The following is a 138,441-nucleotide window of genomic DNA, read 5'->3' as shown; positions in this document are numbered from 1 at the left end:
ACAGCGGCTGAAGTATTCAGTCTAAGAGGGAGCAACTAAGAGTCTCTCAGACAGGAAATTGTTCTCTTGTTTATCCTGCCATCACACAATTGCATCTTCATGCACCGTTGCAAACAAACTCGACTCAGTCCTGGCTGTCTAATTATCTCAGTGGAAAGAAGCTCTAACAAGGTTTGACAAGTTCCTTCCTCCTACGTGTTTTACCTGGGACAACACATTGATTCAACTTACTGGACTGCCCGTGACCTCTGGGTTTGAAATCATCAAACACCACCCAATGAAAATCCACGTGCCCAAGAGGTACACTAATGAAAATGTCAAAGTGCATGTATTAACAATCTCCCAAAACAAGTACAGTGCCTAAAGCTTACATCCCAATGAGTCAACATTTATGCTTTCAATTTGTTTCTGCACCGTGTGCACAATTATTAGGCGAGTTTTCTGATCTTATCTATACACATTTTCCAACTCCAAAACATATAAACTTGAATGCTTTTTGGATGGAATCATTTTCAGGTGATATGTATTTGTGTGATGAGGGAGGGTGTGGCGAAAGTGAATAACACCTTATGTCAAGGTGTGCATAATTATTAGGCAGCTTCATTACCTCAGGTAAAATGGGCCAAAAAAGGAGATTTAACTGACACTGAAAAGTCACAAATTGTCAAACGCCTTTCAGACGGATGCAACACTCTTGAAATAGCTAAACTATTGAGGCGTGACCACCGGACAATCAAACGTTTTGTTGTGAATAGTCAACTGGGGCGCAAAAAACGCATGGAGAAGAAAAGGCACAAATGAACTGCAAAAGACTTGAGAATAATTAAACATCAAGCTACCAGGAACCCATTATCCTCCAGTGTCACCATATTCCAGAACTGAGAAGAATTAAACATCAAGCTACCAGGAACCCATTATCCTCCAGTGCCACCATATTCCAGACTTGAGAAGAATTAAACGTCAAGCTACCAGGAACCCATTATCCTCCAGTGCCACTATATTCCAGAACTGAGAAGAATTAAACATCAAGCTACCAGGAACCCATTATCCTTCAGTGCCACCATATTCCAGAGCTGAGAAGAATTAAACATCAAGCTACCAGGAACCCATTATCCTCCAGTGCCACCATATTCCAGAACTGAGAAGAATTAAACATCAAGCTACCAGGAACCCATTATCCTCCAATGCCACCATATTCCAGACTTGAGAAGAATTAAACATCAAGCTACCAGGAACCCATTATCCTCCAGTGCCACCATATTCCAGACTTGAGAAGAATTAAACATCAAGCTACCAGGAACCCATTATCCTCCAGTGCCACCATATTCCAGAGCTGCTACCTACCTGGAGAGTCCAGAAGTACAAGGTGTCAAGTGCTCAGAGACATGGCCAAGGTCAAGAAGGCTGAAACACCACCACCACTGAATAAGATTCACAAGTTGAAGCGTCAAGATTGGGCAAAGAAATAGCTGAAGACAGACTTTTCGATGGTTTTATGGACAGATGAAATGAGAGTGACTCTTCATGGAACAGATGGATGGGCCCGTGGCTGGATCAGTAATGGACACGGCACCACCTCGATTCAGGTGCCAGCAAGGTGGAGGAGGGGTACTGGTATGGGCTGCTATCATTGAGGATGAGGTAGTTGGACCTTTTCAGGTTGAAGATGGACTGAAACTGGAAGATACATTCTTCAAGCAGTGGTACAGGAAGGAGTCCTCAGCATTCAAGAAGGACATTATCTTTATGCAGGACAATGCTCCATCACGTGTATCCAAGTACTCCACTGCTTGGCTAGCCAGCAAGAGCCTCAAATGCCAGAATAATGACCTGGCCCTCTTCCTCACCTGACTTAAATCCTATTGAGAACTTGTGGGCTCTTCTCAAAGGATTTACAGTGAAGGAAGACAATACACCTCTTTGAACAGCATTTCGGAGGCTGTGGTTGTTGCTTCAGCGAAAGTTGATCGTGAACAGATCAAGAAACTCCATGGATGAAGGCTCATGGCAGTATTTGAAAAGAAGGGGGCTGTATTGGTCACTGAATATTTTTGAAAGGCCAAAAATGTTATTTAATTGTCATTTTGTGTAACTTAATTGTTACACTTACACAAAACATTGAGAATAAGAAAGTAAGTCGGGAGAAATTATATTTGTCATGTTGTTTACTAATAATTCTGCACACTTACAGTTGAAGTCGGAAGTTTACATACACCTTAGCCAAATACATTTAAACTCAGTTTTTCACAATTCCTGACATTTAATCATAGAAACAATCCACTGTCTTAGGTCAGTTGGGATCACCACCTTATTTTAAGAATGTGAAATGTCAGAATAATAGTAGAGAGAATTATTTATTTCATATTTTATTTCTTTCAACACGTTCCCAGTGGGTCAGACGTTTACATACACTCAATTAGTATTTGGTAGCATTGCCTTTAAAATTTTTAACTTGGGTCAAACGTTCCGGGTAGCCTTCCACAAGCTTCCCACAATAAGTTGGGTGAATTTTGGCCCATTCCTCCTGACAGAGCTGGTGTAATTGAATCAGGTTTGTAGGCCTCCTTGCTCGCACATGCTTTTTCAGTTCTGCCCACACATTTTCTATAGGATTGAGGTCAGAGCTTCGTGATGGCCACTCCAATACCTGGTCTTTGTTGTACTTAAGCCATTTTGCAACAACTTTGGAAGTATGCTTGGGGCCATTGTCCATTTGGAAGACCCATTTGCGACCAAGCTTTAACTTCCTGACTGATGTTTTGAGATGTTGCTTCAATATATCCACATAATTCTCCTGACTCATGATGCCATCTTTTTGTGAAGTGCACCAGTCCCTCCTGCAGCAAAGCACCACCACAACATGATGCTGTGCTTCACGTTTGGGATGGTGTTCTTTGGCTTAAAGCCTCATCTTTTTTCCTCCAAACATAACGATGGTCATTATGGCCAAACAGTTCTATTTTTGTTTCATCAGACAAGAGGATATTTCTCCAAAAAGTACGATCTTTGTCCCCATGTGCAGTTGCAAACCGTAGTCTGGCTTTTTTTATGGCGGCTTTGGAGCAGTGGCTTCTTCCTTGCTGAGCGGCCTTTCAGGTTATGTTGATATAGGACTCGTTTTACTGTGGATATAGAACTTTTTGTACCTGTTTCCTCCAGCATCTTCACAAGGTCCTTTGCTGTTATTCTGGGATTGATTTGCACTTTTCACACCAAATTACGTTCATCTCTAGGAGACAGAACACGTCTCCTTCCTGAGCGGTATGACGGCTGCGTGGTCCCAGGGTGTTTATACTTGCATACTATTGTTTGTACAGATGAATGTGGTACCTTCAGGTGTTTGGAAATTGCTCCCAGGGAAGAACTAGAAGAACTATTTTTTTCTGAGGTCACGGCTGATTTATTTTGATTTTCCCATGTCAAGTAAAGAGGATCTGAGTTTGAAGGTAGGCCTTCAACTACATCCGCAGGTACACTTTCAATTGACTCAAATGATGTCAAATAGCCTATCAGAAGCTTCTAAAGCCATGACATAATTTTCTGGAATTTTCCAAGCTGTAAAGGCACAGTCAACTTAGTGTATGTAAACTTCTGACCCACTGGAATTGTGATACAGTGAATTATAAGTGAAATAATCCGTCTGTAAACAATTGATGGAAAAATTACTTGTGTCATGCACGAAGTAGATGTTCTAACCGACTTGCCAAAACTATAGTTTGTTAATCAGAAATTTGTAGTGGTTGAAAAAATAGTTTTAATGACTCCATCCTAAGTGTATGTAAACTTCTGACTTCAACTGTATATATTCCCCTGAGAAAGACAACACTCACTTTTCCTTTGTTAAACATTCAGGTTTGAGGTTCAATAAGATTTTGGATTGACTGAAAGCATTGTGTTTGTTCAACAATACAATTAATCCTGAGGAATACAATTTGCCTAATAATTGTGCATGCAGTGTATGTTGATCCAATTAAGAATGGAAATGGAGTGCTACATTACGTTTCTGGACATAGAAGCTCAATGTACTGCATCAATCAATTACACCATTTTTTGGGCACTAAATGCTCCTCATAGTGTAATTACGGTGATGAATAAATATTGATATTTTCTATCCTGAATTACATTATCAATGCACTGTGCTACAGATTCATTACAGGCTGGGTATTCAGATAATAGTTCCTTATATGAAGAATAATAAAACATGAATATGATTAAGGACGCAATAATATGAATCATTTGTGTGTGTGTGTGTGTGTGTGTGTGTGTGTCATTATGAAAAAGTGGTCTGTCTGAGAGAAGCATTAATGTATGAAACACAATGAAGATAAGTCACAGGTTGAGAAGAGTTTGGAGCACATTGAAACATGTAATTGCTGTATTGTACCACATGAGATATAAATGTACGGTAAAGTGTAGGGATGCATTGCTATTAAAGAAGACAATATTACCTTCAAGTCGTATAAAGAATCAACCACTTTAGAAACACATCCAATGTTACCTCTTCTACAGTATATACAAATACCACTGGGATTACATACATTGTTGCATGTGCTATAGCAATTACAAACTGATTGTTTGATGAATGTGTTGTATTTACTATGTCTCTTTTCAAAGGAACTCCTCTATCGTAAAGAACGTGGAAATAATGCATGGGTACTGGGCTCATATTATTGACTTAAATGAAGCCATTAAAGTCCAAACAGAGACAGCTGTCTTCCTGTTGTGTAAAAGGCAGGAGTAGCTAGGTTTCCATCCAATTGGCGACAGATTTTCATGCAAACATTCTAAAATCTGCATTAAAAACAATATGCACATTACCATCAGAGGAGTGTTTCCATCAAACTGACTTGTTATAAAAGGCTGTGCATGACGACGTAGTGCACATAAAAAAACACTTGTGGTTAAGTTTCCATTTACCGAATAAAGAATATAAGTTAAATGGGTTTCCATGGCATTTTCAACTCTACCAGTGGTTTTGTCACAAAACTTATTGCGATAATATTGCAAACTTGCCCAATCTAGTTGTGGTGCATACTCTATAGACAGTTTGCTGATAAATTGGACAGGGTAGGTTATATGATGAGACATGGATAAAAGCCAGATCATTTGTATTTGATAATTGCAGCAAAGCACCATTCAAATGATAGCCTACCCTCAATCTAAACATATTATCGTGTGACTCCAAGTTTACTGCGAAAATATGCTTTTAATATCAATATTTGTCCATAAATACATTTCCACTGGAATTTTTTCATAATCTATTTCACAGACCCCAAAAAATCCCACCTTGTCTTGTGTATTTTGTTTTGTCGACATTGGGACATTTCACCAACAAATTAGCTATTTCCATAAGGCCAGGTGTTTTTTATGCATCAAGTAATTCATTCGCCTGAAATGACTGGATCGAAACCTGCTTACTGATAGGTTTCATTTCACACCTTGAGGAACATGGACAGACAAATAACATTATATTGATCCAATGTAATTCCTAGAACAACTTTGAGCAAAGGGATGGAGGGAGGGGGAAGGGAGGGAGGCAGGGATGGAGGGATGGAGGGAGGGAGGGAGGGATGGAGGGAGGGAGGGAGGCAGGGATGGAGGGAGGCAGGGAGGGAGGGAGGGGTTAGGTGAAGGGAGGAAAATGTTTCCAGCATTTTAGGTGATGCAATAAATAGGACAGCTGAAATGGGAAAGGGAGGCAATGGCTATTTCATCAGTCGGAAATGAGTCTTGTCTCTCACCTTAAAAGACTCCCGTCACTTCTGCTCCTGATACGCCTGCTACTGCCGTCCTCACAGACCTGTGGCAGCACGTTTGTCATTCACAAAGGACTCAACTTGCCCTATGGATCGGATTTACACACTTCTTCAGATTCCAATTCCAGCAGGCCTCTCTCCTATGGGGTCCTTCATGATTTACCAGGAGATGGCTGGACACTAAGACAGAGGTGATACTGGGCGGGCGAGGAGGTGTTACTGGGTGGGGTCTGGGAGTCTAGTGCTGGTGACTGCATGTCAGGGTTAGGGTCAGGGTCAGGGTCAGGCTCAGGGTCAGGCCAGTTTGTTTCATCATCCTTCCTAACATCTATCTATATTAAATACGGGCAGGGGAATACCACCCTGCATCCCACTGCTAGCTTGCTTCTGAAGCTAAGCAGGGTTGGTCCTGGTCAGTCCCTGGATAGGAGGGCCAGTAGGAGGCACCCTTTCCAGTGATTGGGGACATTGCCCTGTGTAAGGTGTTGTCTTTCGGCAGGAATGTTAAACAGGTGTCCTGACTCTCTGTGGTCACTATAGATCCCATGGCACTTATTGAAAGAGTAGGGGTGTTAACCCTGGTGTCCTGGCTAAATTCCTAATCTGGCCTTCGTACCATCATGGTCACCTAATCATCCCCAGCTTACAATTGGCTCATTCATCCCCCTTCCACTCCCCTGTAACTATTCCCCAGGTTGTTGCTGTAAATGAGAATGTGTTCCCAGTCACCTTACCGGGTTAAATGAAAAAAAAGACCTTCATTTGTTGAATTACCCTGACTTATACCTCAGGCCATGGCTTAATACCAAAAGTGAGATAAGTTGGTCTGAACAACCATCCCACACTATTGCCTGTGAACTTGATGGACATGATAGGAACGTGGCAGAACTGAGGCCAAGTTTTAAGACTCATCTTGGTGCTGTTTCCAATAGGCTCCTCTCTATCATAGAAGGAGTCATCTATCTCAAACACTATTTATCAAGCTAACAGTGATGAAATCTCATACATTGAAAGTCATTTCTGTACAATTAAACATTGCATTTGCTATCCAAAAACGCATGAACATATTCCCACCGTAGAGAGAAACACGTTTGAACGGGACACATGCAGTCATTTATTTTCTTGAGAGGTTATTTCCTATTTTAATTTCACTAGGGCACATTACATTGATGTTGTTTGTCATCCATTTCCATAGTTGTTAGGGGTTTTTCAACGAGGCAATCTTTTGTTCAAGATTTGATACAGGTGCACTTGGCAACGACTTAAATATCATGGCAGCAACTACTGTATACTCGACACTGATGAATGTTGTTCTCATTCACAACAAAACACTAACTCAGTCACTGAATGCATTTACTGTCAGCGAATAAGAGTTATTTCTCATCTCCCACCTCCCAATAGGCAAACACCTGTTTGTACAGGAGTCATGAATTTTTTAGCAATGACAAAGACTAAAATAATGTTTTTACAGTGAGCTTAATTTTAAGCCGATAGTCATTTTGAGATGCATAGAACCACTGTATAGCCTCCAGGGACTCAGAACAACAACAATCAACTGGCAGACAATGAATGGATAAATTCCCTGTCTGAAATAATGAGGGTCGATGGGTTAACAAACAGATCCTTCCTTTAGCCAACACCCATCCTCTTCCCTCAGTCAATTAGTGCCAAAGTCCCTGGAGTTGCCCAACCAGACCAGCACAGAGCTGCCTTCTGCCCCTTCTCCACTCAGTCTCCCAGTCCCCTCAGATCAGCACCATATACTGTGTTATGGAAGGTTGCTTCTAGTCACTTGTTTCTACCAAATTGTGGACCGTTGTGAGTAAAGAATGTGAATATTTAGGTGCCAAAAATCCCAACTCAAAAACATTCAATAACTCTAACATAGCACAGTGAAGCTTGGAAGTACATCCCATAGTTTCATTATTATTTATTTTTTTTAAATATGCAACATCCCTGTCATAACTCAAATGTATGATCACTTTTTTGTTTTTACCTTGACAGCCCAAAGAGAAGTTGGGTAATTTCTTAACACAAAATTAATTAGAAAATAACACTTAACTTTTATTAAATGAATAAAAGGGATGGGTTATTATATAGCCCACCTAGAAATTAAACCCCTGCACAGTGTGTGTGTGTGTGTGTGTGTGTGTGTGTGTGTGTGTGTGTGTGTGTGTGTGTGTGTGTGTGCGTGTGCGTGTGCGTGTGCGTGTGCGTGTGGTGAAGCCACCTGTTTAGTTTTAAATGAACATTGCTGACAGGGTGAGGTGAGTGCCATGGTTACCAGGATCCAGGCTCTCTAAGACCACATAGAGCATGTCTCAATGAACATCAGGCTCTGGTATTACAGACAGTGTGGACTGTTATTAGCAGCTGTGGTAACTGGATATTTTGGACGCATTAGAAAAGCTATAAGAAGATTCAGGTACGCTCTGCTGGTTGACTGTCTGCAACTGGAGGGAATGGTTGGTACTATACAACGGGTATGTGTTGTGGCAATGGAAAGGAGGTCACCGGACAGGATGCTATTATACAGCGCTACAAAGATTTTAAAACCTAACGCATTTACTTTTTTGAAGGAGAATTAGGATGCAGCGGTCAATATTTCTATAAAGTCCATTATGCATTTCAGCTGGAACCAACTGGACCCGTTTGTTTCTCCACACAGGCCGTCCTCCCACCCTAATGTCCAGTACTCCTCATACTCACTGCCTGCTGCTGCCACCTGACCTGGGTCAGGATGTCACAGTGCAATTTTCCACCCTATAAAGTAGCAATACACTCTAACAAGCTTACCCTCCAGGCTGAAAGTCACAGTGTGGTGTGTTTTTATTGCATTCTCTCCATTTTAAACTTTCCAATAAACTCAATCTCCCTCCTCTCTCTCTCTCTACTTTGCTCTCTAGGCTGTCTGAGAGACATCTAGGGTTGTGTTCACGTGAATTCCTCTTAATTGTGTCAGGCTTTGGACTCGGAGGGAGTGGAACGAGAAGCTAATGGCTGACGTCAGATCAGCGTGAGGAAGAGAGCGACCTTCACCAGGAGTGACCTTCAGAGGGCATCGGTCCACAGAGAGGTCTCCCTGATAAGTGGAGCAGCAGCGTTCAGATTGCTCCACTAATCAGTAGCAGAGCCTCAGGTGATCCTTCAGTACCCCAGCGTCTACTCGACTGTGTCTATGCTAACTACGAGGCTAAATCAGCATTCTAATTTGTGCAACTTGTAGAGAGACAGACACGCTGACATCAAGGTTGCTCCTGATTCAATGTCATGTTCAATTTGTTTGGGATTTGTTTGAAGCTGAACAGCTTGTTGGAGGGATATGTGGGCTTCTGACAGTGTTATAGTTGTCTCTTAAGCCATAACCAAAGTGCTGAGGTCATTGGTCTAACCATGAGTTAATGCATACAGGATTGAGATTGAATGGGGGAAGCACTGGTAAGAGGAGCAATAATGTGCTCATCCATAACTTGCTGGGCGAATATCCCATAATTACAGAACACATTAGAGTCCACAGATACATTAGCATTGATCATTACAGCACAATGCACCTGGTTGAACCACCTGAGCCGACAAATCCCTGGCATAATAAAACCCATTTAGCTTGACTGGCTAGTTTGCATGAGAGTGATTAGTTTAGTTGTGAATTAACACATCTGTCCCCATATGATGCAAAAGCTATGCTTTCTTGTACATCAGCAATTACCATGAACCAATTTAGGGGCTGTGGATGTGGCAAATTCTTTATATTCCTAGTTCCACAGAACCACAACGACAAACTACTGGCCATAAGCAGACCTTGAAAGTGCTTTAAAAGTCATTTTCAGAAAGTAATAGTTTGAGGTATATACAACCCATTGGGAGGTTTTCTCAGTTGGGATTTAAGAAAACGTAAATGGGGAAATAGTTTGATTTTCAAATGACTTTGGTCACTTAGCAAAGTGATGAGCCATTGCACTGTGCCCTAATGACTTGCTTCCCCAAGCTACTACAGGAACAAGCCTGTGGATTTATGGGTGTCGGTGTGTGTGTCAGAGTTGCTGTAAAAGACATGTTATGGATAATGTTATGGATTAACATTATCCACAGGTAGGGATGGAAAGAGCAGGGGCAGGAGGGATTCCGGGAAGAAAGGAGGGGGTCAGAGGAAAGGGGGGAGGGGATTTGGGAGAAAGACAAATCCCGAGTGGCGCAGCGGTCTAAGGCACTGCATCGCGGTCTAAGGCACTGCATCGCAGTGCTAGCTGCGTTACTACAGATCCTGGTTTGATACCGGGCTGTGTCGCAGCTGGTCGCGACCATGAGGTGACGCACAATTGGCCCAGCGTTGTCCAGGTTAGGGGACTCTCTAGCAACTCCTGGGGCGGGCCGGGCGTATACACGCTGACACGGTCGCCAGGTGTAAGGTGTTTCCTCCGACACATTGGTGCGGCTGGTTAAGCGTGTATTGTGTCAAGAAGCAGTGCGGCTTGGCGGGGTTGTGTTTTGGAGGACGCACGGCTCTCGACCTTCGCCTCTCCCGAGTCTGTACGGGAGTTGCAGCGATGGGCCAAGACTGGAACTACCAATTGGACATGTTGTTGCCATTTCACCAACTAAGCCCTTTCTCTTCAGCAATGTAAACTCAGTTACATTCTGTTGATAGACATTAGATGTGAAGCAAACACTGTTTGATACTACTGGGAAACCATCCCACAAATCTCCAGCCACCCAGATTTACTCTGCTGTCTCCCATTCTAATTGGCTGCTTCTAATTCTAAGTGGAACAAAGGTGGTGGGAATCTAACACGAATTAAGAGACAACGAGGACCAGAGGCTTTAGGGAGGCTCACAGGCAGTCAGAAGGACGCCTAAACCAAAGCCCTGCTGGGTGAAATAGTACCATTCCCAGGTCCACAAAACGACCTGTGTCTGGCACGTGCCAAGGCACATTAGTAGTGATTTAGCTGTGGTGTGCACTGTGTCCCTGGGGAGGGAAACAGAGTGCAAGGGCTCCTGGGAAAAGAGAGGGCGAGGAGAAAGGCGGTGAGAAGGACTAGTGTAAATCTCCACAGCATTTCAGGGGGAAGAAGCAGCAAAGAAGCAGACAAACATTACGCATCGACACCATAAATAGTGACTGTAAAAACAGGACCTCCAAGAGCTCTCAGCAAATCAACCCAGAATACTGAGGCAACAAGGGCACCATGTGTCCATGTGTATCAACTTGCATCTCTGGTGTGTTTACCACATGAGGCAATTGAAAGCAAGGTAGGAAATGACAACAATATGTAGCCCATACTGATATTTACAACTTTGCAGAGTCATTGAACCTATTCCTTTTCCAGAATGTGTGTGTTATAAGTCCACTGCCATCCTCTTATAAAACGAGCCCTTTCAAAGGTAAGTGCTTCTGTCTGTTGGAAGGCGATTTGGAGCTAAATAGGAGCTTGTAAAGGACATTTATGAAGGTGTTATATTGTCTTCCTGTCACATCCTGACCTTAGTTCCTTTTTTATGTCCCTATTTTAGTTTAGTTTTAGTTTGGTGAGTTGGGGTGGGCATTCTATGTGTTGTTCTATGTATTTCTGTGTTGTTTTTTGTATTTCTGTGTTTGGCCTGGCATGGTTCCCAATCAGAGGCAGCTGTTTATCGTTGTCTCTGACGAAGGTTGAAAGTCATGCGTCCTCCGATACACAACCCAACCAGCCGCACTGCTTCTTAACACAGCGCGCATTCAACCCGGAAGCCAGCCGCACCAATGTGTCGGAGGCTACACTGTGCACCTGGCAACCTTGGTTAGCGCGCACTGCGCCCGGCCCGCCACAGGAGTCGCTGGTGCGCGATGAGACAAGGACATCCCTACCGACCAAGCCCTCCCTAACCCGGACGACGCTAGGCCAATTGTGCGTCGCCCCACGGACCTCCCGGTCGCGGCCGGTTAAGACAGAGCCTGGGCGCGAACCCAGGGACTCTGATGGCACAGCTGGCGCTGCAGTACAGCGCCCTTAACCACTGCGCCACCCGGGAGGCCAGGCAGCCTGTTTTCCCACTATGATTTGTGGGTAGTTGTTTTCTGTGTCTGTGTTTCACCATACAGAACTCATTTGATTTTCATTGTTTCACTTTGGTTATTTTGTATTCAGTGTTCTGTTATATTTCATTAAAATGGACACTTACCACGCTGCGTTTTGGTCTGATCTTTCCTACTCCACCACAAATGGACCAAGCAGCGTGGTAACCAGGAGCAGAGGGTTCTGGACTCCTGGACTTGGGAGGAGATATTGGACGGCAAGGGACCCTGGGCTGGGGAATATCGTCGCACCAAAGGAGAACTGGAGGCAGCTAAAGCTGAGCGGCGGCAATATGAGGTAAGGCAGCGCAACAGGCACGAGAGGCAGCCCCAAAACATTTTTGGGAGGGGCACACGGGGAGATTGGCGGAGTCAGGAGATAGACCTGAGCCAACTCCCCGTGCTTACCGGAAGAAGCGCAGTACTGGTCAGGCACCGTGTTATGCGGTCAAGCGCACGGTGTCGCCAGTACGCGCTCATAGCCCGGTGCGCTATAGGCCAGCCCCCCGCAAGTGCCATGCGAGAGTGGGCATCCAGCCAGGGCGTATTGTGCCGGGCTCAGCATGTTTGGTCTCCGGTACGCCGTTTTGGCCCAGGGTATCCTGCGCCGGCGCTGCATGCTGTGTCTCCAGGGCACTGGGAGGGTGCAATGCGCCCTATGCCGAATGTGGGCATTGAGCCTAAGGGAGAGGTGCGAGTGGTATGCACCAGATCTCCAGTGCTCACCCACCGCCCGGTTCAACCTGTGCCTGCACTCTGGAGGGTCCGGGCTAAAGTGGCAGCTCCAGACAGGAGGGTGAACAGGCCACAGGGCCCACCAGGCTGGGGAGAGCTACATGAGGCCTGGTGGGCCCTGTGGCAGCTCCAAGCACCAAGCGGTCTCTCCGTCTCCTCCCTCCAGGTTCGCCTTCCTGTCCAGAGCTGCCAGAGCCGCCCGTCAGTCAGGAGCTGCCAGAGCCGCCCTTCAGTCAGGAGCTGCCAGAGCCACCCTTCACTCCGACGCTGCCAGATTCGCCCTTCACCCTGGCGCTGCCAGAGCCGCCCATCAGTCAGGAGCTGCCAGAGCCGCCCTTCACTCCGGCGCAGCCAGAGCCGCCCATCAGCTACCAGAGCCGCCCTTCACTCCGGCGCTGCCAGAGTCGCCCTTCACTCTGGCGCTGCCGGAGTCTCCCGCCTTTCCGGTGCTGCCGGAGTCTCTCGTCTATTCGGGGCCCGCTGCAAGGGTCCCCAGTCCGAGGTCGGCGGCGAGGGTCGCTGCTCCTAAGGCACCATCTAAGTGGGCCAAGACTAAGGTGGAGTGGGGTCCACGTCCCGCGCCAGAGCCGCCATCGCAGACAGATGCCCACCCAGACCCTTCCCTATGGGTTTAGGTTTTGCGTCCGGAGTCCGCACCTTTAATATTTCCTTAAAATGGACACTTACCATGCTGCGTTTTGGTCCGATCTTTCATACTCCTCATCAGATGAAGAAGATCGTTACACTTCCATTTGAAGCTTTCATGAAGTTGACAGCTGCAGAGACAAAAGAAGAGAGAGAGAAAGATGGAGAGGCAGGGGTCACCAGACCGTGACTTCAATCGTTAAATCGATGAATAAAACTTCTGCTGAATTAAGTCTGAAAATGACACTGAAGCTTCTCTCCAAAGCTCCTCACCTTCAGTAGGCAGAGTCGTGAGTGGACGAACTCCAGGAACTGCAGATGTGACCGATTGGCTGATTCCTTATACTTGGCGGCCAAATGTGGCATGCTTAAGCAGGCCTATTGACAAGTAATTTGGGTGAAAACAAATTGGAGTTTCAGGCCGACATTAATAAAACAAAGTCATGGAGAAAGAGAACGGGTGGGGTGACAGAGAGAGAGGATGAGGTGTGGGAAGAGAGAGGATGGGGTGTGGGGAGAGAGAGGATGGTGTGTGGGGAGAGAGGGGATGGGGTGTGGGGAGAGAGAGGATGGGGTGTGGGGAGAGAGTGGATGGGGTGTGGGGAGAGAGAGGATGGGGTGTGGGGAGAGAGAGGATGAGGTGTGGGAAGAGAGGGGATGGGGTGTTTGGAGAGAGAGGATGGGCTGTGGGGAGAGAGAGGATGAGGTGGGGGAGAGAGAGAATTATGGTGTGATGGGAGAGAGAGGATGGGGTGTGGGGAGAGAGAGGATGGGGTGTGGGGAGAGAGGGGATGAGGTGTGGGGAGAAAGGATGAGGTGTGAGGAGAAAGGATGAGGTGGGGGAGAGAATAAGGTGTGGGGAGAGAGGATGAGGTGGAGGGAGAGAGAGGATGGGGTGTGGGGAAAGAGGATGGGGTGTGGGGAGAGAGGATGGGGTGTGGGGAGAGAGGATGGGGTGGGGGAGAGAGGATGGGGTGTGGGGAAGAGAGGATGGGCTGTGGGGAGAGAGGATGGGGTGAGGGGAGAGAGGATGGGGAGAGGATGGGGTGGGGTAGAGAGGATGGGGTGGGGGAGAGAGGATGGGGTGGGGGAGAGGATGGGGTGGGGGAGAGGATGGGGTACACTGAGACTAATTAGATATGACATCCAAAGCCTGCTATCAATTTATACCCCACATACCACACACAGACTGACCTAGAGGAAGGGCAAGGTAGGAGAAAAAAAAACATACACCTTGTTGACATTGACCATCTATTACTGTATGCTTGAAAGATATATGTAGGATGACTTAGACAGAGTAGGCCTTAAAGGAGAATTTTCCAAATCTCTATTTTTGATGTAAATGGCATGTTATGGAAGGGTCCAGACACTTTCTTTTGCGATTTCACTTGATTTTGAAAAACGTACCCCAAGCAGCGATTCACTTCCTCATCCTTTTTGTGCAGTACGGGGCTCTGAAATAACAAGAACAATGGCTCCAAAAACACCCAACTAAGCTCTCAGTATAGTGACGCAGGTCTTTAGAAGTTGTACACATGAAATTGTGTCATTTGGAAATTTATCCGCAACATTTTCATTTTCTTCCATTTTTTCCCCCACACCAGATACACATTTATACATAAGAAAAACAATTTACAGACGCACACAAACAATGACTACTATTATCTGCCCAGACCTGCATACTCACAACCCCATCTCTAGTGTCTGCATTATTGTTTGCCTGAAATTGTATCAATTTGTTTTTCTCGGTCGCCCATGCTATTTCAATATTTACATCATAAAACATTTGATTTTCCCATTGTATTAATGATGGCGGATTGATATCCAAGTTTTTAGTATACGTTTTTTCAAGATGAGTTATATTCCATTTGGTTGCGACTCTAGTGGGTGCACCTCAGCCACGCTCAAGGTCCTAAACGATATCTTAACCGCCATCGATAAGAAACATTACTGTGCAGCCGTATTCATTGATCTGGCCAAGGCTTTCGACTCTGTCAATCACCACATCCTCATCGGCAGACTCAACAGCCTTGGTTTCTCAAATGATTGCCTCGCCTGGTTCACCAACTACTTCTCTGATAGAGTTCAGTGTGTCAAATCGGAGGGTCTGTTGTCCGGACCTCTGGCAGTCTCTATGGGGGTGCCACAGGGTTCAATTCTTGGACCGACTCTCTTCTCTGTATACATCAATGATGTCGCTCTTGCTGCTGGTGAGTCTCTGATCCACCTCTACGCAGACGACACCATTCTGTATACTTCCGGCCCTTCTTTGGACACTGTGTTAACACTTCTTATGGAGGTGGTCCCTGCACAGGGATAGCTCAGCGGAAATTTCAGAGCGCCACCTATAGTACTTGAGTAAAGTACTCGATAAAACTCAAACTTTCATAAAAATACACATGCAAGGTACTGAATTAAAGCTACACTCGTTGTGAATCTAGCCACCAAGTCAGATTTGTAAAATGCTTTTCGGCGAAAGCATGAGAAGCTATTATCTGATAGCATGCACCCCCCCAAAATACCAGCACGACACGTAAACAACAGATTTTGCGGTAGACGGCGCTACCCAAAACGCAGAAATAAAATATAAAACATTCATTACCTTGGACGAGCTTCTTTGTTGGCACTCCTATATGTCCCATAAACATCACAATTGGGTCTTTTTCCCGATTAAATCCGTCATTGTATACCCAAAATGTCATTTGCTGAAGACCAGTCTGATGCTGAGAAAAGTCCATTTACAAGACGCAACGTCACTTTTTAAAATTACAAAAGTCGCCTATAAACTTTTACAAATCACTTCAAACGACTTTTCTAAACCAACTTTAGGTATTAATAAACGTTAATGATGAATCAAATTGATCACGGGGCGATCTGTATTCGATAGCAGCAAGTCTGGAAATCATCGTCCATTTTTTCAGTTTCACAACATACTGTGGTGCGCCTCAAGAAAGGAGGGGTCTATTCGTGTTGTAACCAAGGATAAATTATTATAAAAATGACAGCAATGGCGACATCGTGTGGAAGCTGTAGGCGTTTACAGAGGATCCTCATTTATTTTAGGTCGCCTTTAACAATACATTGAATGGCGGACGAATATTTTTGTTTTGTTTTTGGTAAACAGTTTTACCAGGGATTTTTACTCCTAAACACATTCTGTTATAGCCACAGACCCGATTTAACCAGTTTTAGAAACTTCAGAGTGTTTTCTATCCACACATACTTATCATATGCATATACTATATTCCTGGCATGAGTAGCAGGACTTTGAAATGTTGCGCGATTTTTAACAAAAAGCTGGGAAAATTCGCATCATCCATAACAGGTTTTAACAACCCTCCAGGCAAGCTTCAATGCCATACAACTCTCCTTCCGTGGCCTCCAATTGCTCTTAAATACAAGTGAAACTAAATGCATGCTCTTCAACCGATCGCTACCTGCACCTACCCGCCTGTCCAACATCACTACTCTGGACGGCTCTGACTTAGAATACGTGGACAACTACACATACTTAGGTATCTGGTTAGACTGTAAACTCTCCTTCCAGACCCATATCAAACATCTCCAATCCAAAGTTAAATCTAGAATTGGCTTCCTATTTCGCAACAAAGCATCCTTCACTCATGCTGCCAAACATACCCTTGTAAAACTGACCATCCTACCAATCCTCAACTTTGGCGATGTCATTTACAAAATAGCCTACAATACCCTACTCAACAAATTGGATGCAGTCTATCACAGTGCAATCCGTTTTGTCACCAAAGCCCCATATACTACCCACCATTGCGACCTGTACGCTCTCGTTGGCTGGCCCTCGCTTCATACTCGTCGCCAAACCCACTGGCTCCATGTCATCTACAAGACCCTGCTAGGTAAAGTCCCCCCTTATCTCAGCTCACTGGTCACCATAGCATCTCCCACCTGTAGCACATGCTCCAGCAGGTATGTCTCTCTAGTCACCCCCAAAACCAATTCTTTCTTTGGCCGCCTCTCTTTCCAGTTCTCTGCTGCCAATGACTGGAACGAACTACAAAAATCTCTGAAACTGGAAACACTTATCTCCCTCACTAGCTTTAAGCACCAACTGTCAGAGCAGCTCACAGATTACTGCACCTGTACATAGCCCACCTATAATTTAGCCCAAACAACTACCTCTTTCCCAACTGTATTTAATTAATTTATTTATTTTGCTCCTTTGCACCCCATTATTTTTATTTCTACTTTGCACATTCTTCCATTGCAAAACTACCATTCCAGTGTTTTACTTGCTATATTGTATTTACCTTGCCACCATGGCCTTTTTTGCCTTTACCTCCCTTCTCACCTCATTTGCTCACATTGTATATAGACTTGTTAATACTGTATTATTGACTGTATGTTTGTTTTACTCCATGTGTAACTCTGTGTCGTTGTATCTGTCGAACTGCTTTGCTTTATCTTGGCCAGGTCGCAATTGTAAATGAGAACTTGTTCTCAACTTGCCTACCTGGTTAAATAAAGGTGAAATAAATAAATAAAATAGAATAAAATAGTGATACCTCTCCATCCATTCTAGCAGCAGGCTACACTGAGAATGGAACAGCTGGATAAGGGAAACAGCTCGAGTGCACAAAACGGAATATAACATTGCGAATAAAGTTCGGGATGACACAATTTAATGTGTACAACATTGTCATGACGTTGCCCTCTTTGAGTACAGCGAGCACCCTCCCCCGCTCTCTGCTTCTACAACCAGACTGCGGTGGTCAGAGGTCATAAATTCCTCAGAAGACCCTGCCTCAAGGCCACACAGTATTAGAGATAGGGTAAACTTTCACAGAGTACAAAGGAAATCCTTCCACCTCACAGAACTTGAGGTACGAACAAATTTCATGTTCCAGAGAAAGTGTAAAAGATCGGTGAAGAATCCAGCTACGAACTGGTCCGTTTGTCACAACTTGGGAAGCTCAAGAGAGACGGTGTGGCCACATTACCATAACGCTCTTTATATAATAGCATCAGATATGAGGTTTACATCTAATTGTTGTATAAGATGAATGAGTGAGTATGATACTGTTTGTATAATGGTGTAATATGATTGTGGACTGTTTAATGAAGAAAAATACAATTCCATTTTGATTTGAACTAAATCAGAGGACCGCCCCTGAGCCCAGTTAGGGTCAGACATCCTGGGACAGCCCTTTTCTGCCATTCCGAATAAAACCCAACTTTGAGAAATTATCGTCAGACCAAGCTTACCTCAATTACGAGATGGCTAAAGGTTGTAGAATCTTTTAACCATACCACGTGGTTAAACTCTTAGACTATCGATACCGACAGAATAAGAACAAGTCTTTGATACTAATTACTAGTCCGCAGCTATGAATTCGGTTTCATTGAACGTGAAGAACGACAACCGCCGAAACATCCTTTCTATAACGAATGTCACTTTGAACTATCCCCTTTAACCAAGACATAGAGAGAGAGAGGGAGAGAAACAGACAATTCTACAAAAGAAAGACTTTTCAACAGCGATCAAGACGACACACTGAGCGTAAATATATATATTGATTGCAATTGTTCCCGAATGGGTGAGCGTTCATGTGTAAAGGATTATCATTTCAATTGTTATAATTATTAACTCTGTAGTGACTTCTTAGTCGACCCCCACTCCCCTTTTGTCAAACAAGCCGCCATGCCGGTTCAGCCCACTAGGGCACATTCTATCATTTCATATAACCATATTTACGGTTTGTTTATGCATTTCTGTGAATTACTTAGTTAGTAATAAATAAAGTATTTAAGACAATTGATGTATGGATGACTCATAGTGAAGACTGGGTTCGTGCAGATAACCAACAATTTACAACGTTTGGAATGAGACTAACGTGAGGTAAAATAAATAAATCATTAATCAGAAGACTATTTGATCAGATATGAAAATATCTGAAAGGTTATATTAGGAAATTATAACTTTGTAATCTGAATACTTTCCTTGGTGCCCCAACTTCCTAGTTAATTACAGTTACATGATTATTCAGTTTAATCGAGTAACTAATTTCAGAGAATCTTTGATAAAAACTAAGTCTTCAGTTTAATGATAGTTTAACGACAACATCTAAAGACCTACATCACTATACTGAAGGAGTTTCAGATTCTAAAAGGATGTATTTGGGTGTTTTTGGAGCGTATGCTCATGCTTTTTCAGAGTACTGCACAACGTACTGCACAACGAGGATGAGGAAGTGAATTGATGGTTGGGGTAAGTTTTTCAAAAACAATCAAAAATAGAGATTTGGTTGAAAAAAAGCAAACTTCTCCTTTAACAACACCTTGCTGAATGCAATTAAGGCTGGCCATTATATAATGTAGTGGGTTGACTTAAATTGAACCCTGGCCTGTTTTATGGGGCCTCCGCGTCACCAATGCTCTCACATTTCAACAGGACATCACAGGGAAGTGCTTTGGGGGAATGTAAATGAAGAGGGTTCCTGCGATTGGTCACAGGCAGATATCACTGTGGCGACAGCTTCACAATGAATTTAGACTTTCAGCCATTTACTCTGCCTAACAATGGGAAGGCGATGTCCCCAGTGGAATGCAATTAAGACCCTCTCATCACTGAACCCCCTCCTCCCTAATCCACACCTCTCCTCCCTGTAAAGAAGGTAGTAAGACAGCAATATACCTCTACCGATTGAGGAATGTGGATGGTATTTCACTGTGCCTGTCTCACTATATAGAGTAATAAACCCCAACATTCAGTAGTAAATCCTAACATTTGAATGCCCATTTTCGGTGTATAAAACCGCTTTTTGGAGAAAAGATTAGACCTTTTGTTAGAGTTGCGTAAATTCGAATCTGGTATCAGGATAAATATAACAATGAGTCACCGATTTTGTACTATGTATTTTTTATTAGCTAAATATAAATAAATATAATATAAATAAATGGCAAATGCAACTTTCGTATATACGGGCTCACTGTAATACCACACAGGGCAGAACAGAGAACTGACAAGATGTATGTAAACAGTATTCTTTATACTGTGATAGACATAGTTCCAACCCGTCTGTTGGCCTATCACAATAGAGGCTGGGCGTGGTTTAAACTTGCTCAGCCTATTACAGGCGCTCAGGCGGGTCGCCGCCTCTTGGCGCTTCTTGGAGTCCTCCCTCCGTCGATGTATAGATCCTTACTGTCGATGTATAGATCCTTACTGTTCTGGTATCGCAGCCTAGTTAGAACAGTTGCTCAGTTCCTGCTATTGTGTTGTTCAGTATTTTTCCATCTCAGTTAAACCTCGTGATGACCTATCACAACTTTGTAAGATACAGCAAGTCACACCATGTGCTCAATATTGTTACATACAAACACAAGGACAAAGCATCTGCTGGGCTGTTATCTACCGTTTTGCAACATGCAGGTCACACCATGTTACTCAGTTCTTGTCACACACAAACAGGCAAGTAGCAAGCCGTTGTTTAATCTCATAATGATGCTCCAGTGCACAAATGCAGACACCTCACACAACCAACATCAGATAATATTTAATCATATATATCTAATGGCTATAATGTAAAATACAGGATCCAACACTTTAAAACATGTTATATATGTTCTGTGAAGTGTATTTCAATGAGGGCTGTTGATGCCTCCTCTGCTCCTCGATAAGAGGATAAAGAATGACCTTGACCCGTACCCCACTCCCCACTCTGCCTCTCTTCCCCCTCTCTGCCTCTTCTCTCTCTCTGGCTTAATGACAGGGTGATGAAGTGGCGAGCGAGAAGTTCTTTGTGAGCTTTTTGCTCTGCACCGCCCTGGCTGCAGAACACTGTGTGACTGCAGAGTGATAGTGTCACTGCACATCTGCCCAGCTGGCCATACCTCCAGCTTGGTAGTCGAGAAGGAGGAGGAGGAAGAGGAGGAGGGACAGGGCCGATACGGGACAGGGACAGATGGCTTCAGAGGAATGGGCAGCAGTACAGTATGCCGTCAATTCATTTGCAATGGAACCCAAATCCCAACTGGTGCCTCCATAAAATTTCAAAGGCGAAGGAACAGATTGAACCCTGAGCGTGTATGGAAATCCTGAAATTAGGGTTTAATTGGGAGTGAGGAGGTACAAATCTTACCTAATTTAATCATATAGGGCTGAGATAACGTAATAGTAATGAATGATTCACCAAAATGTCAGTTTAATTTTGGGGGGGTTATTAATAACTTTTCATGTTCAAAACTGTGCACTCTCCTCAAACAATAGCATGGTATTATTTCACTGTAATAGCTACTGTAAATTGGACAGTGCAGTTAGATTAACAAGAATTTAAGGTTTCTGACAATATCAGATATTTCCTTGGAAATGTTCTTGTTACTTACAACCTCATGCTAATCTCATTAGCCTACGTTAGCTCAACCATCCCGTGGTAGGGACACCGATCTCGAAGAACTAATTGACTGACGTCGGTTCAATGACTTTGTCACGAGTCCGACCGAGGGTGTTTCCCTTTCCCGGGCAGGTGGCGCTCGGCGGTCGTCGTCACCGGCCTATTAGCTGCCACTGATTGTTTTTCCTCCCCCTCCTTGTATGTTGAGTGGTAGCACCTGTGGATGTTTAATTAGTTTGTCTTTATTAGACAGCCGGCCCGCCTGGTTGTTGTGCGGGATTATTTCTAAGTAACCTTCGGCTCTGTGGTATAGGCACGTGTTAGTGCCCGGTCGGGATTGTTTCCCCATTGTACATTTTGATTCCCTGTGTTTTGGGAACGTAACTTTTTTGTGAGCACCCTGTGGTGCGTTGGTGCGATTAAAAGACGCGCAGCATTGAACTCTCTGTCTCCTGCATTTGACTCCACACCCACGACACCCGGAGCATTACAGACTTGAATTCGATTTAGTTAGGTTTTTTTGTGAGCTCAACACACCGTTTCTCTAGAAAGAAATCAAATCGTTCACTTGAGAAATTAAGTCAAGAACTATGTGGGACGCTGGGCTAATTGGAAGTTGTTTTTATTAGGCAAATATTCAACCTAGTTCAGTGCAGAAACATGGTAATTAACTACAATGACAATAATCTATTGCACCTTCCTTCCAGCCACGGACAGAGGCGTATCCAGTGTTGCCAACTTAGCGACTTTGTCGCTATATTTACCGAGTATTCAGACCCCTCTAGCGACACATTTTTAAAAAAGCGACTAGCGACAAGTCTAGCGACTTTTTATGGTGTTATTGGAGACTTTTGGAGACTCTGACATGAAAGCACTTATCGTTCTCACTCTTCTCAATGAGCAGCGGGTGCTGCCGTGGGCCCCACCCAGCGGTGCTGCCGTGGGCCCCACCCCCATCCCAAAGCACGCACAGGCGGCCCAGTCCTCGCGCAGCAGTCTCTCCCAGCTGCAGTCAGAGCAAGAGATGTCCACCCCTCCGTCCAGACTTCAAATGAATCGCGCATGCGGGAAGCCACTGCTGGCTTACATTCAGGGGGGGGATGTAAATGTAAAAAACAAAACAAAAAAAACAAAAAAATAAAATAAAAAAATAAGTAACTCCGCCAGAGTGTCTCTTTTGGGTCACAAGCCCGGAAAAAGGAGAAGGGTTGGAATTGTGACATTTAAAAAAACAAGAACCGACAGAAGAAAGTTCATTTGTAGTTCTAAACATATTTAGGGTGTTTTTACTCACTTTTTGTCTCTCCCACAACGTTATTCCCCTCTCTTAAAACGTTCATCACAATTACATGCACATGGCCAATTATGCAAATTAGGTGATGACATCATTTAGCGACTTTTAGGACACTCTAGTTGAAACAAATTCTAGTTGAAACACACTCTAGTTTAAAGACACTCTATTGAAACAAATTCTAGTTGAAACACACTAGTTGATACACACTCTAGTTGATACACACTCTAGTTGATACACAATAGTTGATACACACTAGTTGAAACACTAGTTGATACACACTCTAGTTGATACACTCTAGTTTATACACCCCAGTTGAAATACACACTAGTTGAAACATTCTAGTTGATACACTCTATTTGAAACACACTCCAGTTGATACACATTCCAGTTGATACACTCTAGTTGATACACATACTAGTTGATACACACTCTAGTTGATACACATTCTAGTTGATACACATTCCAGTTGATACAAATACTAGTTGATACACACTCTAGTTGATACACCCTAGTTGATACACAATCTAGTTGAAACACACTCTAGTTGATACTCTCTAGTTGATACATACTAGTTGATATACTCTAGTTGATACACTCTAGTTGATAAATACTAGGTGATACACACTCTAGTTGATACACTCTAGTTGATACACACTCTAGTTGAAACACTCTAATTGATACATTCTAGATGATACTCACTCTAGTTTAAACACACTCTAGTTGAAACAAATTATAGTTGAAACACACTCTAGTTTAAACACACTCTAGTTTAAACAAATTCTAGTTGAAACACACTCTAGTTTAAACACTCTAGTTGATACACTCTAGTTGATAAACTCTTGTTGATACACACTAGTTGATACACACTAGTTGAAACACTAGTTGATACACACTCTAGTTTATACACTCTAGTTTAAAGACTCCAGTTGAAATACACTCTAGTTGATACACACTAGTTGAAACATTATAGTTGATACACTCTATTTGAAACACATTCCAGTTGATACACTTTAGTTGATACACATTCCAGTTGATACACTCTAGTTGATACATTCTAGTTGATACACACTCTAGTTGATACACACTCTAGTTGATACACTCTAGTTGATACGCATTCTAGTTGATACACATTCCAGTTGATACACTTTCTAGTTGAAACACACTAGTTGATACACACACTAGTTGAAACACACTCTAGTTGATACACACTAGTTGATACACACTCTAGTTGATACACACTAGTTGATACACACTCTAGTTGATACACATTCTAGTTGATACACACCAGTTGATACACACTAGTTGATACACACTCTAGTTGATACACATTATAGTTGATACACACTCCAGTTGAAACACATTCTAGTTGATACACACACTAGTTGAAACACACTCTAGTTGAGGCACACTAGTTGATACACACTCTAGTTGATGCACACTAGTTGATACACACTCTAGTTGATACACACTAGTTGATACACACTCTAGTTGATACACATTCTAGTTGATACACACTCCAGTTGATACACTCTAGTTGATACACTCTAGTTGATACATACTAGGTGATACAAACTCTAGTTGAAACACTCTAGTTGATACATTCTAGTTGATACTCACTCTACTTTAAACACACTCTAGTTGAAACAAATTATAGTTGAAACACACTCTAGTTTAAACACACTCTAGTTTAAAGAAATTCTAGTTGAAACACACTCTAGTTTAAACGCTCTAGTTTATACCCTCTAGTTGATACACACTAGTTGAAACACTAGTTGATACACACTCTAGTTTATACACTCTAGTTTAAACACTCCAGTTGAAATACACTCTAGTTGATACACATTCTAGTTGATTCATATTCTTGTTGATACACACTCCAGTTGAAACACATTCTAGTTGACACACACACTAGTTGAAACACATTCTAGTTGATACACACTCCAGTTGAAACACATTCTAGTTGATACACACACTAGTTGAAACACACTCTAGTTGAAACACATTCTAGTTGATACACACTCTAGTTGATACACACACACTAGTTGATACACACTCTAGTTGATACACACTCCAGTTGAAACACATTCTAGTTGATACACACACTAGTTGAAACACACTCTAGTTGAAACACATTCTAGTTGATACACACTCTAGTTGATACACACACACTAGTTGATACACACTCTAGTTGATACACATTCTAGTTGATACACACTCCGTTTGAAACACATTCTAGTTGATACACACACTAGTTGAAACACACTCTAGTTGATACACACTAGTTGATACACACTCTAGTTGATACACATTAGTTGATACACACTCTAGTTGATACACATTCTAGTTGATACACACACTAGTTGAAACACATTTTAGTTGAAACACACCAGTTGAAACACACTCTAGTTGAGGCACACTAGTTGATACACACTCTAGTTGATGCACACTAGTTGATACACACTCTAGTTGATGCACAGTAGTTGATACACACTCTAGTTGATACACATTCTAGCTGATACACACTCCAGTTGAACCACATTCTAGTTGATACATACACTAGTTGATACCCACTCTAGTTAATACACACTAGTTGATACACACTCTAGTTGATACACATTCTAGTTGATACACACTCCAGTTGAACCACATTCTAGTTGATACATACACTAGTTGAAACACACTCTAGTTAAAACACATTCTAGTTGATACACACTCCAGTTGAAACACATTCTAGTTGACACACACTCTAGTTGATTCCCACTAGTTGAAACACTCTAGTTGAAACACATTCTAGTTGATACACACTCCAGTTGAAACACGTTCTAGTTGATACACACTCTAGTTGATACACACTAGTTGATACACACTAGTTGATACACACTCTAGTTGATACACACTCCAGTTGAAACACATTCTAGTTGATACACACACTAGTTGAAACACATTCTAGTTGATACACACTCCAGTTGATACACTCTAGTTGATACATACTAGTTGATACACTCTAGTTGATTCATTCTAGTTGATACTCACTCTAGTTGAAACACTCTGGTTGAAACACCCTCTAGTTGATTCACATTCTAGATGAAACACACTCTAGTTGATACACACTAGTTGATACACATTTTAGATGAGGTCATACACATTCTACTTGATACACACTCTAGTTGATACACACTCTAGTTGATACACACTAGCTGATACACACTCCAGTTGAAACACATTCTAGTTGATACACATTCTAGTTGAAACACACTCTAGTTGAAACACATTCTAGTTGATACACACTCTAGTTAATACACACACACTAGTTGATACACACTCTAGTTGATACACACTCTAGTTGATACACACTAGTTGATTCACACTCTAGTTGATACACATTCTAGTTGATACACACACTAGTTGAAACACACTCTAGTTGATTCCCACTAGTTGAAACACACTCTAGTTGAAACACATTCTAGTTGATACACACTCTAGTTGATACACATTATAGTTGATACACACTCCAGTTGAAACACATTCTAGTTGATACACACACTAGTTGAAACACACTCTAGTTGATACACACTAGTTGATACAACACTCTAGTTGATACACACTAGTTGATACACACTCTAGTTGATACACATTCTAGTTGATACACACACTAGTTGAAACACACTCTAGTTGATTCCCACTAGTTGAAACACACTCTAGTTGAAACACATTCTAGTTGATACACACTCTAGTTGATACACACACACTAGTTGATACACACTCTAGTTGATACACACACACTAGTTGATACACACACTAGTTGAAACACACTCTAGTTGATACACACTAGTTGATACACACTCTAGTTGATACACATTCTAGTTGATACACACACTAGTTGAAACACACTCTAGTTGATTCCCACTAGTTGAAACACACTCTAGTTGAAACACATTCTAGTTGATACACACTCTAGTTGATACACATTCTAGTTGATACACACTCCAGTTGAAACACATTCTAGTTGATACACACACTAGTTGAAACACACTCTAGTTGATACACACTAGTTGATACACACTCTAGTTGATACACACTAGTTGATACACACTCTAGTTGATACACATTCTAGTTGATACACACACTAGTTGAAACACACTCTAGTTGATTCCCACTAGTTGAAACACACTCTAGTTGAAACACACTCTAGTTTAAACAAATTCTAGTTGAAACACACTCTAGTTTAAACACTCTAGTTGATACACTCTAGTTGATAAACTCTTGTTGATACACACTAGTTGATACACACTAGTTGAAACACTAGTTGATACACACTCTAGTTTATACACTCTAGTTTAAAGACTCCAGTTGAAATACACTCTAGTTGATACACACTAGTTGAAACATTATAGTTGATACACTCTATTTGAAACACATTCCAGTTGATACACTTTAGTTGATACACATTCCAGTTGATACACTCTAGTTGATACATTCTAGTTGATACACACTCTAGTTGATACACACTCTAGTTGATACACTCTAGTTGATACGCATTCTAGTTGATACACATTCCAGTTGATACACTTTCTAGTTGAAACACACTAGTTGATACACACACTAGTTGAAACACACTCTAGTTGATACACACTAGTTGATACACACTCTAGTTGATACACACTAGTTGATACACACTCTAGTTGATACACATTCTAGTTGATACACACCAGTTGATACACACTAGTTGATACACACTCTAGTTGATACACATTATAGTTGATACACACTCCAGTTGAAACACATTCTAGTTGATACACACACTAGTTGAAACACACTCTAGTTGAGGCACACTAGTTGATACACACTCTAGTTGATGCACACTAGTTGATACACACTCTAGTTGATACACACTAGTTGATACACACTCTAGTTGATACACATTCTAGTTGATACACACTCCAGTTGATACACTCTAGTTGATACACTCTAGTTGATACATACTAGGTGATACAAACTCTAGTTGAAACACTCTAGTTGATACATTCTAGTTGATACTCACTCTACTTTAAACACACTCTAGTTGAAACAAATTATAGTTGAAACACACTCTAGTTTAAACACACTCTAGTTTAAAGAAATTCTAGTTGAAACACACTCTAGTTTAAACGCTCTAGTTTATACCCTCTAGTTGATACACACTAGTTGAAACACTAGTTGATACACACTCTAGTTTATACACTCTAGTTTAAACACTCCAGTTGAAATACACTCTAGTTGATACACATTCTAGTTGATTCATATTCTTGTTGATACACACTCCAGTTGAAACACATTCTAGTTGACACACACACTAGTTGAAACACATTCTAGTTGATACACACTCCAGTTGAAACACATTCTAGTTGATACACACACTAGTTGAAACACACTCTAGTTGAAACACATTCTAGTTGATACACACTCTAGTTGATACACACACACTAGTTGATACACACTCTAGTTGATACACACTCCAGTTGAAACACATTCTAGTTGATACACACACTAGTTGAAACACACTCTAGTTGAAACACATTCTAGTTGATACACACTCTAGTTGATACACACACACTAGTTGATACACACTCTAGTTGATACACATTCTAGTTGATACACACTCCGTTTGAAACACATTCTAGTTGATACACACACTAGTTGAAACACACTCTAGTTGATACACACTAGTTGATACACACTCTAGTTGATACACATTAGTTGATACACACTCTAGTTGATACACATTCTAGTTGATACACACACTAGTTGAAACACATTTTAGTTGAAACACACCAGTTGAAACACACTCTAGTTGAGGCACACTAGTTGATACACACTCTAGTTGATGCACACTAGTTGATACACACTCTAGTTGATGCACAGTAGTTGATACACACTCTAGTTGATACACATTCTAGCTGATACACACTCCAGTTGAACCACATTCTAGTTGATACATACACTAGTTGATACCCACTCTAGTTAATACACACTAGTTGATACACACTCTAGTTGATACACATTCTAGTTGATACACACTCCAGTTGAACCACATTCTAGTTGATACATACACTAGTTGAAACACACTCTAGTTAAAACACATTCTAGTTGATACACACTCCAGTTGAAACACATTCTAGTTGACACACACTCTAGTTGATTCCCACTAGTTGAAACACTCTAGTTGAAACACATTCTAGTTGATACACACTCCAGTTGAAACACGTTCTAGTTGATACACACTCTAGTTGATACACACTAGTTGATACACACTAGTTGATACACACTCTAGTTGATACACACTCCAGTTGAAACACATTCTAGTTGATACACACACTAGTTGAAACACATTCTAGTTGATACACACTCCAGTTGATACACTCTAGTTGATACATACTAGTTGATACACTCTAGTTGATTCATTCTAGTTGATACTCACTCTAGTTGAAACACTCTGGTTGAAACACCCTCTAGTTGATTCACATTCTAGATGAAACACACTCTAGTTGATACACACTAGTTGATACACATTTTAGATGAGGTCATACACATTCTACTTGATACACACTCTAGTTGATACACACTCTAGTTGATACACACTAGCTGATACACACTCCAGTTGAAACACATTCTAGTTGATACACATTCTAGTTGAAACACACTCTAGTTGAAACACATTCTAGTTGATACACACTCTAGTTAATACACACACACTAGTTGATACACACTCTAGTTGATACACACTCTAGTTGATACACACTAGTTGATTCACACTCTAGTTGATACACATTCTAGTTGATACACACACTAGTTGAAACACACTCTAGTTGATTCCCACTAGTTGAAACACACTCTAGTTGAAACACATTCTAGTTGATACACACTCTAGTTGATACACATTATAGTTGATACACACTCCAGTTGAAACACATTCTAGTTGATACACACACTAGTTGAAACACACTCTAGTTGATACACACTAGTTGATACAACACTCTAGTTGATACACACTAGTTGATACACACTCTAGTTGATACACATTCTAGTTGATACACACACTAGTTGAAACACACTCTAGTTGATTCCCACTAGTTGAAACACACTCTAGTTGAAACACATTCTAGTTGATACACACTCTAGTTGATACACACACACTAGTTGATACACACTCTAGTTGATACACACACACTAGTTGATACACACACTAGTTGAAACACACTCTAGTTGATACACACTAGTTGATACACACTCTAGTTGATACACATTCTAGTTGATACACACACTAGTTGAAACACACTCTAGTTGATTCCCACTAGTTGAAACACACTCTAGTTGAAACACATTCTAGTTGATACACACTCTAGTTGATACACATTCTAGTTGATACACACTCCAGTTGAAACACATTCTAGTTGATACACACACTAGTTGAAACACACTCTAGTTGATACACACTAGTTGATACACACTCTAGTTGATACACACTAGTTGATACACACTCTAGTTGATACACATTCTAGTTGATACACACACTAGTTGAAACACACTCTAGTTGATTCCCACTAGTTGAAACACACTCTAGTTGAAACACATTCTAGTTGATACACACTCTAGTTGATACACACACACTAGTTGATACACACTCTAGTTGATACACATTTTAGATGAGGTCATACATATTCTACTTGATACACACTCTAGTTGATACACACTCTAGTTGATACACACTAGCTGATACACACTCCAGTTGAAACACATTCTAGTTGATACACACACTAGTGAAACACACTCTAGTTGAAACACATTCTAGTTGAAACACATTCTAGTTGATACACACACTAGTTGAAACACACTCTAGTTGAAACACATTCTAGTTGATACACACACTAGTTGAAACACACTCTAGTTGATACACACTAGTTGATACACACTCTAGTTGATACACACAAGTTGATACACACTCTAGTTGATACACATTCTAGTTGATACACACACTAGTTGAAACACACTCTAGTTGATTCCCACTAGTTGAAACACACTCTAGTTGAAACACATTCTAGTTGATACACACTCTAGTTGATACACATTATAGTTGATACACACTCTTGTTGAAACACATTCTAGTTGATACACACTAGTTGATACACACTCTAGTTGATACACACTAGTTGATACACACTCTAGTTGATACACACTAGTTGATACACACTCTAGTTGATACACATTCTAGTTGATACACACACTAGTTGAAACACACTCTAGTTGATTCCCACTAGTTGAAACACACTAGTTGAAACACATTCTAGTTGATACACACTCTAGTTGATACACACACACTAGTTGATACACACTCTAGTTGATACACACACACTAGTTGATACACACACTAGTTGAAACACACTCTAGTTGATACACACTAGTTGATACACACTCTAGTTGATACACATTCTAGTTGATACACACACTAGTTGAAACACACTCTAGTTGATTCCCACTAGTTGAAACACACTCTAGTTGAAACACATTCTAGTTGATACACACTCTAGTTGATACACATTCTAGTTGATACACACTCCAGTTGAAACACATTCTAGTTGATACACACACTAGTTGAAACACACTCTAGTTGATACACACTAGTTGATACACACTCTAGTTGATACACACTAGTTGATACACACTCTAGTTGATACACATTCTAGTTAATACACACACTAGTTGAAACACACTCTAGTTGATTCCCACTAGTTGAAACACACTCTAGTTGAAACACATTCTAGTTGATACACACTCTAGTTGATACACATTCTAGTTGATACACACTCCAGTTGAAACACATTCTAGTTGATACACACACTAGTTGAAACACACTCTAGTTGATACACACTAGTTGATACACACTCTAGTTGATACACACTAGTTGATACACACTCTAGTTGATACACATTCTAGTTGATACACACACTAGTTGAAACACACTCTAGTTGATTCCCACTAGTTGAAACACACTCTAGTTGAAACACATTCTAGTTGATACACACTCTAGTTGATACACACACACTAGTTGATACACACACTAGTTGAAACACACTCTAGTTGATACACACTCTAGTTGATACACATTCTAGTTGATACACATTCTAGTTGACACACACACTAGTTGAAACACATTCTAGTTGATACACACTCCAGTTGAAACACATTCTAGTTGATACACACACTAGTTGAAACACACTCTAGTTGAAACACATTCTAGTTGATACACACTCTAGTTGATACACACACACTAGTTGATACACACTCTAGTTGATACACACTCCAGTTGAAACACATTCTAGTTGATACACACACTAGTTGAAACACACTCTAGTTGAAACACATTCTAGTTGATACACACTCTAGTTGATACACACACACTAGTTGATACACACTCTAGTTGATACACATTCTAGTTGATACACACTCCGTTTGAAACACATTCTAGTTGATACACACACTAGTTGAAACACACTCTAGTTGATACACACTAGTTGATACACACTCTAGTTGATACACATTAGTTGATACACACTCTAGTTGATACACATTCTAGTTGATACACACACTAGTTGAAACACATTTTAGTTGAAACACACCAGTTGAAACACACTCTAGTTGAGGCACACTAGTTGATACACACTCTAGTTGATGCACACTAGTTGATACACACTCTAGTTGATGCACAGTAGTTGATACACACTCTAGTTGATACACATTCTAGCTGATACACACTCCAGTTGAACCACATTCTAGTTGATACATACACTAGTTGATACCCACTCTAGTTAATACACACTAGTTGATACACACTCTAGTTGATACACATTCTAGTTGATACACACTCCAGTTGAACCACATTCTAGTTGATACATACACTAGTTGAAACACACTCTAGTTAAAACACATTCTAGTTGATACACACTCCAGTTGAAACACATTCTAGTTGACACACACTCTAGTTGATTCCCACTAGTTGAAACACTCTAGTTGAAACACATTCTAGTTGATACACACTCCAGTTGAAACACGTTCTAGTTGATACACACTCTAGTTGATACACACTAGTTGATACACACTAGTTGATACACACTCTAGTTGATACACACTCCAGTTGAAACACATTCTAGTTGATACACACACTAGTTGAAACACATTCTAGTTGATACACACTCCAGTTGATACACTCTAGTTGATACATACTAGTTGATACACTCTAGTTGATTCATTCTAGTTGATACTCACTCTAGTTGAAACACTCTGGTTGAAACACCCTCTAGTTGATTCACATTCTAGATGAAACACACTCTAGTTGATACACACTAGTTGATACACATTTTAGATGAGGTCATACACATTCTACTTGATACACACTCTAGTTGATACACACTCTAGTTGATACACACTAGCTGATACACACTCCAGTTGAAACACATTCTAGTTGATACACACACTAGTTGAAACACACTCTAGTTGAAACACATTCTAGTTGATACACACTCTAGTTAATACACACACACTAGTTGATACACACTCTAGTTGATACACACTCTAGTTTATACACACTAGTTGATACACACTCTAGTTGATACACATTCTAGTTGATACACACACTAGTTGAAACACACTCTAGTTGATTCCCACTAGTTGAAACACACTCTAGTTGAAACACATTCTAGTTGATACACACTCTAGTTGATACACATTATAGTTGATACACACTCCAGTTGAAACACATTCTAGTTGATACACACACTAGTTGAAACACACTCTAGTTGATACACACTAGTTGATACACACTCTAGTTGATACACACTAGTTGATACACACTCTAGTTGATACACATTCTAGTTGATACACACACTAGTTGAAACAAACTCTAGTTGATTCCCACTAGTTGAAACACACTCTAGTTGAAACACATTCTAGTTGATACACACTCTAGTTGATACACACACACTAGTTGATACACACTCTAGTTGATACACACACACTAGTTGATACACACACTAGTTGAAACACACTCTAGTTGATACACACTAGTTGATACACACTCTAGTTGATACACATTCTAGTTGATACACACACTAGTTGAAACACACTCTAGTTGATTCCCACTAGTTGAAACACACTCTAGTTGAAACACATTCTAGTTGATACACACTCTAGTTGATACACATTCTAGTTGATACACACTCCAGTTGAAGCACATTCTAGTTGATACACACACTAGTTGAAACACACTCTAGTTGATACACACTAGTTGATACACACTATAGTTGATACACACTAGTTGATACACACTCTAGTTGATACACATTCTAGTTGATACACACACTAGTTGAAACACACTCTAGTTGATTCCCACTAGTTGAAACACACTCTAGTTGAAACACATTCTAGTTGATACACACTCTAGTTGATACACACACACTAGTTGATACACACTCTAGTTGATACACATTTTAGATGAGGTCATACATATTCTACTTGATACACACTCTAGTTGATACACACTCTAGTTGATACACACTAGCTGATACACACTCCAGTTGAAACACATTCTAGTTGATACACACACTAGTGAAACACACTCTAGTTGAAACACATTCTAGTTGAAACACATTCTAGTTGATACACACACTAGTTGAAACACACTCTAGTTGAAACACATTCTAGTTGATACACACACTAGTTGAAACACACTCTAGTTGATACACACTAGTTGATACACACTCTAGTTGATACACACAAGTTGATACACACTCTAGTTGATACACATTCTAGTTGATACACACACTAGTTGAAACACACTCTAGTTGATTCCCACTAGTTGAAACACACTCTAGTTGAAACACATTCTAGTTGATACACACTCTAGTTGATACACATTATAGTTGATACACACTCTTGTTGAAACACATTCTAGTTGATACACACACTAGTTGAAACACACTCTAGTTGATACACACTAGTTGATACACACTCTAGTTGATACACACTAGTTGATACACACTCTAGTTGATACACATTCTAGTTGATACACACACTAGTTGAAACACACTCTAGTTGATTCCCACTAGTTGAAACACACTAGTTGAAACACATTCTAGTTGATACACACTCTAGTTGATACACACACACTAGTTGATACACACTCTAGTTGATACACACACACTAGTTGATACACACACTAGTTGAAACACACTCTAGTTGATACACACTAGTTGATACACACTCTAGTTGATACACATTCTAGTTGATACACACACTAGTTGAAACACACTCTAGTTGATTCCCACTAGTTGAAACACACTCTAGTTGAAACACATTCTAGTTGATACACACTCTAGTTGATACACATTCTAGTTGATACACACTCCAGTTGAAACACATTCTAGTTGATACACACACTAGTTGAAACACACTCTAGTTGATACACACTAGTTGATACACACACTAGTTGATACACACACACTAGTTGATACACACTCTAGTTGATACACACTCCAGTTGAAACACATTCTAGTTGATACACACACTAATTGAAACACACTCTAGTTGAAACACATTCTAGTTGATACACACTCTAGTCGATACACATTCTAGTTGATACACACTCCAGTTGATACACACTCTAGTTGATACACACTAGTTGAAACACATTTTAGTTGATACACACTAGTTGAAACACACTCTAGTTGAGGCACACTAGTTGATACACACACTAGTTGAAACACACTCTAGTTGATTCCCACTAGTTGAAACACACTCTAGTTGAAACACATTCTAGTTGATACACACTCTAGTTGATACACATTCTAGTTGATACACACTCCAGTTGAAACACATTCTAGTTGATACACACACTAGTTGAAACACACTCTAGTTGATACACACTAGTTGATACACACTCTAGTTGATACACACTAGTTGATACACACTCTAGTTGATACACATTCTAGTTGATACACACACTAGTTGAAACACACTCTAGTTGATTCCCACTAGTTGAAACACACTCTAGTTGAAACACATTCTAGTTGATACACACTCTAGTTGATACACATTCTAGTTGATACACACTCCAGTTGAAACACATTCTAGTTGATACACACACTAGTTGAAACACACTCTAGTTGATACACACTAGTTGATACACACTCTAGTTGATACACACTAGTTGATACACACTCTAGTTGATACACATTCTAGTTGATACACACACTAGTTGAAACACACTCTAGTTGATTCCCACTAGTTGAAACACACTCTAGTTGAAACACATTCTAGTTGATACACACTCTAGTTGATACACACACACTAGTTGATACACACACTAGTTGAAACACACTCTAGTTGATACACACTCTAGTTGATACACATTCTAGTTGATACACACACTAGTTGAAACACACTCTAGTTGATACACACTAGTTGATACACACTCTAGTTGATACACACTAGTTGATACACACTCTAGTTGATACACATTCTAGTTGATACACACACTAGTTGAAACACACTCTAGTTGATTCCCACTAGTTGAAACACACTCTAGTTGAAACACATTCTAGTTGATACACACTCTAGTTGATACACACACACTAGTTGATACACACACTAGTTGAAACACACTCTAGTTGATACACACTCTAGTTGATACACATTCTAGTTGATACACACACTAGTTGAAACACACTCTAGTTGATTCCCACTAGTTGAAACACTCTAGTTGATACACACTAGTTGATACACACTAGTTGATACACACTCTAGTTGATACACACTAGTTGATACACACACTAGTTGATACACACTCTAGTTGATACACACTAGTTGATACACACTCTAGTTGATACACACTAGTTGATACACACTCTAGTTGATACACATTCTAGTTGATACACACACTAGTTGATACACACTCTAGTTGATACACACTAGTTGATACACACTCTAGTTGATACACACTCTAGTTGATACACACACTAGTTGATACACACTCTAGTTGATACACACTAGTTGATACACACTCTAGTTGATACACATTCTAGTTGATACACACACTAGTTGAAGCACACTCTAGTTGATTCCCACTAGTTGAAACACTCTAGTTGAAACACATTCTAGTTGATACACACACTAGTTGATACACACACACTAGTTGATACACACTCTAGTTGATACACACTCCAGTTGAAACACATTCTAGTTGATACACACACTAATTGAAACACACTCTAGTTGAAACACATTCTAGTTGATACACACTCTAGTCGATACACATTCTAGTTGATACACACTCCAGTTGATACACACTCTAGTTGATACACACTAGTTGAAACACATTTTAGTTGATACACACTAGTTGAAACACACTCTAGTTGAGGCACACTAGTTGATACACACTCTAGTTGATGCACACTAGTTGATACACACTCTAGTTGATACACACTAGTTGATACACACTCTAGTTGATACACACTCTAGTTGATACACACTCCAGTTGAAACACATTCTAGTTGATACACACACTAGTTGAAACACACTCTAGTTGAAACACATTCTAGTTGATACACACTCTAGTTGATACACACACACTAGTTGATACACACTCTAGTTGATACACATTCTAGTTGATACACACTCCAGTTGAAACACATTCTAGTTGATACACACACTAGTTGAAACACACTCTAGTTGATACACACTAGTTGATAACACTCTAGTTGATACACACTAGTTGATACACACTCTAGTTGATACACATTCTAGTTGATACACACACTAGTTGAAACACACTCTAGTTGATTCCCACTAGTTGAAACACTCTAGTTGAAACACATTCTAGTTGATACACACTCCAGTTGAAACACATTCTAGTTGATACACACACTAGTTGAAACACACTCTAGTTGATACACACTAGTTGATACACACTCTAGTTGATACACACTAGTTGATACACACTCTAGTTGAAACACATTCTAGTTGATACACACTCTAGTTGACAAACCGATAAATTGTCAGTCTCAAAGTGACAGGGACAGGGACAGAGACAGGGACAGAGATGGATGGGGACAGGGAGGGGGACAGAGACAGAAACAGGGACAGATACAGTACGAAGACATTGATACTGACAGGGACAGGAGAGGTGACAGTGACCAAAGCTGCTGCCTGGCTGCCGCGTCTGTCTCAAGTCCCTCTGAGGCTGTTTCAGCATCATCACTCTACGGGGCTTAAGCTGCCATCAGCGGCAGACATTTTACATTCCGCCGGCGTATCCTAATGAGAGGCGTGGAGCTGACTGTCTGACACTGTCGGACCGCATCAATCCAAACTTTGTCTCTTAATCCTCTCCTGCCAGGCGCACGCTAGCCTGCCTCCTTCCTCCTGCCGGCGGTCAGAGCCCTTGGGGAAGGGGGCAGGATGGTCGACGGGTGGGTACACACACTTAACTCAATCACATCCACACACTCACATACTGACACAATCACACATACACACAGAGCTTAAATTCTCACTGTTTTTGTCAGACGAGCTAGCTTGCCCATGGGAAGTTCATGGACTGCATCCTGTCTGAGAAGCTTTGGACTGCTAGTCTCAGATCACTCATTCATGCCAATTACCCACCCAGCATACACACAGATGTAGCATGCCTGTCATATTACCACCCATGACCTTCTCCATATCTGGGGAATGTGATCACATAGACTCAGTGCTGTCCAGAAGTTGAGTGATGGCCCATTTAAATGTTCAGGCCCAGTGTGAAATATCCCTATACCTTCCCCCATACTGATTACCTACATGGGAAAGGTAGCTTATAAATAATGAGAGAGCAAGGTATTGAGAGAATGCATGATTAGCAATTGCCACTGTCATCCTCAAAGAGACTGTGTAGTACTGTCGTAATTAACACTATTAACCTTGCCAAGGGTTTGCCTACAGGTGTGTCAGAGGCAGTGAATGTTCCAGTCCCTGTGCTGCGCTGATGTTGAGCCAAAACGTGTATAGGGACTGTAACTAACATGACATTTGAGAAACATAAGAAACCAGGCTCAGGACCTATGCTGCAATGAGTCTGGGGTGTGTGTGTGTGTGGGGGGGGGGGGGGGGGGGGGGGGGGGGGGGGGTGGACTGCTGCACTCTGCCCCATCTGCTATGCAGCACACATTGCGGCGGTGCGATTGTGGCGGTGGCGGCTCCCCAGGCCAGTGATGGATGGCGAGGCAGGGCTCAAACAGCTCTGGGCACTGATAGAGAGAGAGAGCCTTATCGCCCAGATCAAATTCACACACCTCCACCCCCTCTTAACAGCACCCCCTCCTCCTCCTCCCCTCCTATCATCTAAAATCTATTATCAGTTTTTTTGGAGAGGGAGAGGACCGCACTCCAAAGGAGCCAGTCGATTGGTCAAATGTCTAAACCAAAACCACAGCAGTTTGTGGTCAGCAATGGCTTAAGAGTGAGGGAATAGGGGTTTAAGACAAACCTTTATTCTAAAGAAAATATTGATGCAATCAGACAGTAACTAAGACTCCCATATAAATCATCTTGACTAAGCATTACATTGTCACATGGGCTCGCCAAGATAAACCGATTTAAAAACATTTTAAAAACATCAAAAACACACATTAGGGTAAATCCGGGACATGAGAGAATTATGTTGAAATAATATGGGTTTGCCAGCATCTGCGGATTGGTAACTGACTGTTTGCACACTGTCCCAAGGAAACTCCTGACACTGTAGCGAGAGTAAACAGCAGCCAGCCAGCGAGACAACCCCGCCCATGGTGTTTGCTCACTCACTGTGGTCCTCAGTGAGAAACCCTTGTGAATCCTGGGTAAATACGGCAGATTGAGAGCCCGGTCCGGTCTGAGGCTGGGCCGCCATACTGTCATGGAGCTATGCAAACACGCAACAAGACAGAGAGTAAGGCTCCGTGTAGCAGGCCTACAGTATGAGTGCATGTCTGCATCCTGACTGGGACCTTTCCTAGTGCTACCCCCCTAAACACTGACCGCCAGGTGACTGATAGCTAACCAGACAGATCATCTTCTACTAGGACACCCCTGAGTGGACACTGTCAGTGTTGTACTGTAGGGGCGGAGAAAGGGTAAGAGGTGTGTACGGACTGGTGAAACCCATGCCATGTCACAGGCAATTTCATGCCATTGAGAGTGTGTTAACCAGACAGGTGTCAAGTCCTCCCCCGTAGACAGCAGTGAGATAGGAGACAGCAGATAGGATTAACCTGTTCTAGCTACCTGTGTCCTGAATCCTGAACAGCTGTAATGGTACATAAAGATACCATCATGTGGTCTGTCTGTCACTTATACAGAACACGCTTTCTACTATCACCTTTTCCAAACATCAGATATTCCTCTACATGTATATGCAGTATTCCAGGCATGGATTAAACATCCATTTGAACTCTCTACAGCCCAGCATGAGATAAGCTATTCACACATTTTGGTATTCCATCTATAGTCTGTTACGATGCTGCTTTTGAGGAACCAGGGCAGACCGAATGAATATTGAGTATTGGGACAGTAGGCTGATAAAGTTGATTGATGATGAACAGCTGAAGGGTAAGGCAGATCACACAGACTCCTTAACATCCCTAAAACGTAAACAATATAAACTTAAGTCAATTGTATTTGTGTTCCACTGTGAGTCCTGTAATGGTCATAAATCAACCACTGAAATGTTTTCCAGACAGTGGCTCCTCTAGAATATTCAACCAGTGCTGGCTTCCTACCTATCGATGGAGAGAGAAAAAGGGAGAGCAATTTAAAAACTATTTAAGACAGGTAACTGGAGAGGAGGGGTAATTTAGTTGGAACCTATTATCCCTACTATCGATGCCTGTCTATTCCCTTCCCGATGCTAGCCAATAAGACGCTAAGAGCTTTTTCAACACGCAGGGCTTGGCCATCGTCCCTAAAACACTTCTTCCAATGTGACCTGAATCTCTCCCATTAAACTTCCACTAAACCCACCGACTGCTAAGGAGGCTCAAATACATGATACATTCTGCATGCCGTGAAAAATATATTACTCTACTAATAAATATCCACTTTAGCAATTAAACTGTCTCTATTCAAAACTGGACTATCATATAGTATATATATTTTTTAAATGCCTTCCTCACCATCTTAAATAAGCATGCCCCATTCAAGAAATGTAGAACCAGGAACAGATATAGCCCTTGGTTCTCTCCAGACCTGACTGCCCTTAACCAACACAAAAACATCCTGTGGCGTTCTGCATTAGCATCGAACAGCCCCCGTGATGTGCAACTCTTCAGGGAAGTTAGAAACCAATATACACAGGCAGTTAAAAAAGCCAAGGCTAGCTTTTTCAAGCAGAAATTTGCTTCCTGCAACACTCCAAAAAGTTCTGGGACACTGTAAAGTCCATGGAGAATAAGAGCATCTCCTCCCAACTGCCCACTGCACTGAGGATAGGAAACTCACCACCGATAAATCCACTATAATTGAGAATTTCAATAAGCATTTTTCTACGGCTGGCCATGCTTTCCACCTGGCTACCCCTACCTCAGTCAACAGCACTGCACCCCCCACAGCAACTCGCCCAAGCCTTCCCCATTTCTCCTTCTCCCAAATCCAGTCAGCTGATGTTCTGAAAGAGCTGCAAAATCTGGACCCCTACAAATCAGCCGGGCTAGACAATCTGGACTAGAGGTCGACCGATTATGATTTTTTCAACGCCGATACCGATACCGATTATTGGAGGACCAAAAAAGCCAAAACCGATTAATCGGCCGATTTTTTATTTATTTACTTGTAATAATGACAATTACAACAATACTGAATGAACACTTATTTTAACTTAATATAATAAATCAATAAAATCAATTTAGCCTCAAATAAATAATGAAACATGTTCAATTTGGTTTAAATAATGCAAAAACAAAGTGTTGGAGAAGAAAGTAAAAGTGCAATATGTGCCATGTAAGAAAGCTAACGTTTAAGTTCCTTGCTCAGAACATGAGAACATATGAAAGCTGGTGGTTCCTTTTAACATGAGTCTTCAATATTCCCAGGTAAGAAGTTTTAGCAGGCAGTTAACCCACTGTTCCTAGGCCGTCATTGAAAATAAGAATTTGTTCTTAACTGACTTGCCTAGTTAAATAAAGGTGAAATAAAATGTAAAAAATAAAAATAGGCTGGGTCGACACCGGAACAGGTTCTCATACCTGATAATCTATGGCCAGAATAACAAGAGTGTAGCATTTCGAGAATAAGGGAACCTTCCAGCCTCCAGCACCCTATGTTGGAATAAGGGGATCTTCTAGCCTTCAAATCAAATCAAATTTATTTCTAAGCACTTTTTACATCAGCTGATGTCACAAAGTGCTATACAGAAGCCCAGCCTAAAACTCCAAACAGCAAGCAATGCTGATGTATAAACATCTGCAACAGGTCAGCACCTCACTAGTAAGTGTCAGTTGGCTTTCATAGCCGAGCATTCAGAGTTAGAGACAGCAGGTGCGGTAGAGAGAGAGAGTCGAAAACAGCAGGTCCGGGACAAGGTAGCACGTCCAGTGAACAGGTCAGGGTTCCATAGCCCCAGGCAGAACAGTTGAAACTGGAGCAGCAGCACGGCCAGGTGGACTGGGGACAGCAAGAGGTCATCAGGCCAGGTAATCCTGAGGCATGGTCCTAGTGCTCAGAATCAGAGAGAGCATACTTAAATTCACACAGGACACCGAATAAGCCAGGAGAAATACTCCAGACTTAACAGACTGACCCTAGCCCCCTGACACATAAACTACTGCAGCATAAATACTGGAGACTGAGACAGGAGGGGTCAGGAGACACGAAGGAACCCGTCCGTCGATACCCCCGGACAGAGCCAACCAGGCAGGATATAACCCCACCCACTTTTCCAAAGCACAGCCCCCACACCACTAGAGGGAAATCTTCAAATCACCACTTACTACCCTGAGAAAGGCTGAGTATAGCCCACGAAGATCTCCCCCACGGCACGAACCCGAGGGGGCCCCCAAACCCGGAGAGGAAGATCACGTCAGTGACTCAACTCACTCAAGTGACGAACCCCTCCTAGGGACGGCATGGAAGAGCACCAGTAAGCCAGTGACTCAGCCCCCGTAATAGGGTTGGAGGCAGAGAATCCCGGTGGAAAGAGGGGAACCGGCCAGGCAGAGACAGCAAGGGCGGTTCGTTGCGCCAGTGCCTTTACGTTTACCATCAATACCTTCAGCACCCTCTTGTTAGAATAAGGGGATCTTCAAGCCTCCAGCACCCTCTTGTTAGAATAAGGGGATCTTCTAGCCTCCAGCACCCTCTTGTTAGAATAAGGGGATCTTCTAGCCTCCAGCACCCTCTTGTTAGAATAAGGGGATCTTCTAGCCTCCAGCACCTTCTTGTTAGAATAAGCAGATCTTCTAGCCTCCAGCACCCTCTTGTTAGAATAAGGGGATCTTCTATCCAACTGCTACTACTGCTTTCTCTTTAATGACTTCCTCTGATATGTCGGTTTGGGCACCTCTCCTAATATAACACCTAGAATAAGCCTCTCTAGCCTGGCATTGCCAGGTTGATCACATCCTCTCTTCCCCCAGGGTGTGGAGGAGAGAGAACGAAGGAGAGTGGAGGGAGGACAGAAGGTGTCCACTGATAAGGAGCAGGTGGTACCCTCCTCTGTGACTCAAGGCTGCAGCAGTTCCAGTAGCAGAGAGCCCTGCCTCATGCTTCCCTGTTCTACCTACCTGGCACCCAGAATCATGCACCTGCCTGCTGCTCTCTATCAATGCTGGTTAAGACAGCAGATACATGATCAATAGGCTCCTCTCCCACATCAATAACATCATGATCAAAGACTACAGCACAAAATGAAGTTCAGTGATGAAGATTGTGTTGTGGGTGAAAACACTGTGGAATCAGTGCACAGCAAAGGCTGGTATGGTCAGCACAGCGGAATAGACATGGTCGATCAGCATGGATCAGTTTGAGCCAGCCAGTTGAACAATCATTAATGCAGATCACATAATGAGTAGTGGAAAATACAGACAACTCTTCTGCAGGCCTATTGCATGTGTCTGAGGATGAGTCATTATATTGTTAACTGAGCCAGCGAAGGTTTGGGAAGGGTCTACTTTCTAACTAACCACGTGTCACTGGCCCTGTGCTGGGGGAGTACTGATGAGGCCAACCAGGTCAGCGAAAAATACTAATTTGATCCAATTAAAGCAGTGCAGTCAATTTCAGTAACACCCCTCTTCCTTCCCCTCTTCCCCTCTCCATCCAAACATGGTATAAATCATAAAGACATTAAATAAGCTGTGAATAAATTAAGCCAAGCAAAGTTTTAATTTCCAATTACAGCTCCACCCTCAAACACACACACCCATATACAGTGCCTTCAGAAAGTATTCACACCCCTTGATTTTTTCAAAATTTTGTTGTGTTACAAAGTGGGATTAAAATGGATATAATTGTATTTTTTTTCAAAGATCTACACAAAATACTCTGTAATGCCAAAGTGGAAGATTCTTACATTTGTAAAAAAATAAATATATGAAAAATAAAAGACAAATATATCTTCATTAGATAAGAATTTGACCCCCTGAGTCAATACATGCTACAATCACCTTTGGCAGCGTTGAGTCTTTCTGGGTAAGTCTTTAAGAGATCTCCACACCTGGATTGTGTTCTTTTCAAAATGTCAAATTGGTTGTTGATCATTGCTAGACAACCATTGCTAGACAAACATTCACTGTCTTCTTGGTAAGCAACTCCAGTGTAGATCTGGCCTTGTGTTTTAGGTTTTTCTCCTGCTGAAAAGGTGAATTCATCACCCAGTGTTTGGTGGAAAGTAGACTGAACCAGGTTTTCCCTCTAGGATTTTACAAGCATACCCACATTATGCAGCCACCACTATGCTTGAAAATGTATATATGGAGAGAGGTACTCAGTAACGTGTTGTACTGGATTTGCCCCAAACATAAAGCTTTATATTCAGGACAAAAACATTTTTTGCAGTATTACTTTAGTGCCTTGTTTTGGAATATTTTTTATTCTGTTATAGGCTTCCTTCTTTTCACTTTGTCAATTAGGTTAGTATAGCAGTGTAACTACAATGTTGTTGATCCATCCTCAGTTTTCTCCTATAACAGCCATTAAACTGTTTTAAAGTCACCATTGGCCTCATGGTGAAATCCCTGAGCGTTTTTCTGAGTTAAGAAGGACGTCTGTATCTTTGTAGTGACTGGGTGTATTGAGACACCATCCAAAGTGTAATTAATAACTTCACTACGCTCAAAGGTATAATAAATGTCTGCTTTTTTAATGTGAGGCATTGGAAAAGCTCCATGGTCTTTGTGGTTGAATCCGCGTTTGAAATTCACCGCTCGACTGAGGGACCTTACAGACAATTGCGTGTGGGGTACAGAGATGAGGTAGTCATTCAAAAATCATATTAAACACTACTAAACACAATTTTTGCAACTAATGTGACTTGTTAAGCAATATTTCCTCCTGAAGTTATTTAGGCTTGCCATAACAAAGGGGCTGAATACTGACTCAAGACATTTGAGCTTTCATTTATAAAAATGAACATCATTTTTACATTATGTGGTATTGTGTGTAGACCAGTGACAAAACATCTCAATGTAATCCATTTTAAATTCCGGTTGTAACACAACAATATGTGGAAGAAGTCAAGGGGTGTGAATACTTTCTGAAGGTATTGTACATGAATGGCCAGAGGGTGAATTAAATGACTGTGTCGCAGCCCTGTCAAGATTGAAATTCAGCAGGAAGGTTTATTATGACCATAAAAAGAGGGATCTGTTGTCATTGACAAAAGACTATGGAGGATCTTAACGTGACACAGAGAGTGGAAAAACATGAAGTGATGCCAGGAGACCACACACACCCTCCAATGACACTTTCTTCCCAAACTCCGCCACATGATGACAGGAGATAGATGACAGCGATAGAAATGACACAAGTTACAGAAAATTAACATTTAACTAGTGATTCATGCATTCTAAACAGTCATCTGAATATGAAAAAGTAAACGGATTAGGTGCTTAATAGTATTGTGAGGGATAGTTTGACAGTTGTATTTTGTCCAAACCAGGCCGTTCCAATTGGAAATGTTTCAAACCCTCATCATCAAAGGGTTTCTAACGGAACATTATTGGTCTTTTGAAACAGGAAGTGAAATGTAAGTACAAGTGAATGTTAAATGAGAACAGAACTTCACCATAGAGTTAATTTCAAACATCTGTTCTTTAATTAAGGTTCAAAAGGTCCAGACAAACAAAATGCTTTTATTTCCTTTTCGAAACAGAAACATAGGAATCATACAATTGAAACATTTAGAATGAGCATTGTTTGAATTCACATACAGGCAAAATCATTGAAAACCATTATGAAAACCATTGTAAAAAGAACAACAGTTGAACTTATGCAACACAGTGAATTAAAGGTACTACATGTAACAACTCAACAACGAACCGTCTCTTGTCAAATTGACTGGAGCTAGCAAATCTCGTTGTCAAATTGACTGGAGACAGCAAATCTCGTTGTCAAATTGACTGGAGACAGCAAATCTCGTTGTCAAATTGACTGGGGACAGCAAATCTCGTTGTCAAATTGACTGGAGACAGCAAATCTCGTTGTCAAATTGACTGGAGACAGCAAATCTATTTGTCAAATTGACTGGAGACAGCAAATCTTATTGTCAAATTGACTGGAGACAGCAAATCTTATTGTCAAATTGACTGGAGACAGCAAATCTTACTGTCAAATTGACTGGAGACAGCAAATCTTATTGTCAAATTGACTGGAGACAGCAAATCTTATTGTCAAATTGACTGGTCTGTGGTTGAATTGACAAGAGATTTGCTTGCCTCAGTCAATTAGCCAACATTTCAATTAACTTTCAGTTTTTAAACAACTTATTGGCTGACCTTGGTTCAATTATTTGATTTCCATTTAGTTTTTTCTGTGAGCTCAGTAGGAAGTTGTAGTTTCCAACAGGCCAATATTCTACATCGTTTAGTGCAGAAAACGTGGTAATCAACTACAGTGACCATAATCCATTGCATGCCTACTTGTCTGGTCTGTGTGGGGCATACACAGAGGGAGAGAAGAGAAGAGACAGAAAAACGCATGATAGAGCAGTTGCGTGAGGTATCTCTACCTGAAAATACATGATCTAAGTGAAGCTGCTACTCTGTTATTATGCATGTCACTTTAATAACTCTGCCCACATGAATATATTACCTCAATTACCTCGACTAAATGGCATCCCCTGTGTATAGCCTTGCTATTGTTGTTTTACTGCTGTTCTTTAATTATTTGTTACTTTTATTTCTTATTTTTTTAGGTATTTTTCTTAAAACTGGTTGGTTAAGGCCTTGTAAGTAAGCATTTCACTGTAAGGTCTACACCGGTTGTATTCGGCACATGACAAAATTTGTATTGGTATCAGCAATCATAAAATGTTTTTAACTAGGCAAGTCAGTTAAGAACAAATTCTTATTTACAATGACAGCCTACCCCGGCCAAACCCTAACAACGCTGTGCCAATTGTGTGCCGCCCTATGGGACTCCCAATCAAGGCCGGTTGTGATACAGCCTGAAATTGAACCAGGGTCTGTAATGACGCCTCCAGCACTGAGATGCAGTGCCTTAGATCGCTGCGCCACTCGTGAGCCCTAAAAGTGCCTTATTTACTTTGAAGAATTACAAAAAAATATTATTATTATGTCAGATAGCAGCTCCATATAGATGAGATGACTTGGAATGAAATAAAGTCATCAAATAGAGCTAATGTAATATACACGACGGAAATATTTTATTAAAGTAATGTGAATAAATGATGGTTAAAATATTATATGTAGTAAGGGGCAGTCTACCGTCATGGGACTTTAATTCATCGTTTTATTCCGTGTTACAGCATTCATCCCACATAATGCATAGTGCATTTGTTTTAAAAATTTGCAAAACCTAACCAACCCCAAAAATAAAATAAAAAACACTATTTTGACAAGAGCCAGCCCATCTTTTGTTGGCCAATAAGGTTGCACCATTAGAATGCACATTTTGTGTGGGCCCAAAAAAACATTTTGGAAAAAATATTGTGAAAAACTATCATTCCACCATTAAAACGTTGATATATTAAGGAAAGGTTCTGAAATTACAATGTTAATATTACATATCTCTTTAATACTCACAAAACTGTCTCAAAGTCACAAAGACGAGGCGAACCCACACTTTGGAAGACAAGGATATCCCAGTTTATTTTGAGGAGACATTGGTTGTCAGTTAATTTAACTGGCTTACATGCAGATCTTAACTGACAGGCTGCTTAAAACAAAGACGTGCCAGGAAAAACAACAGTCAACAAATGAATGGAAACAATAACCCCGGGAAAAAGGCACATTTCACAACTCCAAATAAGAGTCAGACATACGCATTTAAAATATTTTCAAAGTGACACATACACTGACACAGAAGAATACACACACAGACAAACACTCTCAGAAACAGTCAATATTCGCTTGAAATCTTACTTCCCCAACCCAGTTCAAAACATATTGCACATTTGTATTGAAAAGAAGATGAGGAAAAATAAGAAGAGGAGTAACTATCCACCACAATCTGGAAGCCTTAAAGGAACAACTGACTACTGAATTTTGGAAGGAGCTGTATGCAGAAATGTACTGTTAACAATAATTACCAGAAGGAACACAAGATTGAAGAGAAGGAACCCAAGATTGAGAGAAGCAGTGTTACAGAAATAGTCAGCAGTCTTTTTCTGTCCTAACACACACAATACCAACAACATGCAGAGGTCTCTCATTCAATAGTCACCAACAATCCTGTACTGCCATCAATATGCTACAATGCATGACTATTAGTCTAATGCATTTTAAATAGTGTCAAGCTGTATATGTTGATGGGTTAAGAATACCATTGAAGACTGTTAGATAAATACCATAGTTATCAACCCTTACAAACATCTTGATGATAAACCATTTGCAAAAGTCTTATGTAAAACACACAAAAGGTCAAACCCAAGGCAATTATGTGCAAACTTGTGCAATGTTGCAGGTGCAAACCATGAATGGCAATAAGTATTTCCCTTTTTGAACAGGAGTGTGCTCATGACAGCCAGCTAACGATACACTTTAGCTATTACTTTAGCACTTACATAGTAAAAGAAAACCACTATTCTAAATGTGACCATGTAATATGGAACCCTACACCACAAAACATGATTTACATTCCCCAACAACAATACTGTTTCACAAAGGTATGACTCCTGTAGTTGGGCTCCAAACTTGATGACAATAATGGGACATAATATATATTCTATAGAGCAGAGATATAAATAGATATATAGAACCGGAGGATATGACAATGAGGAGACAGAAGCGTATAACGTGGACATTAGCATGAGCTGAGCTCAGGGCGAAGAGGCTGTACCCACGTCTGGTAGTAAAATCTAATTAGTCGATCAAACTGAGCTACCAGGAAACTGTATTAAAACCTCAAGCTGAGAAATTCTCGTTACGAGCGAGCACGAGACAGATGGTTAAAATCAAATCAAACATTATTTGCCACATGCGCCGAATACAACAAGTGTAGACTTTACCGTGAAATGCTTACTTACAAGACCTTAACCGGCAGTGCAGTTCATGGTATGAGAAAACCAGTGATTGCAAAAAGAGATATACTGGGACTACTGTAGAGGCATCTTTGTGTGGCACAGTAGGCACTGTACCAGCTGGCTCCTGGTGATGTAGCCAACATAAACCTTCCTGTGTCCATTGATAACTTTCTGGGGTCAAAGTTCAACAGAGAGCAGTCGGGTGCTGACATGGAGTTGATGAAAGGCTGATGATTTGGTGGTGAACAGTAAAACATGAGGGTGGTTTGTGTACAGAGTTTGAACTCAAGATCGGTCTCCTGATGACCAGAGACGGAGCTCTGTCATCAGGCCCATCAGTCAGGGATCTGTCATGGACAAAGGTTCATTGTTCACAGGGAAGACAAGGAGAACTGAGGCAGAGCCACCAGTGAGGAATGTAGAAATGCCAGCCATAATAAACTGATTATAACAGATTCATTTAGCTTGCTTTCTTCACCATCCCAAGTTCATTTTAAAGCCACATTAAAGTCTCTCTGCATTGCCATTAGGAACAGGAGCGTTGAGTTAGTTGTCAGGTTCTATTTTTCCTCCACTGAGCTCTATCCATAGTTTCAGCATATTCTGTCTTTAGCCACAACACTGTTTCTGAAGGTCTAGAGGAACACTGACACCTCCCTGCTCTATCCTTCCTTCAGTTATTTTGGATTTAAAATTAAGCATTTGGAAACAAGTTGACCAGCTCTTTGTATATGCGTAAAAACAGTGCTGTTGTGTAGTGCAATGCCTTGCTAATACAGTCTGATTGCTCAGCTTGTATTTTTCTACAGAGGGACACTGGAACAGAGTGAACAAGGTCCTCTTCCTTGTGTTCCTACATACGGTAGCAGCTTTCATACAATCACGAGATATTTGGTCCCTTTCCACAAATGGTATAGATTACTCTTAAAAGGGGTGATCTGCAGTTGATATAATAATAAATGTATGTGCTCATTGATTATTGAAGAATATAACTTGTAAATGCCTCATCCGCTTAGTTCAACTCTCACAACTGATCAGTACCTATAATATAAGCTTGTTGTACTCCAATGTTGTAAACAAAGTAAATGTAAATAAACACTCTATAGCCTCAAAACATGGTTAAAATTATAATTGTGATATCATGGAAGGTTAGTCCTTGCATGCATAGCTTGATCTATGAATTTGATAATGATTTACATCTCCAGCCTCAACCTCAAGCTTTTTACCGAAACAGGGACTGTTTGTAAACAAAGTAAATGTAAATAAACACTATATCGCTTTAAAACATTGTTAAAAATATCCTTTTGATATCATGGATGGCTAGTCCATGAATTTGACAAATGGTTACATTTCTCCAGTCCCATCCTTTTTACTGACACAGGGGTGGGGAGGACACTTTATAATGGTTACATTTCTCCAGTCCCATCCTTTTTACTGAAACAGGGGTGGGGAGGACACTTTATAATGGTTACATTTCTCCAGTCCCATCCTTTTTACTGAAACAGGGGTGGGGAGGACACTTTATAATGGTTACATTTCTCCAGTCCCATCCTTTTTACTGAAACCGGGGTGGGGAGGACACTTTATAATGGTTTCAACTGCTGATTACCGCTGTAATTAAAAGGGTTCCCATGCTACAAGAGCAGCATAAAAAGGCACACCGTCCGACCTGTACCATGTTCTGGAAGGCCTCAGGTAGAGAAAATGTAGAAATACAAGACACCCACACAGAGAAACCGGTCTTTCACAACCAGTCCGTGTCCTCATTTCTTGGTGTCCTCCAGGATGATGTTGGCTGTGACAAACATGAGGCAGAAGGTAGCCCACACCACTACAAACCACACCCAGAAGGTGTGGCGGAACGGGGACTGGTGCTTGTTGACCTCGTCCGTGCCCAGCATAGGCACCAGGTGGCGTCGGCCAAAGTACACCAGCAGGGCGGGGATGACGTACTGGATGCCCGTGCCAGCGTAGGCGCCCGTGATGCCCACCAGGGACTCCAGGTTGTGGGTGCAGAAGGCCACGATGATGGGCGGAACCAGGGTGATGAGGGGGAAGACGATGCGGTCAACCACCCAGGGGTAGGTGCCCCCGTCGCGGTGGAAGAGGGTCTTCCAGTTGTTGCGCAGCGTGACTGCGATGATGGGAAAGTTGGTGCTGATGGTGAAGACGGGGAAGAGGCCCAGGAAGTAGCGCAAAGCGGGGATGTCCAACACGTCACAGTTGTCAGTGAAGTTGAGGGTGTACATGTCGTGTAGTAGCGAGCTGTCGAAGCAGAAGATGGCTGTGAAGGAGAGCAGGCCGTAGAAGCCAAGGATGAGGACATAGTCACACACCACCAGGGTACCCACACGCCTCTTATCAGAGATGGGCGTCACCAGGGAGGGCAGGGAGTGCTGGCACATGAAGGAGTAGACACACACTCCAAACAGGTTTGGCACCCCAGAGATCTGGGCAATACGGGGGTGGCCTTCGCCCCGGCCTTTACCAATACGGATCAGAGCCAGGATAATCATCATGGTGAACGCTGAAAGACACACAGAAAAACAGCAGGTACTGGAGTTAAGTGATGTGACGACACCAAAACCGTGTGTGTGTACGACATTTCAAAAAGTTCAGCTCCCACAGAGGGACTGTTATAGCCTCATGCAGTTTAAATCAAGGCTCCCTTGAGGCTATCTACTAGGAGAGTTGAAAGGGAAGCTGTTACGGTAAAATAAAGCTCAAATTTCCTTTCATTTGACTATTTAGACCAAATCAAACCCATATTTTACTTGGTTGCATGCAAACTAAAACACAAAAATCCTCAAGAGTAAAGTATAATATTTAATGTAAAAAGTGAATTAAATTGTAAGCTAAATATTGACCAAATCTATAATAAACCGACATCATCTCATGACAACAGTAATAGGATTGGCCAAGTAAAGAAATTAAATGGAGGCATTTAAGGATACCGATAATAAATATAAATTTTTATGACATTCGACTTCGGGTCACCCGGTTCACATTATTGTATATTTCTGATGCCAAATTGTGATCCGGTGCATGCCAACTAGGCAAAGCTACACACTGCTTAATCCCTGAATGCTTTTGATGGGTCCAGATATTGCAACATCCCAGAGGTCAGATTAGGGCCAAACCTCTGGAATGATCCCTTTATGTAGCCCTCCCCTAATCCACCCCTACCTTTCATTATAGCACCACTGTTTTTAAAAATACCTTTTAAAGGGCAAGCCTTTTACCATTGCTAATCTGAAAGCGATTAATGTTGACAAGGCAAGATTGTTTAGGCCCTAATGGGCTGTGGGAGAGTGCTGAGCTGGCCAGGACGGACACATAACTCAGCTTCCTCCTCTGTCCTCCATGCTGCTAATGCCTGAGCATGGCCATCCAGGTAGAAACACAAGCGTGCATCCGTCAGCTGACTGCAGAAACAATATGCAGTCCATCTAGTTATGAACTAAACTCCCCGGGAAGCTTTATGCCTCATGAGGATAATACTGAAACCACTTAGTAAGATATTGCCTTCCAGCTGCCTGATCCAGAAACTATCCCGCAGGCAAAGACTACAGCCTATAGGAATGCTATGGATTATATACAGTATGTGAAGGCTCTCTGACTCTCAGTTCATCCAACCCAAAGTCAGCAGAGGTTGAAGGCTGGGTGGTACAAAAGGCGTCAGCGTCTCCACCTCATACTGTTTGTGCAAAGGCCATCCCCAAATCGATTGGTGCGACTGCCTCTGTGGCTGTTGGGCTGGGCGTTACTAAATCAGAGCTTTAAGCATGCCAGTCTTGTTAAAGGCTCAAGAGTCCTGCCTGCCCCCCCCCCCCCCCCCCCCCCCCCCAATCTCCTCACCTTCCCAAACCCAATCAGGCCATTAAACTGGGAATCAGTCACAGACGCACTCCACGGCCCACTCCTCAGCTTTCATCACACTCACACGGGGTGACGTTCAGAACGCACATTGCTTCACTACTCACCCCACTACACCATCCCACTAGGATCCCACTTCAAAACACACCCACACAGCCCTGTGTAGCTATGCAGGTTAGAGTAGAGCCAAAGCGCTCTTGTACTTGCCGGCAATATCTCAACATCCATCTGGGCCCAATTGTCAGGAGAGGCAACCCATCAGTGTCAGGGGGGAGGATGGATTGGCTCTTTAGATAGGGCCTGAGTGAGGGGCCAGCGGATTATCAATTCATCTGCAGCTACTGGGGCGGTGGGAGGGGGTATAGGGAGGAGACGGGGGAGAGGGGTGCCACCGGCAGCCTCATCCTCCTTCAAGGTCTCTCACTAGCATCAGGTGAGGTCGGGACAGGAGTGGAGTCCTCTGATCCACAGGTGAAATATTCCAGAGCTAGCAAGGGGGGAAAGGGGCTGGGAACGTGGAGTTTTAATCTGCCCCTATTAATCAGGTACTGTGTGCTTCTGCCGTGGCACTTTAATGTATGTCAGGGGGATGAAATGATTCACTCCAATTACAAGGACAAAATGTTCCGAGGGGATGGGGGAAAAACGACCAATGACAGAGGTAGTAGGATAGCTAACAAGTAGTGGGATTATGCCTTCGGAGAGAACAAGCAGAAATAAGACGAGTTGTTAACTAACAGGCTAAATGCAAACATCTTAATTTTACTAATGTGATTACTTACTCATCTTAAAATAGGACAAGATACTCTTAAAAACAAGTTTTCCCTTGTGCTTTGTGTGGACTTAGTTTGGGGTGGACACTGAGATAAAGATGCCCAGCAGTGGCCAAAGCCCCAGACCTGTTGAGGATTACAGCTCGGATAGTCAAGATTTAATGGATACCTGGCCTGAATCCATTGTCAACATTGGCTCAGGACAGGAGAAGCAGCCAGAGCAAAATCCAGTTTTAACACATGTAGAGAATGGGACAGTGGGCAGTGGACCAGCACTCAAGGACATCGGCAAATAAGAGCAAATAACACCTTCACAACAAGTATAATCCCCAAAGACATCACGTCAAAACATATGGAAAAACTATGCAGATGAGGTCAACACTCAATGTGCTAACATGAGCCACATTGGGACTCTGAGAACACAGTATGTATTGTAGTGACGTTGTCTTTGTATCTTCATCCGACTGGACATGAGAGACTGTAGGTGGGGATAGTTATCAGCTGTCCCTCTCACTTCAGGCATGGAACACAATGTGCTGTATGACAGTCTGCCTGCTGTACTCTCCCTCTCTCTCCCCGAGAAGTAATGTACATCCGCTGTGTGTGAAACAGCCATCAAAAGGAGCCGTCCCGCTGGTCATGACAGAGGACGGACAGCGGGAGACGCTTCTCCTCTATTCCCTGACATTAACGGTAACAGGCTATACAGGAAGGAACATGGGCGGAGGGCGTTTAATTAAGAGTCTTATAGGACGGGACGCCACGCACGGCTAGTGTACAGATGCTTAACCTTCACCAGAGCAACAGGTCTTTTCTCTGCCAGAAAGGCTGAAATGTTAGGTTGTCGTGGTACAACAAGCACAGTGATTCATCACACTCCCCTCTTATCCCCTCGGTGAGGCCCATGGAAGCCTGGAGGAAAATGGCACTGGTATTTATGTTACAGTCTTCTTCATCTTGATGTATCTGCCTCTGATGCCGGAGCCCAGCGCACTCCTCTCGGCAGGGTTTGAACTGTAAAACCCCTGGTGACACGGTCGGTGACTGGCTATTTTTTGAGGGAAGGGCCACGCTTTAAAAAGCTGATAGAGAACTTTGCTCTTTTCCCACCATACGGCGGCACAGGCTAAGGTCGGGACAAGGAGGCTCTGCATCGCGCCTCAAATTGATAGTGAATGGCAAAAAGGCATAGCGGCTCCGCGGGTATCAACACAGGCTGATCAGACCGTGTGAAGGGCAGGGAGAGTTTGGGGGAAAGATCTTTTTTTAACCATGACTTTCAGGTCAGGATGCATCACATGGTATTAGAATGGAATGACATTGGTAGCAATCTTTGACACAGCTCCATTTTGAGCAGGTATACTGGAGCGGCTGAATGGAACCCACCCAAATAACTGGTGCTACCTTCTGGGTTATAGATCGGGAAGCCATAGCCAGGTCACAACTTGAATAATTACTTTGGCAGCTGCTTGACAAACACACATCTGTGATAGAGAACAAGTGAGGTTCAAAGGTAAACAGTGTTCTGTAAAAAAGCATAGTCGACCCTTCTACTGTAGTTCTGTCCCCTAAAGTTGGAGTGGCAGAGAAGTTGGAGTGACAGAGAATTTCTCTATGGCTCTGATCCCAACTATCATGCTTTAGTGCTCATTAAAGACAAGGCCTCATTTGTCTTACTTAAGGCACTGAACTAACTCCTCTTATCTTTGAAAGAGATTGAAAGTCGATCAGATGAAAGAACTGAACACTAAGTAGAACAAAGTACATTTTGATAATGTACTCATTCATCATTCCTTTGCAATTGGATCATGCTACATGAGTTAGGGCAACCATGTGTGGGTTTTATAGTACTTGGTGCAGCCTTAGCTATGAATCTCACTGGTTTTATCTGTCTAACGGCAAAGAATAGGAGGAAATCTTTGATCACTAGGAGGGCTTTAGAGGCACGGGGACAGTATGTCTGGAGAGAAAATCCAACGCAGTTAGTCAGATTACAAGATTAACAGCCATTGCTGATAGCATAGAGCCAGTATTAAATAAGTTATTGCATCAACAAATATATACATTTTAAATTCCTTATTGCGGCCATATTGCTCTCCTCTCTCTAAAGGGCAGTGTCATTGACTTCCTGATGGGATTCTAATCTGAAGCACTCGTTTCATCCTCCTGGTAATTCTCAATTAACAATGGAAACTCCTTCTTGCCTCTCCATCGATGGACACTCAGGTGAAAAACTAATTAATTCAGATGGGATGAGACATTTTCTTTGCAGGGATATCTCTGATGATATGGTGATTACCTGGACTTTTACATTAACACTCTCTGCTCTTCACGCCTGTCTGTCTGTTACACTCGTCACACGGCATCGGGGAGGAATGGAGTGCATTGTGTAGGTGTCAAACAGTCACATATCACATCCACATAACTGCCATCGGTGATATATAGCACTTCAATGGGGATGGCAATGACCTTGTGGGGAATGTTTCAATTTAAACGCCCCCCAGAGGAGGCCCTTACAGTTGTATCTCCAGTGGTAGCAAACAAAGCGTTTGTGGTTAAGCCAAGGTTGGCCGGCACTCTCAACCCCCCAAGTAGCTGTAGAATACAGTATCTGTGGAAGAGGGACTCCTCTTCAGCCGCTGCCCTGGGACGGGTTTCCTTGACTCCATTAAGGAGCACAAAATGACTTCAGGTGAGGAGCTTTGAAGCACACCACTGTTCTGATTTTGTGAGTAGTACACTCTCTGTAGCAATGCTTTTGCGCTTGATGTGGTAAGAAGAGTCTATAATAACAGTTGACAGGTCAAGGGCTTTTCATGTGCTTTCATCTTTCTGACATTAAAAGACATATGGGATATTATTCTAGCAAAGGCTTTGGCAGTAGATAGGAACAGTAATCTCTACTGGTATACAAACTGGCCTCTTGCTACTTCCATTGCTTAATAGATTAAAATCCAAGTCCCACTCCAGCAGCACTCCTTTGCAGCAATCATCCCATCATTAATTCAAGGGCAATTCCACCTCTTTTCAACCTCCCATTCATTACCTCCAGCACCAAACCAGTATTTACATAATTTGTGAAAACAGTATTTCTATGATCTGTGGTTAGCCTTTTTGGGATAGAGGGCAGCATTTTCACTTTTGGATGAATAGCGTGCCCAGAGTGAACTGCCTCCTACTCTGTCCCAGATGCTAATATATGCATATTATTATTAGTATTGGATAGAAAACACTCTGAAGTGTCTAAAACTGTTTGAATGATGTCTGTGAGTATAACAGAATTCATATGGCAGGCAACAACCTGAGAAGAAATCCAACCAGGAAGTGCGAAATCTGAGGTTTGTAGTTTTTCAACTCAGCCCACATTGAAGATACAGGGTGATATTAGTTATGTTTCACTTCCCAAGGCTTCCACTAGATGTCAACAGTATTTAGAACCTGTTTTGAGGATTCTACTCTAAAGGAGGGGCCCATAAGGGCTCTTTGAGTGAGTGGTCTGGCAGAGAGCCACAGCCTCGGTCTGGCGCGCTATGGGTGTCTTTTTGGCTGCTTTGTTGTATAAAGGCTGTACTCAGATTATTGCATGGTTTGCTTTCTCCGTAAAGTTTTTTAAAAATCTGACACAGCGGTTGCATTAAGGAGAGGTTTATCTAAAGTTCCATGTATAATAGTCGTATCTTTATCAATGTTTATTATGAGTATTTCTGTAAATTGATGTGGCTCGCTGCACAATCACAGCATGTTTTGTAACTACTGAACGTAACGTGCCAATGTAAACTCAGATTTTTTTTATACAAATATGAACTTTACCAAACAAAACACATGTATTGTGTAACATGAAGTCCTATGAGTGTCATCTGATGAAGATCATCAAAGGTTAGTGATTAATTTTATCTCTAATTCAGCTTTTTGTGACTCCTCTCTTTGGCTGGAAAAATGGCTGTGTTTTTCTGTGGCTTGGTGGTGACCTAACATAATCGTTTGTGGTGCTTTCGCTGTAAATCCTTTTTGAAATCAGACACTGTGGCTGGATTAACAAGAATTGTATCTTTAAAATGGTGTAAAATACTTGTATGCTTGAGGAATTTTAATTATGAGATTTTGTTGTTTAGAATTTGGCGCCCTGCACTTTCACCGGCTGTTGCGGGGGGTTCCGCCAGTCCTAGACAGGTTAAAACAACAAGAAAGGACATTCTCTCATCACAGGATAGGATTAAAAGTAAAAATATTTAAAAACTGATTTTCAAAACCTGCAACAAGTGTCTAGCCAGAGTGAGGGTATTTTCTTGCTCCCCACGTCACCACGGATCTCATAGTGTTTAAAACATTTTAATGTTCTTTATTTCTATAAAACATAGAAATGCACAGTTTTCACATATGTAGACACTCGTATTGTGCTGGAGATAATGAAAATGAGTTTGAAAAGTGGTGGAGTTGCCCTTTAAACGAGGTGCTCCATGATGAGACCACTTGGTTGAGTCTCAGTGGTAATGAGCAGCTCTGGCAGTTTGCCCGACTTCTAGGTTTGCAGAATCTTTTACTGCAGATGTTTTTTGGTGATGTCCTATAATGGCATAGTCTTGGTTCAGAAGCAGGGGGACAGGACAGCCACGGCGTGTGTGATAGCTGGTGATAATGGCCTGCTAGCCTGGCTACTTCGAGACAAGCCCCGTGATCAGGGTGTGCAGTACCGCAGCAGGGCTGCCATTTAACACCCCATACAGCAGCTCAACTCCACCGGGCAGAGCAGAGTTCAACTCCATGACGTTATCTACAGTGTTCACGAAAACATCAATTAGTCCAATCACTCAGCCATGCCGCTGCAAATTGCACATTAGGCCAAAGATAAGAAACAAAATGCACCTACCTTCTTTACCATAAGGCTGAGCTAAGCCACGCTCCAAACACTGGGATCTCGAAAACACACCCGCTTGAGGCTGCCTTGAGGTCAGGTCCCCCCCCTTAACTTCTCAACCGCAAACGTTTAAAACCAACAACCTCTTCTGTGCTACTGATGACATTTTAAAAAAAATGGCATAACAAACTAATAGAAGTCAAATGTTTAATTACCCATCCAACAGTAATTAAACATTCAGTGAGGGCAGAATATAAATGTATTTTTTCTTCTGACCATTTCAAATAATTTATTGAGCATAGAAAGCTTGGTTCATGATGCAATGGACGTACAAGGCAGACAAGATAAGAATAAAGCAAATTCTCGTCTGCTTCTGTCTTCAATATCAAATCCTGTTCAGACCTGACATTTTTTTTCAAATGAGACAAACGTAAAATGTTCAAAGCAAGTTGTGCATTTGACCTCTAGTATTCCTGCAGATCAATGACGAAACCCTGAGAAAGAGCATAAACTACAACACCAGACTGCGGTTAAAACTACATTCTAGAAGCACTGTGTCTTACTTTCTCAGTCCTCCCTCACCTCCCTCCCAGACAAGGAAATGGAGGCGACGACGACAACACGGTGAGGTGAGCGGGTCAACAGTCATGATTAAGGGCTTAGTTGTCAGGGTATTGAGCTACAACTGACCCCAGGCAACACCACAGCAGAAGACATCCTACAAGTTTTCCCCTAATCACCTCCTATTAACTGTGTTCACTATCAAAACTAAGTTCTCTTCATTACAAAATGAAACACCAAACACCAATGCTAAACAGGATCAAGGAGAGGTGCCCAAAAACAAAATAGGGAAAAACGCTGCCCACATGTATTTCTCTATATATCAAAAGTCACCAGAGATGTGAGTAAAGCGGACCTAGGATCTGAGCTCTGTTTATGTTTTGTTTCTGAAAGAGAAGTGTCAAACTAAGACTTCTACACCTGCATTGCTGTTTGGGGTTTAATGGCTGGGTTTCTGTACAGCACTTTGTGACATCGGCTGATGTCAAAAGGGCTTTATAAATACATTTGATTGAAGACCTATTTTCTATCTGAACAACTCCGTGGTATAGAAGTAATGTCCGTTGTGATAAGAAAAGGAATGATGCATTCGAATCTGGAGTTTTCCTTTAATGCAATTTTCAGGACTTCTGAACTGTGCTGATGTTGGAAAGTTAATGAACGCCCAGCCATACTTCAACATTCCCTGTGAGACGCACTCTGCATTAGCCTCTCTGGGCAAACTCTTAGGTTCCGCTCAATCAGCCACTAGTAGAGGTCCCTCCCTGACCTTCAAAAACAAATACTACCCTCTCTCTCTGCTTGAAATGGGAATAGATAGCTGTCACGCTCCCTGGTTACTCCCTAAACCAAGACAGTGGGATGGACTGGATAGGGATCCACAGATCACTGTGGGCTGGGGCCTGTGGTTTCAGCTATTAATTTCTCCAGAGAGAGTAACAGCCCTAGTTCATTTCACAGCCTCTTTTCCTATTGAGCCGGAGGTTACTCCACACAAAGCTTGGCTGGGGTGGTGTAGCTCACCATGTCTAGAAAAACAAATGTGACAGTGGGAGGACAGTATTCTCAGAATGCATGATTTCTCCATTCCCACCATACAGTAGGATCTATATTCCACGGCTGTAAGGGTAATAAATAGCGCCTCGGAGGCTCTTCACCTATCCATCCATCCATCCCTGTGGAGACAGAAGAGGGGTGATGAATGCTCGTTTACCGAGCTAGGTGCCTTTCCATCTATTCCTCTCCACTCAATATCAATTAAAGTGCCGGCTCTTAACCCTTCTCCCGGTCTGCTGTCGAGTGCAGATAATGATCCCCCTCTTTCTCTTCACAGTGTGCTGCTAGAGAGGATGGGGACAAGGTAACAAGGCAGCAAGCTTTATCTATTCACATAACTCACCCAATGGAGATGGGTTTCAACAAACGAGCGTGTGAGCACCTATGGGAGTTCATAGAGACTGGGTGCAGTATGTGAGCGATATAGTCATTCAACTAAGAACCTATGAGGTCATCAGGCAACAGAACTGTGACATTAAAAGATGGGTCAGGGGAACCGAGTGTAGAGTAGGAGGAATAATAAACAGGAACACAAAGGGGAAACACAAATGGGTATGGAAACAGGGCTACACAAATAGTTTCTAATGGCTCCAGCGAAGTGGGACCAAGTGGGACCATGGACAGAAGCAGCTACAAGCTGAGTGATGGGATCACAACCGGGACAGGAGATGGAGTTACAAGAGGACTACACATATGGACTACTATGTAAGTAATGTCCTCAGTGGGGGAAGACAAATAGTGGTGGAAAGTCATTAAATCCAGCAAATGTGGAAGACAAATAGTGGTGGAAAGTAATTAAATCCAGCAAATGGGGAAGACAAATAGTGGTGGAAAGTCAATCAATCCAGCAAATGGGGAAGACAAATAGTGGTGGAAAGTCATTCAATCCAGCAAATGGGGAAGACAAATAGTGGTGGAAAGTAATTAAATCCAGCAAATGGGGAAGACAAATAGTGGTGGAAAGTCATTAAATCCAGCAAATGGGGAAGACAAATAGTGGTGGAAAGTCATTCAATCCAGCAAATGGGGAAGACAAATAGTGGTGGAAAGTAATTAAATCCAGCAAATGGGGAAGACAAATAGTGGTGGAAAGTAATTAAATCCAGCAAATGCAGGTTAATGTAAAAATGAAGAAAAAGGTGACTAACATGCACTGTCAGTTTTGTAAGACAGTTTGCTATAATGCAGTTATATTTTAAGGATAACTGCATACTGGTTGGCAAAAAAAGGAAAAACTCAGTAGTACTAATTGCTTATTAAAATATATGAGTTGTCAATAGGTGAGAATCCTGTGAAAAATGTGAATAATGTGGTTCGATGTTGTGATATGGTTTCAGAGTGACAAGAACATTAATATAATTGCTGTCTAAAAATGTATCATAATGTACAACATCAAGTGTCATTATGGAAATCATTTGACTGAAAACAAAAAAACCTGGAGGACTTGTTACGAGTTTCAAACACGTCTTAAGACATTCTCAGTCTCCTCATAAGCTGTCTCATAAAAAAAGAAATATTCTTACACTTGAGGGTTTTGTTTTGTTAGTAACTCTTCATTAACATTAATGAGGATCTGTTGGGGGCTTTAAGGTGCGGAGAAGGAGTCACAGGATGATTCGAAGATACCTGGTACCTGAAGGTGTAAAACCATGGGCCTAATCCAGAGACGTATTCACAGTGCATACTAATGACATCTTAAAACAATCATGAATCCCATCATCGTGACAGAAATAAGAGGTTTACTATTAGTTTCATTATATCGTTAAGTTGGTATTAAATTCCTCCCTTGAGACCAAAGCTTTGTTAAGTCACAACCTTCGCCAAGACATAAGCTATGCTACAGTGCACGCGTATGCATTCAGGTCCAACAACGTGTCCAATTCAGCAGCTTCAGTGGGTGAAAAGAGTGGAGCTAAATCAGAGTGAGGAGATGAGTCAGAGGACACGTGATAAAATGGATAACAGGTGAAATGAATAACTCCAGAGTCCCATTTTCTTGCTGCAGGGCAACGACAAAGCACAGTATCTTTAACAGGACAGACAATTAATGCCTTGAGAGCATAACACATCCTTTTTAAATCAAATCAAATCAAATTTTATTTGTCACATACACATGGTTAGCAGATGTTAATGCGAGTGTAGCGAAATGCTTGTGCTTCTAGTTCCGACAATGCAGTAATAACCAACAAGTAATCTAACTAACAATTCCAAAACTACTGTCTTATACACAGTGTAAGGGGATAAAGAATATGTACATAAGGATATATGAATGAGTGATGGTACAGAGCAGCATAGGCAGGATACAGTAGATGGTATCGAGTACAGTATATACATGAGGTGAGTATGTAAACAAAGTGGCAGAGTTAAAGTGGCTAGTGATACATGTATTACATAAGGATGCAGTCGATGATATAGAGTACAGTATATACGTATGCATATGAGATGAATAATGTAGGGTAAGTAACATTATATAAGGTAGCATTGTTTAAAGTGGCTAGTGATATATTTACATCATTTCCCATCAATTCCCATTATTAAAGTGGCTGGAGTTGAGTCAGTGTCAGTGTGTTGGCAGCAGCCACTCAATGTTAGTGGTGGCTGTTTAACAGTCTGATGGCCTTGAGATAGAAGCTGTTTTTCAGTCTCTCGGTCCCAGCTTTGATGCACCTGTACTGACCTCGCCTTCTGGATGATAGCGGGGTGAACAGGCAGTGGCTCGGGTGGTTGATGTCCTTGATGATCTTTATGGCCTTCCTGTAACATCGGGTGGTGTAGGTGTCCTGGAGGGCAGGTAGTTTGCCCCCGGTGATGCGTTGTGCAAACCTCACTACCCTCTGGAGAGCCTTACGGTTGTGGGCGGAGCAGTTGCCGTACCAGGCGGTGATACAGCCCGCCAGGATGCTCTCGATTGTGCATCTGTAGAAGTTTGTGAGTGCTTTTGGTGACAAACCAAATTTCTTCAGCCTATGCTGTCTGTGTGAGTGGACCAATTCAGTTTGTCTGTGATGTGTATGCCGAGGAACTTAAAACTTGCTACCCTCTCCACTACTGTTCCATCGATGTGGATAGGGGGGTGTTCCCTCTGCTGTTTCCTGAAGTCCACAATCATCTCCTTAGTTTTGTTGACGTTGAGTGTGAGGTTATTTTCCTGACACCACACTCCGAGGGCCCTCACCTCCTCCCTGTAGGCCGTCTCGTCGTTGTTGGTAATCAAGCCTACCACTGTTGTGTCGTCCGCAAACTTGATGATTGAGTTGGAGGCGTGCGTGGCCACGCAGTCGTGGGTGAACAGGGAGTACAGGAGAGGGCTCAGAACGCACCCTTGTGGGGCCCCAGTGTTGAGGATCAGCGGGGTGGAGATGTTGTTGCCTACCCTCACCACCTGGGGGCGGCCCGTCAGGAAGTCCAGTACCCAGTTGCACAGGGCGGGGTCGAGACCCAGGGTCTCGAGCTTGATGACGAGCTTGGAGGGTACTATGGTGTTGAATGCCGAGCTGTAGTCGATGAACAGCATTCTCAAATAGGTATTCCTCTTGTCCAGATGGGTTAGGGCAGTGTGCAGTGTGGTTGAGATTGCATCGTCTGTGGACCTATTTGGGCGGTAAGCAAATTGGAGTGGGTCTAGGGTGTCGGGTAGGGTGGAGGTGATATGGTCCTTGACTAGTCTCTCAAAGCACTTCATGATGACGGAAGTGAGTGCTACGGGGCGGTAGTCGTTTAGCTCAGTTACCTTAGCTTTCTTGGGAACAGGAACAATGGTGGCCCTCTTGAAGCATGTGGGAACAGCAGACAAGGCCCTCGAAATGACCACATACATAATCAAAATCGCTTTTAAATGGGAAACGTTTGAAGAATTGGAAAACATAGGTTACCTATGAAGGACAGCTAAAGATTGTATAAATTACTGAATAACAGACATGGAGAAAAAGAAGAAGAATACATTCTGGCTGATGATGCATTGGCTCGGTAATCAATAATTTGCCTTGAAGTGGTACCCTTTGTGCTGAACCCACTCGCTCGCTTTAAGTTTATGGCCAGAGCATCATGCCATAAAAAACGAATATATACACTGAACAAAAATATATACGCAACATGTAAAGTGCTTCCCATGTTTCATGAGCAGAAATAAAAGATCCCAAAAATGTCCCATATGCACAAATAGCGTATTTCAGTAAAATGTTGTGTACAAATTTGTTTACATCCCTGGGGACAATTAAAGGCCACTAAAATGTGCAGTTTTGTCACAATGCCACAGATGTCTCAAGTTGAGGGAGCATAAATTGGCATGCTGACCACAGTAAATCCTCCAGATCTGTTGCCAGATTAATTGAATGTTAATTTCTCTACCATAAGCCATCAGTGTACAGAATTTGACAGTACGTCCAACTGGCCTGTAATCATGCTAGCCCAGGACTTCCACAGCTGGCTTCTTCACCTGCAGATCTTCTGAGACCGGATGAAACCCGATTTTAACTGTACCGGGCAGATGTGTGGGCGAGCGGTTTGCTGATGTCAACATTGTGAACAGAGTGCCCCGTGGTGGCGGTGGGGTTATGGTAGGAGCAGGCATAAGCTACAGACAACAAACACAATCACATTTTGAATGCACTGAGATACCATGACGAGATCCTGATGCCCTTTGTCATGCCATTCATCTGCCGCCATCACCTCATGTTTCAGCATAATGCACAGCCCCATGTCACAAGGATTTCTACACAATTCTTGGAAGCTGAAAATGTCCCAGTTCTTCCATGGCCTGCATACTCACCAGACATGTCACCCATTGAACATGTTTGGGATGCTCTGGATACGACGTGTACGACAGCATGTTCCAGTTCCCGCCAATATCCAGCAACTTCACACAGTGGAACAACATTCCACAGGCCACAATCAACAATCTGATCAACTCTATGCAAAAAAAAAATGTGTCGTGCTGCATGAGGCAAATGGTGGTCACACCAGATACTGACTGGTTTTCTGACAACTCCACTACCTTTTTTTTAAGGTATCTGTGACCAACAAATGCACAGCTGTAGTCTGTGTCATGTGAAGTCCATAGATTAGGGCCTAATGAATTGATATCAATTGACTGATTTCCTTAAACTGTCACTAAGTGAAATCTTTGAAATTGTTGCATGATGCGTTTATATTTTTGTTCAGTGTATTTATGCGTTACCGAATGGAGTAACATTTATCCATTTGCCGGTTCTATTTTTTATTGCGCATCCAATTACTCTTGAGACCATTGTCAGTGAGCTCTCTCTTTCAGAGTTGGATAGGCTGGTATAGCCAGACAAACAAGCCCTAACAGTTTAGTAGCAAATCTAGTACAGACAGATGCTGTTTCTGTGTCAAAATGAGACTAGAAAAACTGTAGAGACAGGGTGGAGAGGTCAGACAGGCTATGCTGCCCCAGTCCTGATAACGGCACCACATAAATTGCCAGAAAATTCTTCAACACGAATTTCAGAGGGCAAAATCAGTTGAATACGTCTTCAGACAGCCACTTGCCTTTCATGAAAAAATAAAAAAATAAAAGCAGTACTTAACCTCTCTGAGCACGGAACATGGTAGCAGGCTGAAATTCCACAACATACGGTGATCGCTACATAAATGGTCATATTAAACATTCATGAAAATACAAGTGTCTCACATGTATCGAAAGCCTAGAATCTTGCTAATCCAACTGGATTTACTGCGAAAGAATACGATGCGATTATCTGAGCATAGAGCCCCATAAAAAAAACAATTTCAACCAGCACAGGCATAACAATCACAAACTGCATTAAAATAAATTGTTTACCTTTGACGATCTTCGTCTGTTTGCAATCCCAATGCTCATTGTTACACAATGAATGATCTTTTGTTTGATAAAATCCGTTTAAAACACGAAACATTTTGTGAACCGCTTGTGTCGTGAATTCCGTCTCATTTCATTTGACGACACATTCCAGGTAAATAACCCACACAAAACGTGACTTTTCCAGTCATGTTTGGTTTCATTGCAATCAACTGGTTTGTTTGTAACACAACCAAACCTGATGGGCCATTTCGCGGGACGTATTGACTAAAATAAACCGATTTGAAGACAACAAGTAATGACATCACTGTGCACCAATGATATGACCACGGTTTCGTTGATTGACTGTATTTTAACCCAATGACCACTGATCGTCTTGAAATCTAGCTGGGTAGATAGCCAATGAGCTGAGGTAAATGACAATATGCAATGGTTGTGTGTTGGAAGACCAACCTATGTCGTAAACTCCGGCGTAAAGAGAGTCATTCGCTATTGAAGTTTTATTTCGGAAGGAGCTACGCATTTTACGCACAGCGTTGTTTTGGTAAATGCGCAGATTCAGCTGATAATATATCAAACAGTATGGCGACTAAGTCAGGGAAAGCTAAATCTAAGTCTAGATATACAGATGTACGCACAATATTAGAAGAAATTGATCGGAAAAGTGAGACAGAGATTGTTGTAGGACGATTCATTTAGCGATTCCCAAGTGGAGGAATATTTTTTTGAACGGAGAGGACACCGTTGTAGCCACTGTGTATAATCTGTAACGTGCCTGCAGAAGAGGAACAATGTCACCGTTTTGGACTGGTAAATTATTTTCATGCTAATGCCCTTGTTTGAAATTAATAATATAAAATATTATTTGTGATTTTTTTAAATTTTAGAAGCAATATATAAAAATGTAATGTGATGAAATGATGTAATGAAATGTAATGAAAAGTGATGAAATGTGTCTGCCGCCCCACCCCAACCCACATGAAATAGCCTATTTGAGGCTGTTGAGGGGAGGGCAGGCCCACAACAATGGCCAAAGTGAAATGGAGACAGTAGATACAGCTGGTCTGTTGTAATATAATAAAGACAGTAGATCTAGCTGGTCTGTCATAATATAATAGAGACAGTAGATCTAGCTGAAATGTCATAATATAAAAGAGACAGTAGATCTATAATAATATATTCAACCTTATGTTCCCTGTACTCCATATAAACAGTGGGGCAAAAAAGTATTGAGTCAGCCACCAATTGTGCAAGTTCTCCCACTTAAATTTGTTAGAGGCCTGTAATTTTCATCATAGGTACACTTCAACTATGACAGACAAAATGAGAAAAAAGATCCAGAAAATCACATTGTAGGATTTTTAATGAATTTATTTGCAAATTATGGTGGAAAATAAGTATTTGGTCAATAACAAAAGTTTCTCAATACTTTGTTATATACCCTTTGTTGGCAATGACAGAGGTCAAACGTTTTCTGTAAGTCTTCACAAGGTTTTCACACACTGTTTCTGGTATTTTGGCCCATTCCTCCATGCAGATCTCCTCTAGAGTAGTGATGTTTTGGGGCTGTTGCTGGGCAACACGGACTTTCAACTCCCTCCAAAGATTTTCTATGGGGTTGAGATCTGGAGACTGGCTAGGCCACTCCAGGACCTTGACGTTCTTCTTACGAAGCCACTCCTTCTTTGCCCGGGCGGTGTGTTTGGGATCATTGTCATGCTGAAAGACCCAGCCACGTTTCATCTTCAATGCCCTTGCTAATGGAAGGAGGTTTTCACTCAAAATCTCACGATACATGGCCCCATTCATTCTTTCCTTCCTTTACACGGATCAGTCATCCTGGTCCCTTTGCAGAAAAACAACCCCAAAGCATGATGTTTCCACCCCCATGCTTCACAGTAGGTATGGTGTTCTTTGGATGCAACTCAGCATTCTTTGTCCTCCAAACACGACGAGTTGAGTTTTTACCAAAAAGTTATATTTTGGTTTCATCTGACCATATGACATTCTCCCAATCTTCTTCTGGATCATCCATTCAAACCAAGCTGCTTACCTATTGCAGATTCAGTCTTCCCAGCCTGGTGCAGGTCTACAATTTTGTTTCTGGTGTCCTTTGACAGCTCTTTGGTCTTGGCCATAGTGGAGTTTGGAGTGTGACTGTTTGAGGTTGTGGGCAGGTGTCTTTTATACTGATAACAAGTTCAAACAGGTGCCATTAATACAGGTAACGAGTGGAGGACAGAGGAGCCTCTTAAAGAAGAAGTTACAGGTCTGTGAGAGCCAGAAATCTTGCTTGTTTGTAGGTGACCAAATACTTATTTTCCACCATAATTTGCAAATAAATTCATTAAAAACCCTACAATGTCATTTTCTGGATTTTTTCTCCTGTCATAGTTGAAGTGTACCTATGATGAAAATTACAGGCCTCTCTCATCTTTTTAAGTGGGAGAACTTGCACAATTGGTGGCTGACTAAATACTTTTTTGACCCACTGTATATATATTTATTATACCTCAGCAGAACAATATTGTGTAGAGCTTTGGCAAAGTGGGTGATGTTATATCCTTCTTGTTTGGCCCTGTCCGGGGGTCTCATCGGATGGGGCCACAGTGTCTCCTGACCCCTCCTGTCTCAGCCTCTAGTATTTATGCTGCAGTAGTTTATGTGTCGGGGGGCTAGGGTCAGTTTGTTATATCTGGAGTATTTCTTCTGTCTTATCCGGTGTCCTGTGAATTTAAGTATGCTCTCTCTAATTCTCTCTCTCGGAGGACCTGAGCCCTAGGACCATGCGTCAGGACTACCTGGCATGATAAATTGATCAATTAGGTTAGGTCTCCTGTTTATTCCTCTGAGATGAGCTAAACATTAGAAATGTACCTAAACTAAAAAAAAATACAAAATTGTTGACACTAGAGATTTAGGACTCAAGCATGCTGTCTAGCCCATTCATTTTTCTTCAGCCGTCTGTACCTCCTAAACTTCGGGCCCATAATGTTTGTCTTATAGGATTTAAAATGGTCTCCAACCCTGTGTTTGATGGCTGCATAAACACCTCAGCTTTCAGTGCCCTATACTTTGACGGCAGGCCATCTATCCCCATGCTCTGTGGCACCGGTGCAGTAAGGAAACAAAGAGCTGCCACTACGGCCATTTTGAATCATTAGCTGGTGCTGTAGAGAGGCCTGTAGAGGTGACACAGCCAATCAATCAAAGGTAGAGCCAGGGGAGGGCGGGGATATTAAAGGGAGTGGGAGGGGTGTAGCCAGAATCCCAGGGTGCTTTGTCGATAGCCAGATAATGGACAGTGTGTGTTGTTTATGTGCACGCAACTGTGTGTGTGTGTGTGTGTGTGTGTGTGTGTGTGTGTGCGCATGCGCGTCTGTGTGTGTGTCTGCCCTGTGTGTTGTTATGGGTGCCAGTAGTATGCCCACACGAGGGTGGCGGCAGAGCCATGATTCAGTAGTGTTGTGATTTTAACAGCAGGTCCAGGACGGGCGGTTTATTTTTGTCCGTCGCCCTGTGAGTGACGGTCCAATCAGGCCTGGGATGGGCTGTCAGGCCTGTCAGGCTGAGGGATGAGAGGAGATGGGAATCAGGACACGGAGCGGGACTGCCGTATGATCGACGGACCCAGGCACAGGAGCCACGGAGAGGAAAGGGGAGAGGAATGAAAGAGGAAGATGAAGAGGAGGACTGCTCCCACCAAGGTTCAGAACGTCAGCCAGGTGGAATAAAGTGTTTTTTTCCTAAACATTTGCAACAGTGACAAAGAGCAATCTGGGAGAAGGCGTGAGACCGTGACCCGGGGATAATGGAGTGTGATATTTAATCGAAGGAATGACACACCCTCCATCATGCAAACAAACTTGGAGATAATGCACATTAAAGCACTTCCTAAATAAATACCCATGACAGATTTACCATTTCGATAAAGTTCCTGGGAATTTCACAGCTTGAATTGCTCTACCTACAAAACAAATTGAGATCCACATTTAATGTGATTATTTGAAGATGCGTGCCTTGAGTCTGTCCAGAGCAACCTTTATCAGCCTATGGTGTTTGTATACCTTAAGGTAAGATAGGTTACTCTTACCGATCCAGCGCATGAGTGAGGTGAGGATCTGGAGGTATTTAGTCTTCTGAGCATCGAAGAAGACGAAAGGGCCCAACATCAAGGTGAAGATGCTCTGTAGAGAGGGAGTGATCATCTTAAAACACATTGGAATCACTTTATACAACATATTCACAAACCAGTGTGTGTTTGGGTTGTGTTTATACTTCCACATTTATGCTTTTCTAGGTCCACAGCATGGGAAATAAATGACAAATAATACAATTGGATTTTTCCAAGATGAAAAGAGATAAAACTCTGTTTTCATGAGAACATGAGGCTATTTATTCCCTTTCCACCCAATATACACCAAACCCCAAAATAAAAAATGTAAGTTGAAATCCTATGAGGCCATCATAGTACCGATTGCCTCATAACAAAGATAGGTCTTATTGAGAGTTGCAATCATCAGTGGCATCAGCCCCCTCTCTCTATTCCCCATCTATCCCATTCTCTCTGACAATCCCATGTATGATAGTGGAGGTTGAGTGACGTGTGATCTCAAGGCCAGTCACTTCAGTGGCATGTCATCTGAAGAGGAGCCTGCAGGATAGAACTCACACAGTCAGACACAATAATCTCTAACAGGGCCTGGGGGTGAGAGCTCAATCAGGACACCAAAGTGGGGACAGAAAGACAGAAAGATACAGATGGAGAAATGTTCCACTCAGAAAACCGATCTGCTCCAGTCACTCTCCATCGCCAGGACCTCTGACCCCTCCCATGAACCTCCCTAACTCCACCCTCAGCTCTCCCTTCCCTCTGTGCTGTATTTACAGGGTGGGCCCATGGGTTGTGAGGGCAGGACAAAGAGATCAATGTTGGTGAAATAAGTGTGAGACAGGACAGAGAATGTAGACAGCCTCTACCTGCACAAGGAGGCCATCCACTGGGGACAGGGAAGGGTACAGTGCTGGCTGAATGCTAATACCAAGGACCAGCCGACAGGGAAGGGTGGGATAGGTGGGACCAGACTCATTTAAAACTTTATTATTTCCAGAATTATGGAGGAGAATTGTGAATCCCAGGTGTCAGGAGATGAAAGTGCTGAATAGCACTTAATACCAGCTACGGGTGACTGCTACAAATCAGTGCAGAATTCCCGAAAATGTACTACATCTTGGAGCGACGGACATTAATTTGCAATAGTCATTAATGTGTAATGGAGGAGGCATTATGGAAAGTGTGGAGTGTCCTAAAGAAGGTTAAGTCGTTAACGGTTGAGTGACAGTGAGACATATTTCAGCGCTGAATGGTCAGTGGTGTCTGGGTCTGTCTCTGTACCTGTGGTATGAGACAGTCTAACGTGCCATACTTCATCCTCCAGCCAGACAACAGTCCATCACAGGCCTGATGATACCTCCCATCCATCTGCCAGCAAGTGATGGACTGCTACCACTCTTGGCCTGAGAAGACATGGTATATGCCATCTCAGAGGTGGGGAATATGTGCTTTTCAAGAATAGGGAGGCAGGTAGCCTAGTGGTAAGATCGTTGGACTAGTAACCGAAAGGATGCAAGATCGAATCCCTGAGCTGACAAGGTAAAAATCTGCCGTTCTGCCCCTGAACAAGGCAGTAAACCCACTGTTCCTAGGCCGTCATTGAAAATAAGAATGTGTTCTTAACTGACTTGCCGAGTTAAATAAAGGGAAAATAAAAAGGGCCCTCAAGGCTTTACATTGGAGAGAGAGAGAGTCTACTGGACCGGACAAAGACCCATATAAACAGAGATTCTCCATCAACGTGAAGAGCATGTTTGAACGGGACCTTTTCACTGCCATAGCTGGAGGCAACATATGGTCTCTACAGAAGAGGAGATAGTTCTGTGGATGAGACTCTGGTGTTGGCCTGGTGTTAAGGCAGTAGTGCGCATGTGGCTGGAGGGGAGAGCTGAGTGGGTCTGCTATGAAAGAAAGATGTCTTTTAAAGCAAACAAAAAAGTAAGAAAACAAAAGATGATGCAAACTTCTGTCTATCTCATGAAAGAGAAAAGAAACAAAGTTATAATTTTCAAACGGATCTTGTTTATAAAAAAATAATAATACGAGTGGGGAGGCATAGTGTCTGTGGGGTGGCCGATGAATTTCACCCTTCTTGTGCAGTTAGCACCACACATGAATCAAGACACCTCCTCTAACCAATTACAACCTCCCACCACAGCCAGACAATAAGACCTCAGGACACTGGACTACACTTAACCACAGCACAACAGCCAGAGGAAGCAACACAAAACAATTCAAATGGATAAAGAATACGAACAGCAAAAACAGCTCTGTGCTGTATCTTGATAAGGCTTTGTCGGTGAAGGCCAGCATTGACTTACAGAAAGTTGGAGAGAGCCTTTCATCTCTGACAGGGAGAGCAGAGAAGAAAGAAACCATTTTGCCAACAAGGTTTTGTGATGGTAATGACAAATAGGATGGGGAATGGGATGGCATCACACTGGCAAGCAATGCCAAAGCCAGGACCGGAAGGGAAGGCTGGCAGAGGGGCAGGGCTGGAGGCAAGAGAGGCATGGCTTGTGTACAGTATGGGGAGGAGAGGAACAGAGGGAGTGTGGGCAAGGGGAGAGGGCATCAGGTGCCATGTGCTGTAGGGTGACTCAGACCCAGTGTTGGCAGGGCCTTAGGAGCAGGAGGGCACAGGGGGGGCGCAGAGAGAGAGAGAGAGACAGAGGAACAGAGCGACCAGAGGCACTGCTGCAGGAGATAACACTTTCCCAGTAACTCTCTTCAGAACCTATAACTACACACTCTGCACCATCTTACTATAGGACGGAGAAGGAGCCTAGAGACAGGGACAAGGAAGTGAAAAGGCCAAAAGAAACCTCATTAAAATAAAAGCTGCAAATTCAGAGCCGTAGACGGACGTTTTTAGAGCAAGGAGGCCTACAAACCTGACTCAGTTACACCAGCTCTGTCAAGAGGAATGGGCCAAGATTCATCCAACTTATTGTGGCAAGCTTGTGGAAGGCTACCAGAAAAACATTTGACCCAAGTTAAACAATTTAAAGGCAATGCTACCAAATACTAATTGAGTGTATGTAAACGTCTGACCCACTGGGAATGTGATGAAAGAAATAAAAGCTGAAATAAATCATTCTCTACTATTATTCTGACATTTCACATTCTTAAAATAAAAGTGGTGATCCAAACTGACCTAAGACAGGGAATTTTTACTAGGATTAAATGTCAGGAATTGTGAAAAACTGAGTTTAAATGCATGTGGCTAAGGTGTATGTATGTAAACTTCCGACTTCAACTGTGTGTGTGTATACACACACGATGTGACAGGAACAATTATAATGGCATGGGGATAATATCAGTATTCACTAATCAAAGGCTGGCTCATTCATGGCTTCTGACTGAGACTTGAGGACAACATCACTAATAAAGCGGTTGGGACTGTGATTCAATTCAAGTCCATTTTGGGCCAGCTATTATCATCCTCAGAACCAATGACAGTGAAAACATGTCCTTTCAAATCCCTTGCCCTCAGCGCCATCTGTGTTCAGTGATCTTTCATTTGAAAGGCGGTTCTGCTATTAATAAGGTTTGGTGCAGACGGAGTCAGTGCCCACGGGCCAGCCAAGCACTCAGGTGGACTTATTTAGGACTATCAAGGAGACACAGGAAGCAAAGCACTCCCTGCCAAGTATGCAAGAGGGAAAAACATAGACAATATAGGTAGAGTTCAATGTCTTAGGAAGATTGACTGGCACTTGGTTTCGATGCATTTAATTCTACATTCAAGACGCTCTACTGATTTGTTCATCTCACTCTTCCCTGCGCTGCACTGAAATTGATTTTTGTCTATGCATGTTCTTTCCTGACCCAGAGTGCTTACGTTTCAAACTTATGCAATAAAAGTATCCATAGTGAGAACAAACCCTGTCATGGAGAAAACATTATTTTCCTTCCCTCTCTTCGCGGTGTGCTGATGATTTTGTTCCGGCAGAGTGACACCCTCAACCATGACTAGGAGTGTTTCATTTTTGACGACAATGACATTCTTAAGCATCAGCCATTTCTTGCCTCAATATCAGACAACGATGAGCAACACCAAACCTGCCACAATCACACACTTGAGTGAAATGCAATAAACAATAAGTCAGAGATGAAAACTGCAAAAGTGACCAGGCTGACAACGGATACAAAACACTGATTTATTCTATTACCCTGGCAGAAAGGGTACACACTCTCTCCACAGACCATTAGAGCACTTCTGGAAGCAAGAGACAAGCGAACAGACCCCCAAGGACAATATCCTATCTGATAACAATGACAGGAGAACATGTAGTAGTTCTGTTTTTGCCATAATAATTAGTCAATATGCGGTTTGTTGCCAGGTGGACACACAGTAAAATAGTGTTTAACCACAATTCTGGCACTACACACAGACCCTTAATTTAGATTGTGACCAATGTTCCTACACGCAGCTCCCCAGGGCTGCCGCCCACAATTGCCAGCCTGCACAGAGACGCACAAAGGTGAACTTCACTCATCTTTACTAGTTTGTTTGCCCCAAACGTGTACATTTCTGGCCATTTAGGAAAGCGAGTCAGGCAAAGAGCTGTTTACGTCTTGAAGGGGCAGTGTTTTATTTTAAGACAGGCTTGTACAAGCTAAGAAGCCAATAGTGAGGGTAGCATACAGTTTTATATGATTATTCGTTCTAATAATGTATGAGGATAATAATACATTTTATTTTGTAAAGTGGTTTCTTGCATTAAGCACATTACAACTACATTTTCAGTTACCTCAATGTCTGAAGGACAAGTGGCTAAACAGGTTAATGTCAGGTCCTGCATGTTTTCAAAAGCCTCATGGAATGTAGGCTTACAATGAACACCGCAATGGCTGCTATTGTAGGCTGTATCATAGAACAGCTTTCAATAGCTATTTCCATGTTAAAATGTTATGGGATGCATTTCTCCATTGTTTTTGATGGTAGGCCACTCTTGTAGGGCCTGCATTATGATCAAATAGCCACAGTCGTCTACTTTGCCACTGTTAAAACTTAAAAGGCGGGTACAGCCAATGTTCACAGTAAAAGCGCCAGAAGTTGCACAGAATTTCTACAAGGTTCAAGTTTGTACTCAGCAGACCTCAAATTTGCTCAGTGCCGAAAGAAATGATGGAACATTGATGGTGACCCAGAAAAAGAGAAGGCTCAAAGGACACCATCCGTTTCTCATCATGTCCCACTGTCAGGACCAGAGGGCCTGGAGATCTCCTGCCACCTCCTCTCTCACATTCTCCATCTCTCTTTTCCATCTCTCTCTCTCTTCCTCTTCACACAGTAGGTATCTCCAGCAGGCCATCCCACTCCAGACAGCCATGTGGCTACAGTAATGAGCTCCCCAGCCAAGCAGGCCACCTCCTGTGCATGGTGGGGAGGTGAGCTCATTCACTGGAGTGCTGGGAATGACTCACCTGTCAGTTCAATCACCATGGGACTAGAGTCACCAAAGTGCTGGAGAAGAAGACTTTCTGGGTTTGGTGCTTTTGTTGAAAATGCCCTCTCAGTTTGGTTATAGAGCTGAGAGATGGTGTGTGATCATGGAATATACTAGTAGTGTTATGGGAACTACACATTCATTGATATCAATCAAACTTAAAAACCCAAATCATTGGTTTGTTTAATCTGCCGGTGTCCATAATCTCTCCAAAGATCATGGTGGAAAAAGTGGCTGACAATAAATGTCAACAAGTAATCACTATTTTATGTGAAAGATTTGTGTGTAAGGGAATCATGTGTATGCAACAGCCGTTGATTAGCTTTGGCTTGCGTCATCTTTGAGTCAATCCGTTGGTCTGGTTAATCACAGCATATATGAGTATTTCACGTGGGCACTTCGGCCATTACAGTTGGCCCACATAACACATCTCTGATCCATGCACCCATTTGAATAATTAATCACCATATTGGTTACCTCATTCTGGAGGGGTCAGCCAGATACTAACCACCACACAGCTGTCTTGGTGCTCTAGGATAGGTTGGTTACAGGGATTGGATTCAAATCTGCATCACTTGACTGCTACAAAGCTGTTTGGCATCTTGCTTTTATATTGCTTAGTATTCTGGCCATTGTGTTATTTCTGGTGTTTGGGTGGAGGCGGAGGGGGTTAATGGATGAAAACCCGGAAGCCAGAGACCACTCATGGTGAATTCTCTACGGTCATGGTCATGAGAATGCCATGTGGTCATGCAGCCTGGAACACTGTAATCCACCCACCATCAAAACAGCAGAACAAAAGATTACTATTCCCAATCCCCACAGTCCCAAGATCCCCAGCCATTTGTTTCAGATGTTAATCTTCATTCCGGACAGATTTCACATGGAAAAACCTACATGGGTGGGGATTGGGGAGATAGGATTCCATTCCGGCTCATTTCTGACTAATGAGGATAAATGATAAAATACATTAAATAACAATTCAACTGAGGTCACCGGTTTCCTTTCAACTTCCTTCGAAAGAAAAAAAATAAATAATAATTTGTTACTCTTATCTCTTACTTTTTGGGGGGTATTTTCTTAAAACTGCATTGTTGGTTAAGGGCTTGTAAGTAAGCATTTCACTGTTGTATTCGGTGCATGTGACAAATAAAATACAATTGTATTTGACTCAAAATTAGATAAGGCCAAAAATGCATCTATTGATCGTCTGCGGTGCGGATCAGACACAATCTGGAGTTCCTCACATTAATGCTCAATGACATTAGCTGAGGAATGGAGAACAGAGGAATTCGACATGGGCAGGGACTGAGCACAAAACAGGCCCAAAACATGGATCAAACGTGGACAATGGTTTGGCTGGTACAATGAGGGTTTTGGTGGATAGCCTATAAATTGTACACAGTTGAAGTCGGAAGTTTACATACACTTAGGTTGGAGTCATTAAAACCCGTTTTTCAAAACACTACACAAATTTCTTGTTAACAAACTATAGTTTTGGCAAGTCGGTTAGGACATCTACTTTGTGCATGACACAAGTAATTTTTCCAACAATTGTTTACAAACAGATGTTGACTGTTTGTAGTTGACTGTGCCTTTAAACAGCTTAGAAAATTCCCCAAAAGTATGTAATGGCTTTAGAAGCTTCTGATAGGCTAATTGACATCATTTGAGTCAATTGGAGGTGCACATGTGGATGTACAAGGCCTACTTTCAAACTCAGTGCCTCTTTGCTTGACATCATGGGAAAATCAAAAGAAATCAGCCAAGACCTCAGACAAAAAATGTAGACCTCCACAAGTCATCCTTGGGAGCAATTTCCAAACACCTGCAGGTACCAAGTTCATCTGTACAAACAATAGTACGCAAGTATAAACACCATGGCACCACGCAGCCATCATACCGCTCAGGAAGGAGACGTGTTCTGTCTCCTAGCGATGAAAGTACTTTGGTGCAAAAAGTACAAATCCATCCCAGAACAACAGCAAAGGACCTTGTGAAGATGCTGGAGGAAACAGGTACTAAAGTATCTATATCCATAGTAAAACAAGTCATATATCGACATAACCTGAAAGGCCACTCAGCAAGGAAAAAGCCACTGCTCCAAAACTGCCATAAAAAAAGCCAGATTGCAGTTTGCATCTTAGGGAGTGCAATATGACCCCATTTACACTGTATATTGGAATGGCAAAGAGTTGAAAAACTACAAACCTCAGATGACCCACTTCCTGGCTGGATTTTTCTCAGGTTTTCACCTGCCATATGAGTTCTGTTATACTCACAGACATCATTCAACCAGTTTTAGAAACTTCAGAGTGTTTTATATCCAATACTACTAATAATATGCATATATTAGCATCTGGGACAGAGTAGCAGGCAGTTTACTCCGGGCAACTTATTCATCCAAGCTACTCAATACTGCCCCCCTGTCACCAAGAAGTTAAAATAAAGTGGTGATCCTAACTGACCTAAAACAGGGGAATTTTTACCAGGATTAAATGTCAGGAATTGTGAAAAACTGAGTTTAAATGCAGTTGGCTAAGGTATGTAAACTTCCGACTTCAACTGTACATACAATAGGCCATAAAAGCCCATGAGGGATGTATAAACCCAAGCTGATGGTGATAACAAGTCAATTGATTCATTGAACATGGTGAGAGCAAGGGGAACAAGGAGAGAAATGAGAGGAGAAAGCAGAAGAGAGTGAGATTAAAAGGAGGGGCAACACATATGAGAAGGAAAGAGGAGGGCCTACGGGGCAGTAGCACCATGTACTCTCAAACGTTCTGAAGCTTTGTGTATGTCAGGATGAAAGAGAGACTACCTCCTGCATCATTAATCACCAAAATGCATTATTATCAAGCAGCCATAATTAAAAAACTAAATTAATTATCAAATAAATTGATGCTTAAATAGAAAAGATTGCCTTGCCGAATTTCCTAAACAACCAACACCCAGTCCTTGCTCTAATGAAAAAAATGAAAGCAATTAAGAAACAAGGCTATATTTTGCCTCAGTCAATTTATTGAGACAAATTGAATTAACTGATTTAGGGATACAAACATTAGGCCTCTCCATTTTAATCTGTGTGCATAGGAACACTACAGACTGTCACGAAAGTGTATCAAGCTCATCCATGATCACATATTCAACAAGGGTAGTAGGGTACTAACACAGTGTATGAGGATTGGGATGTTTCTACTTCATGGACCAAGGGGGCTCAATTCAGTGTTAAGAGGCATAAATCATAAACACCATACCCCTTCACCATGCGCCTCCCAAATTGTTTAACAATGCAGAGGGCTCTGTACAGCTCCGCATTGACATGATTGGTTGATGGTAGGTGGGGGCGGTACATCCTATATAAAAACAAACTCACTTCCTTGACAACAGCTCTGCACTGCTCCGTGAAGGGCAAGAAGTATGAATTCCCTGACTTCTGCTGAGACCATATCACCGTTAATGCTTCATGGCCAACGCTGACGACTGATTGATCATGCGCCCAGATGCACAATGCACTTCCCTCTCCAGAATGTGCTCTCTCTCCTGCCAATTTGTGCACATTAATTGATTCAGAATTTTGTGCGAATTGTTTACGTTTGATTGTCAGTGTACATCAATTCCCCATTACATACAGTACATTCAGAAAGTATTCAGACCCCTAGACTTTTCCCACTTTGTTACGTTACAGCCTAATTCTAAAGTGGATAAAATCGTTTTTTCACCCTCATCAATCTACACACAATACCCCATAATGACAAAGCAAAAATCATTTTGGCATTTTTGGCAAATTTATTAAAAATAAAAACCTGAAATATCAGTTATATAAGTATTCAGACCCTTTACTCAGTACTTTGTTGAAGCACCTTTGGCAGCAATTACAGCCTTGAGTGTTCATGGGTATGACGCTACAAGCTTGACACACCTGTATTTGGGAAGTTTCTCCCATTCCTCTCTGCAGTTCCTCTCAAGCTCTGTCAGGTTGGGATGGGGAGCGTCGCTGCACAGCTATTTTCAGGTCTCTCCAGAGATGTTAGATCGGGTTCAAGTCTGGGCTCTGGCTGGGCCACTACAGGTCCCGAAGCCACTCCTGCATTGTCTTGGCTGTGTGCTTAGGGTCATTGTCCTTTTGGAAGGTGAACCTTCGCCCCAGTTAGGTCCTGAGTGCTCTTGAGAAGGTTTTCATTAAAGGATCTCTCTGTACTTTGCTCTGTTCATCTTTCCCTCAATCCTGACTAGTCCCCCAGTCCCTGCCACTGAAAAACATCCCCACAGTATGATGCTGCCACCAACATGCTTCACCATAGGGATGCTGCTAGGTTTCCTCTAGACGTGAAGCTTGGCATTCAGGCTAAAGAGTTCAATCTTGGTTTCATCAGACCAGAGAATCTTGTTTCTCATGGTCAGAGTCCTTTATGTGCCTTTTGGCAAACTCCAAGCGGGCTGTCATGAGTGGCTTCTTGGTGGTTCCAAACTTCTTCCATTTAAGAATGACGGAGGCCACTGTGTTCTTGGGGACCTTCAATGCTGCAGAAATGTTTTGGTACTCTTCCCCAGATCTGTACCTCGACACAATCCTGTCTCAGAGCTCTACGGCCAAATCCTTCAACCTCATAGCTTAGTTTTTGCTTTGTCACTGTCAACTGTGGGACCTTGTATAGACAGGTGTGTGCCTTTCCAAATCATGTCCAAACAATTACATTTACCACAGAATAAGGCTGTAACGTAATAAAATGTGGAAAAGGGGAAGGGGTCTGAATAGTTTCTGAATTAACTGTATATTACTAGTAGTACATTTAAGGTAAATTCCTATAATTTTTCATCTACAATGTTTGTTACTTTTGTTACGGTCATTTAATTTAATGCATTTCATATTATTCCAGTCTTCCTGTTCTCATTGTCGAAGTGAACACATTGTTTGCAGAGTGCACAACCTATACTACTCTTGGTTTGTTTAATTCCATTTACGGGTTCTGTCAATTTAGTCATTGTATTTTGTTTGGAGCGCTCCTGTCAATGTTGAGTAAGGATGCACACGCATAGAAGTAGGCTTATTGGCTACCTGGCCTGCGCACAAATGTAGGCATATAAATATGCCAATTTGGGGATCTGCTAGTATTCCTGATTGGCTTAACACACCACCACTAATGAATGACCTGTGGAGCTTCTCAAAGTGATGTTTTCTTCACCTCAAACAGCAAGCAAACAAAGTCTGTTTTTACATCCATTGATAATTACAATAGTTCCTCAATGCATTTGAGAAATATTTCCAGCTCTCTCCCTTTCGATAACCACTCAGCGTGGGGAAAAATGTCATGCCCTGATCCAGTGGAAAAGTCATAAAATAGACTTCTTATCAGTGCTGGACTTAGGTTCCGGTATGGTTTATATTTAGGTGCAGGAGCTCCACAATCATTTTGAGCTAATATTCTATAAGAGGAACAGCTCTCAGCTCCAGTGAGCTCCAGCCCAAGTCGAGCACTGCTTCTTAGCCTACAGCTGTGTCTGTACCGAGCTCACTGGCGCAGGAAACTGAGGGCCCAGAATATTTTATACAATGTTGCAAGTTCACTAGCGCAAGCTTTGGGCCAGAACCAAGTTAATAGTTGATACCATGTTTAAAGTTTGTTGCAGACAGGCCATGTGTAGCAAATGTGATTTAAAGGATATAAATATATATATATTTTATCTGGATATTTCTACTTGCAGGCTGCAATGTTTTTATTTGTGGCTTTATATAGGCAATTTTTGCATAGTTAGAAATGGCAATACAAGTGACTTTTTTAGGGTTGTATCATTTTTATGTAGATAGAATTTTGATAAACCACATGACAATGATTGAGATATGTTGAAGATGTTATTATAAATAGAATCGCATGAAAAATGTAGGCAGTCTGACATCTACAGCGGTGGTCCCTAAAACACAGCGTGCTGAATGATCTGCAGACGAACGCTAGATCTACATTCGGTGCGATGTGTGTGAGCCCCAACTCCTGCAGTCTTCAGAAGAATTACATTACTAGAACTGCATCGAACAACTTGTTTTGATCCCCCCCAAAAAGCAATTCTGCTGTACAAACACAAAATACATAAATGACTTGAAGGGATGTTAGGCCTGGGGTCATTCATTATTTTCCCCTCAGTGAGTGTAGGAGAGACACACAGAGACAGAGGCTTTATTGGGTATAAAGGAGAGCTTATCTTGTGGTAGCAGCAGCCTTGCCATCCCCCTGTGTGACAAACGGCCATAGACTCATCAATGTCAGATCTCCTCTGCATCAACTGTGGATGCATCACCGGCCCTGCAGGCCCAGAGGTCACTATCAGGCAAGCGGAAACTGAACACTTCCAAAATAAGGGATATAAAACCACCAGAGATGAATAAATAACACTGTCTCTCTCCGTGGACATGGCTTGTGTGTGAAAGTCCACCTATGGAGGAGGCTTCAGGAAGCCAGTGAGCCAGACTGAGACTATGGACAGGTTGGAAACCTGTCAGATAGAATGGGTCAGTGTCTCTGACAGGATCTTTATACAGGAGGTGTGTGTGGACCCAAGTAGCCTGACATACAGGGTTCCCACTGGACCTCCACGTGTTACAGCTGTCCCACAACACTCAATGACACACCAGGTACACACAGACTCTACCCAAAACTGAGCTTGCTTCAATAACTGTCTAAAATATGACCGTACAATGCTAAATTAGAAAATTGCAACTTTGACAAGGCTACAAGGAACACATTTTATCTTGATTCCATTAGCTTCACTCACCAAGGGCAAGCTGATGTCCAGATGTATGAGCCTAATGGTTAGCTCATGGCTACCATCACTGTGAGATGTGTGAAAATAATAAAAACCACCTCAACACTCATCTTTCTCATACACAGCTCGCTCTCAGTGGAAGTGAGATATACTCAAAACAGACACTTTTATTGTTAATTAAGTAGATGACCCAGGAGACAACCATCTAGTCTCTACGCAATTAAAGATGACTGTAATGAGAGGAAGGATGACAGCAGCCAGAGGATGGGATGGGACAGGACATGGAGGTGGTAAGTATAGGTGGGGGGTGGGGGGGGTTCAGTGTAGATGGGATGGGACAGGACATGGAGGAGGTAAGTGTAGGTGAGGGGGGGGGGGGTAAATGTAGATGGGATGGGACAGGACATGGAGGAGGTAAGTGTAGGTGAGGGGGATGTTCAGTGTAGATGGGATGGGACAGGACATGGAGGAGGTAAGTGTAGGTGAGGGGGATGTTCAGTGTAGATGGGATGGGACAGGACATGGAGGAGGTAAGTGTAGGTGAGGGGGATGTTCAGTGTAGATGGGATGGGACATGGAGGAGGTAAGTGTAGGTGAGGGGGATGTTCAGTGTAGATGGGATGGGACAGGACATGGAGGAGGTAAGTGTAGGTGAGGGGGGGTAAGTTTAGATGGGATGGGACAGGACATGGAGGAGGTAAGTGTAGGTGAGGGGGATGTTCAGTGTAGATGGGATGAGACATGGAGGAGGTAAGTGTAGGTGAGGGGGATGTTCAGTGTAGATGGGATGGGACAGGACATGGAGGAGGTAAGTGTAGGTGAGGGGGATGTTCAGTGTAGATGGGATGGGACATGGAGGAGGTAAGTGTAGGTGAGGGGGATGTTCAGTGTAGATGGGATGGGACAGGACATGGAGGAGGTAAGTGTAGGTGAGGGTAAGTGTAGATGGGATGGGACAGGACATGGAGGAGGTAAGTGTAGGTGAGGGAGGGGGGGGGAGGGGTAAGTCTGGATGGGATGGGACAGGACATGGAGGAGGTAAGTGTACATGGGATGGGACAGGACATGGAGGAGGTAAATGTAGGTGGGGGGTTCAGTGTAGAGGGGGGGGGGGGGGGTAAATGTAGATGGGATGGGACAGGACATGGAGGAGGTAAGTGTAGGTGAGGGGGGGTAAGTGTAGATGGGATGGGACAGGACATGGAGGAGGTAAGTGTAGGTGTGGGGGGGGGGGGGGTCAGTGTAGATGGGATGGGACAGGACATGGAGGAGGTAAGTGTAGGTGAGGGGGGGTAAGTGTAGATGGGATGGGACAGGACATGGAGGAGGTAAGTGTAGGTGGGGGGGGGGGGGGGGGGGGGGGGGGTTCAGTGTAGATGGGATGGGACAGGACATGGAGGAGGTAAGTGTAGGTGAGGGGGGGGGGGGGGTAAATGTAGATGGGATGGGACAGGACATGGAGGAGGTAAGTGTAGGTGAGGGGGATGTTCAGTGTAGATGGGATGGGACAGGACATGGAGGAGGTAAGTGTAGGTGAGGGGGATGTTCAGTGTAGATGGGATGGGACATGGAGGAGGTAAGTGTAGGTGAGGGGGATGTTCAGTGTAGATGGGATGGGACAGGACATGGAGGAGGTAAGTGTAGGTGAGGGGGGGGTAAGTTTAGATGGGATGGGACAGGACATGGAGGAGGTAAGTGTAGGTGAGGGGGATGTTCAGTGTAGATGGGATGAGACATGGAGGAGGTAAGTGTAGGTGAGGGGGATGTTCAGTGTAGATGGGATGGGACAGGACATGGAGGAGGTAAGTGTAGGTGAGGGGGATGTTCAGTGTAGATGGGATGGGACATGGAGGAGGTAAGTGTAGGTGAGGGGGATGTTCAGTGTAGATGGGATGGGACAGGACATGGAGGAGGTAAGTGTAGGTGAGGGTAAGTGTAGATGGGATGGGACAGGACATGGAGGAGGTAAGTGTAGGTGAGGGAGGGGGGGGGAGGGGTAAGTCTGGATGGGATGGGACAGGACATGGAGGAGGTAAGTGTAGATGGGATGGGACAGGACATGGAGGAGGTAAATGTAGGTGGGGGGTTCAGTGTAGAGAGGGGGGGGGGGTAAATGTAGATGGGATGGGACAGGACATGGAGGAGGTAAGTGTAGGTGAGGGGGGGTAAGTGTAGATGGGATGGGACAGGACATGGAGGAGGTAAGTGTAGGTGTGGGGGGGGGGGGGTCAGTGTAGATGGGATGGGACAGGACATGGAGGAGGTAAGTGTAGGTGAGGGGGGGTAAGTGTAGATGGGATGGGACAGGATATGGAGGAGGTAAGTGTAGGTGAGGGGGGGGGGGGTAAGTGTAGATGGGATGGGACAGGACATGGAGGAGGTAAGTGTAGGTGGGGTGGGGGGGGGGTTCAGTGTAGATGGGATGGGACAGGACATGGAGGAGGTAAGTGTAGGTGAGGGGGATGTTCAGTGTAGATGGGATGGGACAGGACATGGAGGAGGTAAGTGTAGGTGGGGGGGGGGGTAAGTGTAGATGGGATGGGACAGGACATGGAGGAGGTAAGTGAAGGTGAGGGGGGGGTAAGTGTAGATGGGATGGGACAGGACATGGAGGAGGTAAGTGAAGGTGAGGGGGGGTAAGTGTAGATGGGATGGGACAGGACATGGAGGAGGTAAGTGTAGGTGGGGGGGGGGGGTTCAGTGTAGATGGGATGGGACAGGACATGGAGGAGGTAAGTGAAGGTGAGGGGGGGGGGGGGTAAGTGTAGATGGGATGGGACAGGACATGGAGGAGGTAAGTGTAGGTGAGGGTAAGTGTAGATGGGATGGGACAGGACATGGAGGAGGTAAGTGTAGGTGAGGGTAAGTGTAGGTGGGATATTTTGCCACCTGCCTGTGACTATTTAACACATAAGAATTGCTCAACACTACAGTAATGCAGTTGAGCCCAATTCCTCTTCACTCTGTCTCAGTAGGAGATGACAGAACACTAATGAAGGAAGTTGAAGCAGACGTCAGTAAAATCAAATGAGTTTGACCTGTGGTATTTCAAATGTACACACCTCTGTAGGGCTAGCCCACATGAAGACTAAAGCATGCATATAGATGCATCTTTATTTATTTCACTGCAGTACTAATAAATCACACTGGCTGGGCTTGTCATGGCCAACTAGTATTTGTTAGGCCAAGAGTTTGACAATCCACCAGCATTCCTAGGTCAGCATACGGTCTCAGGACAGTCTGACAGTGAATCCATGTGTAGGCCTAAACTTTTTAAAAGGCAAATGCTCAACTATTAAGAACCATTTACAGCATGATTAAGCAAGTGATTGCAGTGTTCCACTTGTGTGAGTCTATTTGAGACTAAATGGTGAGGACCACTGAGCTCTCAAATGTATGCCCTCACACACTGCCGCTTTGTTTGAATAACAATGTCACATGAGGGTTACCATTAGGAAATGGCTGTGCTGGACATTTGACCAGCAACATTTTAAATTTACCGGACCCATATGCATTGGGTGCGTAACCTGATTAGGGCATCTACACACCGTGCTCAGAGTGACAGTAATCGCATTCAGAAGAACATGCATGTCGAGGATGCAACGATATATGGTCCTTCTTACAGACTTCTGATGTGCACTTTGAACATGTTAGAATAACTACAAGAAGGGCTTACCAAGAAAAACTTCCAAAAGGACTCATTTGAGGTCAAATTAAGTTAGGGCACGCAACAACAAAAAAGGCAGAGATCGATTTCTTATTGCTCATTTTAATCCAGCCTGTCCAGTTTATGATGGCTTACCGAAAATACATAAAAGTATGGATGAACCTCCTTTACGTCCCATAGTGTCAGGTAACAGTAGCCCTGTTGAACACCTATCTCAATATGATGATTTATTCATGTTAACATTTGTGCCAGCATTGCCAGCCTTTTTAGGATACCACAATGTGCTTAAGATCATCAATAACTATAAATGCGACAGTGAAAGCATCTTGGTTACACTTGACGTTCAGTCTCTCTACACTAATAGCCCGCATGACACAAGCCTACAAGCGCTCTCACGCTATCCCAACACTAGACCCGAGGGTCTCTTACCCCCGTCTAACTTTATTCTGTCTCTCACTAAAAAAGCCCTCACATCAAATGACTTCCAATATGCGGGCAGTTTCTACCAACAGATTCAGAGTACAGCAATGGGAATTGACTTCGCTCCTAACAATGCAAATGTATTCATGGGACACTGGGAGGAGACCTTCATTTATGATGTCCAGAAAAAAACATATTTCCAGAATATCACCCTTTGGAAAAGATACATAGACGACATCCTACTGGTATGGAACGGTACTGAAGGTCTCCTCTCAGAGTTAATTTCTTATAACTTATCTGAAACCAATCTCAAATTCACAACAGAGAGAAGAGAAGAAAACAGACTTGGAGTCTACTATCTTCTGCAAGCCGCACAGACAGTAACCACCCCGTACACCATAAGCAGAACATACTGGTAGCTCAATTCCTAAGACTCCGAAGTAACTGTAGCACAAACAGATTTTGAGCGCAAAGCTAATCGTATGCACACTAGGTTCCTGCAATGTGGGTATGATAAGGGAGTTATTGAACAGACCTATACCCGTGCTAGAGAGACTGAACGTCAAAGCCTACTCACTGGCACTAATAGTGGTGATTCTCTGATCCACCTCTACGCAGACAACACCATTCTGTATACTTCTGGCCCTTCTTTGGACACTGTGTTAACTAACCTCCAGATGAGCTTCAATGCAATACATTTCTCCTTCCCTGGCCTCCAACTGCCCTTAAATGCAAGTAAAACTAAATGCATGCTCTTCAACTGATCGCTGCCCGCACCTGCACCAGACTCATATTAAGCATCTCCAATCCAAAATTAAATCTAGAATCGGCTTCCTATTTCGCAACAAAGCATCCTTCACTCACGCTGCCAAACTTGACTATCCTACCGATCCTTGACTTCAGCGATGTCATTTACAAAATAGCCTCCAACACTACTCAGAAAATTGAATGCAGTCTATCACAGCGCCATCCATTTTGTCACCAAAGCCCCATATACTACCCACCACTGCGACCTGTATGCTCTCGTTGGCTGGCCCTCGCTTCATATTCGTCGCCAAACTCACTGGCTCCAAGTCATCCACAAGTCTCTGCTAGGTAAAGCCCCGCCTATCTCAGCTCACTGGTGACCATAGCAGCACCCACCTATAGCACACGCTCCAGCAGGTATATTTCACTGGTCACCTCCAAAGCCAATTCCCCCTTTGGCCGCCTTTCCTTCCAGTTCTCTGCTGCCAATGACTAGAACGAATTGCAAAAATCACTGAAGCTGGAGACTCATATCTCCCTCACTTGCTATATTGTATTTACTTTGCCACCATGGCCTTTTTTTGCCTTTACCTCCCTTATCTCACCTCATTTGCTCACATCGTATATAGACTTGTTTATACTGTATTATTGACTGTATGTTTGTTTTACTCCATGTGTAACTCTGTGTTGTTGTATGTGTCAAACTGCTTTGCTTTATCTTGGCCAGGTCACAATTGTAAATGAGAACTTGTTCTCAACTTGCCTACCTGGTTAAATAAAGGTGAAATAAATAAAATAAAAACCAACTTTAAGCATCAGCTATCAGAACAGCTTACAGATAGATCATTGCACCTGTACATAGCCCATCTGTAAATAGCCCATCCAGCTACTGCATCCCCATACTGTTATTTATTTATTTTTTGCTCCTTTGCACCCCAGTATCTCTACTTGCACATTAATCTTCTGCACATCTATCACTCCAGTGTTTAATTGCTAAATTGTAATTATTTTGCCATTACGGCCTATTTATTGCCTTACCTCCCTAATCTTACCTCATTTGCATACATAGACTTTTCTATTGTGTTATTGACTGTACTCTTGTTTATCCCATGTCTAACTCTGTGTTGTTGTTTGTGTCGCACTGCTTTGCTTTATCTTGAACAGGTTGCAGTTGTAAATGAGAACTTGTTCTCAACTAGTCTACCTGGTTAAATAAAGGTGAAATAAAAAATAAATAAAAATACAAAACTCCCCCATGTTTGTGTTTTTCCACGGAGTACAGCACATGTGCCGGTCGCGTCAAATCCAATGTATTAAAACACTGGAACAAAAGTAATCTCAATCTACGAGTGTCCACCATATTACCCCCTCACATTTTTGGGGGGGCCATACCAGAATATAGCCGATTCCATGACGCACAGCATGAAGCTACCTAAGAAGCATGACACTTGGCTACCAGGCCCACCCAATGGCAATAACAAGTGTGGCCACTGTGTACATTGTGACAGTACAGCAAATACGAAAGTGTTCACTCCTCTGAATGAGTATAGTGAATTAAAAGGAGATAGAAACTGTTTCTGTTTATTATTATTATTTTCTTGTTTTTATTTAACTAGACATGTCAGTTAAGAACAAATTCTTATTTACAATGACGGCCTACACCGGCCAAACACGGACGACGCTGGACCAATTGTGCACCACCCTATGGGACTCCCAATCACGGCCGGTTGTGATACTGCCTGGAATCGAACCAGGGTGTCTGCAGTGACGTCTCTAGCACTGAGATGCTACGCCACTCGGGAGCTCTTGTGCTGTCTGACAGATCTTTCACTCAAAGGCTCTGTATCTATATATGTATGATAAGATACATAACGAATACACGAGCCAAATTAATTCCACTAAATTATGCAAATGAACCTATTGACTGATAAGCATGACCAGTCAAATGTTTTTCCATCAACTGGTATTTCCATCAATTAAGGCTAAAAAGCATTATTGTGCAATTTTTTTCTGTCGCATTTACAGTGGACCAACTTTAAACATTAGAAATCAAGAGGAAAATTACTAATGGCACTTTATCCTCCAAAAGGAGCTGGACCAATTAAAGAACTCTTGAGGTATTGCTCGCCTGAGGTAGAGTACCTTATGATAAGCTGTAGACCACACTGTTTACCAAGTGAGTTCATATCTATATTATTCGTAGCCGTCTATTTACCACCACAGACCGATGCTGGCACTAAGTCCGCACTCAACCAACTCTATAAGGCCATAAGCAAACAAGAAAATGCACATCCAGAAATGGCGCTCCTAGTGGCCTAGGGACTTTACTGCAGGCAAACGTAAATCAGTTTTACCAAATTTTAACCAGCATGTCACATTTACAACCAAAGGAAAAAATAAAATAAAAACTCTAGACCACCTTTACTCCACACACAGAAATGCATACAAAGCTCTCTCCCGCTCTACATTTGGCAAATCTGACCATAATTCTATCCTCCTGATTCCTGCTTACAAGCAAAAACTAAAGCTGGAAGTACCAGTGACTCGCTCAATATGGAAGTGGTCAGATGACGGGGATGCTATGTTACAGGACTGTTTTGCTAGCCCAGACTGGAATATGTTCCGGGATTCATCCAATGGCATTAAGGAGTATACCACCTCAGTCATCGGCTTCATCAATAAATGCATCGACGACGTCATCCCCACAGTGACAGTGCGTACATATCCCAACCAGAAGTCATGGATTACAGGCAACATCCGTATCAAGTTAAAGGCTAGAGCTGCTGCTTTCAAGGAGTGGAACACTAATCCGGACACTTATAAAATATCCCGCTATGCCCTCAGAGAAACCATCAAACAAGCCAATACAGGATTATTGTCAATACAGGATTAAGATTGAATCAACTGGCAAGTGCCTTCACTGACATGTTCAACCTCTCCCTGACTGAGCCTGTAATACCTACATGCTTCAAGCAGACCACCATAGTCCCTGTGCCCAAGGAAGAGATGGTAACCTGCCTAAATGATTACCGCCCCGTAGCACTTACGTCGGTAGCCACGAAGTGCTTTGAAAGGCTGGTCATGGCTCACATCAACAGCATCCTCCCAGATACCCTAGAACTACTGCAACTGGATCCTGGACTTCCTGACGGGCCATCCCAGGTGGTAAGGGTAGGCACCAACACGTCTACCACACTGATCCTCAACACTGGGGCCCCTCAGGGGTGTGTACTTAGTCCCCTTCTGTACTACCTTTTCACCCACGACTGCGTAGCCAAACAACTCCAACACTATCATTAAGTTTGCTGACGACACAGCAGTGGTAGCCCTGATCACCGACAACAATGACAGCCTAGAGGGAGGAGGTCAGAGAACTGGCAGTGTGGTGCCAGAGGGCACAACAAAACCTTTTCCCCCTCAGGAGACTGAAAATATTTGGCATGGGTCCCCAGTTCCTCAAAAAGTTCTACAGCTGCATCATTGAGATCATCCTGACCAGTTCCATCACTGCCTGGTATGGCAACTGCTCAGTATCTGACCACAAGGCGCTACAGAGGGTAGTGTGTACGGCCCAGTAGATCACTGGGGCCAAGTTGCCTGCCATCCAGGACCTATATAATAGGCAGTGTCAGAGGAAAGCCCATAAAAAATTGTCAGACTCCAGTCACCCAAATCATAGACTGTTTTCTCTGCTACCGCACAGCAAGCGGTACCGGAACACCAAGTCTAGGACCAAAAGGCTCCTTTACAGCTTCTACCCACAAGCCATAAGACTGCTGAACAATGAATCGGTACCGGTACTCCTTGCATATAGCCTCGTTTCTGTTACGTTATTGTGTAACTTTTGATTGATTTTTTATAAACTTTTTTAAACTTTTGTTTATTTGGTAATTATTTTCTTAACTCTTCTTGAACTGCACTGTTGGTTAAGGGTTTGTAAGTAAGCATTTCACGGTAAGGTCTACACTTGTATTCAGCACATGACAAATAAAGTTAGATTTAATAGATATGAGTCAGTAACTTCAGGGATATCCCCAAGCCATTACTGAAACAGAAAGAGACTGTGAAGCAATGAGGAGAGGAAATGATGAGGATGATCAACTCTATACTGTACATATAAGACTGGATTACTCAATTTATCCTAGCTTCAAAACCCCTCTGATGTTCAGAGTTTCAAGCCTTTGAAGTCGATCAGAGAATGTTATGGCATACAACAATCACTGAACAGACATAACATCAGCGTAAACAAATACTGAACGTGGGTGTGACCTGTAAAGGTCATTCTTAGTTCAACAGAGCAATTGAGGGGCTGATCTAAAGCTCTGCCTTTACACTGGATCTCCAAATTCACTTATCTCTGGAGAGATGAGAGGATACCAAGGATAAGACATGAGCTAAACTCTTAGGCAACATTTAAAACTATTCCCTACTTTCTCATTCACAACTTCCCAGAAGTATGGGTTTAGCTTAACCAGACCTCCCGAAAATCTGTTGCTGATACATTTGTGCCAGCAGCCTCTATTTGGGTAGCCACAGTAAATTGGGAAAGTAAACAATGATGAGCATAGCATTCATTTGCTACACTGAACCATTATCACTTCATATGGGGACCTGGGGTGCAGTTGCCTTCCAGTTGGTTTATCTAATTAAAATCTCTGGCTCCTCAAAAGATACCATTATACACCTAGGTAAAAATAACGAGCAACACCGCATAGGGAAGATTTATGACAGGCAAGGGACACATCTGGAAGGAAATTCAAAACGATAATTTGCCTGTGGTTTAATAGGACCTCGGCTATTTCACTCTCCCGATCGTTATAACTTTTAGTAGGGGATGGGGAGAAGGGGGTGCCATATCGCACAGAGAACAAGATCTCATTAAATTATGACGATGGACCCTATGAAGAATAAATTAAATAATACATCAACTAAGGGGCCTTGTCATGAATATGCTCCATGTCACGGTGTAATTGAAAAAGCTCTATATGAGGAAGGAAACTGTCCATTTTTATTTCCTGGCTTTGGAGAAGGGTGCAAACGGTTGGGTCATTCTTTCAATAGGAGGCTTGGTCTGGTCAGCCTAACCAGCAGGCCCAGACAACTACACCAACACACAGCCATACAAGCAATCAGCCCAAGGTCACAGGGTCTGAATTGTCATGATGTTGCCCTCTTTGGGTATAGCAAGCCCCAGCCCCCTCTCCCTGCCTCCTTCAACTAGGCTGCTGTGGTCAGAGAGAGGTTGTAAATTCCTGAGGAGAAGACCCTGCCTCATGGGCACACAGTATAAGAGGCAGAGTACATTTTCATAGAGAACAAAGGAATTTCTTCCACCTCACAGAACTTGAGGTACGAAACAATTTCATGTTCCGGAGAAAGTATAAAAGATCGGTGAAGAATCCAGCTACGAACTGGTCCGTTTGTTACAACTTGGGGAAGCTCATGGGAGACGGTGTGGCCACATTACCATAATGCTGTTTATATAATAGCCTCAGATATGAGGTTTACATCTAATTGTTGTATACGATGAATGAGTGAGTATGATACTGTTTGTAAAATTGTGTAACATGACTTTGGACTGTTTAATGAAGGAAAATCCAATTCCCCTTTGATTTGAAATAAATCAGAGGACCGCCCCTGAGCCCAGTTAGGGTCAGGGGCACTTAGACTATCGATACCGACAGAATAAGAACAAGTCTTTGATTTTAATTACTAGTCTGCAGCTAGGAATTCGGTATCATTGAACGCGAAGAATGACATCCGCCGAAACATCCATTCTATAACGAACCGAGAGAGGGAGAGAGAGAGGGAGAGAGACGGACAATTCTACAAAATAAAGACTTTTCACCAGTGATCAAGAAGACTCACTGAGCGTAAATAAATATATATTGATTGCAATTGTTCCCGAATGAGTGAGCGTTCATGTGCAAAGGATTAGCATTTCAATTGTTATAATTATCAACTCTGTAGTGACTTCTCAGCTGACCCCCACTCCCCATTTTGTCCACCAAGCCGTGAGGTAAAGTAAATCATTCATTAATCAGAAGACAATGGATCAGATATGAAAATATCTGAAAGGTTATATTGGGAAATTATAACCTTGTAATCGGAATATTTTCCTTGGTGCCCCGACTTCCTAGTTAATTACGGTTACATGATTAATCAGTCTAATCGCGTAATACTAATTACAGAGAATCTTTGATAAAACTAAGTCTTCAATTTAATGATAGTAAAGACACGACAGAATGTAAAAGTCTCTTGAAACCTGTCCCTTTTAAAATGGGAGCATGTGTTCCGTTTAAGCGTCAGATTAATTTCATGAGAATCACGTTTGTTAGCTTTCAGCCACCCACCGAGCAAGACCTTTACATCATTCTGCAACGTCCTTATACCAGATAACCAGCTTTTCAAAACAGAAAACAATATTGTACTCAGCATGTAGATTTTCTCCTTAAACACGAGGCACGGACTTTAAATACGTCTATTTTATCTTACTCCCCTGAGAAAAGGAAAGAATAAACAATTGACACAGACAATGACATTAAAAGTAATAGAAAGCAATGGGCTACACTACTCCCTTGTTTTGTTTTCTTAAAACCAATGAGTGAAATAACTTCTCAAATGATGATCGTCTGCAGAGTCTATAAGCAGAAAGACAGAGGAAAAACTGAGTTAAATGGACAAGCTGAAGGCAATAATTAAACCATGTAGTACCTTGGTTACAAATCACAGGCACACAAGCCACATTGAGTTCTGTAGTGACAGCTGCCAAAAAGATCCTTAAGCACATTTGATGGCGTTAGCAGTTTGTCTCGTGTGGCTAACTGACAGTCTTTATGGTAATGTGATAGCAGCACCAGCACAACTCACACAAAAAAAAGGGTTAACAACTGCTCAATCTGCTGGAGTGGAAGCAATATGCTGTAGTTAGCAAACACATATGGGACAAACTCTTCCTAAACAGAGTAAGTATAGGTTCAAGTCTTTCAAAAGTATTTGACTGGATGATCAGTTGGATCCTCAGCCTACATTATTGTTCTCTGACTCAGAGAGCCTGTATCCTCTCTCCTGCATTACCTCTAAGCCCCCCTAGCCAACAGTCCCTCCAGTCCTCTCCAAGTATGGCTGTGTTCCTCTGCAGTGTCCTGATCTGCAGCTCTGATTGGGTTCTGCCTCGTGGTGGTGCGGAGTGGACTCCCCTTGTGTGGTTCCCAACTCAAAACACTTCCCCCTGCTGAGGTAATCTCTATTAAACCATCTGCACTGTCATCTCCCTGCAGCTCTGGGATGGCTCCACCACAACAGAGCTGCAGCTACACTACAGCACCCTCGCTCCCTCTCCTCCAAAGTGAAACACACACACACACATCTGAAGAAAGTATCACTCACTTTTCACCATACAGACAGGCAAGAAAAGAAACCCTGGGGTAAAATACAGTATCTGTGTGTATTATCTGGGCTTATCTGCGTCTGTTCTCTCTGTGGGTCCCCGAGTGTGTGAGTGAATCTGACTCGTTCAATGGAGTGGATCTAAACAGATGGTTGACACAAAGGTGGCCTCGTTTCATGGTGGGTGGCGCCCGCTGAGAGAATATTTCAATTCACTGGGCATCCACTAACTTTGAGTGGTCTAATAGACACAGCTTTTAATACGCTCATATGCATAAAGACAAACAGGGAAAGACAAAAAGACAAACAGGGAAAGAACACAGTGTCAGCAAAGCCTAATTTTGAGCTGATATACAGAATTGATTTCCATCATTTTCTCAACCACAAGAAAAAGATTCTCAATATAAAATCAGCCATTTAAATCACAGTTAGGTTATCCAAAAGTATATGTATGCATTATGGAACCAGTGGACAGCTAGGGCCTTTTTTATGTAGTAAATTCCCAATGGTGTTGCTAATTGCAATTGAAAATCAAAAGGTAAACCTCGCCAGGGAGCAACAACGGAAAAAGAGATGTAAGGTCTCAGGAAATCTCTCTGCTGGGGTTAAGCCAGTCCCCAGAAAGACCCCATTGTTACACTTTCAAGCCGAAACATAATCCTTACAAATAAAACTGCGGTCCAATGTAAAGGGCAGGTCAATGGCTAGGAGTGGTCAAGCACACAATGACCTACAACCCTACGCTTGGATATGCGTAGGAAAAGCCCAATCTAAGTGAGCGGGTAAGATGTAAGATTTCTCTTATTGTCTAAAGATAATGTCAAATCTCACCCAACTCATATTCGTATCCCTTTACACTCGTACCGTGTACAGGTTGAAAATGGCAGATTTGGGCACGGATAAATGCCTAAATTAGAACGCAGTGGCTGAATAGTAACATGCTATTCATGACGTCAGAGCTCTGCGCTTCACGTCACTGTAAGGGTTTGACTGACCGCTGTTCTGAACTTGAGTGTGACAAGTAGTTGCAGTTACTTACACAAACACCCATTAAAATTAAGAGGATTATATATTTTAGAAGATGACGTTTGTTTTGTAATATGTCATACAATTGAGTACAAATGTGCACTTCACATTTCTATATCACAAAGTCACTGAATGAACTGATATGACTTTTAGTTTCAAAATAACTTGCAGAGCTGGCCATTGATGATAAGTCAACCTGACAAATAGTCCAGACACGTAAGGTGTGAGGCTAACCTCCAGAATTGTGAATTCCATTCCGAATTGTGAATTCAATCCAGTGAATATTGTTATTGAGTTTCACTCATGTCCTCTGCATGCATGTATGTATGAGGTGCAACGTTCATACTATCTGTAGGCACTACCTCTCAATTCTAGAGAGAGTGGTTTGGCAGGCTTAGTGACGGGGAGGGGGGAAATCGATACAGTTACATATCGGGACATTATTTTTGGACAATATTATATTGATACTTTGACTTCAAGTATCGATTTGTAAACATTTTTTTTTTTTTAAATGTATACATAAATATACATACACATACAGTTGAAGTCAGAAGTTCACAGACACTTATGTTGGACTCATTAAAACTATTTTTTCAACCACTCCACAAATTTCTGGTTACAAACTATAGTTTTGGCAAGTCGGACATCTACTTTGTGCATGACACAAGTCATTTTTCCAACAAATGTTTACAGACAGATTATTTCACTTATAATTCACTGTATCACAATTCCAGTGGGTCAGAGGTTTACATACACTAAGTTGACTGTGCCTTTAAACAGCTTGGAAAATTACAGAAAATGTCATGGCTTTAACTTCTTGGTGACAGGGGGGTAGTATTGAGTAGCTTGGATGAATAAGGTGCCCAGAGTAAACTGCCTGCTACTCTATCCCATATGCAAATATATGCATATTATTAGTAGTATTGGATAGAAAACACTCTGAAGTTTCTAAAACTGTTTGAATGATGTCTGTGAGTATAACAGAACTCACATGGCAGGCGAAAACCTGAGACAAATTCAACCAGGAAGTGGGAAATCTGAGGTTTGTAGTTTCATTTAAGTGATTGCCTATCCAATATGCTGTGTCTATGGGGCCAGATTGCACTTCCCAAGGCTTCCAGCAGATGTCAACAGTCTTTAGAAAGTTGTTTGCGGCTTCTATTGTGGAATGGTGTCGAATAAGAGCTGTTTCAACAAGTGGACTAGGCCAATCAGTTGTTTACTGCGCGGTCACGCCGTTCCTTCTTTTTCCTCTGTAATGAATACGCTATTGTCCGGTTGGAATATTATTGAAGATGTGTTATAAAAAGACCCTAAGGATTGATTGTAAACATCGATTGACATGTTTCTACAACTGGAATAGTGAACTAAACGTGCATACAAAACGGAGGTATTTGGACATAAATATGGACGTAGTCTAACAAAACAAACATGTCTCCTGGGAGTGCATTCCAACGAAGATCAGCAAAGGTAAGTAAAGATTTATAATGCTATTTATGACTTTGTTGACTCCACAATATGGGTAACTGTATGGCTTGCTTTTGTGGCTGACCCTGTTCTCAGATTATTGAATATTGTGCTTTTGCCGTATAGCTTTTTTGAAATCTGACACAGAGATTGCAATAAGAACAAGTTCATCTTTAATTCTATGTAAAACATGTACCTTTCATCAAAGTTTATGTTGAGTATTTCTGTTATTTGATGTGGCTCTCTGCAATTTCTCCGGATGTTTTGGAGGCATTTCTAAACATGGCACCAATGTAAACTGAGGTTTTTGGATATAAATATGAACTTGATCGAACTAAACATACATGTATTGTGTAACATTTAGTCCTGGGAGTGTCATCTGATGATCGTCAAATGTTAGTGATTAATTGTATCTATATTTCTGCTTTTTGTGACACCTCTCTTTGGTTGGAAATAACGCTCAGGACGCAGTAACGCTCAGGAAGGAGACGCGTTCTGTCTCCTAGAGATGAACATACTTTGGTGTGAAAAGTGCAAATCCATCCCAGAACAACAGCAAAGGATCTTGTGAAGATGATGGAGGAAACAGGTACAAAAGTATCTATATCCACAGTAAAATGAGTCCTATATCGACATAACCTGAAAGATCGTACTTTTTGGAAAAATGTCCTCTGGTTTGATGAAACAAAAACAGAACTGTTTGGCCATAATGACCATCGTTACGTTTGGAGGGAAAAGAGGGAGGCTTGCAAGCCCAAGCACACCATCCCAACCGTGAAGCAAGGGTGTGGCAGCGCCATGTTGTGGGGGTGCTTTGCTGCAGGAGGGACTGGTGCACTTCACAAAATAGATGGCATCATGAGGTAGGAAAATTATGTGGATATAGTGAAGCAACATCCCAAGACATCAGTCAGGAAGTTAAAGCTTGGTCGCAAATGGGTCTTCCAAATGGACAATGACCCCAACCATACTTCCAAAGATGTGGCAAAGTGGCTTAAGGACAAACAAACAAAGTCAAGGTATTGGAGTGGCCATCACAAAGCCCTGACCTCAATCCCATAGATAATTTGTGGGCAAAACTGAAAAAGCGTGTGCGAGCAAGGCGACCAACAAACCTGACTCAGTTCTGTCAGGAGAAATGGGCCAAAATTCTTCCAGCTTATCGTGGGAAGCTTGTGGAAGGCTACCCGACACATTTGACCCAAGTTTAAAGGCAATGCTATCAAATACTAACTGAGTGTATGCAAACTTCTGACCCACTGGGAATGTGATGAAAAAAATAAAAGCTGAAATAAATCACTCTACTATTATTCTGACATTTCACATTCTTAAAATAAAGTTGTGATCCTAACTGACCTAAGACAGGGAATTTTTACGAAGATTAAATGTCAGGAATTATGAAACAGTTTAAATGTATTTGGCTAAGGTGTATGTAAACTTCCGACTTCAACTGTGTGTGATACATACATACATACATACACACACTTTTTTTGTTGCTTGGTAGCATTAGCTAGAGCAAGTCGGCTGTACCCGAGTCCAACCCCCTGGTATTTTTCATCCTACAGCTTGTTCTCCATCTTTTTAAATAGTGAGCCAACATGTTTTCAGCACTTATTTCCATGACTGATCAAAACACATTTTCTCATGCTCTCGTCTCTCTGCAGCATTATCGAATTTAAATACACATAGAATCACAATACATATCATATTGGCACCTAAGTATCGTGATAACATCTTGAGGTCCGTGGAAATTCCCAGCCCTAGACAGGCTGTGAAGACAGTAGCTTCTTCACAATTGTTCAGATAAGCTGAAGAAATCTATTGACAGCGGTTATCAAAATAGTCCCTCCTATATAATAAAGGATCCTTGATTTGGTCAGTGTTTTTCTCACCTCTCTCCCCTTCTCTGTGCTGATCCCCAGAGCCTTGTGGGTCTGCTATTAGAGCAGAACTACTTTTCTGAACTGGGACAGCTGTTCTGTCACATACTAAAAATAACCTACAATCTGTTGTCCAAGCACAACAAACACTGCTGCAACCACCGTGGGGCAACTGTCTGAGGAAAAATTACAAATGAAATGAGAGATCTACAAGCATAATGTGAGGTACACTATATATATACACACACACACACACACACACACACGTATGTGGACAATTAGTAGATTCGGCTATTTCAACCATACCTGTTGCTGACAGGTGTATAAAATTGAGCACACAACCATGCAACATCCACGGACAAACATTGGCAGTAAAATGGCCCGTACTGAAGAGTTCAGTGACTTTCAACGTGGCGCCGTCATTGGATGCCACCTTTCCAACAAATCAGTACGTCAAAATTCTGCCCTGTTAGTGCTGCCCTGGTCAACTGTAAGTTATATTATTGTGAAGTGGAAACGTCTAGGAGCAACAATGACTCAGCCGCAAAGTGGTAGGCCACACAAGCTCACAGAACGGGACCGCCGAGTGCAGAAGTGCGCAGACCATGATTTTGGAATGAGATGTTCGACGAGCAGGTGTCCACAGTTTTGGTCATGTAAGGGAAAGGGGGATACCTAGTCAGTTGTAAAACTGAATGCCTTCAACTGAAATGTGTCTTGTATCTTGTTCTGATAAAGGGACTAGGACATTCAAATCGACCAACGAGATCTAGAATAAGACTAGCTTGTGGCTCAGTTGATGACGATTAGAGCAGTCTGGCCAGGCAGACCACTGATATGTGGGTGGCATCTATAAAAACCTGGTCTGATGATGAGGCCGGTGGTCTGAAACACGCAACGCCCAGGGTTGTGACTTTCAGACCAACACAGTACAGGGCAGGTGAAAAAAAGCTCTTAAGCCTGTCTGTATGGACAAGGGTGCAGAGGGTAGAAAGCCCCCTGGAGGAACCACTCCATCAACCCTACTTCTGTCTGTGACAGCCTGAGTTCTCTACATCATGCTCTCTTCTTCTCTTTCACTCTATCAGTCTCTCTTTCCTTCTCTCTCAAACAGCCACCCACACGGGGATTACAGCTGTGCACCGTTATGCTGTAATGCGGGCTGCCCTTTAATCTTTCCTTGCTTCCTTTTCTAAACCCTAATAACGCTGTGGCTGGACTAATGTGTCCGACATCAATCCCACTCCCCCTGTGTTAGCCAGCGGTGCCCTACACAGTACGGCAGCCCAGGCAGACTAAATACGCACCCAACTGAGGAAGTTCAGGTTGTGTTAGTGCTTAGCACAAAACCACAACATACACATTACACACACTATTGATTATTTAAGATGAATAAGTATGGTACACAGAGCAGTTACCACAGTAAAATCCCTTAAGGAAACGGATAATACCATTCAAGGGATTAAAGCCCCTTATCAATGACACCTATAGAACTGGGAGCTACAAATGCCTGGTCAAGGTACAAATGGAGGATTAACTGACGATCTGTTGCCAGGAGAGACTACAAGATTTTGAGGTTGAGAAGATGTGATGGTGAGGAGAGAAATGTGGTTGATGAGGACAGGAGAGAAGGGCCATTAACAGATAGAATGTAATGACGACTGAAATACAGAGAACCTCCTGAACATAGTTCAAAGACCAGCTTTGAGCAATTCCATTGGTATACAACAACTGAGCAGCAACTAATGCTAACATATTGAACGCAGTGTGTTTGCTAATGCCAACACCCTCTTAGAGCCTCAAAACTAAGCCAAACTAATTGCATAACCAAAACAAAAAAAGTAATTAGGAATTGTAATTATGGTTCTTTTTGTAATGCCCTTTTCAAACACAAACACAGAATGGGACGGCATAATATGAATAGGCTCATTTGAATTCTTTAGCTAAACCAAAACAAAATAATTAAGCATTTCCCAATGCCGTATTGTCAGCCTTTCTGACAACTGTTCCAATGTTTTCCAAAGTCTGATTAAGCATATTATAATAGGAGTCAATACTAAAGCACCCTCTGACTCACTCAGTTCATAAAGAGACTGGCAGTAGGGTGATAAAGCAGGTCACTTAGTTCGGAGCTTGAAGCCTTCCAGTGAAATGATATGGACGTTGTAAAGAAAAGGGAAAATACTGGGCTGCATAATGACTCCAGATGGCAAAGACTAGATGTTGTGGACATTGTGCCTAGATAGACCCATCATTAGGACGAAGGGCACCTTGGTCTTTGGGGTGGGGCAGAGACATGTCAGAGAGCATAAGCAGGCATAGCGTAGGGGGGAGAGGAGAGGTATTTCCATTGGGCAGGACAGAGCGGTGTATGGAGAGCGGCTGGGCTTAAAAGGAATAGTCAATCAATTATTTAAAGTGATCATGGGGAGTGGTGGGCAGTGGCTAAGGGCCCAGATCGTTTGACCCAGGAACGTCAAAGACAAAGGGGGGCTGAGGAGCAGGAAGACACTCCACTCCCTGTGTGCTAACAGAAGCTGATGAATGTTTTATCAAAGCCCAATTATTTATTTAAGGACGAGTCCACCATGGGAAGAAATCTAATAAGGTTTCATGGAAATGGGAGAAAATACAACTAAGCCCCTAGAAGTCCAAATGCCTGTACGCAGGAGAGACCAAAACTAATAACAGGAGACAACTTCTTCAAGAAACACCAGAGAACAGTTGACTTTGTGTCAAATACGGTCAATTTCTTAAAACATATTACCAAGCAGACATCTCCTCAACATCTACTATAATAAGAAGCAATAAGTTAGATTAATTAACACAGAGGTGGAAATGTCTCTTTCCCTAAAAGGAAACTTTGTGAAACTGCAAGGTAAACAAAAAATACAAGAGGAGATTATAAATCAGCATAATTTCAATTCGTTGACATGATGTAAGAGGCTTATCCAGACGAGATAAAAAACAACAATGCATTTATTGGAGAATTGTTTGGGTATGCTCGTTCTGTTGAAAATGAGTGAGGGTGGAGGGAGGAGTGAGGGTGGAGGGAGAACAGTGGAGGGGGGAAATAATACAGGAGGAGATCAGCACATCTATCACTGTCGGCCGGCAAAGTTAAAGCAAAAGTGGAAATCGCAGGAGTTTTGCTCTCTTAAGACTTCAAGGGCACACACACTTGCTCAGGGCTGCGGGATGGGAGGCGTGAGAGGGAGACCGAACTGGAAGGGGCTCTCTGACACTAACACAGACAGGGGTTGGCACATTGGGGCTCAGTCACGATGGCAGGGGCTGACAGAGAGAGGTGTGGTACACCATGTGTCCTCCAGGGGCCTTTGGGAAGAGGGTAGAAGGACAAGGGTGAGAAACAGGGGTGCAGTATGTACTCACCAGAAACACCTTGTAGGCGTCTTTCCTGGTGACAGGCCCCCAGCACAAGTCGGTGTCGTCGTATTTCACACTGCCAGCGCTGCATGAGTGGTTACCACTACAGAGAGAACAGACAGACTGGTGATCATTACAGATCCCTTCATGATCAGATCAAGTCAGTCCAAGAATAACATACGACAGGAAAGACTAGTTTACAATGTTGCAAAAGAACATGAAACAATAATAAAATATTAAATATGACAGAATTACTAAAACTTTGCAGACTTGTCAGTTCCTACTACCTCGGAGCGGTTCGATTATCAGTGAGGTCAGTTCCTTCTACCTCGGAGCGGTTAGATTATCAGTGAGGCCAGGTCCTACTACCTCTGAGCGGTTAGATTATCAGTGAGGCCAGGTCCTACTACCTCTGAGCGGTTAGATTATCAGTGAGGCCAGGTCCTACTACCTCTGAGCGGTTAGATTATCAGTGAGGCCAGGTCCTACTACCTCTGAGCGGTTAGATTATCAGTGAGGCCAGGTCCTACTACCTCTGAGCGGTTAGATTATCAGTGAGGCCAGGTCCTACTACCTCTGAGCGGTTAGATTATCAGTGAGGCCAGGTCCTACTACCTCTGAGCGGTTAGATTATCAGTGAGGCCAGGTCCTACTACCTCTGAGCGGTTAGATTATCAGTGAGGCCAGTTCCTACTACCTCTGAGCGGTTCGATTATCAGTGAGGCCAGGTCCTACTACCTCTGAGCGGTTCGATTATCAGTGAGGCCAGGTCCTACTACCTCTGAGCGGTTAGATTATCAGTGAGGCCAGGTCCTACTACCTCTGAGCGGTTCGATTATCAGTGAGGCCAGGTCCTACTACCTCTGAGCGGTTAGATTATCAGTGAGGCCAGGTCCTACTACCTCTGAGCGGTTAGATTATCAGTGAGGCCAGGTCCTACTACCTCTGAGCGGTTAGATTATCAGTGAGGCCAGGTCCTACTACCTCTGAGCGGTTAGATTATCAGTGAGGCCAGGTCCTACTACCTCTGAGCGGTTAGATTATCAGTGAGGCCAGGTCCTACTACCTCTGAGCGGTTAGATTATCAGTGAGGCCAGGTCCTACTACCTCTGAGCGGTTAGATTATCAGTGAGGCCAGGTCCTACTACCTCTGAGCGGTTAGATTATCAGTGAGGCCAGGTCCTACTACCTCTGAGCGGTTAGATTATCAGTGAGGCCAGGTCCTACTACCTCTGAGCGGTTAGATTATCAGTGAGGCCAGGTCCTACTACCTCTGAGCGGTTAGATTATCAGTGAGGCCAGGTCCTACTACCTCTGAGCGGTTAGATTATCAGTGAGGCCAGGTCCTACTACCTCTGAGCGGTTAGATTATCAGTGAGGCCAGGTCCTACTACCTCTGAGCGGTTAGATTATCAGTGAGGCCAGGTCCTACTACCTCTGAGCGGTTAGATTATCAGTAAAAAAAAAAGTATTAGTAAAAGTTATATCACTGCACAAGACTTTACTGAGTTAAAGTGATGATCCAGTCTTCCTGGTGGAAAATTACACATTGTCATTCTGAGGCAATCACAAAACCCTTTCAGTGCTGCCAACAAGGTGCGGCAGACTGAGCATCAATTATGGGACATAATCATTAGAATCTGCCTCTGCCACCGAGAAGTCTGCTGCGGCAAGGCTTTACAAAGAGATACTGCTCTACGATCTCAATCGCCTGGCTCTCCTCAGTGGCAGAGCCAGTCGAGCGGGGAGCTCCGGTCTGTGCCATAGAGTAATTCCTTTTTAAGTGTCTGTTCCGCCTCACATTTTGGCAAGAATGTTACCACGGGGCTTTTCGACCCCGCTGAGTCAGAGGGACAAACGTATATTTTTTATGCTACTAGATTGATTTGTTAATATAACTTCCTCTGATGTGGTAAGTGGTTCAATTGTAATCTTGACTTGAAATATATTCACTCACCTTCACCTTTGAAAACGAAGTATCTATATACATTTTTAAGGATCTCATCCTCACCACATTATGTTCATAAGATACCCCTATATGGCACTCCCAGGGCTCACTGAACCCTTAAAAAGTCACTGATAATCTAACGTCATTTGGGCAAAATGGGAGAGCGCTATAGTTTTTGGAGCGGGGGTCCTTTTTTGAAATTGTACTTTTGGTACACCATGAGAAAGTCAATCATCTTTCTGTCATAAAGCTACACCAAATTGAATTGTGATCCTGAAGGTTAAGGTGGTCTCACCAGAACAATAGTTTCTCTAGAGAAGAGCCTCCCTTAGATCTGCAGGCTAAGTCATACTGTCTGAGACTGGAACAATATGGAATATGTGATGTCACCCAGCCCACCAGTGGAGGAAACTTGTAATAAAAACCTGTCTGGGAGCCAGTCAACAAAAGTAAATGCCAAGAGCACTGGTGGGAGGTCAGGAAGGCTAAAGGCCCCCTCATCAGAAAGTTTTACTGAGGCAGAAGGTCAGGGAACAGCCAAAGTGCAGAGATAAAAACAGAACTGAGAGAAAGGGATATGCTTTGTCCTGCCAAAAGTAAATGCTCCAAGTACTTGGGAAAGTCAGCTGCACCCACATTAGTCATAAAGTTGCTTGAAATAATACCCCCAAATAAGAAACCCATGAATGTAATGAATCAGCAGCAAGCTGGCTGGCTGGTCTTACCAGGCTACTTCCATTAGTGATATGGGCACAGCAGCAGCATAGATGGCCAGGTCTCCATACAGGTAGACTACCATGCAGATGTAGAACATGTTGACACCAACTGAAAGACAAAACCAAAGGGTTAAGACATGAGCAGATTATACCTGGAGCTATACATACAATGTCATACATTATATATTTCTAGTGTTATCAATTCATCATAACTCCGAGAGAATCTGCCTAACAGCCGTCAGATGCCTGATTATGAAACATGGTCAATGCAACTTGTGTCAAACTTCAACCGCTAAACGTGCAGTCTCCATCAGAGGCAATCTCCTCCGTCTCTACACCTCCACTCCTCCATCAATCCCCTGCTTCTCCCTCCGGGATGGCAGCCACAACTGCAGCAGCACATTTCTCCCATCCTCCGGAAGAATATTAATCACACTAATTAAGAAAGTAATCACTTCATGATGAAAATTCTCCTCATTACATCCCCCACACACTACTGGCCCATCCAAGCTGGCACAACGAGGGGAGATTGAGAGCTTTCAACAACGGGAGACCGATAGCCATGTTGTGCCAGGCATCCATCATACACTGGAGTTCTCATGTGGGAGGCTCCTGTGTCCTACTGGTCCTGGCAGCCAATTCATTACTGACAGGGAAATTAGAGTGTGGAGTCCATTAAAAATCAATAAAAAGTGAGGGGTTTATAGTTTTACAGGGCTAAATTGATTCATCTGATCTGAGAGTAAAGGGACGAATGGCAACCTTCTGCTGCCCATCACACAGCCGAGCTGAGGTAAACAAGAAAAGGGATATGGAAGAGGACTAGCTGGTCCAACAGCCAGATAAGCCCATGTAGTTGTAAAACAGTCATCACCTGTCTTATGGCAGGGATTGATGGACACTTACAGTAGACTGCATTATGATATGAAGCTATATTACAGTTGCTACAGTAAGTTTCTGCAGCCCTGTTTGAGTTAGATGGAGAGTCTAACAGCAGGTAAATTCTGTGGGAAAGGGCGATGACCGCAAACATTTACCTAGCTAGCACCACCACCCATCTTACCGCCATTGAGGACAATGTGGTGCTAAAGTACTGTGGGAGAGGGAACCAAAGGGCACTTTGGTAGCAAAGTTGTGTTTATTCTCTTCCAGGACCATCTGATCACATCATTGTGCAGTGGTGCACTGAGGTCATAAAACACAGGCTGGGGAAAATAAACACTGATAACTCAAGAAGACGCCAGTGTGTGTGATTACACTATACTGTACCTATCAGTATTGATCTGCACACTGATTACAGTATGAAAGTATCTCACAGGTTGGTGGGGGGGGACTCGATTCTCTCTGCATCAATTCTACACATTCCATTTTCACCTCCTCTCCGACAACCCCACTTTCAGAGGTTAGCACTGTACAGTACTCTCTACCATTCCTGCATGTCTCCATCTGGCCCTATGGAAAGGAAGCCTGTTAGAGCTTTTGCCTCAGATAGGGGGAATCAGGGCTGCCCCTGTCAGTGAGCGATAGCTAGGTGAGGACCCAGCATGACCAAGAGGATGCTGCCCTGCCAGGCTCTGTCACTAATACCTCCCCATTACCCACGGTTAGAGGCTCACACGCTGCTGCTGCAAATGACTCTTCACCTAGGAGCTCCACTCAGTCCCCTAGCGGCACGGACACACGTCACTATCCATCACCCCACTGTTGCAGACTGACAGAGGCTCTGATAGCCTCTCTAGCTGGGTCTGGAGGAGGAGGGAGTGGATCCTAGAAGAGGTATGTTAGGAAGTTGCTTCCTTCCAACATCCACAGCCATTTTGTTGAATGCCAACCACGCTGGAAGCCACAGCTGTACTGGGCTCCGCTCTGCTATCGTGGAGCTTCATCAGGCAGGAATGTGAATGTGAGAGCCTGACAACTAAAGGCGGTTTGTTGGATGCAACAGAAATTACTTTCCTTAGGTTTGATTTTGAAACCCCAATGGGCTTTTATTGAGTGAGATGTATTCTCTGTGCTAAAACTTGGGCTATTGATCTGGATCTTGGGGTAATCATAGAGTTGAGCAGTAATAGCAGCAGGCCCTCTGAAAAGGAAAGCGCATCCTTTATGTTCATATACAATAGAGACTTGAAAACTATTTTAGTTGAGGCTTATGTAATTGGGGTGGTGGGAGGGGGGGATGGCTGACATAAACATGTCCATTTATCTTCTTAGTGGCAGCGCTGCTGCCCATTTTCCTTTTGTCAGTGCCCCTCATAGCGTACAAGTATGACATTTAAGAAAAGTCATTCAAGTATAGAAAATGTATGCATCAGTGTTAGGTACTCATTAAAGCTGGGGTCTGTCATAAAATAGACTGGATTAGTATTCCTCTCCACGGTCTCTATAAGTCAAGGGTATAGAGCCTGTACTTTCTCCCTCTGTTTGCACACCATCCATATCCCCATACATCACTTCTACTGCCTTTTCTACCTAGAGGGACGGTGGGCTGAGATGGGAGCAGGAGCACACAGACCAGCCTCTGTTGTTCACCCCCCTTTGTGATATTAGCCAAAGTCATCTTCTAATCAACTTGCAAATTGTGGATGAGGAAAGTTACAGTAACACTACAGGCACTCTCCTCGCTGCTCCGCTGATAAACCAGCCCCCATCAAAATTCCTGTCAGTACCGGCAGGGCCGATACCTATGGCCTTATTCCAAGCTTGCTCTGCTGCCAGTGGTGCCCAGTGTGGTCGAACAGTCCCATCAATAACCAGAACCTGACCGAGGTAGTAAGGATTCAAGAAGCCAGCTGATTGGCTGTGAGCTGCCCTTCCCCACCGCAGGCCTCAGCCAGTCCATTAACTCCAACAACATATTCAAAAACACTCCACTATCCAATCCCTCAACAAAAAAACAAGAGATTTGGTTTTAATGCCTGACAGCTTTACCACACCAGTAAAACTCCCTGATCAGACATACCACTAATCTTATATTACCTCCCAGCACTAATTAAAACAAAGAAGAGTTCATATCAGCGGAGATCTGGGTAGAGAGATAAACGAGACTTCCATTATGCTGGAGCGCCATTGAGCTGAGACAAAGAGCTGCATCTCTCACTCCTCTCTCATGCGCGCTGGGCCCAGCGCCCATCTAATTCATTTCTGATTAGAGTCACTGGGCAGCACTCCCACATCACACAGAGAGATAGAGGGGACTCTTATCTCTGCCACCGATCAATACTTCCCCGTGGCGCCTCACCCTTACCTGCAGCCGAGGACAACACCACACCAGACACACACAGGGAGAGGTCATCACCAAAGAGTGTTTTAACAAATCAACTTTAATAGGGCTGAGAGAAAGAAGAGACTGCAGCCGGAGTGTTCCACAAGGGAACAACACGCTGCTTCTCTAACAGCATGTTGCATGCCTGCCTGGCTTTGTGTGAGTCACTGAATCCTTTTGTGTGCGAGTGTGCCAAGTGCACCACCTAGTGGCCAGAGCCGGATCACAACACAGGAAGAGATCTGCACCCAGATGACATTGTCAGAGTGAAGCAGAACGGTTTGACATTTTTATCAGAGATGACAAAAGCGATGCTGTTGAAGTATTGGCGCTGCAGGTACGTATGCTGCAGACTGTTGAGTCACCTACCTGGTTAATACTACTTGAGAAACAGGCCGACCTGCCAGCAGAGGAGGAGAGGGTGGGGAGGGGGTAGTGAGCGGGCCCAGCACACCGAGGAGTGTCTACTCTGACGTAGGTGAGTAATGTAAATCAGCAAGGTTGTTCTGTTTCTGGTTCAAGGTGAACATGATTCTGCTTTCAATTAGCTCATCACTCAGGCTGCCGAGGCTTTAACATGTTCACAGCCGCTGGTGCAGCCTGCAGGAGGCCCCCACACACACAGCTGGGGAGACTAAAACAGCAGCAGTGTGATGGCCTGGGAAATACAACCATTTAGCCATATACACCGAGAGTACCAAACATTAGGAACACCTGCTGTTTCCCTGACATTGACTGACCAGTTGAAAGCTATGATCCCTTATTGATGTCACCTGTAAATCCACTTCAACCAGTGTAGATGAAGGGGAGGAGACAGGTTAAAGAAGGATTTTTAAGCCTTGAGACATTTGAGACATGGATTGTGTATGCGTGCCATTCAGAGGGTGAATGGGCAAGACAAAATATTGAAGTGCCTTTGAATGGGGTTTGGTAGTAGGGGCCAGGCGCAGCAGGTATGTATCAAGAACTGCAACGCTGCTGGGTTTTTCACGCTCAACAGATTCCTGTGTGAATCAAGAATGATCCACCACCCAAACAACATCCAGCCAGTGGTCGAAAACGGGTCATTGGTGAAAGAGGACAAAGGAGGCTGACAAATTGTGCAGCGCAACAGACGGGCTACAGTTAAGTCAACTGATAGTCCAGTACAACATTGGTGCCCAAAGTCCCATAAAAGAATGCACAACTAGTCGTACCTTGACACAAATGGGGTATGGCAGCCAACCACCTTACAGAGTTCCACTTCTTTCAGCAAAAAAACAAGAAACTGCGATTGCAGTGGGTTAAGGAGCAAAAACAATGGAAACTGGAAAATTGGAAAAACATTGCCTGATCTGAAGAACCCCGGTTCTTGGTGATGGGAGGACTAGGGAATGGAGAAAACCACGAGTACATGCATCCATCATGCTGTGTGTCAACACTGCAGGCTGGTGGTGGTTGTGGTAGTATAATGGTGTGGGGTGTGTTTTCATGGGATACATTGGGCCCCTTGATAAAAATGGAGGAACATTTGAATGCCACAAGATATCTGAACATTATTGCCAGTCAGGTGCATCCCTTCATGGCAGCAGTGTATCCATCTGCAATTGTATTTTTTATTATCAGGATAATACCCAATGGCACAAGGTAAGGATTGTCCAGGAATAGTTCCACGAACATGACAGTGAATTCAGCTTACTGCAGTGGCCTACCCAGTCACCAGATCTCAATCCAATTCAGCATCTGTGGGATGAGATGGACCGATGCTACTAGTAGAGATCTACTACCAGCCAACTGGACACAACTGTGGGAAGCATTGGAGTCAACATGGGCCAGTATCCCTGTGGAATGCTTTCCACACCTTGTAGGGCAAAAAGGGTTGCAACTCACTATTAGGAAGGTGTTCTTAATGTTTTGTACACTCAAGTGTAAAATTACACCCCATTAGAGAGCTAACAGCCTCACATTTGGAATCTAACAATGATTCCCATTTAAAGGTTAAGAAACTGTCCCCAAATTATCCCACACAACTGTCAAGACTCCTCCATAGCTGTTAGACAAGGAGGACAGGTTTTACCATGCCCTGCACATAGCGGCATCAGCAGCACTTCATTCAATAACAGAGTGTGGATTCATCATATCCCCTCAAAGTACTGAATGAGGATAGGCTCTTACCTTTGTTGAAGAACATGGAGGCCATTTGACCCATCTCTACCCTCTCCACAATGTCAAAGTGATCAACGTGTCCTCCTCCTGTTCGCTCTGTGATAATGCATAGACATGAGAACGCAGTGGTGAGTCATTCCAATCCGAGTCATTCCTTCCTTCTATAAAACATTGACATTAACCAATGACATGGAGGATACATACAATTTATGATTGATCTGATTATGTCATAATCAACATATGCTTAAGCATTGAGACCTTCAAAAGGAGGGATGACAAAAAAGAGAATTCCGAATTCTCCACAAGACTTTTCACATATACACTACATGGCCAGACGTATGTGGACACCCATCAAATTAGCGGATTTGGCTATTTCAGCCATGCTAACAGGTGTCTAAAATTGAGCACAAATTCATGCAATCGCCATAGACAAACATTGGCACTAGAATGGCTCGTACTGAGCTCTTCTAAAATCGAGCTTTGTGTCAAATCCACTCATTTGAAGGGTGTCCATTTTAACATGACGCCGTCATAGGATGCCACCTTTCCAACATGTCAGTTTGTCAAATTTCTGCCTTTCTAGGGCTGCACCGGTCAACTGCAAGTGCTGTTATTGTGAAGTGGAAACGTCTAGGAGCAACAATGGCTCAGCCACGAAGTGGTAGGTCGCACAAGATCACAGAACGGGACCTCCTTGGTGGCAACACTCACTTCGGAGTTCCAAACTGCTTCTGGAAGCAACGTCAGCACAAGAACTGTTCGTTGGGAGCTTCATGAAATGGGTTTCCATGGTCGAGCAGCCGCATACACGCCTAACATCACCATGCGCAATGCCAAGCGTCGGCTGGAGTGGTGTAAAGCTTGCCGACATTGTACTCTGGAGCAGTGGAAACGCGTTCTCTGGAGTGATGAATCAATCACACTTCACCATCTGGCAGTCCAACAGACAAATCTGGGTTTGGCGGATGCCAGGAGACCGCTACCTGCCCGAAAGCATAGTGCCAACTGTAAAGTTTGGTGGATGAGAAATAATGGTCTGGGGATGTTTTTCATGGTTCAGTAGTCTAGGCCCCTTAGTTCCAGTGAAGGGAAATATTAACGCTACAGCATACAATAAAATTCTAGACGATTCTGTGCTTCCAACTTTGCGGCAACAGTTTGGGGAAGGCCCAATCCTGTTTCAGCAGGACAATGCCCCCAAATGCACAAAGCAAGGTCCATACAGAAATGGTTTGTCGAGATCGGCGTGGAAGAACTTGACTGGTCTGCACAGAGCCCTGACCTCAACCCCATCAAACAACTTTGAGATTAATTGGAATGACTGAGTCAGGCCTAATCTCCCAACATCCGTGCCCGACCTCACTAATGCTCATGGCTGAATGGAAGCAAGTCCCTGTAACAATGTTCCAACATCTAGTGTAAAGCCTTCCCAAAAGAGTGGAGGGTATTATAGCAGCAAAGGGGGGACCAAACCCATATTAATGCCCATGATTTTGGAATGAGATGTTCGATGAGCAGATGTCCACATACTTTTGACCATGTAGTGTACCTTATTTTCAACACATTCTTAACACGACCTTAGCAGTGTGTCTAGTCTTCAGGAGGGATGAGGGGAACACTATACTCACGGACTGACAAAATGGGCCTCGTCTCTGGCTCTGATCGTCCCCGGACATCATCATCCGAATAATCAGAAATGGAGTCGTTGTCTTGGACCTGAAGATGAGGGTGATGGAAAGAGGATAACCAGCCGGCCTCCACCCAACACTGACTTCACTCCTAATCTACAAGTCCTAATGCTCAGTGCCAACAACAGTCAGTTTACAACCTATTAACACTGTGTTTTATTCGCTGGACATGTAACATGGAGGGGAGCAGCATCTGGAAATTGTCTGGAACAGCTGGGATATGCTGGGGAGGATGAGGGAGCCCTCCCATAACTCTTCATCTACCAAATTCACTACAGATTCATATTAATTAATGCTCAATTACAATCGACATTGAGGATGTCATTATCAGTTGAATTAAAAAGAGCAGCTACAGCTGGTTGGGCAGGGTGTGGGAGAGACTAAGAAGTGGGTGGCTCACTGGAAGAGAATATGCCAGCAACAGAAACAAAGCATCTAACATCAAAGTGACAGATGTGTCCTTGGCTGAGTCAAAAGAGCAGATCTATCCTATTTCTCCATCACATCCGAGAGATGCAGAGTCAGTCCCCCCCCCCAAATTCAAACTAATACACTTTTATGGGACTTTCTCAGAAAATGTCGGCCAGTATATCACTTTAAAGGAACAGCTTCATTTTTTTTTATGTGCTTCATTCGAGCAGAAAGAAATAAAGAATGTTCAAGGGTAAACATTCCCACTCTGTGCCTCCCTTCTTCCCATTATGTGGGAGGAAATGTTGGAGGAAGACTAAGTGATCCATGAATCAAGGCCATGGGGTTTGGGGCTCTGTCAAAGCCAGACCCATTGTCCTTACGCTCATAACTCCTCCAGCGGAAACCTTGGGCATTAGGCAAAATGACTTGCTGCTTTTCTGTAAAAAAAAGAAAATGAACTCCACCAGCTCCATCAATCTCTGCACGAGATTACTTTCCCTTACTATTTAAAATGACTAAAGTAACAATGATTAAAAACTAAACTGCCCCCCCAGTGAGTCAGTAGAGGACACTACAAGGCTTGTTTAATCACACATTTGTGGGAGTGGCAAGCGCTCCATTCCCCATATTATTCTTTAATGGTCTATTGAGCGCCTTGAGGTTATTCTTCCCGTAAAGGTGTTGAGGTTTAAGGGGTAGTGAACTAGCGAATCTGGGCCTTCACTTGATGAGTAGGGATCACTGGAAAAGACAGTATGTATGAGTGTCAACTATCACTCTTTCTTCATTACTTCCACCCGTTGGTTATTTATATGTGCTAACTCACCTCTTCCTGCTCCCTCCTCTTCCAGCGCAGCTGAGCGTTGGCCGCTGCCATGGCCTCGATCACAAACGTAGTGGTCATGTAACTGATGAAAATTAAACAGTGGGTTCAGAAAAATATATTCAGATGACAAAAACTAGCCCTGAAGAGTCATATTATGTACCGAGAATAAAAAATGTATACAAACGTTGAATTTTATGACCCATTGTCAACAACTGTCATAGAATATCATTGTGTTGTATTTGTTGTAGTCTGTGACCTTGCCTAACTGCACACTATCCTTGGTGACAAAATAGTTGAGATCTAGAGATCCTATCTAAAAACAAAGCAATATAAAAAGATGAAACTGTTAAAAGGCACAGTGTATGTTTAAATCCACATCACAAAGCTAAAGTACTGGCCTCTGATCTGCATCTCTGTGTGTCCACTGTCTCCCCTTTTTCCTCATATACTACCCTAATGAAACACATCCTGCATCATCAACTTCCTCCTGCTGACTGACACGCTGCATCAACTCATCTGCAACTCCTCCTGCTCTGGTTGTTCCCTGCTAGATTACTGACACGCCTCATCAGTGGAATCCCATTTGATAGGGAGGGCAATAACTCTCCACTTAGGAGGCTGGGAGGACCTTAGGTGTGGAAGATAAGGATTAAATATGGTAATTTCCTCTTGTGCTATGGTGTGCTTAAACTAAAGTGAGAGCTGGGGAAGTGGATGTAAGGCAACAGTTGTGGAAATGAATGGAAAGGCAGTGAGCCTACGAGGAACTCGCCTCATAAACGCCAGGAAGGAGATGAGCGCTAGGCTGACCGCCCAACCTGCTTGGGCAAAGGCCTTGGGCATCGTCAGTGCCCCCGTGCCCACGATCAGATTAAACATGTACACCAAGCCCACCTGCAAAGACACAGAATATTAGAGGGTGTCGTTGTCTTGGGGGTCCACAAGAGGCCAGTACATCTGGACGCTCCTGTTTACTGGACATTATCCTCCCTTCACTTAACGTAACACCACACTCTGGTCAAGGGAGTGAAGTTTGAACCCTGGAAATCATGCGACAGTTTAGCACCGGTGTAAAGAAAAACATGTTGACCTCACATTGCCAAGTTGCAACGCACTGGTCAACTGAAGACATTATCTTGATCTTATTCAAACACTGTCCTCAGCTGTGGACTATTACAGTCCCATCTAGCAGTAAAGACGTAGGGCTGACACCGTGACATATAGGTAGACCAGTGAACAGAAGGTCAGATCACTAAAAAGCCCTTATCCCTATCCATTTCCTTCAGTCCGTTAATATTTCATCTAGAAAGGGCACTTTAACCACAAGACAACTAGCCTTAAAACAGCTTAAGCAGACACAGCCATGCTGATATCAGTCCCTGCAGAAACTTGTGACATACCTAGACAGGCCTCAAAATAATGCTTTCTAAACAGAATTTATGGTTTGGGTCATCAAAGTTCATCAGTGGTAGCCTTTTTCAGTGCCTAAGCATTCCTTCTTCCTCTTTTCAGTGTCCTGACTAGATGAGTAACCACCGCACGTGCTCCCCGCAACATTTCTGCTCTACATCACAATTGTATCATTTAAAGATGTATTAAGTTCTTGTTTTTCAAATCAACAAACAAAACACATTCCATATTCACAGATGTGGCAGACAAATGATAGAATAAAATAAAATAACAAACAAACAAATTTGCAGCAGCACTATCAGTAATCGTGTTAGACATGTCCACCTTTCACGGAGACAACAAGTAAAGAATTAGCTTTAGAGCAACTTACACTTCCTGTATTTCCACACACACATTTCCTTAAATCACCCCATTCACTCTGTCCAGTTTGAAATGTAGTTGAGTAGTGGAGACCAGAGTTTATCATACCTGGGATGTCTCTTGCGGAGGTCGTAAGTGAGCTTTTCAAGAGGAAGAAAGTCAACAATCTGGTCAGGCCACATTTTAAAATGCAGGTGGAGGAATTAGAATCCCCCAGCAGGAGAACACATTTTATAGCAAAGTATGTGATAGTCTTAAACAAATTCTCTCTGTCTGGATCAAGAACAAAGTCCTGCTGAACATTAAGAAGACAGAGACACGAGGTCATATCAAACTGTACATGTATAGATGACCAGATCTCTCTACAACTCCAAAATACATGCATATAAGTTCTACTTTCAGAGGTACATATTTTACAATAAGGAAAACTGTCTGTACTCATTCTATGGAGTCTCACTGGGGTGTAATACAATTTGAACAAAAATGTGTAATTATATACTTTCATTTTTGTATTAGTAGAGGAGCAGCATATCCTGTCGCAAACCTCCGCTCACAACACATCTCTGATAATCAGACAAAGGTCATTTTCCCAGATTATTTTAAGAGTAAGGAGGAACCCACACTCTTGTATAGGAATTTTTAGATATTTGAGATTTTGCCTTTGATGGATTGTGCTGTAGCAAGAAGGGTCTCAATTGAGAAGAGCTCTAAACCTCCCCTTGGAAGTGAATGAGGAAATGAAGTGTCTAATTTGAAGATATCAACAACAAAACATGTGCACATCGAATTCCCTGCAGAGCTCTTGAAAGGATTTCAGTGTAGTTGCGTTCTGATAAAACAGGTCTGAATAGGTCCTGATCCTGAGAGTATGCCAAAGATGAAAGTTGGCATCACTCTGGGCTTTTGGCGAGTCTGGGTTGTTTACTATAGGCAAGTGAGAGCATATCTGAGAGGAAATGCCAAGGTATTGTAAATCAAAGGTTTTGGGTATGTTCCCCACATCACTAAAGTCATTAATGAATATAATTGAGCTTAGGGGAAATTAACCACAGGATTGGGCCTCTATCTGAATCCACATTGAGTCTTGTCTGTTTGTGATCCATGTTAACATGTTGCTGATTTGGGCAGACCAGTAGTACAATTGTACATAATGTTGCTGCTACTGTCTCGTATGATCAAAAAAGAGCTTCTGGACATCAGAACAGTGATTACTCACCTTGAATTGGATGACTAATTTTTCTTTAATGAGTCGGACGAGAGGGATTTACTACAGACACCCGAACAGGCCCTCATCCCCGTCATTTGCAAGAGAAAGAGACGGAAGAGGTATCACGGAAGGAGATCGGGGTGCCTTGTGAGGATCTGCCGAATAGTGGCTAATCTGCCTCCTATTGGCCAACATACAATTGCTGGATAATTAGTTGGATGAACTAAAAGCACGTATATCCTACTAACGGGACATTAAAAATGAATATCTTATGTTTCACCGAGTCGTGGACAAACGACGACATGAATAACATTCAGCTGGTGGGTTATACACTGTATCGTCAGGATAGAACAGAAGCCTCTGGTAAGACAAGGGGTGACAGTCTATGTATATTTGTAAACAAAAGCTGGAGCACGATATCTAAGGAAGTCTCTAGGTTTTGATTGCCTGAGGTAGAGTATCTCATGATAAGCTGTAGACCACACTATCTGTATTTTTTTGTAGCTGTCTACATACCACCACAGACCGATGCTGGCACTAAGACAGCACTCAATGAGCTGTATACCGCAATAAGCAAACAGGAAAATGCTCACCCAGAGGTGGCACTCCTAGTAGCCGGTGAAATGAATGCAGATAAACTTAAATCAGCTTTACTTAATTTCTACCAGCATGTTAAATGTGAAACCAGAGAGAAGAAAAACTCTAGGCCACCTTTAATCCACACACAGATACACGTACAAAGCTCTCCCTTGCCCTTCATTTGGCAAATCTGACCATAATTCTATCCTCCTGATTCCTGCTTACAAGCAAAAATAAAAGCAGGAAGCACCAGTGACTCAGTCTATAAAAAAGTGGTCAGATGAAGTACATGCTAAACTACAGGACTGTTTTGCTAGCACAGACTGGAATATGTTTTGGGATTCTTCCGATGAGATTGAGGAGTACACCACATCAGTCACTGGCTTTATCAATAAGTGTATCGATGACATCGTCCCCACAGTGACTGTACGTACATACCCCAACCAGAAGCCATGGATTACTACAGGCAACATCCGCACTGAGCTACGGGTAAGAGCTTCTGCTTTCAAGGAGCGGGACTCTAACCTGGAAGCTTATAAGAAATCCCACTATGCCCCCCGACGAACCATCAAACAGGCAAAGCATCAATACAGGACTAAGATCAAATCGTACTACACCGGCTCCGACGCTTATCAGATGTGGCTGGGCTTGCAAACTATTACAGACTAAAATGTGAAGCACAGCCGAGCTGCCCAGTGACATGAACCTACCAAACGAGCTAAATTACTTCCATGCGCACTTCGAGGCAAGTAACTGAAATATGCATGAGAGCATCAGCTGTTCCGGACGACTGTGTGATCACGCTCTTCACAGCCGATGCGAGAAAGACCTTTAAAAAGGTCAACATTCACAAGGCCGCAGGGCCATACGGATTACCAGGATGTGTACTCCGAGCATGCGCTGACAAGTGTCTTCACTGACATTTTCAACCTCTCCCTGTCTGAGTCTGTAATACCAACATGTTTCAAGCAGACTACCATAGTCCCTGTGCCCTGGACAAAAGGAACACTTATGTGAGAATGCTATTCATTGACTACAGCTCAGCGTTCAACACCATAGTGCCCTCAAAGCTCATCACGAAGTTAAGGACCCTGGGACTAAACACCACCCTCTGCAACTGGATCCTGGACTTCCTGACGGGCCGCCCATAGGTGGTAAAATTAGGTAACAACACATCCGCCATGCTGATCCTCAACACGGGGGCCCCTCAGGGGTGCGTGCTCAGTCCCCTCCTGTCCCTGTTCACTCATGACTGCACAGCCAGGCACGACTCCATCATTAAGTTGCCGATGACACACCAGTGGTAGGCCTGATCACCGACAAAGATGAGACAGCCTATAGGGAGGAGGTCAGAGACCTGACCGTGTAACGTAAGGACAACAACCTCTCCCTCAATGTGATCAAGACAAAGGAGATGATTGTGGACTACAGGAAAAGGAGGACCGAGCACACCAACCTTCTCATCAACGGGGCTGTAGTGGAGCAGGTTGAGAGCTTCAAGTTCCTTGCATCCACATCACCAACAAACTAACATGGTCCAAGCACACCAAGACAGTCGTGAAGAGGGCATGACAAAACCACTACCCTCAGGAGACTGAAAAGATTTGGCACGAGTCCTCAGAACCTCAAAAAGTTCTACAGCTGCACCATTGAGAGCATCCTGACTGGTTGCATCACTGCCTGGTATGGCAACTGCTCAGCCTCCGACTGCAAGGCACTACAGATGGTAGTGCTCACGGCCCAGTACATCACTGGGGCCAAGCTTCCTGCTATCTAGGACCTCTATACCAGGTGGTGTCAGAGGAAGGCCCTAAAAATTGTCAAAGACTCCAGCCACCCTAGTCATAGACTGTTTTCTCTGCTCCCGAACAGCAAGTGGTACCGGAGTGCCAAGTCTAGGTCCAAGAGGCTTCTAAACAGCTTCTACCCCGAAGCCATAAGTCTCCTGCACATCTACTCTGCACCTGTTTTTTTCTGCCTAGAAGGCCAGCATCCCGGAGTCGCCTCTTCACTGTTGACGTTGAGACTGGTGTTTTGTTGGTACCATTTAATAAAGCTGCCAGTTGAGGACTTGTGAGGCGTCTGTTTCTCAAACTAGACACACTAATGTACTTGTCCGCTTGCTCAGTTGTGCACCGGGGCCTCACCCTCCTCTTTATATTCTGGTTAGAGCCATTTTGAGATTGAATCAAACACACAAATGCTGATGCTCCAGATACTCAACTAGTCAAAAGAAGACCAGTTTTATTTGTTCTTTAAATCAGGACAGCGGTTTTCAGCTGTGCTAACATTATGTTAGCACAGCTGAAAACCGTTGTCCTGATTTAAAGAACAAATAAAACTGGTCTTCTTTTGACTAGTTGAGTATGGTTTTCTAATGATTAACTAGCCTTTAAAATTATAACTTGGATTAGCTAACAACGTGCCATTGGAACACAGTAATGATTGTTGCTGATAAATGGGCCTCTGTACGCCTATGTAGATATTCCACTAAAAATCTGCCATTTCCAGCTACAGTAGTTATTTACAACATTAACAATGTCTACAAGGTATTTCTGATCAATTTCATGTTATTTTAATGGACAAAAAAGTGCTCGTCTTTCAAACTTTTGAACAATAGTGATGCGTTGGTTGGTTGTTTCAGAAAATGAAACTAGCAGATAGCATGGAAGCATCTGAAATAAAGAGTTCAATCCACGGAGTATGTTGATATGGATAACATTAATTCTTCTGACTAAGCTAATTGGGAGGGAGATCAAGGTTCGGAGGTCATTCTTGATTCGATCCAGGAGTGGTAGTTGAAAAGGCAATTCAGATCTGGTGTTACAAAGATTCCAAGGTATTGAACACCTGTGTCTTCCATTGTAATGGGCTGAGTGTCTTCATAGAGCTGGTAAGATTGAGAGGGCAAACAATGGATTTATTCAAATTGATCTTATATCCTGAAAACTTGCCGTACTGAGAAATTGTCTGAAACGGAAGGGAGGAATTTCTCAGGGTTGGATATGTAGCGTAAGATATCATCCGCTTAGAGAGAAGGGAAAACAGCGAGCATCATTGTCTTGTGCCATATCCCAAAGAGAATCTCTCAGAGTTTAGACCATTAGTAGACACCATGGCATTTGGATGAGAATATAGGGACTTAATCCATTTGATAAAGTTTGGGCCCATATTGAACTTTTCTAAGACTGAAAACAGAAAGCTTCACTCCATCCTGTAAAACGTTTTTTTATTTTATTTTTATTTGACCTTTTCTTTAACTAGGCAAGTCAGTTAAGAACAAATTCTAATTTACAATGGAATCTAACCAGGGTCTGTAGTGGTGCTTCTAGCACTTAGATGCAGTGCCTTAGACCGCTGTGCCACTCGAGAACCCACTGGATGCTTTCTCAGCATCCAGTGAATCCAGCAGAACAAGGATCTTCCGTGCGTTTCCTTGATCTATAATATCAAAAAAATGCAGAATGTTATCAGAAGAGTACCTGTCTCTAATAAATCAATTTTGGTACACTTTTATTATTTTGGGAAGAAGAGTGTTTAGTCTCGTCGAGCAGTATGGTAATTATTTTGTAGTGGCCAAAAAGCTTTGTGGAACTCTGGGAAATCTGTTTGGGCCTGGGGATTTGTTAGGTGGCATGGAGATAATTGCCGCTAAGACCTCCTCGGGAGCGAAAGGGGAGTTGAGATCTTCTTGGTTGGTCTCTGATAGTTTTGGTAGCGAGATTCCCTCTAGGAAGGAATGGAGTTCTGCATCTGTATGTGCTCTTTCAGAAGCATATAAATTTGCAGTAAAAATTATGAAAAGTTAAATGTATCTTATTTGGATCATATGTGACCTCCGTCATCTTCTGTTCGGATGGCCATGATTGAATGATCTTTTTTAATTGGTATGCAATAGAGGTCGACCGATTATGATTTTTCAACGCCGATACCGATTATTGGAGGACCTATAAAAAAAAAGCAGATACCAATTAATCGGCTGATGATTTTTTTTTAAATTCATTTGTAATAATGACAATTATAACAATACTGAATGAACACTTATTCTAACTTAATATAATACATCAATAAAATCAATTTAGCCTCAAATAAATAATGAAACATGTTCAATTTGGTTTAAATAATGCAAAAACAAAGTGTTGGAGAAGAAAGTAAAAGTGCAATATGTGCTATGTAAGAAAGCTAAAGTTTAAGTTCCTTGCTCAGAACATGAGAACATATGAAAGCTGGTGGTTCCTTTTAACATGAGTCTTCAATATTCCCAGGTAAGAAGTTTTAGGTTGTAGTTACTATAGGAATTATAGGACTATTTCCCTCTATACCATTTGTATTTCATTAACCTTTGACTATTGGATGTTCTTATAGGCCCTTTAGTATTGCCAGTGTAACAGTGTAGCTTCCATCCCTCTCCTCGCTCCTCCCTGGGCTCGAACCAGGAACACAATGACAACAGCCACCCTCGAAGCAGCGTTACCCATGCAGAGCAAGGGGAACAACCACTCCCAAGTCTCAGAGCGAGTGATGTTTGAAACGCTATTAGCGCGCACCCCGCTAACTAGCTAGCCATTTCACATCGGTTATACCAGCCTCATCTCGGGAGTTGATAGGCTTGAAGTCATAAACAGCGCAATGCTTGACGCACAACGAAGAACTGCTGGCAAAACGCACAAAAGTGCTGTTTGAATGAATGCTTGTATACTTGTATGCTTCTATGCTCAGTCAGATTATATGCAACACAGGACACGCTAGATAAACTAGTAATGTCAACCATGTGTAGTTAACTAGTGATTATGATTGATTGATTGTTTTTTATAAGATAAGTTTAATGTTAGCTAGCAACTTACCTTGGCTTACTGCATTCGCGTAACAGGCAGTCTCCTTGTGGAGTGCAACGAGAGGCAGGTGGTTATAGCGTTGGACTAGTTTACTGTAAGGTTGCAAGATTGGATCCCCCGAGCTGACAAGGTGAAACTCTGTCCTTCTGCCCCTGAACGAGGCAGTTAACCCACCGTTCCTAGGCGGTCATTGAAAATAAGAATGTATTCTTAACTGACTTGCCTAGTTAAATAAAGATTAAATAAAGGTGTAAAAAAATTTAAATAAATGTACAAATAAAAAATAAAAACAATTGGCAAAATCGGTGTCCAAAAATACAGATTTCTGATAATTATGAAAACTTGAAATCGGCCCTAATTAATCGGTCGACCTCTAGTATGCAATTTCTCTCAGAGTATAGTCCAAGTTTAGTTTTGCTTTAGCTGCTTTAAGTTGAATCCAGGAGGCGCTGTCTGGAGATTGTTTGTGTACTTCCAGTTACGTCTCAAGCTCTAACCTGTGTACTTCCATTGTTTTTTCTCTGAGGAATCATATACAATCAGATGACCTCTTAGGGTGGCTTCGGCAGCGTCTCACATTTGGCCGGAGAAACAGGAGAGTCTTTGTCTTGTGTGTAGTTGTCTATCCATGTAGTGACCAATGTATGGAATGCTTCATTTGATAACATGGAGGTGTTGAATTTCCAGCTCTTTGATCTCGGGATGTTTTTACAGAGGTCAAAGCGGGGGCGGACAGAGGCGTAATCTGAAAGTGCTATGGGTCCGATTGTACAAGCGGCAGAATTCATTAACATTTTAGGGATCAAAATGTAATCTATTCGAGAGTAGGTGCACATCACTATTTTAAATAATTTTCACATATTGTGTGGACTTTAAATTCATGCAGGTAACTTGAACTAATTTAGCCTAGATCATTTTTCAGCATTTGCTATCCATTATACATTTGTCAACCTCTCTTCGGAATTTACAGCACACTTAAAAGTTACACATCACAAAATGTTGATTTGAAATCTTTGACATCAGAGCAACCTTGAGGGAATCTTATTTGAGTAAGAAAATGATGTTCATATGATAGGGAAGATATAAAAACCTGGCATAGACCACATCCAACTGACAATCTCTTCGGGAAAAAAACTATTGGAACAAAGATGTAAAAAAAATAACTGATGTTGGAACAAGATGGAGGGAAAGTTGGAGTATAACTAACGACATTACAATTAACTAACATTTACACTTAATCCTGTATAAACTAATATATAGAATATACACTGCTCAAAAAAATAAAGGGAACACTAAAATAACACATCCTAGATCTGAATGAATGAAATATTCTTTTTAAATACTTTTTTCTTTACATAGTTGAATGTGCTGACAACAAAATCACACAAATTATCAATGGAAATCAAATGTATCAACCCATGGAGGTCTGGATTTGGAGTCACACTCAAAGTTAAAGTGGAAAACCACACTACAGGCTGATCCAACTTTGATGTAATGTCCTTAAAACAAGTCAAAATTAGGCTCAGTAGTGTGTGTGGCCTCCACGTGCCTGTATGACCTCCCTACAACGCCTGGGCATGCTCCTGATGAGGTGGCGGATGGTCTCCTGAGGGATCTCCTCCCAGATCTGGACTAAAGCATCCGAGCGAGACATGATGTCCCAGATGTGCTCAATTGGATTCAGGTCTGGGGAACGGGCGGGCCAGTCCATAGCATCGACGCCTTCCTCTTGCAGGAACTGCTGACACACTCCAGCCACATGAGGTCTAGCATGGTCTTGCATTAGGAGGAACCCAGGGCCAACCGCACCAGCATATGGTCTCACAAGGGGTCTGAGGATCTCATCTCGGTACCTAATGGCAGTCAGGCTACCTCTGGCGAGCACATGGAGGGCTGCCCCCCAAAGAAATGCCACCCCACACCATGACTGACCCACCGCCAAACCGGTCATGCTGGAGGATGTTGCAGGCAGCAGAACGTTCTCCACGGCATCTCCAGACTCTGTCACATGTGCTCAGTGTGAACCTGCTTTCATCTGTGAAGAGCACAGGGCGCCAGTGGCGAATTTGCCAATCTTGGTGTTCTCTGGCAAATGCCAAACATCCTGCCAGCATTTAAAAGTGACCAAAACATCAGCCAGGAAGCATAGGAACTGAGAAGTGGTCTGTGGTCACCACCTGCAGAACCACTCCTTTATTGGGGGTGTCTTGCTAATTGCCTATAATTTCCACCTGTTGTCTATCCCATTTGCACAACAGCATGTGAAATCTATTGTCAATCAGTGTTGCTTCCTAAGTGGACAGTTTGATTTCAGAGAAGTGTGATTGACTTGGAGTTACATTGTGTTGTTTAAGTGTTCCCTTTGTTTTTTTGAGCAGTGTATTATATACACAAGACTAAATTCACAAATTCTACAGCACAATGGCAGAGTCATGTCTTAAGTGTAAAACTAATAATGACTCAATAATCCATGCTTTCTGGGAATTATATAAAGTCTGGAAGTTGTGGGCGGAGCTAGAAAGTTGATTGTCATAAGTATGACAATGTAAACTTTATTTTTATCCTTCTGTCTGCATATTTCAAGACATGACATAGGGGGATGTAGTGAGACACCCAATGGGCTGGACAATTCTCTTCTCATCACTCAGCTTCAAAAAAACGTTCTCTGAAGACTTGGAAATCAAATCAACACTTTTTTTTTTTTTAAATCTAATTATTTATGTCAATATTGAAAAGGCATGGGCAACAGAGAAAAACAAATTGATACAATTTCAGGCCAAGTGGCAAACAATAATACAGGCACTATGGCAAACAATAACACAGGCACTAAGGATGGGGGTGTGAGCATGCGGGTCTGGGCAGATGAGATGTAGTCGTTTTTAGTGTGTGTCTGGAAGTTGTTGTTCGTATGTATAAGATCGTATATGGAGTGACATTCTTTTGGAGTGACATTTTACAAAAATATTGTAAAATAAAAAGTAATGCACACCAAATACCTGACATGAAACAGTTAGGAGAATGAGCATAACACTGCAGGGTCTAATAGTGATACTCACATACGGGGAGTAGAGCTCCCCGGTCTCGGTGATGCCTCCTGCCATAATGGGCAACAATACTGGAGATCACAACCTGGGAGATACAGTAATGGCAAATCCTAAATCAAATTATTCACAAAACTGTGTCCTACCAATCACATAATGTTTCACTTTCATAGATACCGCTTTTATACAAATCTAGTTGACTGTAGCTTCCTGACAGCCGTCAGGAAAAATGCAGAACACCTTGTGAGAAAGCAGATAGCTAGCTAGCACTGATAACTATTCCATGCCATCACACTAGTGATGCAGTCTTGAGTAGTTGGCTAAGGCCCTTATATCTGCTGCTATGTGGCATAAATGTATTGCACTCACTAGATAACGTTAACTACGCTAGCTAACGTTAGTTACCTAACGATAGCTAGCTAAACAACATGCCCTAACTGAGCTACAGCAGTAAGTAGCTAGCACTGTCTAGACACATTCCCCTGTCTAACGTTAACGTTACTGTAGCTAGTACCATAATGTGCACTGTAACTAGATTTAGTATGAACGTTGAACTGGTCATCTAGTTCCGTTTATCATCTCTAGACATTGTTTTCAAGCACTTGCAAAGTCAAAGTAAGATGTAAACAACACGCACCTGCGTTCAGTGAATCTTTTTCAGGGTAATTAAACCAGAAAGCTCAATTTCAAGCCAACAAGACAACGAATGGCAATAATAAATAACTCGGGCAGAAAATAAACATCCTCCGCCAATAAACTTTATATGTGCATTCTTCTATCTCATGCACATTCAATGACTGTGTGCACAACAGGGGTGTAATCATTAGCCAAACAGTTGCAAAACGAGAGTTTCTATTGGACAAATCAAGGTAGGTCCCTCCCCCGTTTCGTTCCGTTTGCTTCCGTTAAAGAAATGTTTTGCAACAGAATTGTCGTAATGAATATATCGTAAAAATGTATGAAAACAAAATATGTGTTTTTGGTCTTAATTTAAAGTTACATGGTTAGCATTGTGGTTAAGATTCAAGTAACATTTTTAAAATAACAATTTTAGGGGTTTATGACTTTATCTAGTATTTACTAGGTCACGAGACGAAAAAATTCGGAACGCCACCGTGAATCATATCAAAGATTCTGGATATACTAACAAGATATACAGGTTTTTCCGCCCTAACGATTGAGTCGATGTCCATAAAGCGGCAATGTGGGATGTCTAGCGGCCTATTTTCTTTGCATTGGTGGATACATGTGATTATTGTAATCATATTTTTAATATTCGATGACTGTAGTTGACGTCAAAAGCCTGTATTAAATGGAGAGATATGCAACTGCCGCATTCAAAACAACTGGGAACTCGTAAATCTCTGACTTCCGTGCGTTCAAAATAACTTGCAATTTATAAAAATAAAAAAACGAATTACGACTGGGAAACGGTCATCCAACTCTGAATTTGAACTCGGGCCGCTTTTTTGAGCTCCGACCTGAAGATCACTGACGTCTTGATTTGACCTCGTATTTTCCGAGTTCCCAGTTGCTTTGAATGCGGCATAAACTAGATTCGTCATGCTATGAATATGCATAGCTATTTCGAGACAACGCCTATATAAAGTGATTTTTTAAAGTTGCCGCGATGTCATGTTACTTATATCAATCAGTACACTCGTAACAACTTAAGCATTACGAAACTTCTATTTGGTCAAATAAACCTTATGGATCCACGAAGCCATTCATTTTTAGGTTGGCCAAATTCGACACTCATTGGTGGGCAAAAAAACGCCACCTACTGGAGGGAGACAGATTTGCCTCTAAGCTTCCTCTCTGGTCATATTATACATACCGGATGCTTCAGAACCCGGTCAAAGATGTCACGTTCTTATTATGACGAACACCTAAGATAGTACAGTATGAAGATAGGCTAACACTGAAATTCCCGGTCACACCTGTAGGCGATGTCATGGCGAAGTTGGGTAGCTAAGATCATGCGTAGAAACACGTCATCGGGTCTAACGGTCGTCTCGCGCCATACTACTACGCATGTTCAAGCCGTCAAATCATGTATCATATCATGTATGATGTATCATGTATCATTTTTTATTTTATTTAACCTTTATTTAACTAGGCAAGTCAGTTAAGAACATTCTTATTTACAATAACGGCCTATGAACAGTGGGTCAACTAGCTTGTTCAGGGGCAGAACGACAGATTTTTACCTTGTCAGCTCGGGAATTCGATCTAGCAACCTTTTTTATATAACCTTGTATATAAAGTTGTTTTTGACGAAAATGAAAACGTATCAGTTTGTCACTCTCATGAGTTTGGAGTAATAAGTTCAACTACTTAGTACATTGCCTCGAATGTAAGTTGTGCCTTTAGATTTCGAGAAAATTTTGAAAAATGCACTTCTCTCAATGACTTCTCAAACCCCAAACCTTGGGCTGGTCTGTTTCGCAAGCGTTCCCGGAAGTCTCGCGATGTTGCGCTTCTGGGTTTAGAAACTCTGTGGAAAGTCTCTTTTCATGGCACTCTGTGGAAAGACTCTTTTCAAGTGACTTACAGTACCTCAGTATTTTTTATTATAATTTTTTTGAAATTCCATAAATTTTGAAGGATACAAATTCAAATGTGTTACAAAAATCCATACATCCTTCTTAAAAATGGTAACAGAAAACATCACAAACAAACAGATAAACACAAAAACAGAAACAAATAGAGGGTTTTTACAGACAAATCAATTTGAAAAGCTTAAACGAGTATCAATTTATTTCATTACCTTCCTATTCTTACAGAGCATAGTATTCAATGTGGCAAAGTAATTATTTAATCTAGGATGTTTTGTTCTTTAAAAAATGCATTTTATGGATGTAATATTTAGCAAGAATTATAATCAAATGCATCACATACTTCTAGTGGAGAATCTTGGACTATCAAAATCAAAAAGACAATCACTTGCAGATGGACATCCCTACCAAGTCCAGCTGAAGATCCACCCAGAACATAGTCACACACACACATTGGAATACAAACGCCCAAGTGATTCTGTCCCAGATTGACATTTCTCATCAACATGTATAATATATTTACAAATACTTTCATTGAGGGGTAATATATATGAGCTATTTTGACCAATTTACAACACATTGCAAGTCCCACCAACATTTTGCTATTGGAACATCACTGTCGTAAAAAGCTTCAAAAATGAATTCATTATCAACATTTTTATCAATAATTGAGAAACAGTTAATTACTATGGTTGAATTTACAAGTGATGGATCTGTATAGACCCTAGTTTGTTTCAAGTGTTAGATCACCATCTGGTATTGCTTTTCACACCATTTCATTTTCCTTTGGTGAGACAGGGAGCTGATACATTCTCAAAAAGTGATTGTACATATACAGATGTCCATTGGAGTTGAGCAGCTGGCCCACAAGTAAAATGTCCTTCCTAAACAAATGTTCCAAAAACAGTGACTTGTTTTTATATTTTATGACAAGACTACTCCATATAACATACTTATGAGGGGGGAAATTATGTTTGATTAGAAGGGACCAACAATTAAGCATTTGTTTGTGGAAATCAGCCAGTTTAACAGGACGTTTTTCAACCGCATAAGGACACTGCAAAAGGAAACTTAAACCACCAAATGTATTGAAAATAAGATTCTATATTGTAAACCAAAAACTGTTTGGGTCTTTAAAGTAATGCTTTATCCAATACATTTTTAAGACTTGGTTAAAAGTAGTGAAATCCAACATGTTACGCCCTCACACACTGTTTGTAAGAACATATTTCTCCCTTTGTGAGGTTTATTTTTTCCATCTAATTGGGAGCAAATAGATTTGGGACTATCAGGACAAGAGAAGGCATAAGAGGCTCTAGACAAGCCTTAGTCAGCAAAACTCTTCCTCGAATGGACAAATCTCTGCCTAACCATGAGTTAAACATGTTTTTTTTATAGCTGAGACAACTGGGCAAAGATGAAGGTTCTTCTCTCCTTTTCTTTTGTAATTTTTTATCCCTAAATGAGTTAGTGTCTTTGATTGGAATACTGCAAGCTTCAGTGATATCAGTACCTTTCAATGCTAAAATGTCACACTTTTTGAAATTCAGATTTAAACCTGAGATCTTTGAAAAAGTCATAATTACATCAAGGACTAGAGGAACTTCCAAATGGTTTAAAAAAAAATAGTGGTATCATCTGCCAATTGGAATATCTTAATTTCTCTTTCATCTATCTATCTATCTTATTACAGTTGAAAGTTTACATCCACTTAGGTTGGAGTCATTAAAACTAGTTTCTCAACCACGCCACAAATTTCTTGTTAACAAACTATAGTTTTGGCAAGTCAGTTAGGACATCTACTTTGTGCATGACACAAGTCATTTTTCCAACAATTGTTTACGGACAGATTATTTCACTTATAATTCACTGTTTTTTTTGTAGACCTCCACAAGTCTGGTTCATCCTTGGGAGCAATTTCCAAACGCCTGAAGGTACCACGTTCATCTATACAAACAATAGTACGCAAGTATAAACACCATAGTACCACGCAGCCGTCATACCGCTCAGGAAGGAGACGCGTTCTGTCTCCTAGAGATGAACGTACTTTGGTGTGAAAAGTGCAAATCCATCCCAGAACAACAGCAAAGGACCTTGTAAAGATGCTGGAGGAAACGGGTACTAAAGTATCTATATCCACAGTAAAAACGAGTCCTATATCGACATAACCTGAAAGGCCGCTCAGCAAATGTAACGGATGTGAAACGGCTAGCTTAGTTAGCGTGGGCGCTAAATAGCATTTCAAACAGTGACGTCACTTGCTGTGAGACCTTGAAGTAGTAGTTCCCCTTTCTCTGCAAGGGCCGCGGCTTTTGTGGAGCGATGGGTAACGACGCTTCGTTGGTGTCAGTTGTTGATGTGTGCAGAAGGTCCCTGGTTCGCGCCCGAGTATGGGTGAGGGGACGGTTTAAATTTATACTGTTACACAAAGAAGAAGCCACTGCTCCAAAACCGCATAAAAAAGCAGGACTACGGTTTGCAACTGCACATGGGGACAAAGATTGTACTTTTTGGAGAAATGTCCTCTGGTCTAATGAAACAAAAATATAACTGTTTGGCCATAATGAACATCATTATGTTTGGAGGAAAAATGGGGATGCTTGCAAGCCGAAGAACACTATCCCAACCGTGAGCACAGGGGTGGCAGCATCATGTTGTAGGGGTGGCAGCATCATGTTGTGGGGGTGCTTTGCTGCAGGAGGGACTGGTGCACTTCACAAAATAGATGGCATCATGAGGGTGGAAAATAATATGGGTATGTTGAAGCAACATGGACAATGACCCCAAGCATACTTCCAAAGTTGTGGGAAAATGGCTTAAGGACAACAAAGTCAAGGTATTGGAGAGGCCATCACAAAGCTCTGACATCAATCCCATAGAAAATTTGTGGGCAGAACTGAAAAAGCGTGTGCGAGCAAGGAGGCCTACACACCTGACTCAGTTACACCAGCTCTGTCAGGAGGAATGGGCCAAAATTCTTCCAAATTATTGTGGGAAGCTTGTGGAAGGCTACCCGACACGTTTGACCCAAGTTAAACAATTTAAAGGCAATGCTACCAAATACTAATTGAGTTTATGTAAACTTCTGACCCACGGGGAACGTGATGAAATAAATAAAATCTGAAATAAATCATTCTCTCTAATATTATTCTGACATTTCACATTCTTAAAATTAAGTGGTGATCCTAACTGACCTAAGACAGGGAATTTTTACTAGGATTAAATGTCAGGAATTGTGAAAAACTGAGTTTAATTGTGTATGTAAACTTCAACTGTAAAAATGGAGCTATCAAGAGGTAGAGGAATGGACTATTGGGCAACCTGGCCTCACTCTTTTGTTGACTTCAAATTTAGGTGATGTGCCATTGACAAGTTTTAGAGAGCTATTACTTCCATTGTATAGGTTCTGATTGAGTTAATAAAGAAATCTCTAAATTTTGTGGAGAAAAAACGTATGGCCTACAGTGTCAAAGGCCTTCTGTAAATATAGAAACATCCACTTTTTGTGCAGTAGTAATTTACCATCCTTACAAACCATAATGTAAATGTGCATTACTGAATTGTACGGCTGGTCATCTAGGTTTGTAATTGAAGACTTTCCATCATCATGAAGAAAAACAATGCACAATACAGTAATTGAGTACATTGAGACATCAAGTCGTTTGATTTGATGATGTGGCTCAGTTGGTAGAGCATGGCACTTACAATGCTAGGTTTGTGGGTTCGATACCCACGGGGGAAAAGTATGAAAATGTATGGACTTGTCACGCCCTGACCATAGAGAGCTGTTTATTCTCTATGTTGGTTGGGTCAGGGTGTGATTAAGGGTGGGTTATCTAGGGGAATTGTATATCTATGTTGGCCTGATATGGTTCCCAATCAGAGGCAGATGTTTATCATTGTCTCTGAATGGGGATCATATTTAGGTAGCCATTTCCCCATTGTATTTGTGGGATCTTGACTCTGTTTGTGTGGAGTTGCTTTCTGCACTGCATGTAGCGTCACGTTTCGTTTATTCACTTTATTGTTATTGTGCTTTAAGTTTTTCTTCTAAATAAAAGGATGGAAACATACCACGCAGCATCTTGGTCCACTCCTTATAACAATCGTGACAGAAGGCCCCACCACAAACGGACCAAGCAGCGTGGCCAGGAGGAGAAGACATCCTGGACTTGGGAGGAGATAATTGCAGGAGACGAAAGCCTTCCATGGAAGCAGACACAGGAGGATCAATGGCAACTCCGAAGTTCAAGACCACGACGGAAGCCCGAGAGGCAAATTTTGGGGGGAACACGGGTTGGTCGGCGAAGCCGAGGGGCGAGTTTGAGAGCGAAGAGGAATATTGGGATAGACTGAGCGAGGAGTGTTGTGAGATAGTTGAGGGGAGTGATGAGGTAGAGTGGATGGTTTGGTGTCTGGAGCAAGACAGTCGCCGTGAGGAGCGTGGGACCAGCATTATGTTTTGCGGAGATACAGTACACAATGTGTCTCCAGTGCGTATCCACAGCCTGGTGCGTTCTGTGCCAGCACCTCGCACTTGCCGGGCTAAAGTGAGCATCCAGCCAGGACGCGTTGTTCCAGCTCTATGCTCCAGTCCTCCACTGCGCCTCCACGGCCCAGTATGTCCTGCGCCGGCCATGCGTGCTGTGTCTCCAGTGTGCCTTTACAGCCCAGTGCGTCCTGTGCCTCCTCCCCGCACTCGCCCTGAGGTGCGTGTCATCAGCCCGTTGCCACCTGTACCAGTCCCACGCATCAGGCCTCCAGTGCGCCTCCACAGTCCAGTACGTCCTGTGCCTCCTCCCGGCACTCGCCCTGAGGTGCGTGTCATCAGCCCGGTGCCACCTGTACCAGTCCCACGCATCAGGCCTCCAGTGCGCCTCCACAGTCCAGTACGTCCTGTGCCTCCTCCCGGCACTCGCCCTGAGGTGCGTGTCATCAGCCGGTGCCACCTGTACCGGTCCCACGCATCAGGCCTCCAGTGCGCCTCCTCCGGCGACAGTTCCCAGTCCGGAGCTTCCGGCGACAGTTCCCAGTCCGGAGCTTCCGGCGATGGTTCCTGGTCCAGAGCCACTGGCGACGGTCCGCGGTCCGGAACCTCCGGTGACGGTCTACGGTCATGAACCTCCTACGACGGTCCACTGTCCGAAACCTCCTGAGACGGTCCGCGGTCCGGAACCTCCTGAGACGGTCCGCGGTCCGGAACCTCCTACGACGGTCCGCGGTCCGGAACCTCCTGAGACGGTGGGCGGTGTGGAGTTGCTTTCTGTACTGCATGTAGCGTCACGTCACGTTTAATTTATTTGCGTTATTGTTTTTGTGCTTTTAAGTTTTCTTCTAAAGAAAAGGATGGAAGTGTACCACGCTGCATCTTGGTCCACTCCTTATAGCAATCGTGACAGCACTCACCACTGTAAGTTGCCCAGGATAAGAATGCCTACTAAAATTGAAAAAGATAGAAATAAATTGCATTTGCAAAGTATTTCAAGAAACTGGAAAACATATATCAAGCAAATATTTTTATATTCCACAAGTATTATCATATTAACTGTTTTGTACAGATAATTATCAGACTCAAATTACAAATCAGTTAAGAACAAATTCTTATTTACAATGACTGTCTACCTCGGCCAAAACCTAACCCGGACGACGCTGTGCCAATTGTGCACCACCCTATGGGACTCCCAATCACGGTCGGTTGTGATACAGCCCGGAATCGAACCAGGGTCTGTTGTGACGCCTCTAGCACTGAGATGCAGCCAACAAGTGCTCAGCATATGTGGGAACTCCTTCAAGATGGTTGGAAAAGCATTCTAGGTGAAGCTGGTTGAGAGAATGCCAAGCGTGCAAAGCTGTCATTATTGAGCATTTTCCAGACCATGTGTGTTGATTATTAATTGCAGGAGAGCTAGTAAGATGGGAGCACTCTATATGTGCTCTGGATCATTAGACACCATTAGACATGCACATGTCTGGAGTGTGAAAACGACTGGTTATTCCTGTAACTGTGTTATGGCCTAATATGTGCTGTTGCTATGGTTACAACTCTTGGGTCTTTTCCAGAACATGGGTGTCCCTTTCAGAGGAGTTAGCAGGATGACATGTCTGGTTATTTCTGTAAAGTGCCAAGGACTGTTGCTATGGTCCTACCTGTCTTAAGGCGAGTATGTGTCTGTATTTTTGAACTATTGGTATGGCTCTACAGTTTCCATTCCCTAATATGAAACCAAACTAAACTTAGTGCAAGATAACGGTGGCTAAATGCCAGAGGGGATGAGTCATTAAGAGGAGCAACTATGGGTGTGACGTAAGGAGGAAAAATGTATAAGAAGTATGAGCCAAGACTGGAAAGTAGTTGTATTCATGAACGAGCTCGACTTTTATTATACTGTAATAAAAGTCTATTTGAACTCACAGGCTCCGGTTTTTGAGAAATATGATTGACTGTATATTTCCACAACATCATCAAGGCAAAGTGTGGCTACTTTGAAGAATCTCAAATATAAAATATATGTTGATTTGTTTAACACTTTTTTGGTTACTACATGATTCCATGTATTATTCCATAGTGTTGATGTCTTCACTATTATTCTACAATTTAGAAAATCGTTTTTTTTTTTTAATGGAAGGAGCAGGTGTCTGAAATTTTGATTGGTACTGTATATAAATGTCCCAATTGTGTCATTTTTAGAGATGAATCATGTTAATGTCCCCACTACAACAAAAAATGTTGTCCTTGAAACATTTAATGTAAATACTGTAGAATTCCATTCCTTCTTATGGAGGACTGCTCCTATTGGGGAGTGCCAATATGGCTGACAGGTGGCTTCAAAGCCTCTCAATGGCCAATACATAGCATCATCAATCTTTATATAGATAAAGATTCATATAGATTATTGGTTAGACCTGATGACTTGTTTCTGGGCATTAGTCAGCTAATGTCGCCATGACATCGCCTACAAGTCTGATCAAGCATGGAAAGGGATATCTATCTTCATACTGTACTGTCTTTGGCTATAGTAATGGCATCTTTTTGTAGGCACTGGACGCGTTCCCCTGCTCAGACGTTGCATGCATCAACCAATGGTTACTTGAGATTAGGCACCAGATTGCTATAACATATTGTGTGCGTTCCTCTGCCCAGGCATTGCTGACTCCTTGCAGATCTTACAACACCTGGATAGGCATTTTACATATCAACTAACCACATCATATATTATAGCAATCTGTCAATCGATGACACAGTCAATGATGTGGCATGCAACATTTGAGCAGGGGAAGGCACCCATGATGTGGTTAGCTAATATGTAAAATACCTATCCAGACATTATAAGATCTGGCATGCGTCAACAACGCCTGGGCAGAGGAACACAGCCACGAACTCCACCATGGCATGTTGGCCAAAGCCTATGGGAAAAGGAGTGATTTTGGAAAATGGCAAAAATAAGGTCTGTGGTAAACACAGGCTAAGGAGATCTTATACTTCTTGATCAATGAGATCATCATCAGCTAATGTCACTTTTTAAATGTTTTTACTTATTTATTTATTTCACCTTTATTTAACCAGGTAGGCAAGTTGAGAACAAGTTCTCATTTACAATTGCGACCAGGCCAAGATAAAGCAAAGCAGTTTGACACATACAACAACACAGATGTCACGGTGCGTGAATGAGGACCCAAAAGCGAATTAACAAACAGAGTTTCTTTAATGATGAACACACGTGGGCTCAGATGGACAGGTAGATTCCGACAGGACAGGACAAGGTTGCAGCAAACACGATGATAGTCTGGTTCAGGCATGAGACACACAAACAAGAATCCGACAAGGACAGGAACAAAAACAGAGAGAGATATAGAGGACTAATCAGAGGGAAAAAGGGAACAGGTGGGAAAAGAGGTGACGAGGTAGTTAGGAGGAGACAAGGAACAGCTGGGGGAAAAGAGGGGGAGAAAAGGTAACCTAAAACGACCAGCAGGGGGAGACAGGGTGAAGAGAAAGGACAGAAACAGGACACAACATGACAATACATGACAGTACCCCCCCACTCACCGAGCGCCTCCTGGCGCACTCGAGGAGGAAACCTGGCGGCAACGGAGGAAATCCTCGATCAGCGCACGGTCCAGCACGTCCCGAGAGGGAACCCAACTCCTCAGGACCATACCCCTCCCAATCTACGAGGTATTGGTGACCACGGCCCCGAGGACGCATGTCCAAAATCCTACGGACCCTGAAGATGGGTGCGCCCTCGACAAGGATGGGGGGGGGGGGGGGGAGACGAGCGGGGGCGCGAAGAACGGGCTTGATACAGGAGACATGGAAGACCGGGTGGACGCGACGAAGGTATCGCGGAAGAAGAAGTCGAACTGCGACAGGATTAATGACCCGAGAAATACGGAACGGACCAATGAACCGCGGGGTCAACTTGCGAGAAGCCGTCTTAAGGGGAAGGTTCTGAGTGGAGAGCCAAACTCTCTGACCGCGACAATATCTAGGACTCTTAGTTCTACGCTTATTAGCAGCCCTCACAGTCTGCGTCCTATATCGGCAAAGTGCAGACCTGACCCTCTTCCAGGTGCGCTCGCAACGTTGGACAAAAGCCTGAGCGGAGGGGACGCTGGACTCGGCGAACTGAGATGAGAACAGCGGAGGCTGGTACCCGAGGCTACTCTGAAAAGGAGATAGCCCGGTCGCAGACGAAGGAAGCGAGTTGTGGGCGTATTCTGCCCAGGGGAGCTGTTCTGACCAAGACGCAGGGTTGCGAAAAGAAAGACTGCGTAAGATGCGACCAATAGTCTGATTGGCCCGTTCTGCTTGACCGTTAGACTGGGGGTGAAAGCCGGAAGAGAGACTGACGGAAGCCCCAATCAAACGGCAAAACTCCCTCCAAAATTGAGACGTGAATTGCGGACCTCTGTCCGAAACGACGTCTGACGGAAGGCCATGAATTCTGAAAACATTCTCGATGATGATTTGTGCCGTCTCTTTAGCAGAAGGAAGCTTAGCAAGGGGAATGAAATGAGCCGCCTTAGAGAACCTATCGACAACCGTAAGAATAACAGTCTTCCCCGCTGACGAAGGCAGTCCGGTGACAAAATCTAAGGCGATGTGAGACCACGGTCGAGAGGGAATGGGAAGCGGCCTGAGACGGCCGGCAGGAGGGGAGTTACCGGACTTAGTCTGCGCGCAGACCGAACAAGCAGCCACGAAACGACGTGTGTCATGCTCCCGGGTGGGCCACCAAAAACGCTGGCGAATGGAAGCAAGCGTACCCCGAACGCCAGGGTGGCCGGCTAACTTGGCAGAGTGAGCCCACTGAAGAACGGCCAGACGAGTAGGAACGGGAACGAAAAGAAGGTTCCTAGGACAAGCGCGCGGCGACGGAGTGTGAGTGAGCGCTTGCTTTACCTGCCTCTCAATTCCCCAGACAGTCAACCCGACAACACGCCCCTCAGGGAGAATCCCCTCGGGGTCAGTGGAGGCTACTGAAGAACTGAAGAGACGAGATAAAGCATCAGGCTTGGTGTTCTTAGAGCCCGGACGATAAGAAATCACGAACTCGAAACGAGCGAAAAACAGCGCCCAACGCGCCTGACGCGCATTAAGTCGTTTGGCAGAACGGATGTACTCAAGGTTCCTATGGTCAGTCCAAACGACAAAAGGAACGGTCGCCCCCTCCAACCACTGTCGCCATTCGCCTAGGGCTAACCGGATGGCGAGCAGTTCGCGGTTTCCCACATCATAGTTACGTTCCGACGGCGACAGGCGATGAGAAAAATACGCGCATGGGTGGACCTTGTCGTCAGAGAGGGAGCGCTGAGAAAGAATGGCTCCCACGCCCACCTCTGACGCGTCAACCTCGACAACGAACTGTCTAGAGACGTCAGGTGTAACAAGGATAGGAGCGGATGTAAAACGATTCTTGAGGAGATCAAAAGCTCCCTGGGCGGAAACGGACCACTTAAAGCACGTCTTGACAGAAGTAAGGGCTGTGAGAGGAGCTGCCACCTGACCGAAATTACGGATGAAACGACGATAGAAGTTCGCGAAGCCGAGAAAGCGCTGCAGCTCGACGCGTGACTTAGGGGCGGGCCAATCAATGACAGCTTGGACCTTAGCGGGATCCATCTTAATGCCTTCAGCGGAAATAACAGAACCGAGAAATGTGACGGAGGAGGCATGAAAAGTGCACTTCTCAGCCTTCACAAAAAGACAATTCTCTAAAAGGCGCTGGAGGACACGTCGAACGTGCTGATCATGAATCTGGAGTGACTGTGAAAAAATCAGGATATCGCCAAGGTAAACGAAAACAAAGATGTTCAGCATGTCTCTCAGGACATCATTGACTAATGCCTGAAAGACAGCTGGAGCGTTAGCGAGGCCGAAAGGAAGAACCCGGTATTCAAAGTGCCCTAACGGAGTGTTAAACGCCGTCTTCCACTCGTCCCCCTCCCTGATGCGCACGAGATGGTAAGCGTTACGAAGATCCAACTTAGTGAAAAACCTGGCTCCCTGCAGGATCTCGAAGGCTGAAGACATAAGAGGAAGCGGATAACGATTCTTCACTGTTATGTCATTCAGCCCTCGATAATCTATGCAGGGGCGCAGAGACCCGTCCTTCTTCTTGACAAAAAAA

The 138,441-nt window shown here is 42.8% G+C and overlaps 1 protein-coding gene across 1 annotated transcript; it reads right to left on the bottom strand.

The window, feature by feature from the left end:
• Positions 1-48,183: 48,183 nt before the first annotated feature.
• On the bottom strand, positions 48,184-126,159 carry LOC110538549 (putative sodium-coupled neutral amino acid transporter 12). The gene is made up of 10 exons (XM_036938635.2): positions 125,890-126,159; positions 125,268-125,340; positions 114,593-114,714; positions 113,821-113,902; positions 112,521-112,608; positions 110,902-110,988; positions 105,492-105,591; positions 102,825-102,921; positions 70,597-70,690; positions 48,184-52,109 (listed from the first exon to the last, which is right to left on the bottom strand). Exons 2-10 carry the CDS (start codon positions 125,310-125,312, stop codon positions 51,346-51,348), a joined length of 1,479 nt encoding a protein of 492 aa, XP_036794530.1. The 5' UTR covers positions 125,313-125,340; positions 125,890-126,159; the 3' UTR covers positions 48,184-51,345.
• Between the last annotated feature and the right edge of the window lie 12,282 nt (positions 126,160-138,441).

The sequence above is a fragment of the Oncorhynchus mykiss genome, chromosome 12 (assembly GCF_057628025.1).
Source record: "Oncorhynchus mykiss isolate SJ-2025 chromosome 12, ASM5762802v1, whole genome shotgun sequence".
NCBI lineage: Eukaryota > Metazoa > Chordata > Actinopteri > Salmoniformes > Salmonidae > Oncorhynchus > Oncorhynchus mykiss.
This window is presented reverse-complemented; position numbering and strand designations above follow the sequence as displayed.

What these genes read in the sequence shown, in the direction of transcription:
- LOC110538549 (XM_036938635.2), bottom strand. Translation starts at nt 125,312, where the DNA reads ATGGCAGGAGGCATCACCGAGACCGGGGAGCTCTACTCCCCGTAT. An exon ending in TCACTAATGGAAGTAGCCTG is followed by an intron (nt 102,922 to 105,491) that starts GTAAGACCAGCC and finishes TTCTCTCTGTAG; the next exon opens with TGGTAACCACTCATGCAGCG. An exon ending in CTCACTCATGCGCTGGATCG is followed by an intron (nt 52,110 to 70,596) that starts GTAAGAGTAACC and finishes TGTGTCTTTCAG; the next exon opens with CGTTCACCATGATGATTATC.